This window comes from Mobula birostris, chromosome 10 (genome assembly GCF_030028105.1).
Source record: "Mobula birostris isolate sMobBir1 chromosome 10, sMobBir1.hap1, whole genome shotgun sequence".
NCBI classification, from domain to species: domain Eukaryota; kingdom Metazoa; phylum Chordata; class Chondrichthyes; order Myliobatiformes; family Myliobatidae; genus Mobula; species Mobula birostris.
In genome coordinates this window covers 60,334,038-60,478,216 of record NC_092379.1, presented here as the reverse complement: position 1 = coordinate 60,478,216, position 144,179 = coordinate 60,334,038, and positions in this window count along the sequence as shown.

Sequence of the window (144,179 nt, the reverse complement as noted above, 5' to 3'; positions counted from 1 at the left end):
TTTTCTTCCATGATATACTCTCCTCTCCCGTCAGAATATTTCTTCTTTAGCACTTTATTTCGTCCATCTATCTCCTCCCAGCTTCCGAAGTCATCCCGCCACTCCCCCCACACCCACCTACCTTCCCCCTCACCGATCCCCTGCCAGCTTGTACTCTTTCCCCTCCCCCCACCTTCTAATTCTGGCTCCTTCCCACTTCCTTTCCAGTCCTGATGAAAGGTCTCCACCTGAAACATGGACTGTTTATTCCTCTCCATTGATGTTGCCTGATCTGCTGAGTTCCTCACACAAAATGCCAGAGAAACTCAGCAGGCCAGGCAGCATCTATGCAGAAAAGTACATTCGTCGTTTCGGGCTGAAACCTTTCGGCAGGACTGGAGGAAAACAGCTGAGAAGTGGAATTAAAAAGCAGGGGAGGGGAGAGAGAGAACCATTGGGTGATGGGTGAAACCTGGAGGGGAAGGGATGAAGGAAAGAGATGGGAAGATGATTGGTGAGATGAGGTGAGAGAGGGAAAAGGGGATGGGACATGGAGATTGTGGGGTGGAGGGTGGGGGGAGGTCAAGGGCATTACCAGAAGTTTGAGAAATCGATGTTCATACTATAAGGTTGGAGGCTACCCAGACAGAATACAAGGTGTTATTCCTCCATCCATGGAGGAGGCCATGGATGGACATATTGGAATGGGAATGGGAAGTGAAATTAAAATGGATGGTCACTGAGAAATCCCTCTTGTTCTGGCAGATGGAGTGTAGATGCTCGGTGAAGCAGTCTCCCAATTTACATTGTGTCTCACCAATGTACAGGAGGCCACACCGGGAGCACTGAACACAGTAAATGACCCAAACAGACTCTCAGGTGAAGTGTCGCCTCAGCTGGAAGGACTGTTTAGGGCCTTGAATAGTCGTGAGGGAGGAGGTGCAAGGACAGGTGTGGAACTTGTTCTGCTTGCAAGGATAAATGCCAGGAGGGACGAGTGGACAAGGGAGTCACAAGGGATCCCTGCAGAGTGGGGGTGGGGGGGGGGGTGGAAAGGAAAAGGAAAGATGTGGTTTTGGTGGGATCCAGTGAGAGATGGTGGAAGTTTCGGAGAATTATGTGCTGGACTCAGACGCTGGTGGGGTGTGGTAAGTGAAGACAAGAGGAAGCCTAGCCCTGGTAGAATGGTGAGAGGATGGGGTAAGAGCAGACGTGTGTGAAGTAGAAGAGATGCGATTGAGGGCAGCACCGATGGTGAAGGAAGGGAAGCCCCTTTCTTTGAAAAGAGAGGACATCTCCTTTATTCTAGAATGAAAAAGCCTCATCCTGAGAGCAGATGTGACGGAGGTGGAAAAATTGAGAAAAGGGGATGGTGTTTTTACAGGTAGCAGGGTGGGATGAGGTGTAGTCTAGGTAGCTGTGAGAGTCTGTGGGTTTGTAATAGACATTGGTGGATAAGTTGCCTCTGGAGATGGAGACAGTGAGATTGAGAAAGGGAAGGGAGGTGTCAAAAATAGACCAGGAGAATTTGAGGCCAGGGTGGAACCTGCTGAAGGGTTTCAACTCGAAATGTTGACTGTATTTTTTTCCATAGACACTGCCTGGCCTTCTGAGCACCTCTAGCATTTTGTGTTTGTTGCTCTGATTTCCAGCATCTGCAGATTTTCTCTTGTTTCTGCTCTTTCTCCAAAATTTTGTGTGTCCTAATCCAGATTTCCAGTGTCTGTAAAATCACTTGTGTTTATAATTTGCCATTCCTTCAGTACAGCGGAGTCCAAAATCCTGGAAATCCCTGGAAGGAGATGGCGCCAGGGAACAACACGAACAAAGGCCATGTCCTTCAGTTCATTGGTGTGTTTTCAGTCCGATTGAGCAATCTGGTACTTTGCTCTATCCAAGGAAGTTCGGTGAGGTTTCGAGGGAAATGTGTGGCCTGGTGGCCGAGTGGCCTGGAGGCTTGGAGACTTGGCACGAGCCCATAATCGGCTCCATTTCTCACCGATCTTGTCAATTAAAGCGTCGAGCAAGGTTAAGATCAATGAGGACAAGAGTGTGTTCTCAGCGACATCTGCTTGTTTTTAATGGTCTCTCTCCCTCTCACTCACGACTGCTGAGGAAGGTGCCTACACTTGATCGGTCTCTCCCTCTCACTCAATGCTGTTGGAGGATGGTGCCAGAGTCTTGGGTCCTGGGCAAGGTTTAGCTGATGATCTTTGTGGATTGGACTGTGTTTCTGGTTGCTCCTTTTCCTGTTGCTATTTGGGAGATTTTAATCGGGGTGGACTGGCTGTCTGGCCTGCAGTCAATGAACAACACAGCGGTTGAACTCAACTGAGGTGAACAGAACATTCCCGAACTGTTTTGATGATTTTTTTGTGGTTTGATATTTTACATTCTGTGTTTTCGCTTTTTTTTTGCTATTTGCATGGTTTGTTCTTTTTTTGCACATTGGAGTTTCAATGATTTTTCTTTGTTTTTTTTGTGACCATCTGGTGGATAATAAACGTACTTTGAATCTTGACTCTTAGAATCAAACCACTTTGAGAGTGAACCTACACTTCCAGTGACCGCAGCAGTTCAAGAAGATAGCTCACCATCACCCTTCAATGGCAACTGGAGATGGGAAGTTAAATACTGGGTCAGCCAGAGAAGACCACATCCCTAAATGAGTGAAAAAAACATTTTAACGCAGGAGGAAGGTGAAGGTATAGAAAAACTCATGAAAATCTCATGATCTGAACTTTCTTACATGCCATGGCTGACTGAAAGAAACTTACAATGAGGATAAAATGACCTTATCCACTTACCTGAGCGATCCTTAAGGATCAAAGATTCTCTTAAGCAATACAGATGCAGCCAAAATTAAGCAACACACATAAAAGTTGCTGGTGAATGCAGCAGGCCAGGCAGCATCTCTAGGAAGAGGTACAGTCAACGTTTTGGGCTGAGACCCTTCGTCAAGACTAACTGAAAGAAGAGCTAGTAAGATTCCTGGAAAAGTAGTCTTGTGAACATGGTCAGGTTTTGGGCTGGGACAAGGCCCGACAGCAAGCATGGTAGGAGCTGGCTGACTATGGAAGCATCTGACCAAAGAGTTTGCTAGTCTTTGATGAATAGTAACTGCTACAAGAAGTTCACTGCCAAACAATTAGCCAATACTACAATCATAAAACTGGAAGATAATTAACAAACCAACAGCAGTGGCACTGCAGCAAAGTAGTTAGCATAACACTTAGGAACACACACACAAAATGCAGGAGGAACTCAGCAGGCCAGGCAGCATCTATGGAATAGAGTAGAGTCAACGTTTTGGGCTGGGACCCTTGGGCAGAACCCAGTGCCGGTGACACGGGTTCAATTCTGCCACTGTTTACATGTTCTCCCTGTGACTGTGTGCTTTCCTCTGGGTGCTCCAGTTTCCTTCCACACTCCAAGGATGCTTGGCTGAGTAGCTAAATTGGTCAGAAGGGTGGAACTGGACATTGCAGACTCATTGGGCTGGAAGGACCTGCTACAGGGCTGTATCTCTAAATAACTTTTTTAAAAATAGCACCTGCCTTCTATTTGAAACTTTGAAGTTGGACATGGACAACAGCCACAACACATTAACAACTTTTATCACCAGCTCATTATCTAATACAGTAATGCATGCGTTCTGCTCATCCCTTATAACGTAGGCTACTCGGCAGTGAATCACATCTTGTGCTGAAAGGCCCTCCTTCACCATGGGAGAAGTCTAAATAATTATTAGCAAAGAACATGCTCACCTATCACACCCCCTCACTGAGGAGCAAACACACTTTGAGATGCTCTATATCAAAGGAGCAGGTGAAGTAAAGGCTGAACTAAAAAATGGAAAAAAAGAGATAAATCGAGACAATATCCTCTCAGGGATTTCTCAGAACACTTCACAAACGATGGCATATGCTTAAACTATCACAATATAATTCAGCAAATCCCACAAACATCAATGTGATACTGACCAGATTATTTATTATTGTAATTTTGATGAAGGACAAATATTGGCTGTGACTCTAGGTTAACCCTGTTCTTCTTTGAAGGAAGTTTAATTTGAGACAGTTAAAACAAAAATAAGAAAGACGTTATGAAACTTCACAACTGTTGAAGCGTTATGCAGATTCTGCATATTTGGATCCCTTGTTGACATGGAGAAAGCAAAGAAGAGGTTAACAAAAATGTGAACAAACCTGAGGCTCTTCATCAGAGGGAGTGGTTGCTCAGTTGGCATCGCTGTCCTCATGCCAGAAAAGATCAAATGGTTTTGCAAGGGCCAGAATGGAAAAAGCTGTTAGCTCACGCATGTAACCTGAGGTAACTGGCAAAAAATTTGGGATTGGATAGCCATTTCATCACAATGATAATATTTTGAATTGAAATACATAACCTGAAAAAAAGGTGACATAAAGTTCCAAAGGAAGTTTTGAACAGAAATTGGGCAGCAATTTCAATAAGATTAACGTGCAGAATTATGTGGAAAGTTTGAGTTGTATGGCTAAATTGAAAAGCTTTTCAAAAGATTTGGCATACAGACAAGGGTGAGGAACATCTATTTTGGAAATTTAAATCTTCTTTTTACCCTATTGTAGTTAATTTATATCCTCAGCATCTTGCATCGGTAGAAAGCTGATGAACAGTGAATCAATGAAGGGTACATTTGTTGTAACTGTGCTCCATCCAGAGTACCGTACAATTCCAATTCTCCATTTTAAGATATTGAACAATAGAACAGCACAACATGGGAACGGGCTCTCTATCCCATGATATCTTTACCAAACAGTGCTGAACAGCTTGGGCATGTCTCCTCAGAGCATGACTAATACTCTTCATTCTGAGCCCAGTTGTTTCTTAGTGAGCTCAGCGAAATGATGCTTACTTAAGTTGCAACAAAAAAACTTGCATTTATATAGCAACTTCTATCTGATTGATTTGCATCTGAAGTGTTACTATTTTGATGAAGGCAAACATAACTACCCGAGTTCATCTAGGTTCCACTATTAAGATAAATGACCTAAAACTTAATTTTTTTCAAATCTCATGCAAGCAAGTTTAAAGTTGCATCAAAACCACAAGATTTCCAACAGCACAACATCCTTTTAATGTTGCATTTAGCTCTTAGTTTTATAACTTAGAACTTAGCTCCTCCACATTGGGAAAAATGATAAGAATAGATGATCCTAGTTTCCTCAGGTAACCAATTAAAGGAAGTTCTCATTGATTATAAAGTTAAAATAAAGCCCTTATTAAATTGATCATGATAAGAAGACAAAAATAGTAACTCCTTAAAAGGCCACACAGTTCACAATATAAACAATGTGACCAGTTGCTGTGTGATTGAGAATATTCTGCAAAATTCTTACTACCGAGCAAGTGTCAGCATCGGGTTTAATATCACTGTCATGGTTGGTGAATTTTGTTGTTATGCAACAGTACATTGCAATACATAATAATAACTGTGAATTACAGTAAGTAGTAAAAAGTTAAATCAAATAAGCAGTGCAAAAAGAGAAAGAAAAGTATTGAGGTAGTGTTCATGGGTTTATTGTCTATTCAGAAATCTGCTGGCAGAGGGAAAGAAGCTGTTCCTGAATCATTGAGTGTGTGTCTTCAGGCTCCTGTACCTCCTCCCTGATGGCAGCAATGAGAAGAGGGCGTGTCCTCGGTGATGGGGCTCCTCAATGATGGATGCCGCCTTTCTGAGTCATTGCTCCTTGGTGTCCTGGATGCTGAGGAGGCTAGTGTCCATCATGGAGCTGACTGAGCTTACAACTTTCTGCAGTTTACCTTGACCTTTTGCAGTGCACTCCCTCCCCCCAATACCAGATGGTGATGCAGCCAGTTAGAATGTTCACCATTGCATATCTGTAGAAATTTGTTTTTGATGACGTACCAAATCTCAAACTCCTGATGTGTTGTGTCTTCTTTGTAACTGAATCAATATGTGGGGCCCAGGATATATCCTCACAGATGTTGAGATCAGGAACTTGAAAGTGCTTACCTTTTCCAGTTTCTACTTCTGATCCCTCTGTGAGGACTGGTATGTGTTCCCTTCACTTACCTTTTCTGAAATCCACAATCAATCCTTTGGTCTTGCTGATGTTGAGTTCAAGATTGTTGCTGTGACGCAACTCAGCTAAATGATCTATCTCACTCCTACACAGCTTCTCAGCACCATCTGAAATTCTACTAATAATAGTTGTACCATGAGCAAATCTATAGATGGCATTTGAGCTGTGCCTAGCCACACAGTCGTGGGTGTAGAGAGGGTAGAGCAGTGGGCTAAGTACACATCCCTGTGGAGCGCCAGTGTAAATTGTCAGGAAGGTGGGGATGCTATTTCTGATCCACACAGTTTGTTGGCTTCCAGTGAGGAAATCAAGGATCCACTTGCACAGGCAGCTACAGAGGTCAGATTTTGGAGCTCTTTGATCAGACCTGTAGGAATGATTGTGTTAAACTCTGAACTGTAGTCAATGAACAGCAGCCTGGCATAAGTATTAGTATTGTCCAGGTGATCCAAGGTCGCATGGAGAGCCAATGAGATTGCATCCACTGTAGACCTATTGTGGCAGTAGGCAAATTACAGTGGGTCCGGGTCCTTGCTGAAGCAGGAGTTGATTCCAGCAATGACCAACCTCTCAAAGTACTTCATTACTGTATGTAAGTGCTACTGGATGATAGTCACTGAGGCTGCTCATCCCGCTCTTCTTGGGCGCTGGTATGATTGTTGCCCTTTTGAAGCAAGTGGGAATTTTTGACTGTAGCAATGAGAAATTGAAACTGTCTTTGAACACACCCACCAGTTGGTTGGTCCAGGTTTTCAGAGCCTTACCAGGTACTCCATTGGGACCTATCACATGAGGGTTCACCCTCTTGAAAGACAACCTGACATCGATCTCTGAGACAGAGATCACAGGGTCACCGTATACTGCAGGGATCTTCATAGCTTCAGTTTTATTCTCCCTTTCAAAATGAGCATAAAAGGTGTTAAGCTCACCTGGGAGTGAAACATCACTGCCATTCATGATGTTGGTTTCACTTTTCTAGGAAGTGGTTGGCATCCATCTGTCTCGAAGGATAATGGGTGATGATGATCATCACAAGCCTGGACGAAAGGTGGAGATCCTGAGATGCCCAGTTGTCAAGATCCCCCTCTCGACCTCACCAGTGAAGTCCAAAGAACAGCTTATGAAGCAGTACGTTTGGCACAGTTTGACTGCAGGAGCTGCTGGATGGATGTTCAATGACGTCCAGCTGCCTTAGAGGCTCCACTCCAGATTTGCTGTCTGGGTTTACTCCTGTAGCCTTTGTCTCTCCCAAGGCTGCCGGCAAGGCAGTGGGGCTATTCACCCATAGTTGGGGATCTGGTTCACAACCACCAGGGCGGTGGGCTTGTGTACTACATGTTCAGGGGCCAGACCTCCTCCCCGTCCTCTGTAGTCCAGCCTGAGTCCGAAAGGAGTTCAGTTTCTGTGTGATGCCAGTGAGGAGGCACTACATGAAGCTTGCTGTTGGAGAGGCTACATACTGGCAGGGAGAGATACACATATTCAGCTCTCCTTTTCACAAGACTGCTAGCCAGCAGTGAAAGCTGAAAGTGAGAGTGACAAACACTACCCACTACACTACCACATTAGACGTGTCACAACAACCATTTTGACACCTGGTAGGAAGTAACGGATTGCAAACCCTGCCAGAGTTGATGCGCATGCGATTCCGCCTCTAATCTCGATTGGAATTGTGCTTTTGCTCGAGATAACCCTCTGCAAGTTGTACCTGGCCTTCTTGTATAGTCCAGGGTCACCAGACTTGAATGCTACAGATCTAATCCTCAGCAGACTATGAATCATCCATAGCTTTTGATTCGGATATGTGCAATATGTTCCCATAGGCACACGCTCATCCAGACAGGTTTTAATGAAGTCAGTGACAACCGTGACATATTCATTCAGACTCAAAGATGAATCCCTGAATACAGTCCAGTTCACCAATTCAAAGCAGTCCTTTAAACACTCCTGTGCCTCCCTTGTCCATATCTTCTTGGTCCTCACTACAGATGCTGTGGTCTTCAGTCTCTGTCTGCACTCAGGGAATAGAATTACAGTCGGATGATCAGACTTTCCAAAGTGTGGGTGTGGGAAGATATGGACAAGGGAGGCACAGGACCAGTGGTCCAGTGTATTGGCTCCTCTGGTTCCACAAGTGATATGTTGCTGATAATTATTTAGAGACTTTTTCAAACTGGCTTGGTTAAACTCCTCCAGAATGATGGAAAAGGCATCAGGGTGTGCTGTTTCATGCCTGTTGATTTTGTTGCTCAGTTCATCTAGAGCCTATTTGACACGGGCCAAAGTGATTGCTGGAAACTCCCACGGCAGATGCAGTGCAGTGTATGCATGTTTCCTGCCAACTTTAAAATGATTTTACCAGTGAAACTTTTACAAGCTTGATATTAAAGATGGGAACCTGTCAAAAGACCAGCCTTTATTACACTGGGAGGCATTATAAAACATTCTGGCTTTCTTTTTCCCTTACAAAAGTCCTTTGATCCTTTCACAATCTACATATCACCTTGTATGCTGTTATCTCATTATCTTCAGACAAAGGTAAAGACTTGTTAATATCAATATATTACATGTCACTTTCCTTATTGAATTTATATGTCAAAAATTTGACTGAATGCTTCAAGTGCTTAGCTGCACCATATTCTTGTGATTAATTCACGAAGGGAGCAAGAACAAAACTAATAGACAAGTGAAAATTCAAACTCCAGATCAGCATGCTTCACCCAGTCAGGGAATTATCTGCAGGTTTCCCATTTTAAGTATCTTTGTGGCATACAGAAAAAAAATAGTCAGCACATCTGAGCTCTTCTTCAAAGCAATCTATATGCCTTCTCACATTAGCCCTTACTTTAAAAAAATCTGCTTTATTTTCTCTCAGATCTTTGAAGGGTTAAATTTTGGAATTCAGGGCAGCAAAATGTTGCAGCAAGTAGACTGGCTGATTTGTTGCTCCAATGACCCAGGTTTGAGTCCAAGTTCAGGTACTGTCTGTGTGGATTCTGCATGTTCTCTTAATGCTATACGGATTTCTCCAGTTCTTCCCACATCTGAAACTTACGGAGACAAGTTAAATGCCGACTGTAAACTACCCCTCATATTGGCTCAAAGAATCAAGTTTGGGGGACAGTTTGATAGGCACGTGTTTGAGAAAATACCTTGCAGGAGTACAAGGGAATTAGGGGGGTGGGAATGACTCTGATGGATTGATCTCTTGGGAACTAGCACTGAATGGCCATTACGTGTAAAGATGCTTATAAAAGATATATTAAGACATTAACCCCATGTTATACAGTCATACAGAAATAATAATGCATTCAGATAATAAGATATAGATATCTGAAACCCCTCATAACTTTACCAGAATTGATGATATTTGGTGTACATAATGGAGCATGAATGGGACATGCTAATGTCCTGATTTGTGTGGTATAGTCCTATCTGATTGGAGGTCTTCGGAAGGATGCCGATGCAGTTATTAATACTGATAATTTAAGAGGCTCCAAAACCCAAGTTTATTTAACCAACAAGGTGATCCAAGTCAACGTCTCTTCATTCTGCTCCATCAAATCTCTATAGCAATACATGAACCACCGATTACATCTTGTATTGTACCAATAAACTCTGATTTGGCTGGTGTTGCAGTCACATTGGGGGCAGAAGTGAGTGCAGTCACTATTACTAAGAAGATGCTTGGGAAGCTGAGAGGTCTGCAGGTACACGAGTCACCTAGACCAGATGGTGTACGCCCTAGTGTTTAACAGGATATCTGAAGCGATTGTAGAGACATTAGAAGTGATCTTTCAAGAATCACTAGATCTCAGAATGGATCCAGATGAGAGTGTTGCCATTGGAGAGACTCCAGAGGAGGTCACGAGGATGATTCTGGGAATGAAGGAGTTAACGTATGAGGAAAGTTTGGCAGCTTTGGGCCTGTACTCACTGGAATTCAGAAGAATGCATGGGGATCTCATTGAAACCTACCAAATGTTGTAAAGACTAGATAGGGTGAATGTGGAAGGGATGTTTCCTATGGTTGGAGTATCCAGAACTAGAGGGCACAGCCTCAAAATTGAGGGGTGACCTTTTGGAACAGAGGTAAGGAGGATTTTTTTTTTTTAGCCAGAGTAGTAATTTTGTGGAATGCTCTGCCACAGACCGCAGTGCAGGCCAAGTCCTTGGGAATATTTAAGGCAGAAGTTGATCATTTCCTGATCGGTCAGAGCATCAAAGGATATGGCGAGAAGGCAGGTGGATGGGGTTGAGTGGGATCCGGGATCAGCCATGGTGGAGCAGACTCGATGGGCTGAATGGCCTAATTCTACTCCCATTGTCTTATCATCTTATGGACTGAAAAACTGCAAACATCACTCCACTTTTTAAGGAAGCAAGGCGAAAGCCAGGAAATGATAGGTTAGTAAGCCTGACTTCAATGGTGAAAAAATTTTATTAAGGATATGTATTGGTGTACTTGGAGGCACATGATAAAATAGGCCAAAGCCTATTAGCTTCTTTAAGGAGAAATATTGCCTGGCAAATCTTGAATTTCTTTGTGGAAATAACAGGCAGGATAGACAAAGGAGAGTCAGTGGATATTGCTTACCTGGATTTCAGAAGGCCTTTGACAAAGTGCCACACATTAGGGGGCTAAGCAAGATAAGAGACCATGGTATTGCAGAAAACTTACTAGATAGAAGGTTGGCTGATTGGCAGGAGGCAAAGAGTGGGAATAAAGAGGCTCTTCTCTGGTTGGCTGCCAGTGGTGTTCTGCTGGGGTCGATGCTGGGACTTTGGGTGATAGAATGGATGCCAGTGGCCAGTGGTGTTCCGCAGGGGTCGATGCTGGGACTCTGGATGATGGAATGGATGCCAGTGACAAGTGGTGATCCACCAGGGTTGGTATTGAGACTCTGGATGATGTCATGGATGGCTTTATGACGAAGTTTGCAGACAATGCAAAGATAGGTGGAGGAAGCAAGGAGTTTTCAAAGGATTGACAGATTAGGAGAATGGACAAAGAAGTGGCAGATGGAAGACAGCGTTGGGAAGTGTATAGTCATGCACTTTGGTAGAAGAAATAAAGAAGTAGACTACTTTCTACACAGGGAGAAAATTCAGAAATCAGAGGTGCAAAAGGACCTGGGAGTCCTTGTGCAGAATTTCTTAAAGGTTAACTTGCAGGTTAAGTCAGTGATAACAAAAACCCTGCCACAGCTATTTTGCATCTAATTGTGTTTCTAATTGCACACAGAATTGCCTTTTCACTCTCATGATGGCTTCCATATGTAAGATTATGGATTGCCAGTCTTGATTGAGCTTTCAGCAGATTTCAAATCTCCTGGTTCATCTAGGGTGTTTGGTAGAGTGTGATAGTTCCTCACTATAGGTATAGTGAGAGTCCAGCAGTTCTATTTTACAATTAAACTGAGAAGACAAACTGAACAAAAGCTATTAACTCAATTGGGAGGAAGTACAAAACTCTCCCTGTTTAAAGTATAGGCATGGTTCGAGCAAACAGGGAATTTCCTTAGATACTGCTCAAGCAGTAACATCATGCTAGAGCTGACTAAGATACTGCTCATCATGTTTTAAACCCTGCTCGTGTTCGTGTAAGATTTTTTTGATGATGATGTAAAATCTTAATAATGGATTTTCTATTCAATGTTGCGTCATCTTGCGATTGGCTACAAAACATATTACAATTCAGCAATAATTTTTGTTGCATAGAACCCTGATTTTAATTGCTGGCCATTTTCCCATGGCTGAGCTTTGAGGCTTGTTGTTTCTTTCACTTCCTTCTTTATTTCCTACTTACACAAGTCTGGACATTATTGCGAAGTGATATGCATTAAAGACAATGGTCTAATTGGGCCATTCCTTGTGGATTTGTATTGGTAAGTGCAGCAAAGCTCTGCTACATCTCTGGAAGACAAGTGTACTATAAACAATCTTAAAACTCCTGAGTTTTCAGTTTTTTCAGGTGTTTGTCCACTTTTGCAGTTGACATAGCCTGATGATAAAAGCTCTGTTCATTCATGGTCAGCCTGTTAAGTTAAGAGAGGAATGAAGTATTGTCATATCGTTGAGAACCAGGCCCTGATGCCATACCTAGCAGGCACTATAAACTTGTGTCAACCAACTGGCTGGAGTGTTCGAGGACATCTTCAATCTCACAGCTGCAGTTGGAGGTTCCCATCTGCTACAAAAGGGCGGCTTTCATATCAGAGCCCAAGAGCAAGGTGAGATTCCTCAGAGACAATCATGCAGTTGCACTCACATCTACTGTGGGTGAGAGCTTTGAGAGGTCAGAATCACCTCCTGCCCAAGCAAGGACCTGAACCTGCTTATCGCCACAATCTCACTGGCTCTCCACAATAGCAATACTTATATCAGGCTATTGCTTGTTGATTACAGTTCTGTCTTCAATGCCATCCTGTCATCAGCAGTAATCAACTAGTTCCAAACTATAGGCTCTGTACCTCCCTCTGCGACTGGATGTGAGACTTCCCACTGGAGGACCACAGACTGTGCAGATCAGAAATAGCATTTCCACCTCACTGACAATCAATACTGGTGCACCTCAGGGACGTGTGCTTAACCATAAGACCTAGGAGCAGAATTAGGCTGCTCCACCATTCCATCGTGGCTGATCCTTTTTTCCCTCCTCCTCAACCCCAGTTCCTGACATTCTCCCTGTAACCTTTCATGCCATGTCCAATCAAGAACCTATCGATCTCTGCCTTAAATACACCCAACTACCGGGCCTCCTCGCTGCATGTGGCAACAAATTCCACAAATTCACCATCCTCTGGATAAAGAAATTTCTCTGCATCTGTTTTGAAAGGGCATCCCTCTATCCTGACGTTGTGCCCTCTTGTCCTAGACTCTTGCACCATGGGAAACATCCTTACCACATCTACTCTGTCAAGGCCTTTCAACATTTGAAAGGTTTCAATGAGTTCCCCCCTCATCCTTCTGAACTCCAGTGAATACAGATCCAGAGCCATCAAACATCCCTTATATGTTAACCCTTTAATTCCTGGAATCATCCTTGTGAACCTCCTCTGGATCCTCTCCAATGCCAGCACATCTTTTCTAATACGACGATCCCAAAACTATTCACAATACTCAAGGTGAGGCCTCACCAGTGCCTTATAAAGCCTCAGTATCACATCCCTGCTCTTGTATGCTAGACTTCTTGAAACAAATGCTAACATGGCATTTGCCTTCCTCACCACCAACTCAACCTGCAAGTTTACTTTCAGGGTGTTCTGCACAAGGACCCCAAGTCCCTCTGCATCTCAGATTCCTGGATTTTCTCCCCATTTAGAAAATAGTTCACACATTTATTTCTATTCCAAAGTGCATGACCATGCATTTTCCAACATTGTATTTCATTTGCCACTTTCTTGCTGATTCTCCCAATCTGTCTAAGCCCTCTGCATCCTGTTTCCTCAACACTACCTGCCCGTCCACCAATCTTCGTATAGCAAAGAGTGGTTGTAGAAGGGTCATGTTCTGCATGGACATCAGAGACCAGCGGTGTGCCTCAGGGACCCCTACTTTTTGTAATTTTTTAAAATGACCTGGATGAGGAAGTGTAGGAATGGATTAGTAAATTTGCTGATGACACAAAGGTTGGGGGTGTTGTGGATAGTGTGGAGGGCTGTTAGGGGTTACAGTGGGACATTGATAGGATGCAAAACTGAGATGAGAAGTGGCAGATGGAGTTCAACTCGGATAAGTGTGAGGTGGTTCATTTTGGTAGGTCAAACATGATGGCAGAATCTTTGTGGCTATCCTTCGAGGTCGAGGATGATGGTCTTCGTTCTGAAGAAGTGGCCCACAGAGTGAAGGTGCCTGTGCGTGTCTTTGTTTAACATGTACTTGATGTTGCACTCCAAGAAGCACACGATACTTCACAAATCAACCAACTGATTCGAATGGCATGGAAACCATGATGATTGGAGCTGATGGATTTGTTGCAGCCTTCATCCGCCTTCACAGCTGTTGAGTTCGTAGTAACTTCATCCACCTGTTCCACCGTTGAGGTCTTGGTTGGATGGTTCTTTGTCAGGGACCTCCCCGTCGACCTTACCGCCATGGGTGACCCTACCAGGAGCATAGCTCCAGACGGCATTGCTGTCAGGATCACAGGACCACACAAGCTTCTCCACCATGACAAGGTGACAATCCACGGAGAAGGATGGCAGAATATAGCATTAATGTAAGACTCTTGGCAGTGTGGAGGATCAGAGGGAGTTTAAGAGCCGAGAGGTAATGTTGCAGCTATATAGGACCCTGGTCAGACCCCACTTGGAGTACTGTGCTCAATTCAGGTCGTCTCACTACAGGAAAGACGTGGAAACCATAGAAAGGGTGCAGAGGAGATTTACAGGGATGTTGCCTGGATTAGGGAGCACATCTTATGAAAACAGGTTGAGTGAACTCGGTCTTTTCTCCTTGGAGCGACAGAGGATGATTGGTGACCAGATAGAGGTGTACAAGATGATGAGAGTTATTGATCGTGTGGATAGTCAGAGGCTTTTTCCCCAGGGCTGAAATGACTAGCATGAGAGGGCATAGTTTGAAGGTATTTGGAAGAAGGTACAGAAGAGATGTCAGGGTAAGTTTCTTCACACGGAGAGTGGTGAGTGCGTGGAACGGGCTGCCGGCGGCCGTGCTGGTGGAGACAGAAATTATAGGGTCTTTTAAGAGACAAATGGATAGGTAAATGGAGCTTAGAAAAATAGAGGGCAATGGATATGCCTAGGTAATTTCTAATGTAAGGACAGGTTCAGCACAGCTTTGTGGGCTGAAGGCCCTGTATTGTGCTTTTGGTTTTCTATGTTTCTATGTATGAGGAGGAGAAGATAGCGATGTGACGCAGCACGTGCAGCCACTCCGAAATGATATCGTATTTGTTAAGTAGGTACCGTGCACAATCCTGATTTGATGGAGACAGACGTGAGAAGCATAGAGGAATATCTGGCGAAACTTCTGAAATACCTGCTTCGCTGCTATTGCTACTGTGTGATCAAGAATTTCCAGAGGGGAAGGCCCCAAATCCTCGGCTTTGCCTATTGCATGTGGCTGGGGCTGGCGTCAAAGTGCTAGGCAGAGATGGTGCTCAGTGCTCGGTGTCAGAGGCTCGAAGTTTTCGGAATGACTCAAGAGTCGGCTGTGGTTGGGTGCTTCCAGGGTGCTGCATTGGCAAGCTTGCGGCGCTAGAGGTTCATGGCAGGGAGAGAGTTTCTCTTCCTTCTACTGTCTGCGTGAGATGATGGGACTTTCGAGAGACTTTGAGACTTTTTTTACCGTGCTTATGGTCTGCTCTTTATCAAATTACGGTATTGCTTTGCACTGTTGTAACTATGTGTTATAATTATGTGGTTTTTGTCATTTTTTTTAGTCTTGGTTTGTCTTGTGTTTCTGTGATATCATTCTGGAGGAACATTGTATCATTTCTTAGTGCATGCATTACTAAAAGACAATAAAAGAGGACTGCATGTTCTCAAAATCTAATCTAATCTAATCATCTGTAAATTTAACAACAAAGCAATCTATTCCATCATCTAAATCATTTATATGCAGCATAAAAGAAGTGGTCCCAACACCGACCCCTGCAGAGCACCACTAGTCGCTGGCAGCCAACCAGAAAAGGATCCTGTTATTCCCACTCTCTGCCTCATACCAATCAGCCAATGCTCTAACCATGTTAGTAACTTTCCTGTAATACCATGGGCTTTTAAATTGGTATGCAGCCTCATGTGTGGCACCTTGTCAAATGCCTTCTGAAAGTCCAAATACATAACATCCACTGCAACCCCTTTATCTATCCTACATGTAATCCACTCAACGAAATCCAATAGGTTCAACAGGCAGGATTTTCCCTGAAGAAAACCATGCTGACTTTGTACTATCTTATCCGGTGTCACTAAGTACTCCATCACCTCATCCTTAACAATTGACTCCAACATCTTCCCAACCACTGAGGTCAGGCTAACTGGTCTATAATTTCCTTTGCCTCCTTCCTCCTTTCTTAAAAAGTGTAATTTTCCAGTCCTCTGGCATCATGCAGAGCCCAATGATTTCCAAAAGATCATTTCTAACGCCAGCACAACCTCTAACGCTACCTCTTTCAGAACCCTAGGATGCAGTTCATCTGGTCCAGGTGACTTATGTACCTTTAGGTCTTTCAGTTTTTGAGCACCTTCCCTCTTGTAATAGTAACTGCACTCACTTCTCTTCCTTCACACACTACATCAAGCATACCGCTAGTGTCCTCCACGGTGATGCAAAATGCTCATTTAGTTCATCAGCCATCTTATTGTCCCCTGTTATTATTTCTTCTGCGTCATTTTCTCGCAGTCCTATATCCACTCTCATTTCTTTTATTTTTAATATACTTGAAAAAACTTTGATATTATTTGCTAGCTTGCTTTCATATTTTATCTTTTCCCTAATGATTTTTTGTTAAACTTCCCAATCCTTTAACTGCCCACAAATTTTTGCTTTGTTCTATGCCCTCTCTTATGCTTTTACAATGGCTTTGACTTCACTTGTCAGCCATGGATTTTACCATTTGAGTATTTCTTCATTTTTGGAATACATGTGTCCTGCACCTTCCTCATTTCCCCAGAAATGCACACCATTGCTGCTCTGCTGTCATCCCTTCCAGCAGCTCCTTCCAACTTACTTTGGCCAACTCCTCTGTCATACCACCGTAATTTCCTTTACTCCACTGAAATACTGCTACATCAGACTTTACTTTCTCCCTATCAAATTTCAATTTGAACACAATCATATTGTGATCACTGGCTTCTAAGGGTTCCTTTACCTTAAGCTCCCTAATCGCCTCTGGTTCATTGCATAACATCCAATCCAGTATATCTGATCCCCTAGCAGGCTTAATGACAAACTGCTCTATAAAGCTATCTCTTGAACATTCAACAAACTCGCTCTCGAGATCCATTACCAACCTGATTTTCCCAACCAACCTGCATGTTAGAATCTTTCATTATCACCATAACATTGCCCTTTTGACCCCCCTTTTCTATTTCCTGCTCTAACCTGTGGTCCACCTCCCAGCCATTGTTGGAGGCCTGTATATAACTGCCATCAACGTCAGTTTCTTAACTCAACCCACAAGAATTCAACATCTTCGGATCCTATCGTCACATCTTTCTGATGATTTGATGCCATTCTTTACCAGTAGAGCTACACCACCCTCTCTGCCTAACTTCCTATCCCTCCAATATAACATAAAACATCCACCTTATTTCTTATACTACACACATTTATACAACATCTTGAGTACGGTATTTGCTATCCTTTCTGATTGTGCATTCCTAATGTTTTGACACTCAGCCTGCTGGCTGCAACTAAGACCCATCACCCGCCTGCCCTTTCCGACAGTTTGACTACGCGCTATCTTTACTTTTTTACCATCTGTCCTATCCTGAGTCCCTTCACTCTGATTCCCACACCCCAGCCAAATTAGTTTAAACCTTCCCTAACAGCTCTAACAAACCTGCCCATGAGAATATTGGCCCCCCTCGGGTTCAGGTGCAACCCGTCGATTTTGAACAGGTCATACCTCCCCCAGAAGAGATCCCAATGATCCAAGAACCTGAAGCTCTGCCCCCTGCACCAGCTTCTCAGCCACACATTAATCTGTCAGATCATCCTGTCTCTACCCTCACTGCCCTGTGGTACAGGCAGCAATCCAGCAATTACTATCCGGGTGGTATTTCTTCTCAGCTTTCTACCCAGATCTCTAAATTTGCTCTTCAGGACCTCATTGCTTTTTCTTCCTATATCATTGGTACCAATATGTACCAAGACATCTGGCTGCTCCCCCTCCCTCTCCAAAATGCTGCGGATGCCTTCTGAGACATCCCTGACCCTGGTACCTGGGAGGCAACATACCATCCGGGTGTCCAGTTCACATCCACAGAATCTCCTGTCTGTTCCCCTCATTATTGAGTCCCCCAACACTACCGCTCCCTTCTTCTGTCTCTTTCACTTCTGCACCACAGACACATGCTCGGTGCCTGTAACCTGGTCATTGTCGCATTCTCCCAGGAGGTTATCCCCAACAAAAGTATCCAATGCAGTATATTTATTTTTGAGGGGAATGGCTACAGGGGTGCTCTGCTCTGACTGCCTATTTCCATTTCTCCTGATAGTCACCCAGCTACTTGCCTTCTGCAACTTCAGGGTGACAACTCCCTATAACTTTGGTCAATTATCTCCTCTCTCTCCCGTACAAGCCGAAGGTCATCCATTTGCTGCTCCAGATCCCTGACACAGTCTTCAAGGAGCTGCAACCGGATGCACATCACACAGATGTAGTTCTCCGGGAGGCTCTGGGTCTCCCAGTTCTTCAACATCCAGCACGAAGAGCACACTACAGCCAGTTAAATGGTACAGTAAGAGGGGGGAGAAAAACAAAAAGGAAACCTTAACAGAAGCTTCACACAGAGCCAACGCGTCTTCTAAGCCGAAGCCTATTTTGAGCCAAAGCCTGTTGCTTCTACTCTTGCCTCTGGCCTACTCCCGACATTGGCCGCTCCGCTTATTGCTTCTGTACTTTGACTTAGTTTGTAGAGCTCTGTTGATGTCGCTGATAGGCCACATACAATGGACAAATGCCCGCGATGCACTCTTTTTAAATTGCCGCCGCAGACCTGCGAGAAACACCTCCTCGCAGAGCTCTGCTGATGCCACTGACAGGTCCTGTAACCCACTACCCTACGCTCTCTACACCCACAAATGTGTGGCCAGGCACAGCGCAAACACCATCTATAAATTTGCCAATGACACAACTATTGTTGGCAGAATTTAAGATTGTGAAGATGAGGCGTACGGGAGTGAGATAGATCAGTTTGTTGAGTGGCGTTTTAACAACAACCTTGCACTCAACATCAGTAAGACAAAGGAATTGAATTGATGGTGGACTTCAGGAAGGGGAAATTGAGTGAACACACACCAGTCCTCATTGAGTGATCAGTAGTGGACAGGGTGAGCAGTTTCAAGTTCTGAGTGTCAACGTCCCTGAAGATCTATCCTGTGCCCAACATATTGATGCAATTACAAAGGAGGCACAACAGCAACCATGTTTCATCAGGAATTTGAAGATATTTGCCATCATGCTAAAGACTCACAAATTTCTACAGATCACCGTCTACAATGGAGGCATGACTGCACAGGATCGGAAAAAGCTGCAGAAAGCTGCAAGCTTCATCATGGGCACTAGCCTCACCAGCACCTTCAAATGACAAGGCCTCAAAAAGGCAGCATCCATCATTAAGGACCCCTATCACCCAGGACATGCCCTCTTCTCATTGTGACCATCAAGGAAGTGATACAGGAACCTGGATGCACACTAAGAATAGCTTCTTCCTCTTCGCCAGCAGCTTTCTGAATGGACAATGAACCCATATACACAACCCCACTTTCTTGCTCTCTATGCACTAAATTAATTTAATAGTTTTTTTAAAATAAACTGAATTTCTTATTGTAATTTATAGATGTTTTTATTATCATGTATTCCAATGTGCTGCTGCCACAAAACAAATTTCACAGTGTCATTAAACCTGATTTTGATCCTGAACAGGCAAGGTGGAAAAGAGACCCTCAGTTTGGAAGGCAAACAAGCTACCTGTACAGGCTAGCAAGTTAAATGTGACTCAAGATCTCCCACCACCAGAGCAGCTGATTTTGTTTGGGCTTAAATTTCATTTTAAGTGACAAATCCACCCTAATGCATATGCTCCTACAAAAAGTTAACCATACAGGATTTTAATACACGTGCTGCTGCGAAGACTAAACCATACAGGATTTTAATGCACATGCTCCCATAAAAGGATTTTAATGCGTGTGCGCCTTAACTATACCAGGCTTTTTTTTCTCAGTCTTGAATCATGCATTCAGTGTTCTTGCTTGAAGTGTTCCAAATGTTTGTTATTGGTTTGCACCCTTTGCAATTGATTCACAATCTGGGTGCTCGCATACGAGGCTGCACCTCCCGAGCAGATACTCACAGGAAAGAAACACAGGTCAGATGAATGTTTAATATTTCTCTCTATGTAGTCTCCTATCATGGAAACATTTATCTATCAGGGTGTCTGTAGAAACTTCAATCTTAGAAACACAAGCAAATGTGTTCTATCCCTTAAACCTGCTTCACCATTTAACCAAATGATGATCTCCAACTACCTGTATCCATCTTTGTTCCACATTCACTAACTGATAGTCAATGCTCAGGGTATCCACAGCCTTTTAGAAAGGTAATTAAACAATGCATCTATATTGTTTAGAATGATGATGCTTATTATACAAGGTCAGATTACAGTCTCTCTGCCTGTCAAGGCAAGTATTTATACCTATTTCCAGAGAAGATGGCAAGGCCCACTGCAGTCAGCAGGGCAGACACACATTCCCAATATTATTAAATAGTGGGTTCCAAACTGTTGTCACAGCATCAACCAAGTGCGCTGGTGATGTTTCCAAGTGAACATACAATGCGCCTTCTCTTTGCAACCCACCGGGTTACCTGACTTCCTCTAAATCTGCCCTCTTGCAAAGTGTGAGCGGCGTGTATGAGATTAAAAAGGTTTCTATTATTAATAAGACTATATTTACAACTGCAACTACTCAGAAATAGGACCCTGAGATTTCACTCACCTCCACCTTGAGTGTGAATTTTGTTATGTTACATTAACATTAAACTAACTAAAAGGGAGACATGGGACTGGGAATGCAAGTTTAACTTCATGTTTTTTTTAAACTTTAATGAGATGCACACGTTATGTAGTAGCATCATGATATGTGCAATTCACTTGCTTTTAGATCAAACCCTTAATGAATTATTTAAATGAACAAGAACACTTAATCAAACAATATAATGTATTTACAACATTACTCAAATACTACTGAATGATTAAATTCGCAACAGACCTCTCTGCTTAGGTACAAGCCCCAACTCAGTTCTATACACAGCATATTATGTAATACAACTAACATACCCAGACATCCACAAGATAGTTCATTTTAAATTGTCCTATTCAGGACTGAAAATTTAATCATTGCGGAGGATTTCATACTCTTGTGGGATAACATCTTTCCTGACATGGGTGAGGGGATCACTGTACTTTGCAGGTGAGACTTGTGGCTGTGAAACAATCTCACATTCTGGGTTCTCTACTGTGCTGGTCGCAGGAGTTGACTCTGGAACTGCAGGAAGTGATTCCGACAGTGGGAGCCAGCTTTCTTCTCTAACAATTTACACTGCTCTCAACTGATCAGTGTGTTGACTCCAGATGAACCAACTATTTCAAATACAAAGGTGTCCTCTACAGGCAGAAACATGGTCGCACCATGGGTTCACTGGTGTCTCCCACTGTAGCCAAGTCATACATGGAAGAAGTAGAAAGAACAGCCTTGAACACCTTCCATGGAGCACCACCCAGGTACGTGGATGACGCCTCGGTCAAGGTCAAAATGCATGAGGTGCAAGCCTTCACAGAATACCTCAACTCGATGGATATAACATCAAATTTACACGAGGAGACATCAAGAACAATAGACTGTGTTGTACCTATTACAGTTTTTTCTGCACCTTTCTTCTTGCGTTGGTAAAGGCATCTTTCTTGGCTAGCAACGTGGGGTCGTTCTGATGCGCTCTGTAATGTTGATGTTTCTCCGTTAGTAGTGCCTGTATTTCTTCATCATTTTCATCGAACCAGTCTTGGTTTCTTCGGGTTGCTGGTCCGAGATGTTCGAGGGCGGTAGTGTAGACAGCGTCTCTGAAGGCCGTCCACTGTTCCTCAACGCTGGTCCTGACATCCTGTGGTGTGTCTGGCAGTCTGCCTTCAAGGTCATCGACGAATTCTTCTGCAACCCTGCTGCTTTTCAGCTTGGAGACATTCAGCCTCTTTGCAGTCTTCTGCCCTTGGAGTCTTCTCATGGACAGAATGCGAAGCCTGATCTTGGACACAATGAGGCGGTGGTCGGTCCAGCAGTCGGCACCACGCATGGCTCTCGTCACTCTGACATCCATCCTGTCCCTCTTCCTGGTGGTGATGTAGTCAATCAGATGCCAGTGCTTCGAGCGTGGGTGCATTCATGACGTCTTCTTACGGGTGGGTAAGTGGAACAGGGTGTTGGTGATGACAAGGTCGTGTGTGGCACATGTCTTGAGGAGCAGAAGGCCGTTGCTGTTACACTTGCCAGTGCCGTGTCTTCCAATGATCCCTTCCCAGGTTTGGTAGTCTGTCCCTACTCTGGCATTGAAGTCCCCGAGAACGATGAGCTTCTCTGACTGTGGGATTGCCGAGATAAGGGCGTTGAGTTCTTCATAGAACTTGTCTTTAACGTCATCTGGGTTGGTCATGGTGGGAGCGTAGGCACCAATCAGCGTAGCACTCTTCTTGTTTGCAAGTGGGAGCTGAAGTGTCATCAGGCAAGAAGAAAGGTGCAGAAAAAATTTTGCGAGATGCAGGACAGCTGGTTCAGCAAGAAGGCCGATGAAATCCAGGGCTATGCAGACAGCCACGACATAAAGCGCTTCTACGATGCGCTTAAGGCTGTATACTGACCCCAGTCCTCCGGCTCCTCACCCCTCCTCAACGCAGATGAGACGCAGCTGCTAACAGAGAAGAAGCAGATTCTGGATCGGTGGGCTGAGCACTTTAACAACGTCCTTATCCACCCTGCCAACATCAACGGCGAGGCCATTGCCCGCCTGCCCCAGGTAGAGATCAACAAGAAGCTCGACACGCTCCCCACAGTAGATGAAGTCAGGAAGGCAGTGAAGCAACTCTCCTGTGGCAAAGCGCCAGGACCCGATGCAATCCCTGCTGAGGTATACAAAGCAGGAGGCCCTGTCATGATGCAAAAGCTGACTGTTCTCTTCCAGTCCATGTGGAAAAAGGGACAGGTCCCACAACAGCTGAAAGATGCCAGCATAGTCCACATCTACAAGAGGAAAGGCAACCGCCAGTCTTGCGACAACCACCGAGGCATCTCCCTCTTGTCCATTGCGGGGAAGATTCTGGCCCGCGTCCTGCTCAACCGCCTTCTTCAACATCTTGAGCAAGGTCTGCTCCCAGAAAGCCAGTGCGGCTTCCGTGCTGTACGTGGGACAGCGGACATGGTTTTTGCTGTATGTCAACTCCAGGAAAAATGCCAGGAGCAACACAGCGACCTCTTCGCAACCTTTGTCAATCTAACCAAGGCTTTCGATACGGTCAGCAGAGAAGGCTTGTGGAAGATCATGGAGAAGTTTGGCTGCCCCAGCAAGTTCATCACAATCGTCCGGCAGTTCCACGACGGTATGATGGTGAAAGTTCTGGGTGACGGCGACGAGTCGGAGGTCTTCCCAGTGACAAATGGCGTCAAACAAGGCTGCGTTCTTGCCCCGACTCTGTTCAGTATGGTATTCTCTGCCATGCTGACAGATGCCTTCCGTAACTACGAAGAAGGAATCCACGTCAGGTACAGGACTGACGGCAGGTTGTTCAACCTTAGGCGCCTGCAGGCAGTTACAAAGGTGCGAGAGACTGTCATCAGAAACTTGTTGTTTGCTGATGACTGCGCACTCAATGCCAGCACAGAGCAGGAGATGCAGCGTGAAATGGACTGCTTCTCACAAGCCTGCGACAACTTCGGTCTCACTATCAGCACCAAAAAGACCGAAGTTATGTACCAGCCTGCCCCAGGCAAGCCATACCAGGAGCCGCGCATCACGGTGAAGGGCCAGAACCTCCAGGCAGCCGACAACTTCACCTACCTGGGCAGCATACTCTCTCGCGCAGTGAACATAGACGCTGAGGTCAACAACAGGATTGCCAAAGCCAGCGCCACCTTTGGGAGACTCCGTGAGAACGTCTGGGAGCAGAGAGGACTCAGCCTTACCACCAAGCTGAAGGTCTACTGTGCAGTGGTCCTTACCACCCTCCTTTACGCCAGCGAGACCCGAACTGTCTACAGCAGACACGCCAAACAGCTCAACTACTTTCAGCTGAGCTGTCTCCGCAGACTCCTCCACATCAGGTGGCAGGACAAAGTCCCCAACACGGAAATCCTGGAACGAGCTGGGCTCTGCAGCGTCTACACCCTCCTGCTGAAAGCCCAAGCCAGGTGGGCTGGACATGTGGTCAGAATGCCAGACAGCCGATTGCCTAAGCAGCTGCTGTACGGAGAACTGTGTCAGGGCAAGCGCTCAGTCGGGGGGCAGAAGAAACGTTACAAAGACTGCCTGAAAGCATCTCTCAAAGGCCTGGGTGTTGACATCAACACGTGGGAGACGCTTGCCCTCGACCGTCCAGCTTGGCGCAGCAAGATCATCACAGGAGCCCGTGCAGCTGAAGTCAGGCGCATCATCGAGGTGCAACAAAAGCGTGCTGTGCGCAAGGCCCGAGCAGCATTCACTGCCACGACAGCACCCACCCACTTGTGTCCCACATGTGGGCGAGCCTTCAAGGCCCGGATTGGCCTCATCAGTCACCTCCGGACCCACAGCCACCAATCTCCCATTTGACTTTGAAGCCATGGTCATCTTCGACTACGAAGGACGAACAACAACAACCTTTTACAAAAAATCGACAGCTAGATATTGAAGTTTACAGAAAACCAGCCCACACACATCAGTACCTATAGTTTGACTCTCATCACTCATTAGAACGTAAATTGGGGATTATCAGAGCACAACATCACTGCACCAAGTATGTGCCCACCAATATTACAGTTAAAGACAAGGTGCACAAGTATTTGAGAGAAGCCCTGAAAGCTTGCAGCTACCATGACTAGACCTTCATCGAGACAGCAACAAAATACAGCAGGGACATCAGCCCAGCAGACAGAGGTAAGGAACAAAGCAGACAGAAAAACATAGTCATTCCAAATGTAGCTGGAGTTTCAGAGAAACACAGAAGGATTTTCAACAAACCCTGTGGTTTTCAAACCTACAAGCACATTCAGACAGAAACTCATCCATTCCAGGGATGCTACACCCAAACATAAACAGAGTAATATTGTATTTGCTACCCAATGCAATGGGGAGTGGGAGATCCAAAATGATAGGAGAAGACAGGAGGGGGAAGGACTGTCCAGCTCTTAGCTCTTAACTCCTCCCCCTCCCCCTCCCCCTTTCAAATCTCTTATTAGCTCTTTCAGTTAGTCCTGACCAAGAGTCTCAGCCCGAAATGTCAATTGTACCTCTTCCTAGAGCTGCTGCCTGGCCTGCTGTGTTTAACAGACAATTGAGTCCAACTGATCCATGCTGACCCCAGAATCCTCCCAGTCACCTGCATTTGGCCCAGAACCCTCCAAACCCTTCCGCTCCATGTACCCCTCCTTGTACCTATAAATACGCCCCTCAAATGTTGCAGTTGTACCCACCTTGACCACTTCCTCTGGCAGCTCCTTCCAGTTATGCACTACCCTCTGTGTAAAGAAGTTACCACTCAGGTCTCTTTGAGATCTTACTTTTTGTACCCAGATCAGAGGTCCCCAACCTGGGTTCCACGGGCCCTTTGTTTCACGATCTTGGTCCATGGCATGAAAAGTTTGGGAATCCCTGATCTAGATTCCCTAGATTTGAACTCCTTAACTCTGGGGAAAAGACAATGACCATCCACGTTACCCTTATCTTTCGTGATTACATAAACTTCGCCTCTCATTCTACTACGCTCCAAGAAATAAAGTTCCAGTATGGCTAACAATACACAATAACTCAGTGGTCTCCAACCTCCAGTCTGCGGACCGATACACTGCTGCAAAGAATGCAGTGGTGCAGCAGTAGTCGCAACGCACCCAGGACATCTTTCAGAAAAAACCCAAAGTAAACAAGGTAATTAATGAGGACCACTGCAATAACCCAAACCTTCCAGTCTAGGCAGCATCTTCACAAAACTCTTTTGCACTTTCTCCAGTTTGACAATGTCTTTCCTATAACAGGTTAGCCAAAAATGTACTGAATGCTACAAGTGCAGCCTCACCAGTAATTTACATATGTAACTGCATCATAATATCCCGAAGCCTAAACTCGATGGCCTGACCGATGAAGCCCAGCATGCTAAACTCGATGATCTAACCCATGAAGCCCAGCATGCTAAACACGACGACCTGACCGATGAAGCCCAGCATGCTAAACTCGATGACCTGACACATGACGCCCAGCATTCTTAACTCCATGGCCTGACCCATGAAGACCAGCATTCTAAACTCGATGACCTGACAGATGAAGCCCAGCATGCTAAACTCGATGAACTGTCCGATGAAGCCCAGCATGCTAAACTCAATGATCTGTCCGATGAAGCCCAGCATGCTAATCTCAATGAGTTGACCGATGCAGCCCAGCATGGTGAACTCGATGACCTGTCCGATGAAGCCCTGCATGTTAAACTCGATGACATGACCGATGAAGCCCAGCATGTTAAACTCGATGACCTGACGGATTAAGCCCAGAATGCTAAACTCGATGGACTGACCCATGAAACCCAGCATGCTAAACTCGATGGCCTAACCGATGAAACCTGGCATACTAAACTCAATGACCTGACCCATGAAGCCCAGCATGCAAAACTCGATGACCTGACCGATGCAGACCAGCATGCTAAACTCGATGTCCTGACCGATGAAGCCCAGCATTCTAAACTCGAAGACCTGACCCATGAAGCCCAGCATGCTAAACTTCATGACCTGACCGATGCAGCACAGCATGCTAAGCTCGATGTCATGACCGATGAAGCCCAGCATGCTAAACTCGATGGCCTGACCCATGAAGCCCAGCATGCAAAACTCGATGGTCTGATCCATGAAGCCCCGCATGCTAAACTCGATGACCTGACCGATGAAGCCCAGCATGCTAAACTCGATGGTCTGACCCATGAAGCCCAGCATGCTAAACTCGATGGTCTGACCCATGAAGCCCAGCATGCTAAACTCGATGTCCTGACTGATGAAGCCCAGCATGCTAAACTGGATGGCCTGACCCATGAAGACCAGCATGCTAAACTCGATGACCTGACCGATGCAGCCCAGCATGCTAAACTCGATGACCTGACCGATGAAGCCCAGCATGCTAAACTCGATGGCCTGACCCATGAAGACCAACATGCTAAACTCGATGACCTGACCGATGCAGCCCAGCATGCTAAACTCGATGCCCTGACCGACGAAGCCCAGCATGCTGAACTCAATGACCTGTCCGATGAAGCACTGCATGCTAAACTCGATGACCTGACCGATGAAGCCCAGCATGCTAAACTCGATGACCTGACCGAGGCAGCCCAGCATGCTAAACTCGATGGCCTGACCCATGAAGCCCAGCATGCTAAGCTCGATGACCTGACCGTTGAAACCTAGCATGCTAAACTCGATGACCTGACCGATGAAGCCCAGCATGCTAAACTCGATGACCTGACCGATGCAGCCCAGCATGGTGAACTCGATGAACTGACAGATGAAGCCCAGAATGCTAAACTCGATTACCTGACCGATACAGCCCAGCATGCTAAACTCGATGTCCTGACCCATGAAGCCCAGCATGCAAAACTCGATGGTCTGATCCATGAAGCCCCGCATGCTGAACTCGATGACCTGACCGATGAAGCCTAGCATGCTAAACTCGATGGCCTGACCCATGAAGCCCAGCATGCTAAACTCGATGACCTGACCGATGCAGCCCAGCATGCTGAACTCGATGACCTGTCCAATGAAGCCCTGCATGCTAAACTCGATGACCTGACCAATGAAGCCCAGCATGCTAAACTCGATGGCATGACCGATGAAACCTAGTATGCTAAACTCGATGACCTGACCGATGAAGCCCCGCATGCTAAACTCGATGACCTGACCGATGCAGCCCAGCATGCTAAACTCGATGGCCTGACCGATGAAACCCAGTATGCGAAACTCGGTGACCTGACCGATGAAGCCCCGCATGCTAAACTCGATGACCTGACCAGTGAAGCCCAGCATGATAAACTCAATGGCCTGACCCATGAAGCCCAGCATGCTAAGCTTGATGACCTGACCGATGAAGCCCAGCATGCTAAGCTCAATGATCTGACCGATGAAGCCCAGCATGTTAAACTCGATGACATGACCGATGAAGCCCAGCATGCTAAGCTCGATGGCCTGACCCATGAAGCCCAGTATGCTAAACTCAATGGCCTGACCCATGAAGCTCAGCATGCTAAGCTCGATGACCTGACCGTTGAATACCAGCATGCTAAACTCGATGACCTGACCGATGCAACCCAGCATGCTAAACTCGATGCCCTGACCGATGAAGCCCAACATGCTAAACTCGATGGCCTGACCCATGAAGCCCAGAATGCTAAACTCGATGACCTGACCGATGCAGCCCAGCATGCTGAACTCGATGCCCTGACCGACGAAGCCCAGTATGTTAAACTCGATGACCTGACCGATGCAACCCAGCATGCTAAACTCGATGACCTGACCCATGAAGCCCAGCATGCTAAACTCGATGACCTGACCGATGAAGCCCAGCATGCTAAACTCGATGACCTGACCCATGAAGCCCAGCATGCTAAACTCGATGACCTGACCCATGAAGCCCAGCATGCTAAACTCGATGGCCTGACCGATCAAGCCCAGCATGCTAAACTCGATGACCTGACCGAGGCAGCCCAGCATGCTGAACTCGATGACCTGTCCGATGAAGCCCTGCATCCCAAACTCGATGACCTGACCCATGAAGCTCAGCATGCAAAACTCGATGACCTGACCGATGAAGCCCAGCATGCTAAACTCGATGACCTGACCGATGAAGCCCAGCATGCTAAACTCGATGACCTGACCGATGAAGCCCACCATGCTAAACTCGATGGCCTGACCCATGAAGCCCAGCATGCTAAACTCGATGGCTTGACCGAAGAAGCCCAGCATGCTAAACTCGATGGCCTGACCCATGAAGCCCAGCATGCTAAACTCGATGGCCTGACCCCTGAAGCCCAGCATGCTAAACTCGATGACCTGACCCATGAAACCCAGCATGCTAAACTCGATGACCTGACCGATGAAGCCCAGCATGCTAAACTCGATGGCCAGACCGATCAAACCCAGTATGCTAAACTCGATGACCTGACCGATGCAGCCCAGCATGCTAAACTCGATGGTTTGACCCATGAAGCCCAGCATGCTAAACTCGATGGCCTGACCGATCAAGCCCAGCATGCTGAACTCGATGACCTGTCCGATGAAGCCCTGCATCCCAAACTCGATGACCTGACCCATGAAGCTCAGCATGCAAAACTCGATGACCTGACCGATGAAGCCCACCATGCTAAACTCGATGGCCTGACCCATGAAGCCCACCATGCTAAACTCGATGGCCTGACCCATGAAGCCCAGCATGCTAAACTCGATGGCCTGACCCCTGAAGCCCAGCATGCTAAACTCGATGACCTGACCCATGAAACCCAGCATGCTAAACTCGATGACCTGACCGATGAAGCCCAGCATGCTAAACTCGATGACCTGACCGATGAAGCCCAGCATGCTAAAGTCGATGACCTGACCCATGAAGCCCAGCATGCTAAGCTCGATGACCGGACCAATGAAGCCCAGCATGCTAAGTTCGATGGCCTGACCGATGAAGCCCAGCATGCTAAACTCGATGACCTGACCACTGATGCCCAGCATGCTAAACTCGATGACCTGACCCATGAAGCCCAGCATGCTAAACTCGATGACCTGACCCATGAAACCCAGCATGCTAAACTCGATGACCTGACCGATGAAGCCCAGCATGCTAAACTCGATGGCCTGACCGATCAAACCCAGTATGCTAAACTCGATGACCTGACCGATGAAGCCCAGCATGCTAAAGTCGATGACCTGACCCATGAAGCCCAGCATGCTAAGCTCGATGACCGGACCAATGCAGCCCAGCATGCTAAGCTCGATGGCCTGACCGATGAAGCCCAGCATGCTAAACTCGATGACCTGACCGATGAAGCCCAGCATGCTAAACTCGATGACCTGACCCATGAAGCCCAGCATGCTAAACTCGATGACCTGACCACTGATGCCCAGCATGCTAAACTCGATGACCTGACCCATGAAGCCCAGCATGCTAAACTCGATGACCTGACCCATGAAGCCCAGCATGCTAAACTCGATGACCTGACCAATGAAGCCCAGCATGCTAAACTCGATGGCCTGACCGATCAAGCCCAGTATGCTAAACTGGATGACCTGACCGATGAAGCCCAGCATGCTAAACTCGATGGTTTGACCCATGAAGCCCAGCATGCTAAACTCGATGGTCTGACCCATGAAGCCCAGCATGCTAAACTCGATGTCCTGACTGATGAAGCCCAGCATGCTAAACTGGATGGCCTGACCCATGAAGACCAGCATGCTAAACTCGATGACCTGACCGATGCAGCCCAGCATGCTAAACTCGATGACCTGACCGATGAAGCCCAGCATGCTAAACTCGATGGCCTGACCCATGAAGACCAACATGCTAAACTCGATGACCTGACCGATGCAGCCCAGCATGCTGAACTCGATGCCCTGACCGACGAAGCCCAGCATGCTGAACTCAATGACCTGTCCGATGAAGCACTGCATGCTAAACTCGATGACCTGACCGATGAAGCCCAGCATGTTAAACTCGATGACCTGACCGATGAAGCCCAGCATGCTAAGCTCGATGACCTGACCACTGATGCCCAGCATGCTAAACTCGATGACCTGACCCATGAAACCCAGCATGCTAAACTCGATGACCTGACCGATGAAGCCCAGCATGCTAAACTCGATGGCCTGACCGATCAAGCCCAGTATGCTAAACTCGATGACCTGACCGAGGCAGCCCAGCATGCTGAACTCGATGACCTGACCGATGAAGCCCTGCATCCCAAACTCGATGACCTGACCCATGAAGCTCAGCATGCAAAACTCGATGACGTGACCGATGAAGCCCAGCATGCTAAACTCGATGGCCTGACCGATCAAGCCCAGTATGCTAAACTCGATGGTCTGACCCATGAAGCCCAGCATGCTAAACTCGATGGCCTGACCCATGAAGCCCAGCATGCTAAACTCGATGACCTGACCCATGAAACCCAGCATGCTAAACTCGATGACCTGACCGATGAAGCCCAGCATGCTAAACTCGATGACCTGACCGATGAAGCCCAGCATGCTAAAGTCGATGACCTGACCCATGAAGCCCAGCATGCTAAACTCGATGACCTGACCCATGAAACCCAGCATGCTAAACTCGATGACCTGACCGATGAAGCCCAGCATGCTAAACTCGATGACCTGACCGATGAAGCCCAGCATGCTAAAGTCGATGACCTGACCCATGAAGCCCAGCATGCTAAACTCGATGACCTGACCCATGAAACCCAGCATGCTAAACTCGATGACCTGACCGATGAAGCCCAGCATGCTAAACTCGATGACCTGACCGATGAAGCCCAGCATGCTAAAGTCGATGACCTGACCCATGAAGCCCAGCATGCTAAACTCGATGACCTGACCGATTAAGCCCAGCATGCTAAACTCGATGGCCTGACCCATGAAGCCCAGCATGCTAAACTCGATGACCTGTCCGATGAAGCCCAGCATGCTAAACTCGATGACCTGACCCATGAAACCCAGCATGCTAAACTCGATGACCTGACCGATGAAGCCCAGCATGCTAAACTCGATGACCTGACCGATGAAGCCCAGCATGCTAAAGTCGATGACCTGACCCATGAAGCCCAGCATGCTAAACTCGATGACCTGACCGATGAAGCCCAGCATGCTAAACTCGATGGCCTGACCCATGAAGCCCAGCATGCTAAACTCGATGACCTGACCGATGAAGCCCAGCATGCTAAACTCGATGACCTGACCCATGAAACCCAGCATGCTAAACTCGATGACCTGACCGATGAAGCCCAGCATGCTAAACTCGATGACCTGACCGATGAAGCCCAGCATGCTAAAGTCGATGACCTGACCCATGAAGCCCAGCATGCTAAGCTCGATGACCGGACCAATGAAGCCCAGCATGCTAAGCTCGATGGCCTGACCGATGAAGCCCAGCATGCTAATCTCCATGGACTGACCGATGAAGCCCAGCATGCTAAACTCGATGACCTGACCGATGAAGCCCAGCATGCTAAACTTGATGACCTGACCGATGAAGCCCAGCATGCTAAACTCGATGGCCTGACCACTGATGCCCAGCATGCTAAACTCGATGACCTGACCCATGAAGCCCAGCATGCTAAACTCGATGACCTGACCCATGAAGCCCAGCATGCTAAACTCGATGACCTGACCGATGAAGCCCAGCATGCTAAACTCGATGGCCTGACCGATCAAGCCCAGTATGCTAAACTCGATGACCTGACCGATTAAGCCCAGCATGCTAAGCTCGATGGCCTGCCCGATGAAGCCCAGCATGCTAATCTCCATGGACTGACCGATGAAGCCCAGCATGCTAAACTCGATGACCTGACCGATGAAGCCCAGCATGCTAAACTTGATGACCTGACCGATGAAGCCCAGCATGCTAAACTCGATGACCTGACCACTGATGCCCAGCATGCTAAACTCGATGACCTGACCCATGAAGCCCAGCATGCTAAACTCGATGACCTGACCACTGATGCCCAGCATGCTAAACTCGATGACCTGACCCATGAAGCCCAGCATGCTAAACTCGATGACCTGACCCATGAAGCCCAGCATGCTAAACTCGATGACCTGACCGATGAAGCCCAGCATGCTAAACTCGATGGCCTGACCGATCAAGCCCAGTATGCTAAACTCGATGACCTGACCGATGAAGCCCAGCATGCTAAACTCGATGGTTTGACCCATGAAGCCCAGCATGCTAAACTCGATGGTCTGACCCATGAAGCCCAGCATGCTAAACTCGATGTCCTGACTGATGAAGCCCAGCATGCTAAACTGGATGGCCTGACCCATGAAGACCAGCATGCTAAACTCGATGACCTGACCGATGCAGCCCAGCATGCTAAACTCGATGACCTGACCGATGAAGCCCAGCATGCTAAACTCGATGGCCTGACCCATGAAGACCAACATGCTAAACTCGATGACCTGACCGATGCAGCCCAGCATGCTGAACTCGATGCCCTGACCGATGAAGCCCAGCATGCTAAGCTCGATGACCTGACCACTGATGCCCAGCATGCTAAACTCGATGACCTGACCCATGAAACCCAGCATGCTAAACTCGATGACCTGACCGATGAAGCCCAGCATGCTAAACTCGATGGCCTGACCGATCAAGCCCAGTATGCTAAACTCGATGACCTGACCGAGGCAGCCCAGCATGCTGAACTCGATGACCTGACCGATGAAGCCCTGCATCCCAAACTCGATGACCTGACCCATGAAGCTCAGCATGCAAAACTCGATGACGTGACCGATGAAGCCCAGCATGCTAAACTCGATGGCCTGACCGATCAAGCCCAGTATGCTAAACTCGATGGTCTGACCCATGAAGCCCAGCATGCTAAACTCGATGGCCTGACCCATGAAGCCCAGCATGCTAAACTCGATGACCTGACCCATGAAACCCAGCATGCTAAACTCGATGACCTGACCGATGAAGCCCAGCATGCTAAACTCGATGACCTGACCGATGAAGCCCAGCATGCTAAAGTCGATGACCTGACCCATGAAGCCCAGCATGCTAAACTCGATGACCTGACCCATGAAACCCAGCATGCTAAACTCGATGACCTGACCGATGAAGCCCAGCATGCTAAACTCGATGACCTGACCGATGAAGCCCAGCATGCTAAAGTCGATGACCTGACCCATGAAGCCCAGCATGCTAAACTCGATGACCTGACCCATGAAACCCAGCATGCTAAACTCGATGACCTGACCGATGAAGCCCAGCATGCTAAACTCGATGACCTGACCGATGAAGCCCAGCATGCTAAAGTCGATGACCTGACCCATGAAGCCCAGCATGCTAAACTCGATGACCTGACCGATTAAGCCCAGCATGCTAAACTCGATGGCCTGACCCATGAAGCCCAGCATGCTAAACTCGATGACCTGTCCGATGAAGCCCAGCATGCTAAACTCGATGACCTGACCCATGAAACCCAGCATGCTAAACTCGATGACCTGACCGATGAAGCCCAGCATGCTAAACTCGATGGCCTGACCCATGAAGCCCAGCATGCTAAACTCGATGACCTGTCCGATGAAGCCCAGCATGCTAAACTCGATGACCTGACCCATGAAACCCAGCATGCTAAACTCGATGACCTGACCGATGAAGCCCAGCATGCTAAACTCGATGACCTGACCGATGAAGCCCAGCATGCTAAAGTCGATGACCTGACCCATGAAGCCCAGCATGCTAAACTCGATGACCTGACCGATGAAGCCCAGCATGCTAAACTCGATGGCCTGACCCATGAAGCCCAGCATGCTAAACTCGATGACCTGACCGATGAAGCCCAGCATGCTAAACTCGATGACCTGACCCATGAAACCCAGCATGCTAAACTCGATGACCTGACCGATGAAGCCCAGCATGCTAAACTCGATGACCTGACCGATGAAGCCCAGCATGCTAAACTCGATGACCTGACCCATGAAGCCCAGCATGCTAAACTCGATGACCTGACCGATGAAGCCCAGCATGCTAAACTCGATGGCCTGACCGATCAAGCCCAGTATGCTAAACTCGATGACCTGACCGATGAAGCCCAGCATGCTAAAGTCGATGACCTGACCCATGAAGCCCAGCATGCTAAACTCGATGACCGGACCAATGAAGCCCAGCATGCTAAGCTCGATGAACTGACCGATGAAGCCCAGCATGCTAATCTCCATGGCCTGACCGATGAAGCCCAGCATGCTAAACTTGATGACCTGACCGATGAAGCCCAGCATGCTAAACTCGATGACCTGACCACTGATGCCCAGCATGCTAAACTCGATGACCTGATCCATGAAGCCCAGCATGCTAAACTCGATGACCTGACCACTGATGCCCAGCATGCTAAACTCGATGGCCTGACCGATGAAGCCCAGCATGCTAAACTCGATGACCTGACCCATGAAGCCCAGCATGCTGAGCTCGATGACCTGACCGATGAAGCCCAGCATGCTAATCTCCATGGCCTGACCGATGAAGCCCAGCATGCTAAACTTGATGACCTGACCGATGAAGCCCAGCATGCTAAACTCGATGACCTGACCACTGATGCCCAGCATGCTAAACTCGATGACCTGACCCATGAAGCCCAGCATGCTAAACTCGATGACCTGACCCATGAAGCCCAGCATGCTAAACTCGATGACCTGACCGATGAAGCCCAGCATGCTAAACTCGATGGTTTGACCCATGAAGCCCAGCATGCTAAACTCGATGGTCTGACCCATGAAGCCCAGCATGCTAAACTCGATGTCCTGACTGATGAAGCCCAGCATGCTAAAATGGATGGCCTGACCCATGAAGACCAGCATGCTAAACTCGATGACCTGACCGATGCGGCCCAGCATGCTAATCTCCATGGCCTGACCGATGAAGCCCAGCATGCTAAACTCGATGACCTGACCGATGAAGCCCAGCATGCTAAACTTGATGACCTGACCGATGAAGCTCAGCATGCTAAACTCGATGACCTGACCACTGATGCCCAGCATGCTAAACTCGATGACCTGACCCATGAAGCCCAGCATGCTAAACTCGATGACCTGACCCATGAAGCCCAGCATGCTAAACTCGATGGCCTGACCACTGATGCCCAGCATGCTAAACTGGATGACCTGACCGATGAAGCCCAGCATGCTAAACTCGATGGCCTGACCGATCAAGCCCAGTATGCTAAACTCGATGACCTGACCGATGAAGCCCAGCATGCTAAACTCGATGGTTTGACCCATGAAGCCCAGCATGCTAAACTCGATGGTCTGACCCATGAAGCCCAGCATGCTAAACTCGATGTCCTGACTGATGAAGCCCAGCATGCTAAACTGGATGGCCTGACCCATGAAGACCAGCATGCTAAACTCGATGACCTGACCGATGCAGCCCAGCATGCTGAACTCGATGCCCTGACCGACGAAGCCCAGCATGCTGAACTCAATGACCTGTCCGATGAAGCACTGCATGCTAAACTCGATGACCTGACCGATGAAGCCCAGCATGTTAAACTCGATGACCTGACCGAGGCAGCCCAGCATGCTAAACTCGATGACCTGACCGAGGCAGCCCAGCATGCTAAACTCGATGGCCTGACCCATGAAGCCCAGCATGCTAAAGTCAATGGCCTGACCCATGAAGCCTAGCATGCAAAACGCGATGACCTGACCGATCAAGCTCAGCATGCTAAGCTCGATGACCTGACCGTTGAAGCCTAGCATGCTAATCTCGATGTCCTGACCGATGAAGCCTAGTATGCTAAACATGATGACCTGACCGATGAAGCCCAGCATGCTAAACTCGATGACCTGACCGATGAAGCCCAGCATGCTAAACTTGATGACCTGACCGATGAAGCCCAGCATGCTAAACTCGATGACCTGACCACTGATGCCCAGCATGCTAAACTCGATGACCTGACCCATGAAGCCCAGCATGCTAAACTCGATGACCTGACCACTGATGCCCAGCATGCTAAACTCGATGACCTGACCCATGAAGCCCAGCATGCTAAACTCGCTGACCTGACCGATGAAGCCCAGCATGCTAAACTCGATGGCCTGACCCATGAAGACCAACATGCTAAACTCGATGACCTGACCGATGCAGCCCAGCATGCTGAACTCGATGCCCTGACCGACGAAGCCCAGCATGCTGAACTCAATGACCTGTCCGATGAAGCATTGCATGCTAAACTCGATGACCTGACCGATGAAGCCCAGCATGTTAAACTCGATGACCTGACCGATGAAGCCCAGCATGCTAAACTCGATGGCCTGACCCATGAAGCCCAGCATGCTAAACTCGATGACCTGACAGATGAAGCACAGAATGCTAAACTCGATTACCTGACCGATACAGCCCAGCATGCTAAACTCGATGATCTGACCGATGAAGCCCAGCATGCTAAACTCGATGGACTGACCCATGAAGCCCAGCATGCTAAACTCGATGACCTGACCGATGAAGCCCAGCATCTTAAACTCGATGACCTGACCGATGAAGCCCAGCATGCTAAACTCGATGGCCTGACCCATGAAGCCCAGCATGCTAAACTCGATGACCTGACAGATGAAGCACAGAATGCTAAACTCGATGTCCTGACTGATGAAGCCCAGCATGCTAAACTGGATGGCCTGACCCATGAAGACCAGCATGCTAAACTCGATGACCTGACCAATGCAGCCCAGCATGCTAATCTCCATGGCCTGACCGATGAAGCCCAGCATGCTAAACTCGATGACCTGACCGATGAAGCCCAGCATGCTAAACTTGATGACCTGACCGATGAAGCCCAGCATGCTAAACTCGATGACCTGACCACTGATGCCCAGCATGCTAAACTCGATGACCTGACCCATGAAGCCCAGCATGCTAAACTCGATGACCTGACCACTGATGCCCAGCATGCTAAACTCGATGACCTGACCGATGAAGCCCAGCATGCTAAACTTGATGACCTGACCCATGAAGCCCAGCATGCTAAACTCGATGACCTGACCACTGATGCCCAGCATGCTAATCCCGATGACCTGACCCATGAAGCCCAGCATGCTAAACTCGATGACCTGACCCATGAAGCCCAGCATGCTAAACTCGATGACCTGACCCATGAAGCCCAGCATGCTAAACTCGATGGCCTGACCGATCAAGCCCAGTATGCTAAACTCGATGACCTGACCCATGAAGCCCAGCATGCTAAACTCGATGACCGGACCAATGAAGCCCAGCATGCTAAGCTCGATGACCTGACCGATGAAGCCCAGCATGCTAATCTCCATGGCCTGACCGATGAAGCCCAGCATGCTAAACTTGATGACCTGACCACTGATGCCCAGCATGCTAAACTCGATGACCTGACCCATGAAGCCCATCATGCTAAACTCGATGACCTGACCACTGATGCCCAGCATGCTAAACTCGATGACCTGACCCATGAAGCCCAGCATGCTAAACTCGATGGCCTGACCCATGAAGCCCAGCATGCAAAACTCGATGACCTGACCGATGAAGCCCAGCATGCTAAAGTCGATGACCTGACCCATGAAGCCCAGCATGCTAAGCTCGATGACCTGACCGATGAAGCCCAGCATGCTAATCTCCATGGCCTGACCGATGAAGCCCAGCATTCTAAACTCGAAGACCTGACCCATGAAGCCCAGCATGCTAAACTTCATGACCTGACCGATGCAGCACAGCATGCTAAGCTCGATGTCATGACCGATGAAGCCCAGCATGCTAAACTCGATGGCCTGACCCATGAAGCCCAGCATGCAAAACTCGATGGTCTGATCCATGAAGCCCCGCATGCTAAACTCGATGACCTGACCGATGAAGCCCAGCATGCTAAACTCGATGGTCTGACCCATGAAGCCCAGCATGCTAAACTCGATGGTCTGACCCATGAAGCCCAGCATGCTAAACTCGATGTCCTGACTGATGAAGCCCAGCATGCTAAACTGGATGGCCTGACCCATGAAGACCAGCATGCTAAACTCGATGACCTGACCGATGCAGCCCAGCATGCTAAACTCGATGACCTGACCGATGAAGCCCAGCATGCTAAACTCGATGGCCTGACCCATGAAGACCAACATGCTAAACTCGATGACCTGACCGATGCAGCCCAGCATGCTAAACTCGATGCCCTGACCGACGAAGCCCAGCATGCTGAACTCAATGACCTGTCCGATGAAGCACTGCATGCTAAACTCGATGACCTGACCGATGAAGCCCAGCATGCTAAACTCGATGACCTGACCGAGGCAGCCCAGCATGCTAAACTCGATGGCCTGACCCATGAAGCCCAGCATGCTAAGCTCGATGACCTGACCGTTGAAACCTAGCATGCTAAACTCGATGACCTGACCGATGAAGCCCAGCATGCTAAACTCGATGACCTGACCGATGCAGCCCAGCATGGTGAACTCGATGAACTGACAGATGAAGCCCAGAATGCTAAACTCGATTACCTGACCGATACAGCCCAGCATGCTAAACTCGATGTCCTGACCCATGAAGCCCAGCATGCAAAACTCGATGGTCTGATCCATGAAGCCCCGCATGCTGAACTCGATGACCTGACCGATGAAGCCTAGCATGCTAAACTCGATGGCCTGACCCATGAAGCCCAGCATGCTAAACTCGATGACCTGACCGATGCAGCCCAGCATGCTGAACTCGATGACCTGTCCAATGAAGCCCTGCATGCTAAACTCGATGACCTGACCAATGAAGCCCAGCATGCTAAACTCGATGGCATGACCGATGAAACCTAGTATGCTAAACTCGATGACCTGACCGATGAAGCCCCGCATGCTAAACTCGATGACCTGACCGATGCAGCCCAGCATGCTAAACTCGATGGCCTGACCGATGAAACCCAGTATGCGAAACTCGGTGACCTGACCGATGAAGCCCCGCATGCTAAACTCGATGACCTGACCAGTGAAGCCCAGCATGATAAACTCAATGGCCTGACCCATGAAGCCCAGCATGCTAAGCTTGATGACCTGACCGATGAAGCCCAGCATGCTAAGCTCAATGATCTGACCGATGAAGCCCAGCATGTTAAACTCGATGACATGACCGATGAAGCCCAGCATGCTAAGCTCGATGGCCTGACCCATGAAGCCCAGTATGCTAAACTCAATGGCCTGACCCATGAAGCTCAGCATGCTAAGCTCGATGACCTGACCGTTGAATACCAGCATGCTAAACTCGATGACCTGACCGATGCAACCCAGCATGCTAAACTCGATGCCCTGACCGATGAAGCCCAACATGCTAAACTCGATGGCCTGACCCATGAAGCCCAGAATGCTAAACTCGATGACCTGACCGATGCAGCCCAGCATGCTGAACTCGATGCCCTGACCGACGAAGCCCAGTATGTTAAACTCGATGACCTGACCGATGCAACCCAGCATGCTAAACTCGATGACCTGACCCATGAAGCCCAGCATGCTAAACTCGATGACCTGACCGATGAAGCCCAGCATGCTAAACTCGATGACCTGACCCATGAAGCCCAGCATGCTAAACTCGATGACCTGACCCATGAAGCCCAGCATGCTAAACTCGATGGCCTGACCGATCAAGCCCAGCATGCTAAACTCGATGACCTGACCGAGGCAGCCCAGCATGCTGAACTCGATGACCTGTCCGATGAAGCCCTGCATCCCAAACTCGATGACCTGACCCATGAAGCTCAGCATGCAAAACTCGATGACCTGACCGATGAAGCCCAGCATGCTAAACTCGATGACCTGACCGATGAAGCCCAGCATGCTAAACTCGATGACCTGACCGATGAAGCCCACCATGCTAAACTCGATGGCCTGACCCATGAAGCCCAGCATGCTAAACTCGATGGCTTGACCGAAGAAGCCCAGCATGCTAAACTCGATGGCCTGACCCATGAAGCCCAGCATGCTAAACTCGATGGCCTGACCCCTGAAGCCCAGCATGCTAAACTCGATGACCTGACCCATGAAACCCAGCATGCTAAACTCGATGACCTGACCGATGAAGCCCAGCATGCTAAACTCGATGGCCAGACCGATCAAACCCAGTATGCTAAACTCGATGACCTGACCGATGCAGCCCAGCATGCTAAACTCGATGGTTTGACCCATGAAGCCCAGCATGCTAAACTCGATGGCCTGACCGATCAAGCCCAGCATGCTGAACTCGATGACCTGTCCGATGAAGCCCTGCATCCCAAACTCGATGACCTGACCCATGAAGCTCAGCATGCAAAACTCGATGACCTGACCGATGAAGCCCACCATGCTAAACTCGATGGCCTGACCCATGAAGCCCACCATGCTAAACTCGATGGCCTGACCCATGAAGCCCAGCATGCTAAACTCGATGGCCTGACCCCTGAAGCCCAGCATGCTAAACTCGATGACCTGACCCATGAAACCCAGCATGCTAAACTCGATGACCTGACCGATGAAGCCCAGCATGCTAAACTCGATGACCTGACCGATGAAGCCCAGCATGCTAAAGTCGATGACCTGACCCATGAAGCCCAGCATGCTAAGCTCGATGACCGGACCAATGAAGCCCAGCATGCTAAGTTCGATGGCCTGACCGATGAAGCCCAGCATGCTAAACTCGATGACCTGACCACTGATGCCCAGCATGCTAAACTCGATGACCTGACCCATGAAGCCCAGCATGCTAAACTCGATGACCTGACCCATGAAACCCAGCATGCTAAACTCGATGACCTGACCGATGAAGCCCAGCATGCTAAACTCGATGGCCTGACCGATCAAACCCAGTATGCTAAACTCGATGACCTGACCGATGAAGCCCAGCATGCTAAAGTCGATGACCTGACCCATGAAGCCCAGCATGCTAAGCTCGATGACCGGACCAATGCAGCCCAGCATGCTAAGCTCGATGGCCTGACCGATGAAGCCCAGCATGCTAAACTCGATGACCTGACCGATGAAGCCCAGCATGCTAAACTCGATGACCTGACCCATGAAGCCCAGCATGCTAAACTCGATGACCTGACCACTGATGCCCAGCATGCTAAACTCGATGACCTGACCCATGAAGCCCAGCATGCTAAACTCGATGACCTGACCCATGAAGCCCAGCATGCTAAACTCGATGACCTGACCAATGAAGCCCAGCATGCTAAACTCGATGGCCTGACCGATCAAGCCCAGTATGCTAAACTGGATGACCTGACCGATGAAGCCCAGCATGCTAAACTCGATGGTTTGACCCATGAAGCCCAGCATGCTAAACTCGATGGTCTGACCCATGAAGCCCAGCATGCTAAACTCGATGTCCTGACTGATGAAGCCCAGCATGCTAAACTGGATGGCCTGACCCATGAAGACCAGCATGCTAAACTCGATGACCTGACCGATGCAGCCCAGCATGCTAAACTCGATGACCTGACCGATGAAGCCCAGCATGCTAAACTCGATGGCCTGACCCATGAAGACCAACATGCTAAACTCGATGACCTGACCGATGCAGCCCAGCATGCTGAACTCGATGCCCTGACCGACGAAGCCCAGCATGCTGAACTCAATGACCTGTCCGATGAAGCACTGCATGCTAAACTCGATGACCTGACCGATGAAGCCCAGCATGTTAAACTCGATGACCTGACCGATGAAGCCCAGCATGCTAAGCTCGATGACCTGACCACTGATGCCCAGCATGCTAAACTCGATGACCTGACCCATGAAACCCAGCATGCTAAACTCGATGACCTGACCGATGAAGCCCAGCATGCTAAACTCGATGGCCTGACCGATCAAGCCCAGTATGCTAAACTCGATGACCTGACCGAGGCAGCCCAGCATGCTGAACTCGATGACCTGACCGATGAAGCCCTGCATCCCAAACTCGATGACCTGACCCATGAAGCTCAGCATGCAAAACTCGATGACGTGACCGATGAAGCCCAGCATGCTAAACTCGATGGCCTGACCGATCAAGCCCAGTATGCTAAACTCGATGGTCTGACCCATGAAGCCCAGCATGCTAAACTCGATGGCCTGACCCATGAAGCCCAGCATGCTAAACTCGATGACCTGACCCATGAAACCCAGCATGCTAAACTCGATGACCTGACCGATGAAGCCCAGCATGCTAAACTCGATGACCTGACCGATGAAGCCCAGCATGCTAAAGTCGATGACCTGACCCATGAAGCCCAGCATGCTAAACTCGATGACCTGACCCATGAAACCCAGCATGCTAAACTCGATGACCTGACCGATGAAGCCCAGCATGCTAAACTCGATGACCTGACCGATGAAGCCCAGCATGCTAAAGTCGATGACCTGACCCATGAAGCCCAGCATGCTAAACTCGATGACCTGACCCATGAAACCCAGCATGCTAAACTCGATGACCTGACCGATGAAGCCCAGCATGCTAAACTCGATGACCTGACCGATGAAGCCCAGCATGCTAAAGTCGATGACCTGACCCATGAAGCCCAGCATGCTAAACTCGATGACCTGACCGATTAAGCCCAGCATGCTAAACTCGATGGCCTGACCCATGAAGCCCAGCATGCTAAACTCGATGACCTGTCCGATGAAGCCCAGCATGCTAAACTCGATGACCTGACCCATGAAACCCAGCATGCTAAACTCGATGACCTGACCGATGAAGCCCAGCATGCTAAACTCGATGACCTGACCGATGAAGCCCAGCATGCTAAAGTCGATGACCTGACCCATGAAGCCCAGCATGCTAAACTCGATGACCTGACCGATGAAGCCCAGCATGCTAAACTCGATGGCCTGACCCATGAAGCCCAGCATGCTAAACTCGATGACCTGACCGATGAAGCCCAGCATGCTAAACTCGATGACCTGACCCATGAAACCCAGCATGCTAAACTCGATGACCTGACCGATGAAGCCCAGCATGCTAAACTCGATGACCTGACCGATGAAGCCCAGCATGCTAAAGTCGATGACCTGACCCATGAAGCCCAGCATGCTAAGCTCGATGACCGGACCAATGAAGCCCAGCATGCTAAGCTCGATGGCCTGACCGATGAAGCCCAGCATGCTAATCTCCATGGACTGACCGATGAAGCCCAGCATGCTAAACTCGATGACCTGACCGATGAAGCCCAGCATGCTAAACTTGATGACCTGACCGATGAAGCCCAGCATGCTAAACTCGATGGCCTGACCACTGATGCCCAGCATGCTAAACTCGATGACCTGACCCATGAAGCCCAGCATGCTAAACTCGATGACCTGACCCATGAAGCCCAGCATGCTAAACTCGATGACCTGACCGATGAAGCCCAGCATGCTAAACTCGATGGCCTGACCGATCAAGCCCAGTATGCTAAACTCGATGACCTGACCGATTAAGCCCAGCATGCTAAGCTCGATGGCCTGCCCGATGAAGCCCAGCATGCTAATCTCCATGGACTGACCGATGAAGCCCAGCATGCTAAACTTGATGACCTGACCGATGAAGCCCAGCATGCTAAACTCGATGACCTGACCACTGATGCCCAGCATGCTAAACTCGATGACCTGACCCATGAAGCCCAGCATGCTAAACTCGATGACCTGACCACTGATGCCCAGCATGCTAAACTCGATGACCTGACCCATGAAGCCCAGCATGCTAAACTCGATGACCTGACCCATGAAGCCCAGCATGCTAAACTCGATGACCTGACCGATGAAGCCCAGCATGCTAAACTCGATGGCCTGACCGATCAAGCCCAGTATGCTAAACTCGATGACCTGACCGATGAAGCCCAGCATGCTAAACTCGATGGTTTGACCCATGAAGCCCAGCATGCTAAACTCGATGGTCTGACCCATGAAGCCCAGCATGCTAAACTCGATGTCCTGACTGATGAAGCCCAGCATGCTAAACTGGATGGCCTGACCCATGAAGACCAGCATGCTAAACTCGATGACCTGACCGATGCAGCCCAGCATGCTAAACTCGATGACCTGACCGATGAAGCCCAGCATGCTAAACTCGATGGCCTGACCCATGAAGACCAACATGCTAAACTCGATGACCTGACCGATGCAGCCCAGCATGCTGAACTCGATGCCCTGACCGATGAAGCCCAGCATGCTAAGCTCGATGACCTGACCACTGATGCCCAGCATGCTAAACTCGATGACCTGACCCATGAAACCCAGCATGCTAAACTCGATGACCTGACCGATGAAGCCCAGCATGCTAAACTCGATGGCCTGACCGATCAAGCCCAGTATGCTAAACTCGATGACCTGACCGAGGCAGCCCAGCATGCTGAACTCGATGACCTGACCGATGAAGCCCTGCATCCCAAACTCGATGACCTGACCCATGAAGCTCAGCATGCAAAACTCGATGACGTGACCGATGAAGCCCAGCATGCTAAACTCGATGGCCTGACCGATCAAGCCCAGTATGCTAAACTCGATGGTCTGACCCATGAAGCCCAGCATGCTAAACTCGATGGCCTGACCCATGAAGCCCAGCATGCTAAACTCGATGACCTGACCCATGAAACCCAGCATGCTAAACTCGATGACCTGACCGATGAAGCCCAGCATGCTAAACTCGATGACCTGACCGATGAAGCCCAGCATGCTAAAGTCGATGACCTGACCCATGAAGCCCAGCATGCTAAACTCGATGACCTGACCCATGAAACCCAGCATGCTAAACTCGATGACCTGACCGATGAAGCCCAGCATGCTAAACTCGATGACCTGACCGATGAAGCCCAGCATGCTAAAGTCGATGACCTGACCCATGAAGCCCAGCATGCTAAACTCGATGACCTGACCCATGAAACCCAGCATGCTAAACTCGATGACCTGACCGATGAAGCCCAGCATGCTAAACTCGATGACCTGACCGATGAAGCCCAGCATGCTAAAGTCGATGACCTGACCCATGAAGCCCAGCATGCTAAACTCGATGACCTGACCGATTAAGCCCAGCATGCTAAACTCGATGGCCTGACCCATGAAGCCCAGCATGCTAAACTCGATGACCTGTCCGATGAAGCCCAGCATGCTAAACTCGATGACCTGACCCATGAAACCCAGCATGCTAAACTCGATGACCTGACCGATGAAGCCCAGCATGCTAAACTCGATGGCCTGACCCATGAAGCCCAGCATGCTAAACTCGATGACCTGTCCGATGAAGCCCAGCATGCTAAACTCGATGACCTGACCCATGAAACCCAGCATGCTAAACTCGATGACCTGACCGATGAAGCCCAGCATGCTAAACTCGATGACCTGACCGATGAAGCCCAGCATGCTAAAGTCGATGACCTGACCCATGAAGCCCAGCATGCTAAACTCGATGACCTGACCGATGAAGCCCAGCATGCTAAACTCGATGGCCTGACCCATGAAGCCCAGCATGCTAAACTCGATGACCTGACCGATGAAGCCCAGCATGCTAAACTCGATGACCTGACCCATGAAACCCAGCATGCTAAACTCGATGACCTGACCGATGAAGCCCAGCATGCTAAACTCGATGACCTGACCGATGAAGCCCAGCATGCTAAACTCGATGACCTGACCCATGAAGCCCAGCATGCTAAACTCGATGACCTGACCGATGAAGCCCAGCATGCTAAACTCGATGGCCTGACCGATCAAGCCCAGTATGCTAAACTCGATGACCTGACCGATGAAGCCCAGCATGCTAAAGTCGATGACCTGACCCATGAAGCCCAGCATGCTAAACTCGATGACCGGACCAATGAAGCCCAGCATGCTAAGCTCGATGAACTGACCGATGAAGCCCAGCATGCTAATCTCCATGGCCTGACCGATGAAGCCCAGCATGCTAAACTTGATGACCTGACCGATGAAGCCCAGCATGCTAAACTCGATGACCTGACCACTGATGCCCAGCATGCTAAACTCGATGACCTGACCCATGAAGCCCAGCATGCTAAACTCGATGACCTGACCACTGATGCCCAGCATGCTAAACTCGATGGCCTGACCGATGAAGCCCAGCATGCTAAACTCGATGACCTGACCCATGAAGCCCAGCATGCTGAGCTCGATGACCTGACCGATGAAGCCCAGCATGCTAATCTCCATGGCCTGACCGATGAAGCCCAGCATGCTAAACTTGATGACCTGACCGATGAAGCCCAGCATGCTAAACTCGATGACCTGACCACTGATGCCCAGCATGCTAAACTCGATGACCTGACCCATGAAGCCCAGCATGCTAAACTCGATGACCTGACCCATGAAGCCCAGCATGCTAAACTCGATGACCTGACCGATGAAGCCCAGCATGCTAAACTCGATGGTTTGACCCATGAAGCCCAGCATGCTAAACTCGATGGTCTGACCCATGAAGCCCAGCATGCTAAACTCGATGTCCTGACTGATGAAGCCCAGCATGCTAAAATGGATGGCCTGACCCATGAAGACCAGCATGCTAAACTCGATGACCTGACCGATGCGGCCCAGCATGCTAATCTCCATGGCCTGACCGATGAAGCCCAGCATGCTAAACTCGATGACCTGACCGATGAAGCCCAGCATGCTAAACTTGATGACCTGACCGATGAAGCTCAGCATGCTAAACTCGATGACCTGACCACTGATGCCCAGCATGCTAAACTCGATGACCTGACCCATGAAGCCCAGCATGCTAAACTCGATGACCTGACCCATGAAGCCCAGCATGCTAAACTCGATGGCCTGACCACTGATGCCCAGCATGCTAAACTGGATGACCTGACCGATGAAGCCCAGCATGCTAAACTCGATGGCCTGACCGATCAAGCCCAGTATGCTAAACTCGATGACCTGACCGATGAAGCCCAGCATGCTAAACTCGATGGTTTGACCCATGAAGCCCAGCATGCTAAACTCGATGGTCTGACCCATGAAGCCCAGCATGCTAAACTCGATGTCCTGACTGATGAAGCCCAGCATGCTAAACTGGATGGCCTGACCCATGAAGACCAGCATGCTAAACTCGATGACCTGACCGATGCAGCCCAGCATGCTGAACTCGATGCCCTGACCGACGAAGCCCAGCATGCTGAACTCAATGACCTGTCCGATGAAGCACTGCATGCTAAACTCGATGACCTGACCGATGAAGCCCAGCATGTTAAACTCGATGACCTGACCGAGGCAGCCCAGCATGCTAAACTCGATGACCTGACCGAGGCAGCCCAGCATGCTAAACTCGATGGCCTGACCCATGAAGCCCAGCATGCTAAAGTCAATGGCCTGACCCATGAAGCCTAGCATGCAAAACGCGATGACCTGACCGATCAAGCTCAGCATGCTAAGCTCGATGACCTGACCGTTGAAGCCTAGCATGCTAATCTCGATGTCCTGACCGATGAAGCCTAGTATGCTAAACATGATGACCTGACCGATGAAGCCCAGCATGCTAAACTCGATGACCTGACCGATGAAGCCCAGCATGCTAAACTTGATGACCTGACCGATGAAGCCCAGCATGCTAAACTCGATGACCTGACCACTGATGCCCAGCATGCTAAACTCGATGACCTGACCCATGAAGCCCAGCATGCTAAACTCGATGACCTGACCACTGATGCCCAGCATGCTAAACTCGATGACCTGACCCATGAAGCCCAGCATGCTAAACTCGCTGACCTGACCGATGAAGCCCAGCATGCTAAACTCGATGGCCTGACCCATGAAGACCAACATGCTAAACTCGATGACCTGACCGATGCAGCCCAGCATGCTGAACTCGATGCCCTGACCGACGAAGCCCAGCATGCTGAACTCAATGACCTGTCCGATGAAGCATTGCATGCTAAACTCGATGACCTGACCGATGAAGCCCAGCATGTTAAACTCGATGACCTGACCGATGAAGCCCAGCATGCTAAACTCGATGGCCTGACCCATGAAGCCCAGCATGCTAAACTCGATGACCTGACAGATGAAGCACAGAATGCTAAACTCGATTACCTGACCGATACAGCCCAGCATGCTAAACTCGATGATCTGACCGATGAAGCCCAGCATGCTAAACTCGATGGACTGACCCATGAAGCCCAGCATGCTAAACTCGATGACCTGACCGATGAAGCCCAGCATCTTAAACTCGATGACCTGACCGATGAAGCCCAGCATGCTAAACTCGATGGCCTGACCCATGAAGCCCAGCATGCTAAACTCGATGACCTGACAGATGAAGCACAGAATGCTAAACTCGATGTCCTGACTGATGAAGCCCAGCATGCTAAACTGGATGGCCTGACCCATGAAGACCAGCATGCTAAACTCGATGACCTGACCAATGCAGCCCAGCATGCTAATCTCCATGGCCTGACCGATGAAGCCCAGCATGCTAAACTCGATGACCTGACCGATGAAGCCCAGCATGCTAAACTTGATGACCTGACCGATGAAGCCCAGCATGCTAAACTCGATGACCTGACCACTGATGCCCAGCATGCTAAACTCGATGACCTGACCCATGAAGCCCAGCATGCTAAACTCGATGACCTGACCACTGATGCCCAGCATGCTAAACTCGATGACCTGACCGATGAAGCCCAGCATGCTAAACTTGATGACCTGACCCATGAAGCCCAGCATGCTAAACTCGATGACCTGACCACTGATGCCCAGCATGCTAATCCCGATGACCTGACCCATGAAGCCCAGCATGCTAAACTCGATGACCTGACCCATGAAGCCCAGCATGCTAAACTCGATGACCTGACCGATGAAGCCCAGCATGCTAAACTCGATGGCCTGACCGATCAAGCCCAGTATGCTAAACTCGATGACCTGACCCATGAAGCCCAGCATGCTAAACTCGATGACCGGACCAATGAAGCCCAGCATGCTAAGCTCGATGACCTGACCGATGAAGCCCAGCATGCTAATCTCCATGGCCTGACCGATGAAGCCCAGCATGCTAAACTTGATGACCTGACCACTGATGCCCAGCATGCTAAACTCGATGACCTGACCCATGAAGCCCATCATGCTAAACTCGATGACCTGACCACTGATGCCCAGCATGCTAAACTCGATGACCTGACCCATGAAGCCCAGCATGCTAAACTCGATGGCCTGACCCATGAAGCCCAGCATGCAAAACTCGATGACCTGACCGATGAAGCCCAGCATGCTAAAGTCGATGACCTGACCCATGAAGCCCAGCATGCTAAGCTCGATGACCTGACCGATGAAGCCCAGCATGCTAATCTCCATGGCCTGACCGATGAAGCCCAGCATGCTAAACTCGATGACCTGACCGATGAAGCCCAGCATGCTAAACTCGATGACCTGACCACTGATGCCCAGCATGCTAAACTCGATGACCTGACCGATGAAGCCCAGCATGCTAAACTCAATGACCTGACCCATGAAGCCCAGCATGCTAAATTCGATGGCCTGACCCATGAAGCCCAGCATGCAAAACTCGATGACCTGGCCGATGCAGCCCAGCATGCTATACTGGATGGCCTGACCCATGAAGCCCAGCATGCTAAACTCGATGACCTGACCCATGAAGCCCAGCATGTAAACTCCATGGCCTGACCCATGAAGCCCAGCATGCTAAAGTCGATGACCTGACCGATGAAGCCCTGCATGCTAAACTCGATGACCTGACCGATGAAGCCCAGCATGCTAAACACCTTCCTCAACACCCTGTCTACTTACGGTCAGTGAATTTTGCTCTTGCACTCCCAGGTCCCTCTGTTCTACAATAATTGTTGATGAGCCGCCAGCCATTCATTGTATAACTCCTACTTTGATCTGAATGCCCAAAATTTATCACCTCAGACTTACCTAAGATGAAATTTGTGGCCATTCTTCAATCAATGTCCCTTACTGATCAATTCTATTGGAAATTCACTGCAGCCTGCTTCACAATTAGCAGCATTCACTAATGCATTGTCATTGGCAAAATCGCCGCTTGAGTAATGTATATTCATTTTCATATCATTTACATAAAAAATTAATGACAAGTGTCCCAAACTGACCCATGGGGAACAGGCCTCCAGTGGAAGAATCACCCTTCAACTATCACCCCCTACTTCCTATCATTGAGCCAATTCCTAACCCATCTCCTAGTTACCTCTCAGTACAATGTGACCTAACTTTCCAGTGAAGCCTGCCATGCAGAACTTTGTCAAAAATCCCTGTAGACATCATCCACTGCATATCTTCTTCAATCTTCTTAGTTACCACTTTGAAAAACTCAAAAATATTTGTCAGACATGACTTCCCATGCAGAAAACCACATTGACTATTCCTGATCAGTCTTTGCTTAACCAAGTGATGGTAGATCATGTCTCCCAGAATTTCCCGCAACAGCTTCCCTATTACTGAAGTCAGACTCACCAGCGTGTAGTTTTAGACCTGTTCTTGCTCCCTACCTGAGCAACTGAACATTATCTACCTTCCAGTCTTCTGAAATTTCATCGGTGGCTAATGACAAAACACAAAGCTCTACAGGGATTATTGCAACTTCTTCACTGGCATCCCATTATATCTGGGAATGTACTTGATTAGGCCCTGGGGTTTTACCCACCTTAATGTGATAGATAGATAGACTTACTTTATTGATCATGACTTCAAATATCTCCTTCCTTAAAATATGCCTATGTTTCTTATTACTCTCATTTCTTTAGCATTCATGATACTCTCTTCAGAAAACACCAAGATGAAATAGATTAAGATTTTCAGACATCTCCTGTGGCTTAACACAACCCTATTGGTCTTTAAGAGCACCTATACTCTCTGAAGTCACCCTTTTATCTTTAATAAAACTGAAGGATTTCTTGAAATTATCTTTAACCCTACCTGCCAAATGTATTTCATATAATCTTTTTACCCTCCTAAATCGCTTTTTATGCCTAGCCAGCAACTTTTTTATATTTGTCGAGGGATTCATTTGTACCCAGCTACCTAAACACTATGTATGCTTCCCTCCTCTTCCTGACCAGAGCCTCAATATCTTTCCTCAGCCTGGGTTCCCTGAACTCTGCATGCCTACCCCTCACTCTGACATGAAGGTGCTGCCCCTGGAGTCTTGAGATGACCCTTTTAAAAGCTGCCCATTTACTAAATGTGTCACCATGGTTCAGACTTGGCCCAAGTGCGGAGTGAGAGACACAAGTGGGTTGATAGTTCACAAACTTTCATGCGAACAGAGTTGGAGGGAAAAGAAAACAATAAACGCTAGGCCAAACAGGGCCATTAACTAAAACACTCAAATGGAAAATGAGGCCTCCACTGTGGCTGAAAAGAACAACTAAGAATAATATGAATACCGCTAGTCTTCAGAGTCAGTTGACTCGACAGTCTAATTTCTCAGGTAAGGCGGAATACAGACAACAAAGTGTAGCTATGTCCATGTCTCAACAAATACTATGACGGAATGAATGGAGTTATATACTATCAGATTGAAATGATAATTAGCTGAGATGTGTATATTCACGAGCGCAATTGCCGGATCTGCTGCATTGTGGAATCCATGGCTGTGACAAAATGTCCCTTTGTCTAAAGTCACCCAGTCAACCCCAGATATAATAGAAACATAAACATAGAAACATAGAAAATAGATGCAGGAGTAGGCCATTTGGACCTTCGAGCCTGCACCGCCATTTATTATGATCATGGCTGATCATCCAACTCAGAACCCTGCACCAGCCTTCCCTCCATACCCCCTGATCCCTGTAGCCACAAGGGCCATATCTAACTCCCTCTTAAATATAGCCAATGAACTGGCCTCAACTGTTTCCTGTGGCAGAGAATTACACAGATTCACCACTCTCTGTGTGAAGAAGTTTTTCCTAATCTCAGTCCTAAAAGGCTTCCCCTTTATCCTCAAACTGTGACCCCTTGTCCTGGACTTCCCCAACATCGGGAACAATCTTCCTGCATCTAGCCTGTCCAATCCCTTTAGGATTTTATACATTTCAATCAGATCCCCCCTCAATCATCTAAATTCCAACGAGTACAAGCCTAGTTCATCCAGTCTTTCTTCATATTAAAGTCCTGCCGTCCCAGGAATCAATCTGGTGAACTTTCTTTGTACTCCTTCTATGGCAAGGATGTCTTTCCTCAGATTTGGGGACCAAAACTGCACACAATACTCCAGGTGTGGTCTCACCAAGGCCTTGTACAACTGCAGTAGTACCTCCCTTCTCCTGTACTCGAATCCTCTCGCTATAAATGCCAGCATACCATTCACCTTTTTCACCGCCTGCTGTACCTGCATGCCCACTTTCAATGACTGGTGTATAATGACACCCAGCTCTCGTTGCACCTTTCCTTTTCCTAATCGGCCACCATTCAGATAATAATCTGTTTTCCTATTTTTGCCACCAAAGTGGATAACTTCACATTTATCCACATTAAATTGCATCTGCCATGAATTTGTCCACTCACCCAACCTATCCAAGTCACCCTGCATCCTCTTAGCATCCTCCTCACAGCCAACACCACCACCCAGCTTCGTGTCATCCGTAAACTTGGAGATGCTGCATTTAATTCCCTCATCCAAGTCATTAATAAATATTGTAAACAACTGAGGTCCCAGCACTGAGCCTTGCGGTACCCCACTAGTCACTGCCTGCCATTCTGAAAAGGTCCCGTTTATTCCCACTCTTTGCTTCCTGTCTGCTAACCAATTCTCTATCCACATCAATACCTTACCTCCAATACCATGTGCTTTAAGTTTGCACACTAATCTCCTGTGTGGGACGTAGTCAAAAGCCTTTTGAAAATCCAAATATACCACATCCACTGGTTCTCCCCTATCCACTCTACTAGTTACATCCTCAAAAAATTTTATGAGATTCATCAGACATGATTTTCCTTTCACAAATCCATGCTGACTTTGTCCGATGATTTCACCACTTTCCAAATGTGCTGTTATCACATCTTTGATAACTGACTCCAGCAGTTTCCCCACCACCAACGTTAGGCTAACTGGTCTATAATTCCCCGGTTTCTCCCTCCCTCCTTTTTTAAAAAATGGGGTTACATTAGCCACCCTGCCATCCTCAGGAACTAGTCCAGAATCTAATGAGTTTTGAAAAATTATCACTAATGCATCCACTATTTCTTGGGCTACTTCCTTAAGTACTCTAGGATGCAGACCATCTGGCCCTGGGGATTTATTTGCCTTTAATCCCTTCAATTTACCTAACACCACTTCCCTACTAACATGTATTTCGCTCAGTTCCTCCATCTCACTGGACCCTCTGTCCCCTATTTCTGGAAGATTATTTATGTCCTCCTTAGTGAAGACAGAACCAAAGTAATTATTCAATTGGTCTGCCATGTCCTTGCTCCCCATAAGCAATTCACCTGTTTCTGTCTGTAGGGGACCTACACTTGTCTTTACCAGTCTTTTCCTTTTTACATATCTATAAAAGCTTTTACAGTCAGTTTTTATGTTCCCTGCCAGTTTTCTCTCATAATCTTTTTTCCCCTTCCTAATTAAGCCCTTTGTCCTCCTCTGCTGAACTCTGAATTTCTCCCAGTCCTCAGGTGAACCACTTTTTCTGGCTAATTTGTATGTTTCTTCTTTGGAATTGATACTATTCCTAATTTCTCTTGTCAGCCACGGGTGCACTACCTTCCTTGATTTATTCTTTTGCCAAACTGGGATGAACAATTGTTGTAGTTCATCCATGCAACCTTTAAATGCTTGCCATTGCATATCCACCGTCAATCCTTTAAGTGTCATTTGCCAGTCTATCTTAGCTAATTCACGTCTCATACCTTCAAAGTTACCCCTCTTTAAGTTCAGAACCTTTGTTTCTGAATTAACTATGTCACTCTCCATCTTAATGAAGAATTCCACCATATTATGGTCACTCTTACCCAAGGGGCCTCTCACGACAAGATTGCTAATTAACCCTTCCTCATTGCTCAAAACCCAGTCTAGAATAGCCTGCTCTCTAGTTGGTTCCTCGACATGTTGGTTCAAAAAACCATCCCGCATACATTCCAAGAAATCCTCTTCCTCAGCACCTTTACCAATTTGGTTCACCCAATCTACATGTAGATTGAAGTAACCCATTATAACTGCTGTTCCTTTATTGCACACATTTCTAATTTCCTGTTTAATACCATCTCCGACCTCACTACTACTGTTAGGTGGCCTGTACACAACTCCCACCAGCGTTTTCTGCCCCTCAGTGTTATGCAGCTCTACCCATATCGATTCCACATCTTCCCGGCTTATGTCCTTCCTTTCTATTGCGTTAATCTCCTCTCTAACCAGCAATGCCACCCCACCTCCTTTTCTTTCATGTCTAATCTGTCTAATGTCCTCAGAGCTGGCCCTGCTCCAGTTCAGGACTTTAATCTGCTCTATCGTTTTCTTCACAACAATTTTAAAACTAATAAAATTGTGGTCTCTGGACCCAAATTACTGCCCAGCTTCCACTTCAATCACTTAGCTAGCCCTAAAGATTAGGTCCTGTATTCCTCCGGTCCTGTATTCCTCCGGTTCCTCTGTATATTATGTGAGGTAACTGTATGGATGCACTGTACACATTCTGCACTTTCCACACCCACCCTTTGAACTCTGACTAGCCCGTCAATACTGGGAAAAGTGTAATCTCCCACTAGCTCTGCCACATTGTTCTCACAACTAAATGCAATTTCATGACACATCTGCTCAAGATCCTACTGACTAATGGGGGAGAAAGGGGTGTCTACAATATAGCCCTACCAAGGTAAGTATCCCCTTCTTATTCCTATGTTCTACCCTAAACATCAGTGCTTGTACTTAAAGAAGGATGTTCACCAGATTGCCAATCCCATCACTATGGACGGAAGAAATTGAGGAAGGCTGCCCTATACTCACTGGAGTCTAGAAGATCAACAGGTGACCTCATTGATGCATAAAAGATTCTGAGAAGTTTGACAGGATGAATACTGAGAGTGTATTTCCTTCAGTGGAACCATGGGAAGGATAAGGGGTCTTGAACAAACTCAGTTTCTATCCAACATCCCAAAAGGCAACCTGGTTGGTAATCAATAGGCTATTGTGATTGTGGGTTTGGAGGATTCTATTGTTGGAATAACAAGGTACATGTATATGGATTATACACACAGCAGCCATTGTACACTGTAGTGGACAGGGTGTTTAAAAGTGGCTCAGATTCCATGTCACCAGTAAATTAAAATACTGCTTTCACAACCTCAGGATTCTCAAAATTTCCTTCCAGTCAATTTAATCATCTGAGGTGTTGTTGCAAAGAAAGTACAACAGTCAATTTGATAAGCAACAAGCTCCCCCAAACTGCAGGCAGCCCAATGATCAGTGTTTGGATTGTTATTTAATGTTATGTATGTCTGGGTAACCAGAGGTGATTTCCATGTCGCAGTAGTCAGACAGTTCAGCTTAACTTCAATATCTGAACCTGCAACAGGGCACAACTACCTCAGTCTAGATGCTTGCGCTTCAACAACCATGGTGTACTGCAGATGTGTGGACTTGCCACTCACCTTGCCTGGATTCTGATGTTGAAATTTCGGCTGTACTGGATAAAGAAACAAATTAAGGATTCAGGAGCAGATCCTTTCCCTCTGCCATCCGATTCTTAACTGGACACTGAGCCTGTGAACACCACTTCACCTTTTTATATTATTTCTGTTTTTGCACTACTTAATCTATTTAATATATACAGTATATATATATATATATATATACACACACACTTACTGAAATCTATTTACTTATTTATTTTTTGTTATCATGTATTGCATTGTACTATTGCTGCTAAGTGCCGGTGATAATAAATCTGATTCTGATGTCCCAGACCTTCATACGGTTGCACTGAATGCCGGAATCTAATACAAGCAACCACTGCAACTGGCCTCCGTTCTAGGTTTGATCACCTGGGATAATATCAAAGTGAAGTGAGCAGTCAATATACCTCACATTGAACCCTTTGCTTTGTGCTGGGGGCACCAAGTTCTGGTCCTGCTGAAGGGTCTCAGCCTGAAACGTCAACTGTGCTCTTTTCCATAGACGCTGCCTGGCCTGCTGAGTTCTTCCAGCATTTTGTGTGCGTTGCTCGGATTTCCAACATCTGCAGATTTTCTATTCCTTGTGGTTATCTTTTTACATTTTTAATTATTGTTAATATATTCATTAGTTTAATTAAATTCTGAACAATTTGATTCTATTTAAGTAGTGTTCCATGTTTCACTCAGCATGTAGATCAAGATTCCAATTCCAATGGGTAATGGAACTGCTCGCTATCAATATCACCAGGGTGATCGGGGGGCGGTGTCTCAGTGGCTTGCTGCCTGTGGTTTACTCAATGCTGAGAGCAGCACATCACCCCAGTAAGCACCTCCCTGGTGCATGAGCTTTGCTTGTTCAGCTCACCAAATCTGGAAGAAGGATTGCAATTGGGAGCCAAAGGGTCTCGGATAATCCAGTCCATTGTCAACATTTTGGAGCAGAAGGAATAGGAGATGGTGCAGAGCTGCAATCTCCATTCAACTGCAGTTCAGATTGAGCTGTTTTTAATTGTTTATGGGCTTGTAGGAATGGTTTTGGGGACAGACGGGGGAAATTAGGGGTCAGATTAGGGCTCAGGGATGGGGATGTGGGGGAATTAGAGTTCAGGCCAGTATTCGAAGGCCAGTGACACAGACTTGGGACATCTGTAATTGCATGTCAGCCCAGCAGAAAGTAGATGAGGCTCCCCTCCAAGGCAGGTCTGAATTCCGTGCAAGCAGGACAAACGTGTTCCGATGACCCCTCAGGTTTGTGTACCAGTGAGACTGGAATTCGAGGCCTCGTGTTTGTTAAACGTCGCCTGCTTGGATGGATTTCCAGAATCGACTTTCGAGGGTTGAATCAGAAGTCCGGAAGTTGAGGTCCCTTGGCTGGAGCCAAGCTGATAAATCAGCTTGAATGTTGAATCTTGAGCAGACCATTTGACTCTTGAGGACTGCAAAGTCATTTCCCCAAGAACGTTGCTTCCTTTCAATGTCCATTTCCCTACGCTGTCCCCATATCACTTAGAATGAACCTCGTGCACAATAAACTCTTGATCTCGCAATCACATTATTTGTGCACTTGAACTACATTTAAACTCTGCCAACCCTTCGTGACAAACGGGTCATGTTGCAGTTATGGAGGTGCATCCTCACCAAGGCACTGAACAATTACAATATCTTTCCACTTGACATAAACTCATGATTATAGCAAAATCTTCTGAGAAACCCACATTTATCATTCATTAGATGTTGAAATAAAATGGTACCTTCTAAGCCTAGAAGAAGTGAGGACTGTTTACCTATTTGTATCATTGTCACCCTAAGATAATGCATTCACTCTACGTGCATGGTGATCAGCTTTTAGATTTCTCAATTAGGGTTTGTAGCATTGGATTCAATCACTGGAAATACAGAGTCAAGTGAACAGAAATGTGTGATGTGCTCGAATTTGGGACGCCAATTCCTTCTGCTGCCCTTTTGGTTATAAATCACATGCACTATAGAGCTCACGTAAAGATCATGTGCCACCAGGAATTACTCACTGTCACAACAAGCAATATCTGCTAGTAAACAGATGGGCTTAAGGACAATAATTATGTTTTCTTTTACTTTTGCACAGACAATCAAGAAGTGTAATTGGTGCCCTCAGTGTTTTTGTGGGAAAGTTGAACTTTCCAATTCTGAGAATTAATGCTGATTGCAGAGATCACAGCTCCACTGGCATCTCTGACTTGAACACACCAAGTCTCATTATCAGAGTGACAGTCAAGTTCTTCTGTACTGCTCCTGCAGTTGTGCAATGTGACATCCCTAATGCAGCAGCATAATGGTTTTAATGGAATGATTCTATCAACTGTTCTCCTGAGTATGAACAAGAAAAGCCTTCTTGTTTATCACATCTTCGATTCTTCATTTCTCTGGGCCACATTTTCCAATTATTTATTCTACATATATTTTTAATTATTTCGCTTGTGGACAAATGCTCAGTGATATTTGCGTAATTTTAAGTAACTTCAAAAAACAGTACCCCCTTAAGGTCATATAGAAGTCATCTGTGAATAAATAGGTTTCTATATATAGAACTCTAGCACCAGAAGCATCACTTTGAATGACAAATGGTGATCTTTACACCCCCACAGACCTGCCACTTAACCCTACATTTCAGGAACTTTACATTACACCAGCTTGATTGGAGGGCCAGGTACTGGATTTGTCTTGAGAAATCAAAACTCCAACCCACCCTTAGTGTGCGCCAATGGCAGTCGTGCTATCTGGTAATACATCACTGGCTATGTCATGCTTTCAATACTGCATCAAACCTATTACATTTTAGTTTTGCGATGCTCTACAATGTTGCCATTGGAACAAGAAAATAAAATGCTTTTTATTATTCACATTTCTGTTCACATTTTGTATGCCAACTTCTAGGGTTTAGAGGCTCCAATTCTCCAGGGTATGTACAGCTCTAAAGATTCAGGTCTGCGCTGCTAAATGGCACCCATGTTTTGGCATTGGGATTTAATACTTAAAGGGCACCTGAACTCAGGTTCTGTGGCTCAACCATCAGCTCAACTGAAGCTCAGTCTGCAATTGCATTTTTGGATTTCTGTCTCATTTGGTTTCTGGTCCAGCATCTAGTCAAGATCCCTGTTCTCGTCTCAATTTTGAAATCATATCTCAAGTCTAGTCTTGGAAAGTCCAGCACTTGGATCGTACCCATCCTCACCTAGGCCTCTCATCACAGTATGATTGAGCCAAACATGGACCCACTGGGGTATCAGAGCCTCTTGACAGCTGTGGCCAGCCACAGAGAGAAAATTTCAAGACAGACCCTGGAGATCCATGAGCTCCAGGTCACTATGTGCCAACTGTCACAAGGTTGGAAGCCAGAGTCACTTGGGTGAGGTTGTCGGTCGCACTGCGGATTCAGTCCAACTTCCGACCCCGGATAGATTCAGCAGTAACCTGAGTTATTGCCGCGGCTTCTCACACAATGCTTTTTGGTGTTTGGATTTTCCTGTGGAGCACCAAATGGTGGCCTTCATGATCTCTCTCTCCTGACAAAGAAAGCCCTGGCCTGGGCCACCACACATTGGGAGTGGAAGTTGGAGATTTGCTCTGATTCGGAGGAATTCATGAACACCATTATCCATCAATCAGTGGGTGTTCCAATATCCCACTGGAGCAAACAGACCCTTGGACTGTCTGATGAAGGTGTATCAGGGTAGTCAGTCAGCAGCCAACTACGCAGCTGAGTTTGAGTTTTAGTAAAGAGTGTGGTTGGAAAGGGGCGTTCTTGACCACTCTGTGCCACCACAGACCCTGAGGCGAATTAAAGGACGCCCTTGCTTTGGAAGGGCTGATAAAGCACTTTGAGGCTCTGATTATCTGTCTTGATAATTGCCTGATCAAGAGGGCTAGCTCAAGCCTGGCCTCATTGTATCATAGTTCCACTTCCTGATCTCTGACAATGATGAGACTGTGTCCTGCACAGGATCCTGTCAAGCCAATGCAAGACACAAGACTCTCTGCTGATGAGTGTCCGGGTGGCGGAGTCAAGATTGCTGCTTTTATTGTGGGGAAGCAGGTAACCTGTGGGCCGAATGTCCGAAGCTGTAGCTATCTGGGGAAAGAACAGGCAAAAGGTGAATGTCTGTGTGGGCTCTAGGGTAGCTGGTAATTTCCTGGACTTGGGACTGCCCGTTGGCTCATCAAACAGTACCTCATGCAGGAGTCCAGCCAGCACATAACTACAACTGCCCTGGATTGACTTTCTCTTGGGTCCAGGCAGATCCTACATAGAAAAATAGGTGCAGGAGTAGGCCATTCGGCCCTTCGAGCCTGCACCGCCATTTATTATGATCATGGCTGATCATCCAACTCAGAACCCTGCACCAGCCTTCCCTCCATACCTTCTGATCCCCCTAGCCACAAGGACCTTATCTACAGCAGACATCAGTTTTGCAAATGAGGATAGGGGAACATGTGGAAGACATTTGTTTGCATATCATAGATCGTCCTCACAGTCCTGATTCTCGGAACACCCTTGGCTGTCTGAGCATAATCTTTCCATGAACAGTGAGGAAGAAAGAATCATTGCATGGTCAAGTCTTTGCAAGAAGGAATGCTTTCAGTCTGGTGTTCTGACTGTCAGACTCTCCTGAAAGTCTGACTAGGAGGCAGACTTTTACAAGGGTGGATAAGTCAGACCTGTGAACAGGATTGAGTAGGTCCTGACACTGTCCAGTCAGGGGTACACTGGAACAGAAGAGAAAGGGCCTTTAGTTCAGGAGCAAGCTAAGAAGCCTGCCGAGAAGATGCTCAAGAATTGTAGCGCCCTAGCCGCCAAGTCGAAGAGAACTATTCAGCAGGTCCCGTCTAAGAGAAAGGTTCCTAAACATAGATCCTCAGAGTCTAATCCCAGAAGGACAAAAGCTGTTCATAGTGCCTCGTCCACATCATCTGAGTATATGGATGAAGATTTAGACTCTGATTTGATCAGCCTCGAGAGTCAGATAAGGACTCCGATTGGATGCTGTCTCTAGTGAGCCTCTACAGGATACTCCGAAATCTACTGAATTATGTCCACTTCCTAAGGAGCCTCAGGAGTCATCCTTGGAGGGATGTTTGGGGGTAGTTCCAATACCTAAGCCAACCAAAATCCCCCCATTGGAAGAGGTCTTCAGCAAGGGAAAGGCCTTGACTCTTCCACCTCACCTAGCCTACAACTGTGCAATAGACCTTCTACCTGGTACTTGCTCTCCACAGGGTCCATGTATGCGCTCTCAGGCACAGAGAGAAGCACTATGGAAGGGTACATAAAGGAGGCACTTACATGGGATTCATTCAGCTGTCTACCTCACCAGCTGATGCAGGCTTCTTCTTCGTACAGTAAAAGGACAGAAGCCTGTAGCCATGCATTCTTTATAGAGGTCTGAATCACATATTGGTCAAGATAGTCACCCCTTCCATTCATGGGCACATCCTTCAAGATTCCCCAAGGGACAAGAGTATTCTTGAAGCTAGGCTAACAGAGTGTGTACAACGTGGTCTGCTTAAAGAAAGGTGACGAATAAAAGACTGCATTCAACGCACCAAAGGGGCACTCCAAGTACCTAATCATGCCCTTTGGCCTTGCTAACATGCCAGCAGTTTTCTAGGCCTTCATTAACGATGTACTCTGGAATGTTCTCCATAAGTACACCTTCGTCTACTTGGACGACACCCTAATTTTCTCCAAGTTCATGGATGAGAGTGTCACCAACACCAGAGATACCCTGAAGTGGCTTCTGGATCATGGACTTAATGTCAAGCTGGAAAAATCCTTATTTCATGTGGCCACAGTTTCATTTTTGGGATTTATCATCTCTAACAGCAGTCTCAAGATAGGCTCTAAGATACAGGCAGTCAGAGATGGTCTACAACCATTCAGTGTAAAATATGTCCAGTACTTTCTGGGATTTGCCAGCTTTTACAGAAAGTACATCAGGATCTTCGGCTTAAAGACATCTCCACTGATGTCACTAACTAGGAGATCCATGGGGCTTTTTGTTTAGGCTACTGAGGCAGAGGCTGCTTTTGCAGAACTCAAACAGCTGTTCATGCCAGCTCCCATTTTGGTCTCGCCTAATGCGGACCTTCCCTTCACCATGGAGGTGGATGCCTTAGAGGTCAGAGAGGGTGCAGCTTCCTCTCAACGGGCAGTAATCTGCACTGATGTGCATTTTTCTATGTCATCTATCCCCAGTGGAGGTGAACTATGATATCAGAAATATAGAGCTACTAATGGTCAAGTTGGCATTGGAAGAATGGTGTCACTGGCTTGAGGGGGCCAGTGTGGACAGACCACAAAAACCTGGCTTATGTTCAGGAGGCCAAGAAACTGAATTCCAGGCAGGCCATGTCATCTCATTTCCTTAACCAGTTCAATTTTGTTCTGACCTATCGACCAGAGACAAAGATCCAAGAACCAGACTCCTTGATTCGACAGTTCAATGAACCCGACAAAAACCTACCGCCATTTTGTCCCAAGCTAAGGTGCTAGCACCCATTCATTGGGGGATCAACACATTTGTATGCAAGGCCTAGGCACAAGGGGAGATTCCCAAGAACAGCCCTCCAGGTCACCTGTTCATCCCAAGTTCTGTCAGGTCTAAGGTTCGTCAATGGGGACATGCATCTAAATTGACTGAACCCAGGGGCCACCAAAGCCCTTGAGTTTATTATGAGGTGACCTAGAATGGCTGGAGAAATTCAACAATATGTGCAAGGGTGCGAAGTGTGCACCTGGATCAAGGAGCCCACACCCAACCACAGATGCTCCTTCACTTGCTACCTGTTTCAGACAGAGCACGGTCGCTCATCCCTGTGGACTTGGCCGCAGCTGTTCAGCCTTCCAAAGGAAAGACTGTGATCATGGTGATTATACATTGCTTCTCAAAAGCCTGTAAATCTGTATCTGTAGCATTGAACAAACTATGTCAGCGGCGGAGGCGGCCGTGATTGTCCTTCATCAAGTTTTGAGTCCATGGATCTCTGGTGGACTTTGTGTTGGATTGTGGTCCAAAATTCGCGTCATGTTTTGGGAAGACATTCTGTACACTAATCAGGGCTACAGTGAACCTTTCCACTGGGTTGCATACACAGTCCAATAGTCAGACAGAGTGGGTAAACCAGAACATGGAGCAAACCCTGAGATGCCTGCCTTCAATGCTGCAAGAAATGGTTGAGGGAGGGGGAGACTTTGTTGGCATCTACTCATTAAGCCAAACAGAAGGCCAAACGCAAGAGAAGGCAGTTACCAACTTTGTAGCCTGTGCAAGAAGTCTGGTTGTCTACTCAAGAATTGCCTCTCTGGGTGGAGTCTAGGTAACTGGCACCCAGGTTTATTGGACCCTTTAAAGTTCTTAAGAATGTGAACCAGTAGATTGCTGCTTGCAGCTCCTCAAGACCCTTAAGATCAATCCCACCTTCCATATATCCAAGTTAAAACCTGTGAGTACCAATCCTTTATCCCCACCACCAACAGCCCCACAGTCACCCAGATTTGTTGATGGGGCAACAGGTTTTCAGCACATGGAGAATTCTGGATTCACAAACAGTCTGGGGTGTTCAGCAGCTCCTCGTTGGCTGGAAAGGGTTTGGACACGAGGAACGGTGCCGGGTTACAGAAAGCAACATTATAGACCTGGCTCTGAGCCATGATTACCATCAGTGTTACCCAGCACAGCCAGGGCCGTCAGCAGTTGGACATAGGTTAGGGGTCCTGTACAGTATGCACCCAATCGTGGCAGCTCCTGTGGTTTACACACTTCAGTTCTCCAGAATACAAACATCTATATCGGGATGCTGTTCATGGACCATAGCTTAGCGTTTAACACCATCATTCCCACAGTTATGATCAATAAGCTACAGAACCTGGGACTCTGGACCTCCCTCTGCAATTGGATCCTTGACTTCCTAACTGGAAGACCACAGTCTGTGCGGATGGGTGATAACATCTCCTCCTCACTGACTATCAACACTGGTGCACCTCAGGGGTGTGTGCCTAGCCCACTGCTCTACTCTCTCTATACCCATGACTGTGTGAATAGGTATTGCTCAGATGCCATCTATAAATTTGCTGATGATACAACCATTGTTGGCAGAATCTCAGATGGAGATGAGAGGGTGTACAGGAGTGAGATTTACCAGCTAATGGAGTAGTTTCACAGCAGCAACCTTGCACTCAATGTCAGTAAGATGAAAGAGCTGATTGTAGACTTCAGAAAGGGTAAGACAAAGGAAAACATACCAATCCTCATAGAGGGATCAGAAATGAAGAGAGTGAGAAATTTCAGGTTCCTGGGTGTTAATATCTCTGGGGATCTAACCTGGTCCCAACATATTGATGCAGCTATAAAGAAGGCAAAACAGCGGCTATACTTTATTAGGAGTTTCATGAGATTTGGTTTGTCACCTAAAACACTTGAAACTTCTACAGATGTAACGTGGAGAGCATTCCGACAGGCTGCTTCAATGTCCGATAAGGGAGGCGGGGAAGGGTGTGGCTGCTGCACAGGATCAAAAGAAGCTACAGAAAGTTGTAAAATTAGTCAACTCCGTTTTGGGTACTAGCCTCCATAGTATCCAAGGAATGGATTAAAGATCCCCATCACCCAGAACATGTCCCCTTCTCAGGAAGAAGGTGCAGAAGCCTGAAGGCACACACTCAGTGATTCAGGAACAGCTTCTTCCCCTCTGCAGTCCAATTCAAAGAATGGACATTGAACCCATGAACACTACCTCACTTTTGAAATATTATTTCTGTTTTCGAACTAATTTTATTTTAACTATTTGATATACATAGATACTTGCTGTAACTGATTTGCTAATTTACTTTTTTATATATTACCATTTATTGCATTGCAGTGCAGCTGCTAATTTAACAAATTTCACAACAAGTGCCAATGATATTATACCCGATTCTGATTCTGATTCTGAGTATGGATAACTGGCTCGGCTCCTTTAGAGATTCAGGCCCGCTCCACTAATTGGCAGCCATGTTCTGGCATCAGTATTTTAATATTTAAAGCGCACTTGAACTCAGCTTCAGTGGCTCAATCATCAGCTCAACTTTAGCTCAGTCTGCAATTGCATTTTGGATTTCTGTCTCATTTGCATTCTCGTCTAGCATAGTCAAGAACCCTGTTCTCACTTCAATCTCAAAAATGTGTCTCGAGTCTAGTGTTGGATACTCAAACACAGGGTCCTGGCCAGCCTCGCCTCGGCCTCTTGTCACCCAATTGCTACTTGCTTTGTGTCTCATAGCTCAGTAAATATGCCAAATGAACAAGCGTCACAGCTTTGTTTGGTGATCCTCACAATTTCAATTTGGGATCCCTTGATTTGCAGGATTTCTGAGCTTTGAGGGGTTTCTAATGGTTATCACTTGGTTGAAAGATTGCTGGGTTTTGAAGGGTTTCTAATGGTTATTTCTTGGGAAAATTTTCTGTAGTATGTTTGCAGCACTTTGTATTTGAAGTATGCTGAAATTACCAAGAGAAATCATTGCAAAAACAAGAAAGAAAACATGAATTGTAACTGAAGTTATATCATGTATTACCCAAAGCCAGTACATTCCCAATGGTTCCACAGTCAATGGAAAGTTTTATGTGACTGTAGTCACTGCTGCAATGTTATAGTTTACAATTTCTATTTCGGTGATACTGGACAGCAACTTTCTGAGCATTCTTGATTTTGTCAAACATAAGTTTGTAATCAAGAGGTTGGACAGCGAGCCACGTCAGAAGGTGATAATCAAAGAGTAGAGCATTAAGTTCCTAAGATAAGTCAGCTGTTATTTTACAGAAAGAGAACATTTTTATGGAGTCGGAATGCCATTTCTGTTTAGCTACCTGACATAATATTGAGACTTAGACTGAGATTAATACTTGCTAATAAAGCCATTTATTCGGTCATAGCTACTATAAATAGCCCCTTTGTGTGTGTGACTATTGACAAAATCAGCATGTGCAAGAAGGGACAGGGAGAATGGGCTTACTCTTGACTGGTGAAGCTTGGACTGGGGTCGAAATTTAAGAATAAGTGCAGATTATACAGGGCAGAAGTAAGATGATTCTTCAACCAGAAGGTGATAAGTCTTTTGGACTCTCTGAACTGAATGTATATGGAAACTCGGTAACTGGGTTAGACCAATATATATCTAGATATTAATGGCATCAAGGGATGTGGGGAAAGTGCTGATGGAGAAGTGATCTTGATCTTGATGAGTGGTGGAGCAGATCTGTCAATGTCCAGTTGGAAGGATTACTCCTGCTTCCACCTCCCACATTCTTTTTTTTTTGTAATTTATTTTTTATTGAATTTCATCATCAAGCAGACATTTCCATAAGATGTATTTCAGATACTGTACATATATATCACATAATCATATTTGTTACAAATCTCCACATCCTACATTCTTAAGTAAACTGCAGATTCTGGTTGGACCTCGTGCTCCAATAGGCAGTTGACTGATGATGCCAACTTGTACAGAAGAGAAGCAAGAACCTGCAGGTGTTGGTAATCGGAGTAACACACAAAAAGATGGAGGAACTTGGCAGATCAGGCAGCATCCATGGGGAGTGAAATGGAGTCAAGGTCCTTCACCTGGACCAAAAGACAGTGAGGAGCTAGCCAAAAGAAACATTGGAGGGAGATAATCTTTCATTTGCTAGTTTCCCCCATGCTTAGGAATATTAAACCCTGAACCCAGGGAAGAAAAGCAAACAATGGAACTCAGAGGAGACTGGAGTGCTGAACCAAGGAAGTAACTTTGTTATTAAATCATATAGATCAACCTATGCCTTTGAACAATCAGGAAAGATCTGCTTAGTAAAAAGCACAGTAGGTATATACCATTACATTGAAGAAAAAAGGGTCAGCCCATTTTTAATCTAATAAATACACACTGCAAAAAAAAAACTAAGAGAAACTGGATGTGTTTGGTTTTGCTCTTCTAATCCAGCAATGAGGTTATTTGCAGCACTTCCATTTACGGATGTAAGTGTGATCTAACTCTGTATTCTTCTCAACGAAACCCAGAACTTCGCTGCAATCTCAGCCTTCTCTGGGTGTCCCGTGTCTTCTTCTCCTAAGACCTGGTCTAGTGGCCTTATTGACCTGTGCAACTAGTTACTGGCTGCAGTCAGCTGCTGGACTGCAATGGGTATTACAAATAATTAGAAGGATCATCGATCTGAAATGTTAACTCTGACTTCTCTTCACAGATACTGCCTTTCTTGTTAAATATTTCCAACATTTTCTGTTTTTATTTTCAATTTTCAGCATCTGCAGTTTTTCTTTTCTAATTTTTAATATCACAGATAAATGTGGTTCTGTTCTCATATGTTATGCAATTTCTCAGAAAGTTGATCCCTTCCACCCCCCACTGAATTTATTTTCTGTTTCCTCATTAAAGGAGTCATTAAATATGAAAACAGAAACTGCAGGTCAGGATATAACTGTGGGAAGAGAGATTAGTGTTTCAGTTTGAAATCCTTTCATCAGAACTGGGAAGCTATAAAAAGAAGTCTGTCAAACTACAGGAGGAGTAGTGGAGGCGGGGTGGGTATTTATTTGACAGAGTAAAACTGGGGTGATCACGAGGATAGATTGTAAACAAGAAGAAGCAAGCCCTTAACTCTGAGTCATGATGGTGGTTTTTCAGCAGGCTTTCTTATTTTTATGAGGCCGAGTTGCTAGCTCAACACCTAACCCAGCACGGATGGAAAGCTTGGAAGTGAGCCGGCTGGATTCGAACTCAGGAGCCTTTGCTCCGAAGACCAGCGCTGATGCCACCTTGCCACCAACTAGCTAGATTGTAAACAAGGTTATTTGTAAATGGGAGCAGTTGGAGAGTGAGGTTGTACACAGAAGAATAGAGAAGTTGTGAAACACAGAGCAGGAAGACATGCCCTATGTCCTCCAGTCCTAGAGGTAAAAAAGAAGAGAAAAAAGGAAAGAGAAAAGTTCCTTAGACACTATCACAGATGGACTCCAGACATGTCTTCCTGCTTTGCATTTACTATTTTTGTTGATGGTTTTTCTATATTTTCTCAGTCTCTAATGGCTCCTATTCAATCAACAAGCACGACGATGCAGGGTAGCAACACAAAATGTTAGCTATTTCTTTGTCTCCAGAGATGCTGCCTAACCAAGTTAGTTCTTCCATCTGTTTCCTTTTGCTCCAAATTCCAACATCTGCAGTTGCTTGTGTCTCTAACCAGATAAGCTTGTTTACACCTTATCACTATGGTCACACTGGTTTATTCCTATCAGAGCCAACCCCCCCACTACAACAGCACAGCATCTTAACAAGCTTCTTTTGTGCCATTTCAGTTCTGACACACGGTCTTCGATCTGCGATCTTCGTTCTCTTTCTTGTCCCACAGATTGCAGCATCTGTTGATTATTTCCAGCAGTTTCTGTTTTATTTTAAATTCCACCATTTAGATTTTTATTTTTATTTTCAAAAGAATTGTATATATAGTCCCTATAAAAAGTATCCGCCCCCCTCCCCCCAGGAAGTTTTCATGCTTTATTGATTTCCAACATTGAATCACAGTGGATTTAATTTGGCTTTTTGACACTGATCAACAGAAAAAGACTCTTCAATGCTGAAGTGAAAAGTGATCTAAATTCATTACAAATATAAAACACAAAATAATTAATTGCATAAGCATTCACTCCTTCAAATCAGTATTTAGTAGATTCACCTTTGGCAGCAATTACAGCCTTGAGTCTGTGTGGGTAGGTCTCTATCAGCTTTGCACTTCTGGACAGTGTAATTTTTCCCCATTCATAGAAACATAGAAAATAGGTGCAGGAGTAGGCCATTCGACCCTTTGAGCCTGCAATGCCATTTATTATGATCATGGCTGATCATCCAACTCAGAACCCTGCACCAGCCTTCCCTCCATACCCCCTGATCCCCGTAGCCACAAGGGCCATATCTAACTCCCTCTTAAATATAGCCAATGAACTGGCCTCAACTGTTTCCTGTGGCAGAGAATTCCACAGATTCACCACTCTCTGTGTGAAGAAGTTTTTCCTAATCTCGGTCCTAAAAGGCTTCCCCTTTATCCTCAAACTGTGACCCCTCGTTCTGGACTTCCCCAACATCGGGAACAATCTTCCTGCATCTAGCCTGTCCAATCCCTTTCGGATTTTATACGTTTCAATCAGATCCCCCCTCAATCTTCTAAATTCCAACGAGTACAAGCCCAGTTCATCCAGTCTTTCTTCATATGAAAGTCCTGCCATCCCAGGAATCAATCTGGTGAACCTTCTTTGTACTCCCTCTATGGCAAGGATGTCTTTCCTCAGATTAGGGGACCAAAACTGCACACAATACTCCAGGTGTGGTTTCACCAAGGCCTTGTACAACTGTAGTAGTACCTCCCTGCTCCTATACTCGAATCCTCTCGCTATAAATGCCAGCATACCATTCGCCTTTTTCACCGCCTGCTGTACCTGCATGCCCACTTTCACTGACTGGTGTATAATGACACTCAGGTCTTGTTGCACCTCCCCTTTTCCTAATCGGCCACCATTCAGATAATAATCTGTTTTCCTATTTTTGCCACCAAAGTGGATAACTTCATATCTATCCACATTAAATTGCATCTGCCATGAATTTGCCCACTCACCCAACCTATCCAAGTCACCCTGCATCCTCTTAGCATCCTCCTCACAGCTAACACTGCCGCCCAGCTTTGTGTCATCTGCAAACTTGGAGATGCTGCATTTAATTCCCTCATCCAAGTCATTAATATATATTGTAAACAACTGGGATCCCAGCACTGAGCCTTGCAGTACCCCACTAGTCACTGCCTGCCATTCTTCTTTACAAAACTGTTAAAGCTCTGTCAGATTGCATGGGGATCATGAGGGAACAGCCCTTTTCACACCCAGTCACAAATTCTGAATTGGATTGTGGTCTGGACTCTGACTTGGCCACTCCAGGACACTAACTTTGTTGTTTTTAAGCCATTCCTGTGTAGTTTTGGCTTTATGCTTGGGGTCATTGTCTTGTTGGAAAACAAATCTTCTCCCAAGTCTCAGTTCTCGTGCAGACTGTATCTTGCTGCATTCATTTTATCCTCTACTTGTAGTGAAGCATCCCCGCAGCATGATGCATCTACCACCATGCTTCACAGTAGGGATTGTGTGTTTTCAATGATGAACACACACACCAAACATAGCACTTAGTCTGATGGCCAAAAAGCTCAATTTTGTTTTCATGGAACCTTCATCCAGCTGACTTCAGAATTTTCCTCATGCCTTCTGGCAAACTCTAACCAAGATTTCATGTGATCTTCCTTTCACCCCAACCATCCCCTCTCCACTGACACCACCAGCCTCCCCCCTCTGATCCTAGCTCTCAAGATTCCAACCTTGAACTTCAGGTTGGGTCTTTACATGCTGCTATTGTGACTCCCGTCTCCCCTTCCCCCACCACCACTCTGTAATGCCGTCTCCCTCACATTCCATCATCTATTCCTGGGCCGTTGGAGGCTCCTTCTTCCTCTCACCCCAACCCTCCCCTCTCCACTGACACCTCCAGCCTCCCTCATCCATGCCAGGTCTTTACCATCCCCTCTGACCTTCAACTCTCTGAGACAGAGCTCTCTGTCCTCAGTAAGAGCCTCACCTTTGTTCCCTTTCGCCCACACCCCGGCGAGTTCCGTGTTCGCCATGATGCTGAACTCTTCTTCCGCCGGCTCTGTCTTCAAGCCTACTTCTTCAGCAAGGACTCTCCCACCCCCACCGATGACTCTTTCTCCTATCTTCAACCCTCCTCCTCTTCATGGACACCCCACTCTGGTCTTCTGCCTGCTCTGGATCTCTTTATTTTAAGCAACACACATAAAAATTGTTGGTGAACGCAGCAGGCCAGGCAGCAACTATAGGAAGAGGTACAGTCAACGTTTCGGGCTGAGACACTTCATCAGGACTAGTGTGAGCTTTCATGTGAGTTTTTTTCAATAGTGGCTTTCTCCTTCCCACTCTCCAATAAAGCTGTGGCAGGTGAAACAGCCAGGCAACAGTTGTTGTATGCATAGTCCCTCCCATCTCAGCAACAAACCCCCTCCCGCCCCCACCAGCAAAAAACAGCGGGGCCCCCCACTGGGCACTCAAGCGTGCAGCAACGCATTAATAAAGACACAGACTTGCAGTTACCCCAAAGACTACTCGTTCACCCAGTAATTTGACATACCACAGGCTCTCTCTCCCTAATAAGGGATAAAGAGGTGTCCCTGTTTCATAGTGAGAGGGGAGACATAACAAGCAACCTACTGATTTATGGTGTTAAAAGTCTGTTGTGTTGCTTTTTTCCGAGCTCTGCTCCTGGAGAGTTGGCACCAAAAAGATGCAGCTCTCCGGACACACAACCCCTGGCAGCTAACCCGCTGCTCCCGATGTTCCATGTTCTCCCACGACGCTTCAGTCAGGAGCACCGGCCTAGAATCAGCATGTCCTCAGATCCACAAAAATCCAGAACCCCGAATGTGCACTTCTTCCAGGCTGCGTCCTTGGGGTATCTAAAAGCGGCCGGTTGTGAGGCCCTGAGAGCAGATCCCATTCCTGCAATGAACCAAAATCAAAGTGTAACTCCAGGCCAAGGTCTTCAAAAGAATCTCCCACTCCATGAAGAGGAATAAAAGGGATATCAAAGATAGAAAGAAAGCTGTTTCCAAAGATACAAGCAAAGGAGTCGCCGTTTAGCACCATTTTAACTTCACTCCACCTTCCTCTTTCCATTTCTTGATGATTGCCTTAACTGTACTGCAAGAGATATTCAGTGACTTGGAAATTTTCTTGTATCCATCTCTTGACTTGTGCATTTCAATAATCTTTTTGTGGAGTTGCTTGGAGTGTTCTTTTGTCTTGCCCGGATACTGACTCACCAGCAGTTTGGACCTTACAGTTACAGGCGTATTTTTACTACAATTAATTGAAACACCTTGACTGTACACTAGTGATCTCCACTTAACTAATTATGTGACTTCTGAAACCAATTGGCTGCATCAGTGATGATTTGGTGTGTCATATTAAAGTGGGTGAGTACTTATGGTATCAATTGCTTCATGTTTTATATTTGCAATTAATTTAGAATATGTTTTCACTTTGACACATAGAGCCTTTTTCTGCTGATCAGTGTCAAAAAAAAGCCAAATTAAATCCACTGTGATTCAATGTTGTAAAACAATAAAATACTAAAACTTCCAAGGGGAGTGAAAACTTTTTATAAACACTGTATCTAAAAGCAAACCATCCTAATATATGTGGTTAAATCCAAAAAATTAATGTAGGTTTTTTCACATTACTGACAAAGAGGTACCCAACACAGTCCTATTAACCAGCAAAAATATGTAAATAAATGCAGCTTTGCTAAGATTCGCCACTCAGAACATTTAGTAATTGGCTGCTTCTTTCATGTACTGAGCTGAACCACCAGCAGTTTTACAAGATGTAAGCTATTTCACGGATGCCTATTTAGTAAATAGAACTATGTTTGTGGAATACAGCAGCAAGTAATGAGAATCGGAATCAGATTTATTATCACTGTGTTATATGATGTGCAAATGTTTTCTTTGTGCAGCAGTACAGTGCAAAGACATAACATTGCTATAAATTACAAAATAAATAAATAGTTCCAAACCTGCAATAATGAGGTCGTGTAAATGGCTTCATCAACCATTCAGAAATCTGATAAAGTAAGGAATGAACCTTTAGTGAATCACTGAGAATGAGTCTTCAGACTCCTGTACCACCTCCGTGATGATTGTAATGAGAAGGGGGCATGTCCTGGATGTTGAAGGTCCTTCATGTTGCCACCTTCTTGAGGCACTGCAGTGCTTTACAGTACAGGTGACCCAGGTTCAGTTCCTGCCAATGCCTGTAAGGAGTTTGTACGTTCTCCCCCTGACTGCGTGAGTTTCCCCCGGGTGCTCCAGTTTTCTCCCATGGTCCAAAAACATACTGGTCGGTAGGCTAATTGGTTATTGTAAATTGTCCTGTGATTAAATAGGGGAATAGTCGGTGGTGCAGCTTGAAGGGCCAGAACGGCCTACTCCGCGCCGTATCTCAATCAATCAATAAATAAATATCGAGTTGAAGAGTCATTGAAAATGAGCCTATAGCTTGTGGGAACAGTTCAGTGTTGTGGTAAAGTGAAGTTGAGTGAAGTTAGCCCCGCACCCCCCAGTTCAAGAGCCTGATGGTAGAGGGGTATTAACTGTTGCTAAACTGAGGCTCCTGTGCCTCCTTCCTAATGGCAGCAGTGAGAAGTGAGCATGGTCTGGATGGTGGGGTTCCTTGATGATGGGTGCTGCTTTTCTGAGCCAACTCTCCGTGTTGATGTGCTCAATGGTGGGGAGGGCTTTACCCATGATGGACTGGGCCTTGTCCATTACTTGTTGTAGGATTTTTTTTTTAATTCAAGGGCATTGGTGTTTCCATTCCAAGCTGTGGCACAATCAGTCAGTACACTCTCCAGGGAGCAGGTATAGAAGTTCATCAAAGTTTAGATGATATGCTGAATCCTCACAGTCATCTAAGAAAGTAGAGATGGTGCCATGCTCTCTTTATAACAGCATTCACGTGCCAGACCCAGGACGCATCAGGTTCAGTATCACTGGCATATATCATGAAATTTGTTGTTATGCAGCAGAAGTAAACTAATTATTTAATTAAACTAAATAAGTAATGCAAAAAGAGAGTGGAAAAAAACACTGAGGAAGTGCTCCTGGGTTCATTGTCCCTTCAGAAATCTGAAGGTGGGGAGGAAGAAACTGTTCCTGAAACGTTGAGTGTGTGTCTTCAGGCTCTTGTACCTCCACTTTGAAGGCAGCAGTGAGAAGAGAGCATGTGTTGGGTGATGGGTCCTTAATGATGGATGCAGCCTTTTGAAAGTGTCCTGGAAGCTGAGGCTAGTGCCTATGATGGAACTGGCTGAGACGATAACTTTCTGCAGCTTAGTTCAATCCTGTGAAGAGACCCCTCCATGCAGATGCTGATGCAATCAATTAGAATGCTCTCTATGGTACAACTGTAGAAATTTGCAATTATCTTTGGTGACATATTAATTCTCATCAAACTCTGAATGAAATACAGCCACGGTCGTTTCTTCTTTGTAACTGTATCAACGTGTTGGGCCCAGGATAGCCCTTCAGAGATGTTGACACACAAGGAATGTGAAACTGTTCACTACTTCTACTGCTGCTCCCTTGATGAGGACTAGAGTGTGTTCCTTCGACTTCCTCATCCTGAAATCCACACTTAGCTCTTTGGTCTTACTGACATTGAGTACAATGTTGTTGTTATGACACCATTCAATCAGCTGATCTATCTCGCTCCTGTGTGCTTCCTTATCACCATCTGAAATTCTGCCAACAGTAGTTGTGTCATTTACAAATTTATAGATGACTGAGCTGTACCTAGACACACGTCTGTGGCTGTAGAGAGGGTAGAGAACTGCGTTAAGCACGCATCCTTGACGTGCACCAGTGTTGACTGTCAACAAGGAGATGTTATTTCTTATCCACACAGACTGTGGTCTCCTGGTGAGGAAGCTAAGGATCCATTTACAGAGGGAGGTACACAGGCCCAGGATTTGGAGCTTGTTGATTAGAACTGAAGGTATGATTGTGTTGGATGCTGAGCTGTAGCCGATAAACGGCGGCCTGATGTAGGTATTGCTATTGGCCAGGTGATCCAAGGGCGAGTGGACAGCCAGCGAGATTGTATCCGCAGTAGTCTTATAGTGGCAAATTGCAGTGGGTCCAGGTCCTTGCTTAGACCGGTGTTGATTCTAGCCATAACCAACCTCTCAAAGCACATCGTCACCATAGATGTGAGTGCCACTGGGTGATAGTTATTGATAGCTCACCCTGCTCTTGGGCATGGGTATGATTTTCCTCCTTTTGAAGCAGGTGGCAGCCTCTGACTGGAGCAGTGAGAGATTGAAGTTCTCCTTGAACACTCCCACCAGTTTGTTGCCACAGCTTTTCAGAGCCCTACCAGGTACACTGTCAAGGCCTGGCACCTTGAGAGGGTTCACCATCTTGAAAAATGTTCTGACATCGGCCACCGAGGCAAAGGTCACAGTGTTACCAGATACTGCAGTGATTGTCACAGGTGCAGCTTTATTCTCCCTCTCTGTAGAGCTCACCTGGGAGTGAAGCATCAGACCCATTCATGATGCTGGGTTTCACTTTGTTGGGAGCAATGGCTGCAAACTCTGCCAGAGTTGACGTGCATCCAGTTCCATCTCTAATTTTAATCCAAATTTTTCATTTTGGCTCTCAAAGTAGCATCCTGGAAGTCGCACCTAGATTTCTTGTATCGTTCTGGATCACTGGTCTTGAGTGGCTCAGATCTGGCCCTCAGCAGACTATGAATTTCCAGGTTTTTCTCCTGAAAAGATAACTCCGAGGATTTTAAAGTTGCTGATCCTCTTCACCTCTGATCCCCTGATGAGGACCGGCTCCTGGAACTTCAGTTTCCACATCCTGTAGTCAATCATCAGCTCTTTGGTTTTGCTGATATTGATTGAGAGGTTGCTGTTGTGGCACTGTTCAACCAGATTATCAATCTCCCTCCTATATACTGATTCATCACCTCCTCCTCCGTAATCTGAATATGGTCCATGACCTCGCTGCAGTTTTGCCTAACTCTATAGACTCTGTGTCCTTCTCCCAAGTAAATACAGATGCAAAATATCCATTTAAGATATCCATCTCTATGCATAGATGATCACACTGATCTTCATAAAAGCCAATTTTGTCCCTTGCTATCCTTTTGCCCTTATTCTACTTCTGAAGTACCTCATTTGTTTCTTCTGGCCTATACCTGCTATGCACCTCCTTCTTCCTCATAGCCAAGGCTTCAATATCTCTTGAAAACCATGGTTCTCCAAACCCACTAATCAAAGCAGCAAGTGTAGGCTCTCCAAGCCTATTAAAATCACATCAAGGTTTACTCCTTGAAATAAGGACCATTGCGACATTTCTCTCGGAGTGCGCGCAAATCAGCTTTCTATATTTCGTGTCCAAGGACACCCGAATCCCTCTGAACATCAACACTTACAACAAGATTCCAATACAGAAACAGCAGGTCAGGCCACATCTGTGGAAAGAATAATAAAGTCAGTAGTTCAGATCAAGAATCCTTTGTTGGAAATGGGAAGGAGAGAACAGAAGCTTGAACAGAAAGTGTTGGAAATACTCAACAGGTCACCACCGGAGTGAAATGGCCATGAATTCAATAAGTAAGTGAAAATCAAAAGTAAAATCTGCAAAGCTGAAACTAGTATTCATCTTGTAGTGAGGACTCCTCTGCCTTTATACCTTTAATAATATGCATCTGGTAGTGAGGACTCCTCTGCCCTTATACCTTTACTAATATTCATCTGGTAGGGAGGACTCCTCTGCCTTTATACCTTTACTAATTAAATGAATAGACTCAAGAACATATTATGCAACATTTGGTTTCCTCTTCCCTCACTCACACCCTTACCTAGAAAATAGGCGTCACCTTCCTCCTATTGTGTGTAGTGCCAATACTCACACAGACTCCCCAGAACTCTTGGAGAAAATGAATAGAAATCCATGAAAAAGAGCATGCACTAAAACCAGATCTGCACCTGTGCATACATGCCCAGTTCTTCTGCATATGGTAATAAACCCAACTTTGACTTTGAAACTGTGAAAGATTATAATGCAGCCATCATCAAGGGTCTTGTTGTGAACCTTCTGCAATGAGAAATGAATCCAGCAGCAATTCTGAGTTGAACATTAATGTCACATCGGGAGGAGAAGGGCTGAATTCAATTTGCTGCTCCGTTTGTTTTTCTGTACTAGATTTATTATGACACAAGTTAATGCACGCATTTAGCTTGGTAACTGTGGAAATGGCACTGGGCATCTGATAGGACTACTAGCTATGCAACTGGTAAGCATCAGATGAATCTCACACTGAAGCATTTTGGTCAGTTTCTGGATGGGTAGTAGTTAATTCAGAAATGTTCACTGGTGCAAACTACGAGGGGTGATTGATAAGTTCGTGGCCTAAGGTAGAAGGAGTCAGTTTTAGAAAACCTAGCACATTTATTTTCAACATCGTCCCCTCCTACATTTACATACTTAGTCCAGTGGTCGTGGACCATACGGATCCCTTCTTTGTAGAAGTTGGCGTCTTGGACCTCCAGAAAAGTGGTCCACAGCAGGAGTGATTGATAAGTCCGTGGCTTAAGGTAGAAGGAGATGAGTTATTAACTTCAAACTTTCTGCATAATCACTCAAAGAGTTGAACTGCACGTACATGTAATGTGAGCTGTATAACTCATCTCCTTCTACCTTAGGCCACAAACTTATCAATCACCCCTTGTAGTCTGTGGAAAAAAGCCTTTTGTGCTCAATTTCTCAAAAGTGTTGGGAAATGCTTCTGTGTTCACCTCAGAACTCATTTCCCACAGTTGGATACTGTCAATACCCTGAAACTGGTCACTAATTAGATTGTAAACAGCTGGGGTTCGTACATTGAACCCTGAGGTATTTCGTATTGTAGAGACATTAAACTGGGTGGTCAAAGTGTACCACACCCACACACTCAGACTTAGCCAGAACACACAAAGACTGCCAAAGCATTAAACACTTTAAATAATTCAGAATAAATAAAAAACATTTTGAAACATCCTGAAAATTAAAAACAATAAAATTAAAGAATTTAAACAAGTCTTAAAAGTGTAAACACTCTTCAAAATGCTTCTAAACAGCTATAAGGTTGTAAGCACATCCAAAGTTTTCTCAATAATTGAAAACACTTTTAACCATTTACAATAATAAATAATCAGATGGTAATATAGAAAGATCAAGGGTTTTTTAAACCAAGAATTTATTCCTTTTTTTTGAATTTGTAATGCTCATCTGAGACCTATACATACATATCTCTTTAAACCTTTCCTACCCATATACCAGTCTAAGTAGCTTTTAAATGTTGTTAATGTACTAACCGCAAACAATTCTTAAAAACCATAGAAAAACTACAGCACAGAAACAGGCCTTTTGGCCCTTCTTGGCTGTGCTGAACCATTTTCTGCCTAGTCCCACTGACCTGCACACTGACCATATCCCTCTATACACCTCCCATCCACGTATCTGTCCAATTTATTCTTAAATGTTAAAAAAGAACCTGCATTTACCACCTCGTCTGGCAGCTCATTCCAGACTCCCACCACTCTCTGTGTGAAGAGGCCCCCACTAATGTTCCCTTTAAACTTTTCTCCCTTCACCCTTAACTCATGTCCTCTGGTTTTTTTCTCCCCTTGCCTCAGTGGAAAAAGCCTGCTTGCATTCACTCTATCTATACCCATCATAATTTTATATACCTCTATCAAATCTCCCCTCATTCTTCTACGCTCCAGGGAATAAAGTCCTAACCTATTCAACCTTTCTCTGTAACTGAGTTTCTCAAGTCCCAGCAACATCCTTGTAAACCTTCTCTGCACTCTTTCAACCTTATTAATACCCTTCCTGTAATTTGATGATCAAAACTGAACACAATACTCCAGATTTGACCTCACCAATGCCTTATATAACCTCATCATAACAGTCCAGCTCTTGTACTCAATACTTTGATTAATAAGGGCCAATGTACCAAAAGCTCTCTTTATGACTCTATCTACCTGTGACGCCACTTTTAGGGAATTTTGTATCTGTATTCCCAGATCCCTCTGTTCTACTGCATTCCTCAGTGCCTTACCATTTACCCTGTATGTTCTACCTTGGTTTGTCCTTCCAAAGTGCAATACCTCACACTTGTCTGTATTAAACTCCATCTGCCATTTTTCAGCCTATTTTTCCAGCTGGTCCAAATCCCTCTGCAAACTTTGAAAACCTTCCTCACTGTCCACTACACCTCCAATCTTTGTATCATCAGCAAATTTGCTGATCCAATTTACCACATTATCATCTAGATCATTGATATAGATGACAAATAACAATGGACCCAGCACTGAACCCTGTGGCACACCACTAGTCACAGGCCTCCACTCTGAGAAGCAATCCTCTACTACCACTCTTTGGCTTCTTCCATTGAGCCAATGTCTAATCCAATTTACTACCTCTCCATGTATACCTGGCAACTGAATTTTCCTAACCAACCTCCCATGCCGGACCTTGTCAAAGGCCTTACTGAAGTCCATGTAGACAACATCCACTGCCTTCCCTTCATCCACTTTCCTGGTAACCTCGCAGCTCATTCTATACTGTCCACTATTTGGGTGGAATTGCTATCTTTCAGGTTCCCATTAAATCTCTTCCTTCTCACCTTAAACCTATACCCTCAAGTTCTTGATTCCCCCAAACTTGAGAAAGGGACTATGTGTATTTACTTGATACACGGTATCTGTCCTTCATACACTGGTATAAGATCACACCACATTCTTCCACAGTCCAATGAAAAAGTCCCAAACTGCTCCATAACTCAGTCCTTATGGCATAAACACATAATATCATTACCACAGAGGAGGGAGGAACATAGAGTAGACAGATGTATCTTAAAGGAGGTATGGCATTGTTTTCAATGCCAAGTGGAAGTTCTGTTTGCTTGGATTCTGGAGGCACATAGGTTAACTTTAGGAAGAGTGCAGCCGGAGGTGCCTCCAGCTCCCTCCTCCATGCTGAAGTAAGTATCATGTCTTCACAAAATTGCCCAAGAAAATTCAAGAAAATAGAAGCAGGAATTGGCCACTTGGTTCCTCATTCAATCTGATCATGGCTGATCTGCCACAGCTGTCATCTTCTCCATATGGTCCTCAATTCACTGATAATTCAAAAATATGTCTATGTTCCCTCGCAATTCAGTTGTAATGACTGTTCTTATCTTGTAATCAAATCTTCTCACTCACTCGATTTTTGCTCTGTCATACATCCTTAGGATCACCCTTCCTCATTCTACTGACCTCTGAAGAACATGGATCTAAGCATTTTTCTAATTTGTAATAGTACAATCTCTCATCCCTGGAATCAACAGGTGTAACACTTCCTCTAAACCAGTATACCCTTTCTTAAATAACAGGACTAAAACTGTACACAATCCCGTAGGGGTGGCCTTACCCACACCCTGTAGGGCTGAAATGATGCTTCTTTATTTGTAAAGACAATTCCCCTCAGAATAAAGGCCCTCATAATCAAGGCCAATATGCCAATCATCTCCCTAATTACTTGCTCCACCTCCATGCTAACCTCCAGAATTAGGTTTATTATCACTGATATATGTTGTGGAATTGTTTTGTGGCAGTAGTGTAAGGCAAGACATGAAAATTGGTATGTTACAACAAACAAACAAATAACTAAGTACACAGCCCAGCAAGTTGTGTTCGTGGGTAAATGGACCTTTCAGAAATACGATAGCAGAGACTAGAAACTGTTCCGAAAGCACTGAGTGTACCTCCTTGATGGTAGTAATGAGAAGAGGGCATGTCCTAGATGGTGAGGGCTCTTACTGATAGATGGCACCTTCCAGAGGCACCTCCTCTTGACGATGTCCTCGGTAGTGGGGAGAATTGTGCCTGTGGCAGAGCTAATTGAGTCTACAACCCTCTGCAGCTTCTTTTCGTCATACGCATTGGACTCTTCTTTGCAAACAGCAGCAATGTTCTGTGGAAATTTGCAAGTCTTTCGTTTTAAGACCACAAGACCATAAGACACAGGAGCCGAATCACGCCTTTCAGCCCGTCAAGTCCGCTTTACCTTTCCATCAAGGCTTACCGGATCCCACTCAACACCGTACACCTGCCCTCTCACCATATCCCTTGATGCCCCAACCAAGCAGGAATCTATCAATCTCTGCTTTAAATATACCCATGGACTTGGCTTCCACCGCTGTCTGTGGCAGAGCATTCCACAGATTCACCACTCTCTGGCTAAAAAAATTCTTCCTTGCTTTGATTATAAAAGGTCAATCCTCAATTTTGAGGCTGTGCCCTCTAGTTCTGGATACCCCCACCAGAGGAAACATCCACCTTTCAAAATTTGGTAGGTTTCAATGAGATCCCCCCACATTCTTATAAATTCTAGTGAGTACAGGTCCAAAGCTGTCAGAAGGTCCTCCTATGTTAACCCCTTCATTCCCAGAATCATCCTCATGAACCTCCTCTGGACTCTCCGCAATGACAACACACCCTTTCTGAATAAGGGGCCCTAAACTGTTGACAGTACTCCAAATACAGCCTGCCTAGTGTCTTATAAAGCTTCAGCATTATCTCCTTGTTTTTATCTTCTATTCCCCTTGAAGTAAATGCCAACATTGAATTTGCCTTCTTTACCACAGTCTCAACCTCTGAATTTACCTTCAAGGAGTCTTGTATGAGGACTTCTACAGATACCAAACTTCCCCAAACTGCTAATGAAGTATTTAGGCAGTTGTTGGTAAACTTTCTTTGAAAAGAACAAGTGTTTAATTAAGAAGAACAATAGATACTCCTCTATTTCATAAATCAAGATGAGTTGAATTGATGGAGGTCACAACATGGCCGCCATACGTGGCACCATCTTCCCTCTCACTGACCTTAATTAAAATTGTAGAGAGCTTGTCCTGAATTAGAAGGTAGGCATTTAATTATTTTATTGAAGTGCTATAATTAGTGCAGTTCTTCTCCAAAAGGCACTCTAAAGGATTATGACTTGTCACCTGGGCTCTCTTTCTGAACTATGTTGGTGTTTGAAAAGGCTCACATTATTTAAATTGTCTATATGAAGTAGCTTGCTCATTATGAGCATACATCTGTTTCTCATGGAGCCCCTCATTATTTGTTCCCCTGTCTGCGCTGCTGGGAGTTGAGGATGGTCGATCCCCAATACTCCTTGCTGGGAGTTGAGGATGTTCAATCCACAATATTCCTTGCTGAGAGTTGAGGACAGTCGATCCCCAATACTCCATACTGGGAGTTGAGAATGTTCAATCCCCAATACCGGTTGCTGGGAATTGAAGACGGTCGATCCCCAATACTCCTTGCTGGGAGTTGAGAATGTTCAATCCCCAATACTCCTTGCTGGGAGTTGAGGACGGTCAATCCACAATACCCCTTGCTGGGAGCTGAGAATGTTCAATCTACAATAATCTTTCCTGAGAGTTGAGGATATTCAATCCCCAATACTCCTTCCTGGGAGTTGAGCATGCTCGATCCCCAATACTCTTTGCTGGGAGTTGAGGATAGTCGATTCCCAATACACCCTGCTGGGAGTTGAGGATGTTCAATCTCCAATACTCCTTGCTGAGAGTTGAGGATGGTCGATCCCCAATACTCCTTGCTGAGAATTGAGAACGTCGATCCCCAATACTCCTTGCTGGGAGTTGAGGAAGTTCAATCCCCAATACTCCTTGCTGGGAGTTGAGATTGTCGATCCCCAATAATCCTTGCTGGGAGCTGAGAGTGGTCGATCCCCAATACTCCTTGCTGGGAGTTGAGGATGTTCGATCCCCAATACTCCTTGCTGGGAGTTGAGGATGTTCAATCCCCAATACTCCTTGCCGGGAGTTGAGGTTGTTCAATCCCCAATACTCCTTGCTGGGAGTTGAGAAAGTTGATCCCTAATACTCCTTGCTGGGAGTTGAGAACGTCAATGCCCAATACTCCTTACTGGGAGTTGGGAACGTCGATCCCCAATACTCCTTGCTGGGAGTTGAGGATTGTCGATCCCCAATACTCCATGCAGGGAGTTCAGGATGTTCGATCCCCAATACTCCTTGCTGGGAGTTGAGGATGTTGAATCCCCGATACTCCTTGCTGGGAATTGAGAATGTCGATCCCCAATACTCCTTGCTGGGAGTTGAGGATGTTCAATCCGCAATACTCCTTGCTGGGAGTTGAGAACGTCGATCACCAATACTCCTTGCTGGGAGTTGAGGACATTCAGTCCCCAATACTCCTTGCTGGGAGTTGAGAACGTCGATCATAATACTCCTTGCTGGGAGTTGAGGATGGTCGTTGCCCAATACTCTTTGCTGAGAGTTAAGGATGTTCAAACCCCAATACTCCTTGCTAGGAGAAGAGAACGTCGATCCTCAATACTCCGTTCTGGGAGTTGAGTATGTTCAATCCCCAATGTTCCTTGCTGGGAGAAGAGGATGTTCAATCCCCAATACTCCTTTCTGGGAGTTGAGAACGTTCAATCCCCAATACTCCTTGCTGAGAGTTGAGGAAGGACGATCCCCAATACTTGTCGATCCCCAATACTCCTTGCTGGGTGTTGTGGATGTTTATTTTCCAATACTCCTTGCTGGGAGTAGAGGATGCTCGATCCCCAACACTACTTGCTGGGAGTTGAGGATGGTCGATCCCCAATACTCCTTGCTGGGAGTTGAGTATGTTCAATCCCCAATATTCGTCGCTGGGAGAAGAGGACGTTCAATCCCCAATACTCCTTTCTGGGAGTTGAGACCGTTCAATCCCCAATACTGCTTGCTGTGAGTTGAGAACGTCAATGCCCAATACTCCTTACTGGGAGTTGAGGATTGTCGATCCCCAATACTCCGTGCGGGGAGTTGAGGATGTTCGATCCCCAATACTCCTTGCTGGGAGTTGAGGATGTTGAATCCGAGATACTCCTTGCTGGGAGTTAAGGATGTTTGATCCCCAATACTCCTTGCTGGGAGCTGAGTATGTTCAATACCCAATATTTCTTGCTGGAAGAAGAGGACGTTCAATCCCCAATACTCCGTCCTGGGAGTTGAGAACGTTCAATCCCCAATACTCGTTGCTGAGAGTTGAGGAAGGATGATCCCCAATACTTGTCGATCCCCAATACTCCTTGCTGGGAGTTGAGGACGGTCGATCCGCAATACCCCTTGCTGGGAGCTGAGAATGTTCAATCTACAATAATCTTTCCTGAGAGTTGAGGATATTCAATCCCCAATACTCCTTGCTGGGAGTTGAGGATGATCAATCCCCAATACTCCTTGCTGGGAGTTGAGGATGTTCAATCCCCAATACTCCTTGCTGGGTGTTGAGAACGTCGATCCCCAATACTCCTGGCTGGGAGTTGAGGATTGTCGATCCCCAATTCTCCTTGCTGGGAGTGGAGGATGTTCAGACACCAAAGCTCCTTACTGGGAGTTGAGAACGTCGATCCCAAATACTCCTTGCTGGGAGTTGAGAACCTCGATCCCCAATACTCCTTGCTGGGAGATGAGGATATTCAATCTCCAAGACACCTTGCTGGGAGTTGAGGATGTTCAATCCTCAATACACCTTGCTGGGAGTTGAGAATATTCAATCCCCAATACACCTTGCTGGGAGTTGAGAACATCGATTCCCAATGCTCCCTGCTTGGATTTGAGGATAGTCGATACCCAATACTCCTTGCTGGGAGTTAATGATGCTCGATTCCAATATTCCTTAAAGGGAGTTGAGGATTTTCAATCTGCAATAATCCTTGCTGGGAGTTGAGGATGTTCAATCTCCAATACTCCTTGTTGGGGGTTGAGAACGTCTATCCCCAATACTCCTAGCTGGGAGTTAAGGACATACAATCCCCAATACTCCTTGCTGGGAGTTGAGGATTTTCAATCCCCAATAATCCTTGCTGGGAGTTGAGGATGTTCAATGTCCAATACACCTTGCTGGAATCGAGCACCTCCATCCCCAATACTCTTTGCTGGGTGTTGACAATGTTCAATCCCCAATACTCCTTTCTGGGAGTTGAGAACATCGATCCCCAATACTCCTTGCTGTAAGTTTAGGATGTTCAATCCGCAATACTCCTTGCTGGGAGTCGAGAACGTCGATCCCCAAAACTCCTTGCCTGGAGTTGAGGACGTTCAATCCCCAATAATCCTTGCTGGGTTTGAGGATGTTCAATCACAAATGCTGCTTACAAGGAGTTGAGAACGTCGATCCCCAATACTGCTTGCTAGGAGTTGAGAACGTCGATCCCAATACTCCTTGCTGGGAGTTGAGGATGTTTAATACCGAATACTCCTTCCTGGGAGCTGAGGATAGTCGATCCACAATACTCCTTGCTGGGAGTAGAGAATGTTCAATCCACAATACTCCTTTCTGGGAGTTGAGGATTTTCAATCTCAAATACACCTTGCTGGCAGTTGAGAACGTCAATCAACAACAGTCCTTGCTGGGAGACTAGGATGTTCAATCCCCAATACTCCTTGCTGGCAGTTTAGAACGTCGATCGCCAATACTCCCGGCGTGGAGTTGAGGAAGTTCGATCCCCAATACTCTTTGCTGGGAGTTGAGAACGTCGATCCCTAATACTCCTTGCTGGGAGTTGAGGATGTTCAATACCCAATACACGTTGCTGGGAGTTGAGGATTTTCAATCTCTAATACTCCCTGCTGGGAGTTGAGAACGTCGATCACCTATACTCCTTGCTGGGAGATGAGGATGTTCAATCCCCAATACTCCTTGCTGGGAGTTGAGAACGTCGATCCCCAATACTCCCGGCTTGGAGTTGAGGATGTGCGATCCCCAATACTCCTTGCTGGGAGTTAAGGATGTTCGATCCCCAATACTCCTTGCTGGGGTTGAGGATGTTCAATCACCAATACTCCTTGCTGGGAAATGAGAAAGTCGATCCCCAATACTCCCGGCTTGGATTTGAGGATGTTCAATCCGCAATACTCCTTGCTGGGAGTTGAGAAAGTCGATCCCCAAAACTCCTTTCTGGGAGTTGAGGACGTTCAATCCCCAATAATCCTTGCTGGGGCTGAGGATGTTCAATCTCCGATGCTCCTTACTGGGAGTTGAGAACTTCGATCCCCAATACTCCTTGCTGGGAGTTGAGGACGTTCAATCCCCAATACTCCTTGCTGGGGTTGAGGATGTTCAATCACCAATACTCCTTGTTGGGAGTTGTGAATATTCAATCCCCAATACGCCTTGCTGGGAGTTGAGAATATTCAATCCCCAATACGCCTTGCTGGGAGTTGAGAATGTTCAATCTCCAATACTCATTGCTGGGGTTTGAGAACGTCGATCCCCAATTCTCCTTGCAGGGAGTTGAGGACGGTCGATCCCCAATACTCCATACTGGGATTTGAGAATGTTCAATCTCCAATACTCCTTGCTGAGAGTTGAGGATATTCAATCCCCTATACTCCTTGCTGGGAGTTGAGAACTTCGATTCCCAATACTCCTTGCTGGGAGTTGAGGATGTTCAATCCCCAATACTCCTTGCTGGGAGTTGAGAAAGTCGATCCCCAATACTCCGGCTTGGAGTTGAGGATTTGCGATCCCCAATACTCTTTGCAGGGAGTTGAGGATTTTCAATCTCAAATACTCCTTGCTGGGAGTTGAGAACGTCGATCACCTATACTCCTTGCTGGGAGATGAGGATGTTCAATCCCCAATACTCCTTGCTGGGAGTTGAGAACGTCGATCCCCAATACTCCCGGCTTGGAGTTGAGGATGTGCGAACCCCAATACTCCTTGCTGGGAGTTAAGGATGTGCGATCCCCAATATTCCTTGCTGGGAGTTAAGGATGTTCGATCCCCAATACTCCTTGCTGTAGTTGAGGATGTTCAATCCCCAATACTCCTTGCTGGGAGTTGAGGATGTTCAATCCGCAATACTCCTTGCTGGGAGTCGAGAACGTCGATCCCCAAAACTCCTTTCTGGGAGTTGAGAACGTTCAATCCCCAATAATCCTTGCTGGGGCTGAGGATGTTCAATCACCAATGCTCCTTATTGGGAGTTGAGAACTTCGATCCCCAAAACTACTTGCTGGGAGCTGAGGATGTTCAATCCCCAAGGCACCTTGCTGGGAATTGAGGATGTTCAATCCCCAATACGCCTTGCTGGGAGTTGAGAATATTCAATCCCCAATACGCCTTGCTTGGAGTAGAGAATGTTCAATCTCCAATACTCATTGCTTGGGTTTGAGAACGTCGATCCCCAATTCTCCTTGCGGGGAGTTGAGGACGGTCGATCCCCAATACTCCATACTGGGATTTGAGAATGTTCAATATCCAATACTCCTTGCTGAGTGTTGAGGATATTCAATCCCCTATACTCCTTGCTGGGAGTTGAGAACTTCGATTCCCAATACTCCTTGCTGGGAGTTGAGGATATTCAATCCCCAATACTCCTTGCTGAGAGTTGAGGATGGTCGATCCCCAATACTCCTTGCTGGGAGTTGAGAACGTCGATCCCCAATACTCCCGGCTTGGAGTTGAGGATTTGCGATCCCCAATACACTTTGCTGGGAGTTAAGGATGTTCGATCCCCAATACTCCTTGCTCAGAGTTGAGAATGTTCAATCCCCAATACTCCTTGCTGGGAGTTGAGAACGTCGATCCCCAATACTCCATGATGGAAGTTGAGGATGTTCAATCCCCAATACTCCTTGCTGGGGTTGAGGATGTTCAATCACCAATACTCCTTGCTGGGAGTTGAGGATGTGCGATCCCCAATACTCCTTGCTGTAGTTGAGGATGTTCAATCCCCAATACTCCTTGCTGGGAGTTGAGGATGTTCAATCCGCAATACTCCTTGCTGGGAGTCGAGAACGTCGATCCCCAAAACTCCTTTCTGGGAGTTGAGGACGTTCAATCCCCAATACTCCTTGCTGGGAATTGAGGATGCTCAATCCCCAATACGCCTTGCTGGGAGTTGAGAATATTCAATCACCAATACGCCTTGCTTGGAGTTGAGAATGTTCAATCTCCAATACTCATTGCTTGGGTTTGAGAACGTCGAACCCCAATTCTCCTTGCGGGGAGTTGAGGACGGTCGATCCCCAATACTCCATACTGGGATTTGAGAATGTTCAGTCCCCAATACTCCTTGCTGAGAGTTGACGACGGTTTGATCGTCAATACTCCTTGCTGGGTGTTGGGGATGTTCAGTCCCCAATACTCCTTGATGGGATTTGAGGATGTTGAATCACCAATACTCCTTGCTGGGATTTGAGAACGTCGATCCCGAATACTCCTTGCTGGGAGTTGAGGATTTTCAATCTCATATACTCCTTGCTGGGAGTTGAGAACGTCGATCATGTATACTCCTTGCTGGGAGATGAGGATGTTCAATCCCCAATACTCCTTGCTGGGAGTTGAGAACGTCGATCGCCAATACTTCCAGCTTGGAGTTGAGGATTTGCTATCCCCAATAATCTTTGCTGGGAGTGAGGATGTTCAATCCCCAATACTCCTTGCTGGGAGTTGAGAACGTCGATCACCAATACCCCTTGATGGAAGTAGAGGATATTCAATCCGCAATACTCTTTGCTGGGAGTCGAGAACTTCGATACCCTAAACTCCTTGCTGGGAGTTGAGGACGTTCAATCCAAAATACTCCTTGCTGGGGTTGAGGATGTTCAATCACCAATACTCCTTGTTGGGAGTTGTTGAACGTCGATCCCCAATACTCGCGGCTTGGATTAGAGGATGTGCGATCCCCAATACTCCTTGCTGGGAGTCAAGGATGTTCGATCTCCAATAATCCTTGCTGGGAGTTGAGGATGTTCAATCCCCAATACTCCTTGCTGGGAGTTGAGAACGTCGATCCCCAATACTCCTTGCTGTGAGTTGAGGATGTTCAATCCCCAATACTCCTTGCTGGGGGTTGAGAACGTCGATCGCCAAAACTCCTTTCCGGGAGTTGAGGACGTTCAATCCCCAATAATCCTTGCTGGGGCTGAGGATGTTCAATCACCAATGCTCCTTATTGGGAGTTGAGAATTTCGATCCCCAATACTCCTTGCTGGGAGTTGAGAACGTCGATCCCCAATACTACTTGCTGGCAGCTGAGGATGTTCAATCCCCAAGGCACCTTGCTGGGAATTGAGGATGTTCAATCCCCAATATGACTTGCCGGGAGTTGAGAATATTCAATCCCCAATACGCCTTGCTTGGAGTTGAGAATGTTCAATCTCCAACACTCATTGCTTGGGTTTGAGAACGTCGATCCCCAATTCTCCTTGCGGGGAGTTGAGGACGGTCGATCCCCAATACTCCATACTGGGATTTGAGAATGTTAAATATCCAATACTCCTTGCTGAGTGTTGAGGATATTCAATCCCCTATACTCCTTGCTGGGAGTTGAGAACTTCGATTCCCAATACTCCTTGCTGGGAGTTGAGGATATTCAATCCCCAATACTCCTTGCTGAGAGTTGAGGATGGTCGATCCCCAATACTCCTTGCTGGGAGTTGAGAACGTCGATCCCCAATACTCCCGGCTTGGAGTTGAGGATTTGCGATCCCCAATACACTTTGCTGAGAGTTAAGGATGTTCGATCCCCAATACTCCTTGCTCGGAGTTGAGGATGTTCAATCCCCAATACTCCTTGCTGGGAGTTGAGAACGTCGATCCCCAATACTCCATGATGGAAGGTGAGGACGTTCAATCCCCAATACTCCTTGCTGGGGTTGAGGATGTTCAATCACCAATACTCCTTGCTGGGAGTTGAGGATGTGCGATCCCCAATACTCCTTGCTGTAGTTGAGGATGTTCAATCCCCAATACTCCTTGCTGGGAGTTGAGGATGTTCAATCCGCAATACTCCTTGCTGGGAGTGAGGATGTTCAATCCCCAATACTCCTTGCTGGGAGTTGAGAACGTCGATCACCAATACTCCTTGATGGAAGTAGAGGATATTCAATCCGCAATACTCTTTGCTGGGAGTCGAGAACTTCGATCCCCTAAACTCCTTGCTGGGAGTTGAGGACGTTCAATCCCCAATACTCCTTGCTGGGGTTGAGGATGTTCAATCACCAATACTCCTTGTTGGGAGTTGTTGAACGTCGATCGCCAATACTCCCGGCTTGGATTAGAGGATGTGCGATCCCCAATACTCCTTGCTGGGAGTTGAGGATGTTCAATCCCCAATACTCCTTGCTGGGAGTTGAGAACGTCGATCCCCAATACTCCTTGCTGTGAGTTGAGGATGTTCAATCCCCTATACTCCTTGCTGGGGGGTGAGAGCGTCGATTCCCCAATACTCCTCGAAGAGAGTTGAGGATGGTCGATCCCCAATATTCCTTGCTGGGAGTTGAGGATGTTCGATCCACAATACTCTTTGCTGGGAGTTGAAAATGTTCAATCCCCAATACTCCTTACTGGGAGTTGAGAACGTCGAAACGCAATATTCCTTGCTGGAAGTTGAGGATGTTGAATCCGCAATACTCCTTGCTGGGAGTCGAGAACGTCGATTCCCAAAACTCCTTGCTGGGAGTTGAGGACGTTCAATCACCAATACTCCTTGTTGGGAGTTGAGAATATTCAATCCCCAATACGCCTTGCTGGGAGTTGAGAATATTCAATCCCCAATACGCCTTGCTGGGAGTTGAGAATGTTCAATCTCCAATACTCATTGCTGGGGTTTGAGAACGTCGATCCCCAATTCTCCTTGCTGGGAGTTGAGGACGGTCGATCCCCAATACTCCATACTGGGATTTGAGAATGTTCAATCTCCAATACTCCTTGCTGGGAGTTGAGAACGTCGATCCCCAATACTCCATGATGGAAGTTGAGAACGTTCAATCCCCAATACTCCTTGCTGGGGTTGAGGATGTTCAATCACCAATACTCCTTGCTGGGAGTTGAGGATGTGCGATCCCCAATACTCCTTGCTGTAGTTGAGGATGTTCAATCCCCAATACTCCTTGCTGGGAGTTGAGGATGTTCAATCCGCAATACTCCTTGCTGGGAGTGAGGATGTTCAATCCCCAATACGCCTTGCTGGGAGTTGAGAATGTTCAATCCCCTATACTCCTTGCTGGGAGTTGAGAAAGTCGATCCCCAATACTACGGCTTGGAGTTGAGGATTTGCGATCCCCAATAGTCTTTGCAGGGAGTTGAGGATTTTCAATCTCAAATACTCCTTGCTGGGAGTTGAGAACGTCGATCACCTATACTCCTTGCTGGGAGTTGAGTATGTTCAATCCCCAATGTTCCTTGCTGGGAGAAGAGGACGTTCAATCCCCAATACTCCTTTCTGGGAATTGAGAACGTTCAATCCCCAATACTCCTTGCTGAGAGTTGAGGAAGGACGATCCCCAATACTTGTCGATCCCCAATACTCCTTGCTGGGTGTTGTGGATGTTTATTTTCCAATACTCCTTGCTGGGAGTAGAGGATGCTCGATCCCCAATACTACTTGCTGGGAGTTGAGGATGGTCGGTCCCCAATACTCCTTGCTGGGAGTTGAGTATGTTCAATCCCCAATATTCGTCGCTGGGAGAAGAGAACGTTCAAACCCCAATGCTCCTTTCTGGGAGTTGAGACCGTTCAATCCCCAATACTGCTTGCTGTGAGTTGAGAACGTCAATGCCCAATACTCCTTACTGGGAGTTGAGGATGGTCGTTCACCAATACTCTTTGCTGGGAGTTGAGGATTGTCGATCCCCAATACTCCGTGCGGGGAGTTGAGGATGTTCGATCCCCAATACTCCTTGCTGGGAGTTGAGGATGTTGAATCCGAGATACTCCTTGCTGGGAGTTAAGGATGTTCGATCCCCAATACTCCTTGCTGGGAGCTGAGTATGTTCAATACCCAATATTCCTTGCTGGGAGAAGAGGACGTTCAATCCCCAATACTCCGTCCTGGGAGTTGAGAACGTTCAATCCCCAATACTCGTTGCTGAGAGTTGAGGAAGGATGATCCCCAATACTTGTCGATCCCCAATACTCCTTGCTGGGAGTTGAGGACGGTCGATCCGCAATACCCCTTGCTGGGAGCTGAGAATGTTCAATCTACAATAATCTTTCCTGAGAGTTGAGGATATTCAATCCCCAATACTCCTTGCTGGGAGTTGAGGATGATCAATCCCCAATACTCCTTGCTGGGAGTTGAGGATGTTCAATCCCCAATACTCCTTGCTGGGTGTTGAGAACGTCGATCCCCAATACTCCTTGCTGGGAGTGGAGGATGTTCAGACACCAAAGCTCCTTACTGGGAGTTGAGAACGTCGATCCCAAATACTCCTTGCTGGGAGTTGAGAACCTCGATCCCCAATACTCCTTGCTGGGAGATGAGGATATTCAATCTCCAAGACACCTTGCTGGGAGTTGAGGATGTTCAATCCTCAATACACCTTGCTGGGAGTTGAGAATATTCAATCCCCAATACACCTTGCTGGGAGTTGAGAACATCGATTCCCAAAGCTCCCTGCTTGGATTTGAGGATAGTCGATACCCAATACTCCTTGCTGGGAGTTAATGATGCTCGATTCCAATATTCCTTAAAGGGAGTTGAGGATTTTCAATCCCCAATAATCCTTGCTGGGAGTTGAGGATGTTCAATCTCCAATACTCCTTGTTGGGGGTTGAGAACGTCTATCCCCAATACTCCTAGCTGGGAGTTAAGGACATACAATCCCCAATACTCCTTGCTGGGAGTTGAGGATTTTCAATCCCCAATACTCCTTGCTGGGAGATGAGGACGTTCAATCTCCAATAGTCCTTCCTGGGATTTGAGAATGTTCAATCCCCAATACTCCTTGTTGGGAGTTGAGGATGTTCAATCACCAATACTACTTGCTGGGAGTTGAGAACGTCGATCCCCAATTCTCCTTGCTGGGAGTTGAGGATGTTCAATACCCAATACTCCTTGCTGGGAGCTGAGGATGGTCGATCCCCAATACTCCTTGCTGGGAGTTGAGGATATTCAATCCCCAATACTCCTTGCTGGGAGATGAGGACGTTCAATCCCCAATAGTCCTTCCTGGGATTTGAGAATGTTCAATCCCCAATACTCCTTGCTGGGAGTTGGGGATGTTCAATCCCCAATACTCCTTGTTGGGAGTTGAGGATGTTCAATCACCAATACTCCTTGCTGGGAGTTGAGAACATCGATCACCACTACTGCTTGCTGGGAGTTGAGAACGTCGATCCCCAATTCTCCTTGCTGGGAGTTGAGGATGTTCAATACCCAATACTCCTTGCTGGGAGCTGGGGATGGTCGATCCCCAATACTCCTTGCTGGGAGTTGAGGATTTTCAATCTCAAATAATCCTTACTGGGAGTTGAGATAGTCGATCCCCAATGCTCCTTGCTGGGAGATGAGGATGTTCAACTGCCAATACTCCTTGCTGGAAGTTGAGAACGTCGATCCCAAATGCTCCGTTCTGGGAGTTAAGAATATTCGATCCCCAATATTCCTTGATGTGAGTTGAGGATGTTCAATCCCAAATAATCCTTGCTGGGAGTTGAGGATGTTCAATGTCCAATACTCCTTGCTGGGAGTTGAGGATTTTCAATCCCCAATACTCCTGGCTGGGAGATGAGAACGTTCAATCCCCAATAATCCTTGCTGAGAGTTGAGGATGTTCAATCGCCAATACTCTTTGCTGGGAGCTGAGAACGTCGATCCCCAATACTGCTTGCTGGGAGTTGAGAACTTCGATCCCCAATACTGCTGGCTGGGAGTTGAGGATTGTCGATCCCCAATACTCCTTGCTGGGAGTGGAGGATGTTCAGACACCAATGCTCCTTACCGGGAGTTGAGAACGTCGATCCCAAATACTCCTTGCTGGGAGTTGAGAACCTCGATCCCCAATACTCCTTGCTGGGAGTTGAGGATGCTCAATCCCCAATAATCCTTCCTGGGAGTTGAGGATGTTCAATGTACAATACTCCTTGCTGGAATCGAGCACCTCCATCCCCAATACTCTTTGCTGGGTGTTGACAATGTTCAATCCCCAATACTCCTTTCTGGGAGTTGAGAACATCGATCCCCAATACTCCTTGCTGTAAGTTTAGGATGTTCAATCCGCAATACTCCTTGCTGGGAGTCGAGAACGTCGATCCCCAAAACTCCTTGCCTGGAGTTGAGGACGTTCAATCCCCAATAATCCTTGCTGGGTTTGAGGATGTTCAATCACAAATGCTGCTTACAAGGAGTTGAGAACGTCGATCCCCAATACTGCTTGCTAGGAGTTGAGAACGGCGAACCCAATACTCCTTGCTGGGAGTTGAGGATGTTTAATACCGAATACTCCTTCCTGGGAGCTGAGGATAGTCGATCCACAATACTCCTTGCTGGGAGTAGAGAATGTTCAATCCACAATACTCCTTTCTGGGAGTTGAGGATTTTCAATCTCAAATACACCTTGCTGGCAGTTGAGAACGTCAATCACCAACACTCCTTGCTGGGAGACGAGGATGTTCAATCCCCAATACTCCTTGCTGGCAGTTTAGAACGTCGATCGCCAATACTCCCGGCGTGGAGTTGAGGAAGTTCGATCCCCAATACGCTTTGCTGGGAGTTGAGAACGTCGATCCCTAATACTCCTTGCTGGGAGTTGAGGATGTTCAATACCCAATACACGTTGCTGGGAGTTGAGGATTTTCAATCTCTAATACTCCCTGCTGGGAGTTGAGAACGTCGATCACCTATACTCCTTGCTGGGAGATGAGGATGTTCAATCCCCAATACTCCTTGCTGGGAGTTGAGAACGTCGATCCCCAATACTCCCGGCTTGGAGTTGAGGATGTGCGATCCCCAATACTCCTTGCTGGGAGTTAAGGATGTTCGATCCCCAATACTCCTTGCTGGGGTTGAGGATGTTCAATCACCAATACTCCTTGCTGGGAAATGAGAAAGTCGATCCCCAATACTCCCGGCTTGGATTTGAGGATGTTCAATCCGCAATACTCCTTGCTGGGAGTCGAGAAAGTCGATCCCCAAAACTCCTTTCTGGGAGTTGAGGACGTTCAATCCCCAATAATCCTTGCTGGGGCTGAGGATGTTCAATCACCAATGCTCCTTACTGGGAGTTGAGAACTTCGATCCCCAATACTCCTTGCTGGGAGTTGAGGACGTTCAATCCCCAATACTCCTTGCTGGGGTTGAGGATGTTCAATCACCAATACTCCTTGTTGGGAGTTGTGAATATTCAATCCCCAATACGCCTTGCTGGGAGTTGAGAATATTCAATCCCCAATACGCCTTGCTGGGAGATGAGAATGTTCAATCTCCAATACTCATTGCTGGGGTTTGAGAACGTCGATCCCCAATTCTCCTTGCAGGGAGTTGAGGACGGTCGATCCCCAATACTCCATACTGGGATTTGAGAATGTTCAATCTCCAATACTCCTTGCTGAGAGTTGAGGATATTCAATCCCCTATACTCCTTGCTGGGAGTTGAGAACTTCGATTCCCAATACTCCTTGCTGGGAGTTGAGGATGTTCAATCCCCAATACTCCTTGCTGGGAGTTGAGAAAGTCGATCCCCAATACTCCGGCTTGGAGTTGAGGATTTGCGATCCCCAATACTCTTTGCAGGGAGTTGAGGATTTTCAATCTCAAATACTCCTTGCTGGGAGTTGAGAACGTCGATCACCTATACTCCTTGCTGGGAGATGAGGATGTTCAATCCCCAATACTCCTTGCTGGGAGTTGAGAACGTCGATCCCCAATACTCCCGGCTTGGAGTTGAGGATGTGCGAACCCCAATACTCCTTGCTGGGAGTTAAGGATGTGCGATCCCCAATATTCCTTGCTGGGAGTTAAGGATGTTCAATCCCCAATACTCCTTGCTGTAGTTGAGGATGTTCAATCCCCAATACTCCTTGCTGGGAGTCGAGAAAGTCGATCCCCAAAACTCCTTTCTGGGAGTTGAGGACGTTCAATCCCCAATAATCCTTGCTGGGGCTGAGGATGTTCAATCACCAATGCTCCTTACTGGGAGTTGAGAACTTCGATCCCCAATACTCCTTGCTGGGAGTTGAGGACGTTCAATCCCCAATACTCCTTGCTGGGGTTGAGGATGTTCAATCACCAATACTCCTTGTTGGGAGTTGTGAATATTCAATCCCCAATACGCCTTGCTGGGAGTTGAGAATATTCAATCCCCAATACGCCTTGCTGGGAGTTGAGAATGTTCAATCTCCAATACTCATTGCTGGGGTTTGAGAACGTCGATCCCCAATTCTCCTTGCAGGGAGTTGAGGACGGTCGATCCCCAATACTCCATACTGGGATTTGAGAATGTTCAATCTCCAATACTCCTTGCTGAGAGTTGAGGATATTCAATCCCCTATACTCCTTGCTGGGAGTTGAGAGCTTCGATTCCCAATACTCCTTGCTGGGAGTTGAGGATGTTCAATCCCCAATACTCCTTGCTGGGAGTTGAGAAAGTCGATCCCCAATACTCCGGCTTGGAGTTGAGGATTTGCGATCCCCAATACTCTTTGCAGGGAGTTGAGGATTTTCAATCTCAAATACTCCTTGCTGGGAGTTGAGAACGTCGATCACCTATACTCCTTGCTGGGAGATGAGGATGTTCAATCCCCAATACTCCTTGCTGGGAGTTGAGAACGTCGATCCCCAATACTCCCGGCTTGGAGTTGAGGATGTGCGAACCCCAATACTCCTTGCTGGGAGTTAAGGATGTGCGATCCCCAATATTCCTTGCTGGGAGTTAAGGATGTTCGATCCCCAATACTCCTTGCTGTAGTTGAGGATGTTCAATCCCCAATACTCCTTGCTGGGAGTTGAGGATGTTCAATCCGCAATGCTCCTTGCTGGGAGTCGAGAACGTCGATCCCCAAAACTCCTTTCTGGGAGTTGAGGACGTTCAATCCCCAATAATCCTTGCTGGGACTGAGGATGTTCAATCACCAATGCTCCTTATTGGGAGTTGAGAACTTCGATCCCCAAAACTACTTGCTGGGAGCTGAGGATGTTCAATCCCCAAGGCACCTTGCTGGGAATTGAGGATGTTCAATCCCCAATACGCCTTGCTGGGAGTTGAGAATATTCAATCCCTAATACGCCTTGCTTGGAGTTGAGAATGTTCAATCTCCAATACTCATTGCTTGGGTTTGAGAACGTCGATCCCCAATTCTCCTTGCGGGGAGTTGAGGACGGTCGATCCCCAACACTCCATACTGGGATTTGAGAATGTTCAATCTCCAATACTCCTTGCTGAGAGTTGAGGATATTCAATCCCCTATACTCCTTGCTGGGAGTTGAGAACTTCGATTCCCAATACTCCTTGCTGGGAGTTGAGGATGTTCAATCCCCAATACTCCTTGCTGGGAGCTGAGGATGTTCAATCCCCAAGGCACCTTGCTGGGAATTGAGGATGTTCAATCCCCAATATGCCTTGCTGGGAGTTGAGAATATTCAATCCCCAATACGCCTTGCTTGGAGTTGAGAATGTTCAATCTCCAATACTCATTGCTTGGGTTTGAGAACGTCGATCCCCAATTCTCCTTGCGGGGAGTTGAGGACGGTCGATCCCCAATACTCCATACTGGGATTTGAGAATGTTAAATATCCAATACTCCTTGCTGAGTGTTGAGGATATTCAATCCCCTATACTCCTTGCTGGGAGTTGAGAACTTCGATTCCCAATACTCCTTGCTGGGAGTTGAGGATATTCAATCCCCAATACTCCTTGCTGAGAATTGAGGATGGTCGATCCCCAATACTCCTTGCTGGGAGTTGAGAACGTCGATCCCCAATATTCCCGGCTTGGAGTTGAGGATTTGCGATCCCCAATACACTTTGCTGAGAGTTAAGGATGTTCGATCCCCAATACTCCTTGCTCGGAGTTGAGGATGTTCAATCCCCAATACTCCTTGCTGGGAGTTGAGAACGTCGATCCTCAATACTCCATTATGGAAGTTGAGGACGTTCAATCCCCAATACTCCTTGCTGGGGTTGAGGATGTTCAATCACCAATACTCCTTGCTGGGAGTTGAGGATGTGCGATCCCCAATACTCCTTGCTGTAGTTGAGGATGTTCAATCCCCAATACACCTTGCTGGGAGTTGAGGATGTTCAATCCGCAATACTCCTTGCTGGGAGTGAGGATGTTCAATCCCCAATACTCCTTGCTGGGAGTTGAGAACGTCGATCACCAATACTCCTTGATGGAAGTAGAGGATATTCAATCCGCAATACTCCTTGCTGGGAGTCGAGAACTTCGATCCCCTAAACTCCTTGCTGGGAGTTGAGGACGTTCAATCCCCAATACTCCTTGCTGGGGTTGAGGAAGTTCAATCACCAATACTCCTTGTTGGGAGTTGTTGAACGTCGATCCCCAATACTCCTTGCTGGGAGTTGAGGATGTTCAATCCCCAATACTCCTTGCTGGGAGTTGAGAACGTCTATCCCCAATACTCCTTGCTGTGAGTTGAGGATGTTCAATCCCCTATACTCCTTGCTGGGGAGTGAGAACGTCGATTCCCCAATACTCCTGGAAGAGAGTTGAGGATGGTCGATCCCCAATATTCCTTGCTGGGAGTTGAGGATGTTCGATCCACAATACTCTTTGCTGGGAGTTGAAAATGTTCAATCCCCAATACTCCTTACTGGGAGTTGAGAACGTCGAAACGCAATATTCCTTGCTGGAAGTTGAGGATGTTGAATCCGCAATACTCCTTGCTGGGAGTCGAGAACGTCGATCCCCAAAACTCCTTGCTGGGAGTTGAGGACGTTCAATCACCAATACTCCTTGTTGGGAGTTGAGAATATTCAATCCCCAATACGCCTTGCTGGGAGTTGAGAATATTCAATCCCCAATACGCCTTGCTGGGAGTTGAGAATGTTCAATCTCCAATACTCATTGCTGGGGTTTGAGAACGTCGATCCCCAATTCTCCTTGCGGGGAGTTGAGGACGGTCGATCCCCAATACTCCATACTGGGATTTGAGAATGTTCAATCTCCAATACTCCTTGCTGAGAGTTGAGGATATTCAATCCCCTATACTCCTCGCTGGGAGTTGAGAAAGTCGATCCCCAATACTCCGGCTTGGAGTTGAGGACTTGCGATCCCCAATACTCTTTGCAGGGAGTTGAGGATTTTCAATCTCAAATACTCCTTGCTGGGAGTTGAGAACGTCGATCACCTATACACCTTGCTGGGAGATGAGGATGTTCAATCCACAACACTCCTTGCCGTGGTTGAGGATGTTCAATATCCAATACTCCTTGCTGGGAGCTATGGATGGTCGATCCCCAATACTCCTTGCTGGGAGTAGAGAATGTTCAATCCCCAATACTCCTTTCTGGGAGTTGATGATTTTCAATCTCAAATACTCCTTGCTGGCAGTTGAGAACGTCGATCACCAATACTCCTTGCTGGGAGATGAGGATGTGCAATCCCCAATTCGACTTGCTGGGAGTTGAGAACGTCGATCCCCAATACTACTTGCTGGGAGCTGAGGATGTTCAATCCCCAAGGCACCTTGCTGGGAATTGAGGATGTTCAATCCCCAATATGCCTTGCTGGGAGTTGAGAATATTCAATCCCCAATACGCCTTGCTTGGAGTTGAGAATGTTCAATCTCCAATACTCATTGCTTGGGTTTGAGAACGTCGATCCCCAATTCTCCTTGCGGGGAGTTGAGGACGGTCGATCCCCAATACTCCATACTGGGATTTGAGAATGTTAAATATCCAATACTCCTTGCTGAGTGTTGAGGATATTCAATCCCCTATACTCCTTGCTGGGATTTGAGAACTTCGATTCCCAATACTCCTTGCTGGGAGTTGAGGATATTCAATCCCCAATACTCCTTGCTGAGAGTTGAGGATGGTCGATCCCCAATACTCCTTGCTGGGAGTTGAGAACGTCGATCCCCAATATTCCCGGCTTGGAGTTGAGGATTTGCGATCCCCAATACACTTTGCTGAGAGTTAAGGATGTTCGATCCCCAATACTCCTTGCTCGGAGTTGAGGATGTTCAATCCCCAATACTCCTTGTTGGGAGTTGAGGATGTTCAATCACCAATACTACTTGCTGGGAGTTGAGAACGTCGATCCCCAATTCTCCTTGCTGGGAGTTGAGGATGTTCAATACCCAATACTCCTTGCTGGGAGTTGAGGATATTCAATCCCCAATACTCCTTGCTGGGAGATGAGGACGTTCAATCCCCAATAGTCCTTCCTGGGATTTGAGAATGTTCAATCCCCAATACTCCTTGCTGGGAGTTGGGGATGTTCAATCCCCAATACTCCTTGTTGGGAGTTGAGGATGTTCAATCACCAATACTCCTTGCTGGGAGTTGAGAACATCGATCACCACTACTGCTTGCTGGGAGTTGAGAACGTCGATCCCTAATACTCCTTGCTGGGAGTTGAGGATGTTCAATACCCAATACACGTTGCTGGGAGTTGAGGATTTTCAATCTCTAATACTCCCTGCTGGGAGTTGAGAACGTCGATCACCTATACTCCTTGCTGGGAGATGAGGATGTTCAATCCCCAATACTCCTTGCTGGGAGTTGAGAACGTCGATCCCCAATACTCCCGGCTTGGAGTTGAGGATGTGCGATCCCCAGTACTCCTTGCTGGGAGTTAAGGATGTTCGATCCCCAATACTCCTTGCTGGGGTTGAGGATGTTCAATCACCATTACTCCTTGCTGGGAAATGAGAAAGTCGATCCCCAATACTCCCGGCTTGGATTTGAGGATGTTCAATCCGCAATACTCCTTGCTGGGAGTCGAGAAAGTCGATCCCCAAAACTCCTTTCTGGGAGTTGAGGACGTTCAATCCCCAATAATCCTTGCTGGGGCTGAGGATGTTCAATCACCAATGCTCCTTACTGGGAGTTGAGAACTTCGATCCCCAATACTCCTTGCTGGGAGTTGAGGACGTTCAATCCCCAATACTCCTTGCTGGGGTTGAGGATGTTCAATCACCAATACTCCTTGTTGGTAGTTGTGAATATTCAATCCCCAATACGCCTTGCTGGGAGTTGAGAATATTCAATCCCCAATACGCCTTGCTGGGAGTTGAGAATGTTCAATCTCCAATACTCATTGCTGGGGTTTGAGAACGTCGATCCCCAATTCTCCTTGCAGGGAGTTGAGGACGGTCGATCCCCAATACTCCATACTGGGATTTGAGAATGTTCAATCTCCAATACTCCTTGCTGAGAGTTGAGGATATTCAATCCCCTATACTCCTTGCTGGGAGTTGAGAACTTCGATTCCCAATACTCCTTGCTGGGAGTTGAGGATGTTCAATCCCCAATACTCCTTGCTGGGAGTTGAGAAAGTCGATCCCCAATACTCCGGCTTGGAGTTGAGGATATGCGATCCCCAATACTCTTTGCAGGGAGTTGAGGATTTTCAATCTCAAATACTCCTTGCTGGGAGTTGAGAACGTCGATCACCTATACTCCTTGCTGGGAGATGAGGATGTTCAATCCCCAATACTCCTTGCTGGGAGTTGAGAACGTCGATCCCCAATACTCCCGGCTTGGAGTTGAGGATGTGCGAACCCCAATACTCCTTGCTGGGAGTTAAGGATGTGCGATCCCCAATATTCCTTGCTGGGAGTTAAGGATGTTCGATCCCCAATACTCCTTGCTGTAGTTGAGGATGTTCAATCCCCAATACTCCTTGCTGGGAGTCGAGAAAGTCGATCCCCAAAACTCCTTTCTGGGAGTTGAGGACGTTCAATCCCCAATAATCCTTGCTGGGGCTGAGGATGTTCAATCACCAATGCTCCTTACTGGGAGTTGAGAACTTCGATCCCCAATACTCCTTGCTGGGAGTTGAGGACGTTCAATCCCCAATACTCCTTGCTGGGGTTGAGGATGTTCAATCACCAATACTCCTTGTTGGGAGTTGTGAATATTCAATCCCCAATACGCCTTGCTGGGAGTTGAGAAAGTCGATCCCCAATACTCCGGCTTGGAGTTGAGGATTTGCGATCCCCAATACTCTTTGCAGGGAGTTGAGGATTTTCAATCTCAAATACTCCTTGCTGGGAGTTGAGAACGTCGATCACCTATACTCCTTGCTGGGAGATGAGGATGTTCAATCCCCAATACTCCTTGCTGGGAGTTGAGAACGTCGATCCCCAATACTCCCGGCTTGGAGTTGAGGATGTGCGAACCCCAATACTCCTTGCTGGGAGTTAAGGATGTGCGATCCCCAATATTCCTTGCTGGGAGTTAAGGATGTTCGATCCCCAATACTCCTTGCTGTAGTTGAGGATGTTCAATCCCCAATACTCCTTGCTGGGAGTCGAGAAAGTCGATCCCCAAAACTCCTTTCTGGGAGTTGAGGACGTTCAATCCCCAATAATCCTTGCTGGGGCTGAGGATGTTCAATCACCAATGCTCCTTACTGGGAGTTGAGAACTTCGATCCCCAATACTCCTTGCTGGGAGTTGAGGACGTTCAATCCCCAATACTCCTTGCTGGGGTTGAGGATGTTCAATCACCAATACTCCTTGTTGGGAGTTGTGAATATTCAATCCCCAATACGCCTTGCTGGGAGTTGAGAATATTCAATCCCCAATACGCCTTGCTGGGAGTTGAGAATGTTCAATCTCCAATACTCATTGCTGGGGTTTGAGAACGTCGATCCCCAATTCTCCTTGCAGGGAGTTGAGGACGGTCGATCCCCAATACTCCATACTGGGATTTGAGAATGTTCAATCTCCAATACTCCTTGCTGAGAGTTGAGGATATTCAATCCCCTATACTCCTTGCTGGGAGTTGAGAACTTCGATTCCCAATACTCCTTGCTGGGAGTTGAGGATGTTCAATCCCCAATACTCCTTGCTGGGAGTTGAGAAAGTCGATCCCCAATACTCCGGCTTGGAGTTGAGGATTTGCGATCCCCAATACTCTTTGCAGGGAGTTGAGGATTTTCAATCTCAAATACTCCTTGCTGGGAGTTGAGAACGTCGATCACCTATACTCCTTGCTGGGAGATGAGGATGTTCAATCCCCAATACTCCTTGCTGGGAGTTGAGAACGTCGATCCCCAATACTCCCGGCTTGGAGTTGAGGATGTGCGAACCCCAATACTCCTTGCTGGGAGTTAAGGATGTTCGATCCCCAATACTCCTTGCTGTAGTTGAGGATGTTCAATCCCCAATACTCCTTGCTGGGAGTTGAGGATGTGCGATCCCCAATATTCCTTGCTGGGAGTTAAGGATGTTCGATCCCCAATACTCCTTGCTGTAGTTGAGGATGTTCAATCCCCAATACTCCTTGCTGGGAGTTGAGGATGTTCAATCCGCAATACTCCTTGCTGGGAGTCGAGAACGTCGATCCCCAAAACTCCTTTCTGTGAGTTGAGGATGTTCAATCCCCAATAATCCTTGCTGGGAGCTGAGGATGTTCAATCCCCAAGGCACCTTGCTGGGAATTGAGGATGTTCAATCCCCAATATGCCTTGCTGGGAGTTGAGAATATTCAATCCCCAATACGCCTTGCTTGGAGTTGAGAATGTTCAATCTCCAATACTCATTGCTTGGGTTTCAGAACGTCGATCCCCAATTCTCCTTGCGGGGAGTTGAGGACGGTCGATCCCCAATACTCCATACTGGGATTTGAGAATGTTAAATATCCAATACTCCTTGCTGAGTGTTGAGGATATTCAATCCCCTATACTCCTTGCTGGGAGTTGAGAACTTCGATTCCCAATACTCCTTGCTGGGAGTTGAGGATATTCAATCCCCAATACTCCTTGCTGAGAATTGAGGATGGTCGATCCCCAATACTCCTTGCTGGGAGTTGAGAACGTCGATCCCCAATATTCCCGGCTTGGAGTTGAGGATTTGCGATCCCCAATACACTTTGCTGAGAGTTAAGGATGTTCAATCCCCAATACTCCTTGCTGGGAGTTGAGAACGTCGATCCTCAATACTCCATTATGGAAGTTGAGGACGTTCAATCCCCAATACTCCTTGCTGGGGTTGAGGATGTTCAATCACCAATACTCCTTGCTGGGAGTTGAGGATGTGCGATCCCCAATACTCCTTGCTGTAGTTGAGGATGTTCAATCCCCAATACACCTTGCTGGGAGTTGAGGATGTTCAATCCGCAATACTCCTTGCTGGGAGTGAGGATGTTCAATCCCCAATACTCCTTGCTGGGAGTTGAGAACGTCGATCACCAATACTCCTTGATGGAAGTAGAGGATATTCAATCCGCAATACTCCTTGCTGGGAGTCGAGAACTTCGATCCCCTAAACTCCTTGCTGGGAGTTGAGGACGTTCAATCCCCAATACTCCTTGCTGGGGTTGAGGAAGTTCAATCACCAATACTCCTTGTTGGGAGTTGTTGAACGTCGATCCCCAATACTCCTTGCTGGGAGTTGAGGATGTTCGATCCCCAATACTCCTTACTGGGAGTTGAGAACGTCGAAACGCAATATTCCTTGCTGGAAGTTGAGGATGTTGAATCCGCAATACTCCTTGCTGGGAGTCGAGAACGTCGATCCCCAAAACTCCTTGCTGGGAGTTGAGGACGTTCAATCACCAATACTCCTTGTTGGGAGTTGAGAATATTCAATCCCCAATACGCCTTGCTGGGAGTTGAGAATATTCAATCCCCAATACGCCTTGCTGGGAGTTGAGAATGTTCAATCTCCAATACTCATTGCTGGGGTTTGAGAACGTCGATCCCCAATTCTCCTTGCGGGGAGTTGAGGACGGTCGATCCCCAATACTCCATACTGGGATTTGAGAATGTTCAATCTCCAATACTCCTTGCTGAGAGTTGAGGATATTCAATCCCCTATACTCCTCGCTGGGAGTTGAGAAAGTCGATCCCCAATACTCCGGCTTGGAGTTGAGGACTTGCGATCCCCAATACTCTTTGCAGGGAGTTGAGGATTTTCAATATCAAATACTCCTTGCTGGGAGTTGAGAACGTCGATCACCTATACTCCTTGCTGGGAGATGAGGATGTTCAATCCACAACACTCCTTGCCGGGGTTGAGAATGTTCAATATCCAATACTCCTTGCTGGGAGCTATGGATGGTCGATCCCCAATACTCCTTGCTGGGAGTAGAGAATGTTCAATCCCCAATACTCCTTTCTGGGAGTTGATGATTTTCAATCTCAAATACTCCTTGCTGGCAGTTGAGAACGTCGATCACCAATACTCCTTGCTGGGAGATGAGGATGTTCAATCCCCAATTCGACTTGCTGGGAGTTGAGAACGTCGATCGCCAATAATCCCGGCTTGGAGTTGAGGATGTTCGATCCCCAATACTCCTTGCTGGGAGTTGAGCATGTTCAATCCCCAATACGCCTTCTGGGAGTTGAGAATATTCAATCCCCAATACGCCTTGCTTGGAGTTGAGAATGTTCAATCTCCAATACTCATTGCTTGGGTTTGAGAACGTCGATCCCCAATTCTCCTTGCGGGGAGTTGAGGACGGTCGATCCCCAATACTCCATACTGGGATTTGAGAATGTTCAATATCCAATACTCCTTGCTGAGTGTTGAGGATATTCAATCCCCTATACTCCTTGCTGGGAGTTGAGAACTTCGATTCCCAATACTCCTTGCTGGGAGTTGAGAACGTCGATCCCCAATACTACTTGCTGGGAGCTGAGGATGTTCAATCCCCAAGGCACCTTGCTGGGAATTGAGGATGTTCAATCCCCAATATGCCTTGCTGGGAGTTGAGAATATTCAATCCCCAATACGCCTTGCTTGGAGTTGAGAATGTTCAATCTCCAATACTCATTGCTTGGGTTTGAGAACGTCGATCCCCAATTCTCCTTGCGGGGAGTTGAGGACGGTCGATCCCCAATACTCCATACTGGGATTTGAGAATGTTAAATATCCAATACTCCTTGCTGAGTGTTGAGGATATTCAATCCCCTATACTCCTTGCTGGGATTTGAGAACTTCGATTCCCAATACTCCTTGCTGGGAGTTGAGGATATTCAATCCCCAATACTCCTTGCTGAGAGTTGAGGATGGTCGATCCCCAATACTCCTTGCTGGGAGTTGAGAACGTCGATCCCCAATATTCCCGGCTTGGAGTTGAGGATTTGCGATCCCCAATACACTTTGCTGAGAGTTAAGGATGTTCGATCCCCAATACTCCTTGCTCGGAGTTGAGGATGTTCAATCCCCAATACTCCTTGTTGGGAGTTGAGGATGTTCAATCACCAATACTACTTGCTGGGAGTTGAGAACGTCGATCCCCAATTCTCCTTGCTGGGAGTTGAGGATGTTCAATACCCAATACTCCTTGCTGGGAGTTGAGGATATTCAATCCCCAATACTCCTTGCTGGGAGATGAGGACGTTCAATCCCCAATAGTCCTTCCTGGGATTTGAGAATGTTCAATCCCCAATACTCCTTGCTGGGAGTTGGGGATGTTCAATCCCCAATACTCCTTGTTGGGAGTTGAGGATGTTCAATCACCAATACTCCTTGCTGGGAGTTGAGAACATCGATCACCACTACTGCTTGCTGGGAGTTGAGAACGTCGATCCCTAATACTCCTTGCTGGGAGTTGAGGATGTTCAATACCCAATACACGTTGCTGGGTGTTGAGGATATTCAATCCCCTATACTCCTTGCTGGGATTTGAGAACTTCGATTCCCAATACTCCTTGCTGAGTGTTGAGGATATTCAATCCCCTATACTCCTTGCTGGGAGTTGAGAACTTCGATCCCCAATATTCCCGGCTTGGAGTTGAGGATTTGCGATCCCCAATACACTTTGCTGAGAGTTAAGGATGTTCGATCCCCAATACTCCTTGCTCGGAGTTGAGGATGTTCAATCCCCAATACTCCTTGTTGGGAGTTGAGGATGTTCAATCACCAATACTACTTGCTGGGAGTTGAGAACGTCGATCCCCAATTCTCCTTGCTGGGAGTTGAGGATGTTCAATACCCAATACTCCTTGCTGGGAGCTGAGGATGGTCGATCCCCAATACTCCTTGCTGGGAGTTGAGGATATTCAATCCCCAATACTCCTTGCTGGGAGATGAGGACGTTCAATCCCCAATAGTCCTTCCTGGGATTTGAGAATGTTCAATCCCCAATACTCCTTGCTGGGAGTTGGGGATGTTCAATCCCCAATACTCCTTGTTGGGAGTTGAGGATGTTCAATCACCAATACTCCTTGCTGGGAGTTGAGAACATCGATCACCACTACTGCTTGCTGGGAGTTGAGAACGTCGATCCCCAATTCTCCTTGCTGGGAGTTGAGGATGTTCAATACCCAATACTCCTTGCTGGGAGCTGAGGATGGTCGATCCCCAATATTCCTTGCTGGGAGTTAAGGATGTTCGATCCCCAATACTCCTTGCTGTAGTTGAGGATGTTCAATCCCCAATACTCCTTGCTGGGAGTTGAGGATGTTCAATCCGCAATACTCCTTTCTGGGAGTCGAGAACGTCGATCCCCAAAACTCCTTTCTGGGAGTTGAGGATGTTCAATCCCCAATAATCCTTGCTGGGAGTTGAGAACGTCGATCACCAATACTCCTTGATGGAAGTAGAGGATATTCAATCCGCAATACTCCTTGCTGGGAGTCGAGAACTTCGATCCCCTAAACTCCTTGCTGGGAGTTGAGGACGTTCAATCCCCAATACTCCTTGCTGGGGTTGAGGAAGTTCAATCACCAATACTCCTTGTTGGGAGTTGTTGAACGTCGATCCCCAATACTCCTTGCTGGGAGTTGAGGATGTTCGATCCACAATACTCTTTGCTGGGAGTTGAAAATGTTCAATCCCCAATACTCCTTACTGGGAGTTGAGAACGTCGAAACGCAATATTCCTTGCTGGAAGTTGAGGATGTTGAATCCGCAATACTCCTTGCTGGGAGTCGAGAACGTCGATCCCCAAAACTCCTTGCTGGGAGTTGAGGACGTTCAATCACCAATACTCCTTGTTGGGAGTTGAGAATATTCAATCCCCAATACGCCTTGCTGGGAGTTGAGAATATTCAATCCCCAATACGCCTTGCTGGGAGTTGAGAATGTTCAATCTCCAATACTCATTGCTGGGGTTTGAGAACGTCGATCCCCAATTCTCCTTGCGGGGAGTTGAGGACGGTCGATCCCCAATACTCCATACTGGGATTTGAGAATGTTCAATCTCCAATACTCCTTGCTGAGAGTTGAGGATATTCAATCCCCTATACTCCTCGCTGGGAGTTGAGAAAGTCGATCCCCAATACTCCGGCTTGGAGTTGAGGACTTGCGATCCCCAATACTCTTTGCAGGGAGTTGAGGATTTTCAATATCAAATACTCCTTGCTGGGAGTTGAGAACGTCGATCACCTATACTCCTTGCTGGGAGATGAGGATGTTCAATCCACAACACTCCTTGCCGGGGTTGAGAATGTTCAATATCCAATACTCCTTGCTGGGAGCTATGGATGGTCGATCCCCAATACTCCTTGCTGGGAGTAGAGAATGTTCAATCCCCAATACTCCTTTCTGGGAGTTGATGATTTTCAATCTCAAATACTCCTTGCTGGCAGTTGAGAACGTCGATCACCAATACTCCTTGCTGGGAGATGAGGATGTTCAATCCCCAATTCGACTTGCTGGGAGTTGAGAACGTCGATCGCCAATAATCCCGGCTTGGAGTTGAGGATGTTCGATCCCCAATACTCCTTGCTGGGAGTTGAGCATGTTCAATCCCCAATACGCCTTCTGGGAGTTGAGAATATTCAATCCCCAATACGCCTTGCTTGGAGTTGAGAATGTTCAATCTCCAATACTCATTGCTTGGGTTTGAGAACGTCGATCCCCAATTCTCCTTGCGGGGAGTTGAGGACGGTCGATCCCCAATACTCCATACTGGGATTTGAGAATGTTCAATATCCAATACTCCTTGCTGAGTGTTGAGGATATTCAATCCCCTATACTCCTTGCTGGGAGTTGAGAACTTCGATTCCCAATACTCCTTGCTGGGAGTTGAGAACGTCGATCCCCAATACTACTTGCTGGGAGCTGAGGATGTTCAATCCCCAAGGCACCTTGCTGGGAATTGAGGATGTTCAATCCCCAATATGCCTTGCTGGGAGTTGAGAATATTCAATCCCCAATACGCCTTGCTTGGAGTTGAGAATGTTCAATCTCCAATACTCATTGCTTGGGTTTGAGAACGTCGATCCCCAATTCTCCTTGCGGGGAGTTGAGGACGGTCGATCCCCAATACTCCATACTGGGATTTGAGAATGTTAAATATCCAATACTCCTTGCTGAGTGTTGAGGATATTCAATCCCCTATACTCCTTGCTGGGATTTGAGAACTTCGATTCCCAATACTCCTTGCTGGGAGTTGAGGATATTCAATCCCCAATACTCCTTGCTGAGAGTTGAGGATGGTCGATCCCCAATACTCCTTGCTGGGAGTTGAGAACGTCGATCCCCAATATTCCCGGCTTGGAGTTGAGGATTTGCGATCCCCAATACACTTTGCTGAGAGTTAAGGATGTTCGATCCCCAATACTCCTTGCTCGGAGTTGAGGATGTTCAATCCCCAATACTCCTTGTTGGGAGTTGAGGATGTTCAATCACCAATACTACTTGCTGGGAGTTGAGAACGTCGATCCCCAATTCTCCTTGCTGGGAGTTGAGGATGTTCAATACCCAATACTCCTTGCTGGGAGTTGAGGATATTCAATCCCCAATACTCCTTGCTGGGAGATGAGGACGTTCAATCCCCAATAGTCCTTCCTGGGATTTGAGAATGTTCAATCCCCAATACTCCTTGCTGGGAGTTGGGGATGTTCAATCCCCAATACTCCTTGTTGGGAGTTGAGGATGTTCAATCACCAATACTCCTTGCTGGGAGTTGAGAACATCGATCACCACTACTGCTTGCTGGGAGTTGAGAACGTCGATCCCTAATACTCCTTGCTGGGAGTTGAGGATGTTCAATACCCAATACACGTTGCTGGGTGTTGAGGATATTCAATCCCCTATACTCCTTGCTGGGATTTGAGAACTTCGATTCCCAATACTCCTTGCTGAGTGTTGAGGATATTCAATCCCCTATACTCCTTGCTGGGAGTTGAGAACTTCGATCCCCAATATTCCCGGCTTGGAGTTGAGGATTTGCGATCCCCAATACACTTTGCTGAGAGTTAAGGATGTTCGATCCCCAATACTCCTTGCTCGGAGTTGAGGATGTTCAATCCCCAATACTCCTTGTTGGGAGTTGAGGATGTTCAATCACCAATACTACTTGCTGGGAGTTGAGAACGTCGATCCCCAATTCTCCTTGCTGGGAGTTGAGGATGTTCAATACCCAATACTCCTTGCTGGGAGCTGAGGATGGTCGATCCCCAATACTCCTTGCTGGGAGTTGAGGATATTCAATCCCCAATACTCCTTGCTGGGAGATGAGGACGTTCAATCCCCAATAGTCCTTCCTGGGATTTGAGAATGTTCAATCCCCAATACTCCTTGCTGGGAGTTGGGGATGTTCAATCCCCAATACTCCTTGTTGGGAGTTGAGGATGTTCAATCACCAATACTCCTTGCTGGGAGTTGAGAACATCGATCACCACTACTGCTTGCTGGGAGTTGAGAACGTCGATCCCCAATTCTCCTTGCTGGGAGTTGAGGATGTTCAATACCCAATACTCCTTGCTGGGAGCTGAGGATGGTCGATCCCCAATACTCCTTGCTGGGAGTTGAGGATTTTCAATCTCAAATAATCCTTACTGGGAGTTGAGATAGTCGATCCCCAATGCTCCTTGCTGGGAGAAGAGGATGTTCAACTGCCAATACTCCTTGCTGGAAGTTGAGAACGTCGATCCCAAATGCTCCGTTCTGGGAGTTAAGAATATTCGATCCCCAATATTCCTTGATGTGAGTTGAGGATGTTCAATCCCAAATAATCCTTGCTGGGAGTTGAGGATGTTCAATGTCCAATACTCCTTGCTGGGAGTTGAGGATTTTCAATCCCCAATACTCCTGGCTGGGAGATGAGAACGTTCAATCCCCAATAATCCTTGCTGAGAGTTGAGGATGTTCAATCGCCAATACTCTTTGCTGGGAGCTGAGAACGTCGATCCCCAATACTGCTTGCTGGGAGTTGAGAACTTCGATCCCCAATACTCCTGGCTGGGAGTTGAGGATTGTCGATCCCCAATACTCCTTGCTGGGAGTGGAGGATGTTCAGACACCAATGCTCCTTACCGGGAGTTGAGAACGTCGATCCCAAATACTCCTTGCTGGGAGTTGAGAACCTCGATCCCCAATACTCCTTGCTGGGAGTTGAGGATGCTCAATCCCCAATAATCCTTCCTGGGAGTTGAGGATGTTCAATGTACAATACTCCTTGCTGGAATCGAGCACCTCCATCCCCAATACTCTTTGCTGGGTGTTGACAATGTTCAATCCCCAATACTCCTTTCTGGGAGTTGAGAACATCGATCCCCAATACTCCTTGCTGTAAGCTTAGGATGTTCAATCCGCAATACTCCTTGCTGGGAGTCGAGGACGTCGATCCCCAAAACTCATTGCCTGGAGTTGAGGACGTTCAATCCCCAATAATCCTTGCTGGGTTTGAGGATGTTCAATCACAAATGCTGCTTACAAGGAGTTGAGAACGTCGATCCCCAATACTGCTTGCTAGGAGTTGAGAACGGCGAACCCAATACTCCTTGCTGGGAGTTGAGGATGTTTAATACCGAATACTCCTTCCTGGGAGCTGAGGATAGTCGATCCACAATACTCCTTGCTGGGAGTAGAGAATGTTCAATCCACAATACTCCTTTCTGGGAGTTGAGGATTTTCAATCTCAAATACACCTTGCTGGCAGTTGAGAACGTCAATCACCAACACTCCTTGCTGGGAGACGAGGATGTTCAATCCCCAATACTCCTTGCTGGCAGTTTAGAACGTCGATCGCCAATACTCCCGGCGTGGAGTTGAGGAAGTTCGATCCCCAATACGCTTTGCTGGGAGTTGAGAACGTCGATCCCTAATACTCCTTGCTGGGAGTTGAGGATGTTCAATACCCAATACACGTTGCTGGGAGTTGAGGATTTTCAATCTCTAATACTCCCTGCTGGGAGTTGAGAACGTCGATCACCTATATTCCTTGCTGGGAGAAGAGGATGTTCAATCCCCAATACTCCTTGCTGGGAGTTGAGAACGTCGATCCCCAATACTCCCGGCTTGGAGTTGAGGATGTGCGATCCCCAATACTCCTTGCTGGGAGTTAAGGATGTTCGATCCCCAATACTCCTTGCTGGGGTTGAGGATGTTCAATCACCAATACTCCTTGCTGGGAAATGAGAAAGTCGATCCCCAATACTCCCGGCTTGGATTTGAGGATGTTCAATCCGCAATACTCCTTGCTGGGAGTCGAGAAAGTCGATCCCCAAAACTCCTTTCTGGGAGTTGAGGACGTTCAATCCCCAATAATCCTTGCTGGGGCTGAGGATGTTCAATCACCAATGCTCCTTACTGGGAGTTGAGAACTTCGATCCCCAATACTCCTTGCTGGGAGTTGAGGACGTTCAATCCCCAATACTCCTTGCTGGGGTTGAGGATGTTCAATCACCAATACTCCTTGTTGGGAGTTGTGAATATTCAATCCCCAATACGCCTTGCTGGGAGTTGAGAATATTCAATCCCCAATACGCCTTGCTGGGAGTTGAGAATGTTCAATCTCCAATAATCATTGCTGGGGTTTGAGAACGTCGATCCCCAATTCTCCTTGCAGGGAGTTGAGGACGGTCGATCCCCAATACTCCATACTGGGATTTGAGAATGTTCAATCTCCAATACTCCTTGCTGAGAGTTGAGAATATTCAATCCCCTATACTCCTTGCTGGGAGTTGAGAACTTCGATTCCCAATACTCCTTGCTGGGAGTTGAGGATGTTCAATCCCCAATACTCCTTGCTGGGAGTTGAGAAAGTCGATCCCCAATACTCCGGCTTGGAGTTGAGGATTTGCGATCCCCAATACGCTTTGCAGGGAGTTGAGGATTTTCAATCTCAAATACTCCTTGCTGGGAGTTGAGAACGTCGATCACCTATACTCCTTGCTGGGAGATGAGGATGTTCAATCCCCAATACTCCTTGCTGGGAGTTGAGAACGTCGATCCCCAATACTCCCGGCTTGGAGTTGAGGATGTGCGAACCCCAATACTCCTTGCTGGGAGTTGAGGATGTTCAATCCCCAATACTCCTTGCTGGGAGCTGAGGATGTTCAATCCCCAAGGCACCTTGCTGGGAATTGAGGATGTTCAATCCCCAATATGCCTTGCTGGGAGTTGAGAATATTCAATCCCCAATACGCCTTGCTTGGAGTTGAGAATGTTCAATCTCCAATACTCATTGCTTGGGTTTGAGAACGTCGATCCCCAATTCTCCTTGCGGGGAGTTGAGGACGGTCGATCCCCAATACTCCATACTGGGATTTGAGAATGTTAAATATCCAATACTCCTTGCTGAGTGTTGAGGATATTCAATCCCCTATACTCCTTGCTGGGAGTTGAGAACTTCGATTCCCAATACTCCTTGCTGGGAGTTGAGGATATTCAATCCCCAATACTCCTTGCTGAGAGTTGAGGATGGTCGATCCCCAATACTCCTTGCTGGGAGTTGAGAACGTCGATCCCCAATATTCCCGGCTTGGAGTTGAGGATTTGCGATCCCCAATACACTTTGCTGAGAGTTAAGGATGTTCGATCCCCAATACTCCTTGCTCGGAGTTGAGGATGTTCAATCCCCAATACTCCTTGCTGGGAGTTGAGAACGTCGATCCCCAATACTCCTTGCTGGGAGTTGAGGATGTTCAATCCCCAATACTCCTTGCTGGGAGTTGAGAACGTCGATCCTCAATAGTCCATTATGGAAGTTGAGGACGTTCAATCCCCAATACTCCTTGCTGGGAGATGAGGACGTTCAATCCCCAATAGTCCTTCCTGGGATTTGAGAATGTTCAATCCCCAATACTCCTTGCTGGGAGTTGGGGATGTTCAATCCCCAATACTCCTTGTTGGGAGTTGAGGATGTTCAATCACCAATACTCCTTGCTGGGAGTTGAGAACATCGATCACCACTACTGCTTGCTGGGAGTTGAGAACGTCGATCCCCAATTCTCCTTGCTGGGAGTTGAGGATGTTCAATACCCAATACTCCTTGCTGGGAGCTGAGGATGGTCGATCCCCAATACTCCTTGCTGGGAGTTGAGGATTTTCAATCTCAAATAATCCTTACTGGGAGTTGAGATAGTCGATCCCCAATGCTCCTTGCTGGGAGAAGAGGATGTTCAACTGCCAATACTCCTTGCTGGAAGTTGAGAACGTCGATCCCAAATGCTCCGTTCTGGGAGTTAAGAATATTCGATCCCCAATATTCCTTGATGTGAGTTGAGGATGTTCAATCCCAAATAATCCTTGCTGGGAGTTGAGGATGTTCAATGTCCAATACTCCTTGCTGGGAGTTGAGGATTTTCAATCCCCAATACTCCTGGCTGGGAGATGAGAACGTTCAATCCCCAATAATCCTTGCTGAGAGTTGAGGATGTTCAATCGCCAATACTCTTTGCTGGGAGCTGAGAACGTCGATCCCCAATACTGCTTGCTGGGAGTTGAGAACTTCGATCCCCAATACTCCTGGCTGGGAGTTGAGGATTGTCGATCCCCAATACTCCTTGCTGGGAGTGGAGGATGTTCAGACACCAATGCTCCTTACCGGGAGTTGAGAACGTCGATCCCAAATACTCCTTGCTGGGAGTTGAGAACCTCGATCCCCAATACTCCTTGCTGGGAGTTGAGGATGCTCAATCCCCAATAATCCTTCCTGGGAGTTGAGGATGTTCAATGTACAATACTCCTTGCTGGAATCGAGCACCTCCATCCCCAATACTCTTTGCTGGGTGTTGACAATGTTCAATCCCCAATACTCCTTTCTGGGAGTTGAGAACATCGATCCCCAATACTCCTTGCTGTAAGCTTAGGATGTTCAATCCGCAATACTCCTTGCTGGGAGTCGAGGACGTCGATCCCCAAAACTCATTGCCTGGAGTTGAGGACGTTCAATCCCCAATAATCCTTGCTGGGTTTGAGGATGTTCAATCACAAATGCTGCTTACAAGGAGTTGAGAACGTCGATCCCCAATACTGCTTGCTAGGAGTTGAGAACGGCGAACCCAATACTCCTTGCTGGGAGTTGAGGATGTTTAATACCGAATACTCCTTCCTGGGAGCTGAGGATAGTCGATCCACAATACTCCTTGCTGGGAGTAGAGAATGTTCAATCCACAATACTCCTTTCTGGGAGTTGAGGATTTTCAATCTCAAATACACCTTGCTGGCAGTTGAGAACGTCAATCACCAACACTCCTTGCTGGGAGACGAGGATGTTCAATCCCCAATACTCCTTGCTGGCAGTTTAGAACGTCGATCGCCAATACTCCCGGCGTGGAGTTGAGGAAGTTCGATCCCCAATACGCTTTGCTGGGAGTTGAGAACGTCGATCCCTAATACTCCTTGCTGGGAGTTGAGGATGTTCAATACCCAATACACGTTGCTGGGAGTTGAGGATTTTCAATCTCTAATACTCCCTGCTGGGAGTTGAGAACGTCGATCACCTATATTCCTTGCTGGGAGATGAGGATGTTCAATCCCCAATACTCCTTGCTGGGAGTTGAGAACGTCGATCCCCAATACTCCCGGCTTGGAGTTGAGGATGTGCGATCCCCAATACTCCTTGCTGGGAGTTAAGGATGTTCGATCCCCAATACTCCTTGCTGGGGTTGAGGATGTTCAATCACCAATACTCCTTGCTGGGAAATGAGAAAGTCGATCCCCAATACTCCCGGCTTGGATTTGAGGATGTTCAATCCGCAATACTCCTTGCTGGGAGTCGAGAAAGTCGATCCCCAAAACTCCTTTCTGGGAGTTGAGGACGTTCAATCCCCAATAATCCTTGCTGGGGCTGAGGATGTTCAATCACCAATGCTCCTTACTGGGAGTTGAGAACTTCGATCCCCAATACTCCTTGCTGGGAGTTGAGGACGTTCAATCCCCAATACTCCTTGCTGGGGTTGAGGATGTTCAATCACCAATACTCCTTGTTGGGAGTTGTGAATATTCAATCCCCAATACGCCTTGCTGGGAGTTGAGAATATTCAATCCCCAATACGCCTTGCTGGGAGTTGAGAATGTTCAATCTCCAATAATCATTGCTGGGGTTTGAGAACGTCGATCCCCAATTCTCCTTGCAGGGAGTTGAGGACGGTCGATCCCCAATACTCCATACTGGGATTTGAGAATGTTCAATCTCCAATACTCCTTGCTGAGAGTTGAGAATATTCAATCCCCTATACTCCTTGCTGGGAGTTGAGAACTTCGATTCCCAATACTCCTTGCTGGGAGTTGAGGATGTTCAATCCCCAATACTCCTTGCTGGGAGTTGAGAAAGTCGATCCCCAATACTCCGGCTTGGAGTTGAGGATTTGCGATCCCCAATACGCTTTGCAGGGAGTTGAGGATTTTCAATCTCAAATACTCCTTGCTGGGAGTTGAGAACGTCGATCACCTATACTCCTTGCTGGGAGATGAGGATGTTCAATCCCCAATACTCCTTGCTGGGAGTTGAGAACGTCGATCCCCAATACTCCCGGCTTGGAGTTGAGGATGTGCGAACCCCAATACTCCTTGCTGGGAGTTGAGGATGTTCAATCCCCAATACTCCTTGCTGGGAGCTGAGGATGTTCAATCCCCAAGGCACCTTGCTGGGAATTGAGGATGTTCAATCCCCAATATGCCTTGCTGGGAGTTGAGAATATTCAATCCCCAATACGCCTTGCTTGGAGTTGAGAATGTTCAATCTCCAATACTCATTGCTTGGGTTTGAGAACGTCGATCCCCAATTCTCCTTGCGGGGAGTTGAGGACGGTCGATCCCCAATACTCCATACTGGGATTTGAGAATGTTAAATATCCAATACTCCTTGCTGAGTGTTGAGGATATTCAATCCCCTATACTCCTTGCTGGGAGTTGAGAACTTCGATTCCCAATACTCCTTGCTGGGAGTTGAGGATATTCAATCCCCAATACTCCTTGCTGAGAGTTGAGGATGGTCGATCCCCAATACTCCTTGCTGGGAGTTGAGAACGTCGATCCCCAATATTCCCGGCTTGGAGTTGAGGATTTGCGATCCCCAATACACTTTGCTGAGAGTTAAGGATGTTCGATCCCCAATACTCCTTGCTCGGAGTTGAGGATGTTCAATCCCCAATACTCCTTGCTGGGAGTTGAGAACGTCGATCCCCAATACTCCTTGCTGGGAGTTGAGGATGTTCAATCCCCAATACTCCTTGCTGGGAGTTGAGAACGTCGATCCTCAATAGTCCATTATGGAAGTTGAGGACGTTCAATCCCCAATACTCCTTGCTGGGGTTGAGGATGTTCAATCACCAATACTCCTTGCTGGGAGTTGAGGATGTGCGATCCCCAATACTCCTTGCTGTAGTTGAGGATGTTCAATCCCCAATACACCTTGCTGGGAGTTGAGGATGTTCAATCCGCAATACTCCTTGCTGGGATTGAGGATGTTCAATCCCCAATACTCCTTGCTGGGAGTTGAGAACGTCGATCACCAATACTCCTTGATGGAAGTAGAGGATATTCAATCCGCAATACTCCTTGCTGGGAGTCGAGAACTTCGATCCCCTAAACTCCTTGCTGGGAGTTGAGGACGTTCAATCCCCAATACTCCTTGCTGGGGTTGAGGATGTTCAATCACCAATACTCCTAGTTGGGAGTTGTTGAACGTCGATCCCCAATACTCCTTGCTGGGAGTTGAGGATGTTCAATCCCCAATACTCCTTGCTGGGAGTTGAGAACGTCTATCCCCAATACTCCTTGCTGTGAGTTGAGGATGTTCAATCCCCTATACTCCTTGCTGGGGGGTGAGAACGTCGATTCCCCAATACTCCTGGAAGAGAGTTGAGGATAGTCGATCCCCAATATTCCTTGCTGGGAGTTGAGGATGTTCGATCCACAATACTCTTTGCTGGGATTTGAAAATGTTCAATCCCCAATACTCCTTACTGGGAGTTGAGAACGTCGAAACGCAATATTCCTTGCTGGAAGTTGAGGATGTTGAATCCGCAATACTCCTTGCTGGGAGTCGAGAACGTCGATCCCCAAAACTCCTTGCTGGGAGTTGAGGACGTTCAATCACCAATACTCCTTGTTGGGAGTTGAGAATATTCAATCCCCAATACGCCTTGCTGGGATTTGAGAATGTTCAATCTCCAATACTCCTTGCTGAGAGTTGAGGATATTCAATCCCCTATACTCCTTGCTGGGAGTTGAGAACTTCGATTCCCAATACTCCTTGCTGGGAGTTGAGGATATTCAATCCCCAATACTCCTTGCTGAGAGTTGAGGATGGTCGATCCCCAATACTCCTTGCTGGGAGTTAAGGATGTGCGATCCCCAATACTCCATGCTGTAGTTGAGGATGTTCAATCCCCAATACTCCTTGCTGGGAGTTGAGGACGTTCAATCCCCAATACTCCTTGCTGGAAATTGAGGATGTTCAATCCCCAATACTCCTTGCTGGGAGTTGAGAAAGTCGATCCCCAATACTCCGGCTTGGAGTTGAGGATTTGCGATCCCCAATACTCTTTGCAGGGAGTTGAGGATTTTCAATCTCAAATACTCCTTGCTGGGAGTTGAGAACGTCGATCACCTATACTCCTTGCTGGGAGATGAGGATGTTCAATCCACAACACTCCTTGCCGGGGTTGAGGATGTTCAATATCCAATACTCCTTGCTGGGAGCTGTGGATGGTCGATCCCCAATACTCCTTGCTGGGAGTAGAGAATGTTCAATCCCCAATACTCCTTTCTGGGAGTTGAGGATTTTCAATCTCAAATACTCCTTGCTGGCAGTTGAGAACGTCGATCACCAATACTCCTTGCTGGGAGATGAGGATGTTCAATCTCCAATTCGACTTGCTGGGAGTTGAGAACGTCGATCGCCAATAACCCCGGCTTGGAGTTGAGGATGTTCGATCCCCAATACTCCTTGCTGGGAATTGAGGATGTTCATTCCCCAATACTCCTTGCTGGGAGTTGAGGATATTCAATCTCCAATACTCCTTGCTGGGAGTTGAGGATGTTCAATCCCCAATACTCCTTGCTGGGGGTTGAGAACGTCGATCCCCAGTTCTCCTTGCGGGGAGTTCAGGACGGTGGATCACCAATACTCCATACTGAGATTTGAGAATGTTCAATCTCCAATACTCCTTGCTGGGAGTTGAGGATATTCAATCCCCGATGCTCCTTGCTGGGAGTTGAGCGTGTTCAATCCCCAATACTTCTTGCTGGGAGTTTAGGACGGTCGATCCCCAATACTCCATACTGGGAGTTGAGAATGTTCAGTCCCCAATACACCTTGCTGGGAGTTCATACGTCGATCCACAATACTCCTGGCTGGGCGTTGAGGATGGTCGTTCCCTAATACTCCTTGCTGGCAGTTGAGGATTTTCAATACCCAATACTCTTTGCTGGGAGTTGAGGATTTTCAATCTCAAATACTCCTTGCTGGGAGTTGAGAACGGCGATCACCTATACTCCTTGCTGGGAGCTGAGGATGTTCAATCCCCAATACTCCTTGCTGGGAGTTGAGAACGTCGATCCCCAATACTCCCGGCTTGGAGTTGAGGATGTGCGATCCCCAATACTCCTTGCCTGGAGTTAAGGATGTTCGATCCCCAATACTCCTTGCTGGGGTTGAGGATGTTCAATCACCAATGCTCCTTACTGTGAGTTGAGAACTTCGATCCCCAATACTACTTGCTGGGTGCTGAGGATGTTCAACCCCCAAGGCACCTTGCTGGGAATTGAGGATGTTCAATCGCCAATACGCCTTGCTGGGAGTTGAGAATATTCAATCCCCAATACGCCTTGCTGGAAGTTGAGAATGTTCAATCTCCAATACTCATTGCTGGGGATTGAGAACGTCGATCCCCAATTCTCCTTGCGGGGAGTTGAGGACGGTCGATCCCCAATACTCCATACTGGGATTTGAGAATGTTCAATCCCCAATACTCCTTGCTGAGAGTTGAGGATATTCAATCCCCTATACTCGTTGCTGGGAGTTGAGAACTTCGATTCCCAATACTCCTTGCTGGGAGTTGAGAAAGTCGATCCCCAATACTCCCGGCTTGGATTTGAGGATTTGCGATCCCCAATACACTTTGCTGGGAGTTGAGGATTTTCAATCTCAAATACTCCTTGCTGGGATTTGAGAACGTCGATCACCTATACTCCTTGCTGGGAAATGAGGATGTTCAATCCCCAATACTCCTTGCTGGGAGTTGAGAACGTCGATCCCCAATACTCCCGGCTTGGAGTTAAGGATGTTCGACCCCAATACTCCTTGCTGGGGTTGAGGATGTTCAATCACCAATACTCCTTGCTGGGAAATGAGAAAGTCGATCCCCAGTACTCCCGGCTTGGATTTGAGGATGTGCGATCCCCAATACTCCTTGCTGGGAGTTAAGGATGTGCGATCCCCAATAATCCTTGCTGGGAGTGAGGATGTTCAATCCCCAATACTCCTTGCTGGGAGTTGAGAACGTCGATCACCAATACTCCTTGCAGGGAGTTGAGGACGGTCGATCCCCAATACTCCATACTGGGATTTGAGAATGTTCAATCTCCAATACTCCTTGCTGAGAGTTGAGAATATTCAATCCCCTATACTCCTTGCTGGGAGTTGAGAACTTCGATTCCCAATACTCCTTGCTGGGAGTTGAGGATGTTCAATCCCCAATACTCCTTGCTGGGAGTTGAGAAAGTCGATCCCCAATACTCCGGCTTGGAGTTGAGGATTTGCGATCCCCAATACGCTTTGCAGGGAGTTGAGGATTTTCAATCTCAAATACTCCTTGCTGGGAGTTGAGAACGTCGATCACCTATACTCCTTGCTGGGAGATGAGGATGTTCAATCCCCAATACTACTTGCTGGGAGTTGAGAACGTCGATCCCCAATACTCCCGGCTTGGAGTTGAGGATGTGCGAACCCCAATACTCCTTGCTGGGAGTTGAGGATGTTCAATCCCCAATACTCCTTGCTGGGAGCTGAGGATGTTCAATCCCCAAGGCACCTTGCTGGGAATTGAGGATGTTCAATCCCCAATATGCCTTGCTGGGAGTTGAGAATATTCAATCCCCAATACGCCTTGCTTGGAGTTGAGAATGTTCAATCTCCAATACTCATTGCTTGGGTTTGAGAACGTCGATCCCCAATTCTCCTTGCGGGGAGTTGAGGACGGTCGATCCCCAATACTCCATACTGGGATTTGAGAATGTTAAATATCCAATACTCCTTGCTGAGTGTTGAGGATATTCAATCCCCTATACTCCTTGCTGGGAGTTGAGAACTTCGATTCCCAATACTCCTTGCTGGGAGTTGAGGATATTCAATCCCCAATACTCCTTGCTGAGAGTTGAGGATGGTCGATCCCCAATACTCCTTGCTGGGAGTTGAGAACGTCGATCCCCAATATTCCCGGCTTGGAGTTGAGGATTTGCGATCCCCAATACACTTTGCTGAGAGTTAAGGATGTTCGATCCCCAATACTCCTTGCTCGGAGTTGAGGATGTTCAATCCCCAATACTCCTTGCTGGGAGTTGAGAACGTCGATCCCCAATACTCCTTGCTGGGAGTTGAGGATGTTCAATCCCCAATACTCCTTGCTGGGAGTTGAGAACGTCGATCCTCAATAGTCCATTATGGAAGTTGAGGACGTTCAATCCCCAATACTCGTTGCTGGGGTTGAGGATGTTCAATCACCAATACTCCTTGCTGGGAGTTGAGGATGTGCGATCCCCAATACTCCTTGCTGTAGTTGAGGATGTTCAATCCCCAATACACCTTGCTGGGAGTTGAGGATGTTCAATCCGCAATACTCCTTGCTGGGAGTGAGGATGTTCAATCCCCAATACTCCTTGCTGGGAGTTGAGAACGTCGATCACCAATACTCCTTGATGGAAGTAGAGGATATTCAATCCGCAATACTCCTTGCTGGGAGTCGAGAACTTCGATCCCCTAAACTCCTTGCTGGGAGTTGAGGACGTTCAATCCCCAATACTCCTTGCTGGGGTTGAGGATGTTCAATCACCAATACTCCTAGTTGGGAGTTGTTGAACGTCGATCCCCAATACTCCTTGCTGGGAGTTGAGGATGTTCAATCCCCAATACTCCTTGCTGGGAGTTGAGAACGTCTATCCCCAATACTCCTTGCTGTGAGTTGAGGATGTTCAATCCCCTATACTCCTTGCTGGGGGGTGAGAACGTCGATTCCCCAATACTCCTGGAAGAGAGTTGAGGATGGTCGATCCCCAATATTCCTTGCTGGGAGTTGAGGATGTTCGATCCACAATACTCTTTGCTGGGAGTTGAAAATGTTCAATCCCCAATACTCCTTACTGGGAGTTGAGAACGTCGAAACGCAATATTCCTTGCTGGAAGTTGAGTATGTTGAATCCGCAATACTCCTTGCTGGGAGTCGAGAACGTCGATCCCCAAAACTCCTTGCTGGGAGTTGAGGACGTTCAATCACCAATACTCCTTGTTGGGAGTTGAGAATATTCAATCCCCAATACGCCTTGCTGGGAGTTGAGAATATTCAATCCCCAATACGCCTTGCTGGGAGTTGAGAATGTTCAATCTCCAATACTCATTGCTGGGGTTTGAGAACGTCGATCCCCAATTCTCCTTGCGGGGAGTTGAGGACGGTCGATCCCCAATACTCCATACTGGGATTTGAGAATGTTCAATCTCCAATACTCCTTGCTGAGAGTTGAGGATATTCAATCCCCGATACTCCTCGCTGGGAGTTGAGAAAGTCGATCCCCAATACTCCGGCTTGGAGTTGAGGACTTGCGATCCCCAATACTCTTTGCAGGGAGTTGAGGATTTTCAATCTCAAATACTCCTTGCTGGGAGTTGAGAACGTCGATCACCTATACTCCTTGCTGGGAGATGAGGATGTTCAATCCACAACACTCCTTGCCGGGGTTGAGGATGTTCAATATCCAATACTCCTTGCTGGGAGCTGTGGATGGTCGATCCCCAATACTCCTTGCTGGGAGCAGAGAATGTTCAATCCCCAATTCGACTTGCTGGGAGTTGAGAACGTCGATCGCCAATAATCCCGGCTTGGAGTTGAGGATGTTCGATCCCCAATACTCCTTGCTGGGAGTTGAGCATGTTCAATCCCCAATACGCCTTGCTGGGAGTTGAGAATATTCAATCCCCAATACGCCTTGCTTGGAGTTGAGAATGTTCAATCTCCAATACTCATTGCTTGGGTTTGAGAACGTCGATCCCCAATTCTCCTTGCGGGGAGTTGAGGACGGTCGATCCCCAATACTCCATACTGGGATTTGAGAATGTTCAATCTCCAATACTCCTTGCTGAGAGTTGAGGATATTCAATCCCCTATACTCCTTGCTGGGAGTTGAGAACTTCGATTCCCAATACTCCTTGCTGGGAGTTGAGGATATTCAATCCCCAATACTCCTTGCTGAGAGTTGAGGATGGTCGATCCCCAATACTCCTTGCTGGGAGTTGAGAACGTCGATCCCCAATACTCCCGGCTTGTAGTTGAGGATTTGCGATCCCCAATACACTTTGCTGGGAGTTAAGGATGTTCGATCCCCAATGCTCCTTTCTCGGAGTTGAGGATGTTCAATCCCCAATACTCCTTGCTGGGAGTTGAGAACGTCGAACCCCAATACTCCATGATGGAAGTTGAGGACGTTAAATCCCCAATACTCCTTGCTGGGGTTGAGGATGTTCAATCACCAATACTCCTTGCTGGGAAATGAGAAAGTCGATCCCTAATACTCCGGGCTTGGATTTGAGGATGTGCGATCCCCAATACTCCTTGCTGGGAGTTAAGGATGTGCGATCCCCAATACTCCATGCTGTAGTTGAGGATGTTCAATCCCCAATACTCCTTGCTGGGAGTTGAGGACGTTCAATCCCCAATACTCCTTGCTGGAAATTGAGGATGTTCAATCCCCAATACTCCTTGCTGGGAGTTGAGAAAGTCGATCCCCAATACTCCGGCTTGGAGTTGAGGATTTGCGATCCCCAATACTCTTTGCAGGGAGTTGAGGATTTTCAATCTCAAATACTCCTTGCTGGGAGTTGAGAACGTCGATCACCTATACTCCTTGCTGGGAGATGAGGATGTTCAATCCACAACACTCCTTGCCGGGGTTGAGGATGTTCAATATCCAATACTCCTTGCTGGGAGCTGTGGATGGTCGATCCCCAATACTCCTTGCTGGGAGTAGAGAATGTTCAATCCCCAATACTCCTTTCTGGGAGTTGAGGATTTTCAATCTCAAATACTCCTTGCTGGCAGTTGAGAACGTCGATCACCAATACTCCTTGCTGGGAGATGAGGATGTTCAATCTCCAATTCGACTTGCTGGGAGTTGAGAACGTCGATCGCCAATAACCCCGGCTTGGAGTTGAGGATGTTCGATCCCCAATACTCCTTGCTGGGAATTGAGGATGTTCATTCCCCAATACTCCTTGCTGGGAGTTGAGGATATTCAATCTCCAATACTCCTTGCTGGGAGTTGAGGATGTTCAATCCCCAATACTCCTTGCTGGGGGTTGAGAACGTCGATCCCCAGTTCTCCTTGCGGGGAGTTCAGGACGGTGGATCACCAATACTCCATACTGAGATTTGAGAATGTTCAATCTCCAATACTCCTTGCTGGGAGTTGAGGATATTCAATCCCCGATGCTCCTTGCTGGGAGTTGAGCGTGTTCAATCCCCAATACTTCTTGCTGGGAGTTTAGGACGGTCGATCCCCAATACTCCATACTGGGAGTTGAGAATGTTCAGTCCCCAATACACCTTGCTGGGAGTTCATACGTCGATCCACAATACTCCTGGCTGGGCGTTGAGGATGGTCGTTCCCTAATACTCCTTGCTGGCAGTTGAGGATTTTCAATACCCAATACTCTTTGCTGGGAGTTGAGGATTTTCAATCTCAAATACTCCTTGCTGGGAGTTGAGAACGGCGATCACCTATACTCCTTGCTGGGAGCTGAGGATGTTCAATCCCCAATACTCCTTGCTGGGAGTTGAGAACGTCGATCCCCAATACTCCCGGCTTGGAGTTGAGGATGTGCGATCCCCAATACTCCTTGCCTGGAGTTAAGGATGTTCGATCCCCAATACTCCTTGCTGGGGTTGAGGATGTTCAATCACCAATGCTCCTTACTGTGAGTTGAGAACTTCGATCCCCAATACTCTTTGCTGGGTGTTGAGAACGTCGATCCCCAATACTACTTGCTGGGTGCTGAGGATGTTCAACCCCCAAGGCACCTTGCTGGGAATTGAGGATGTTCAATCGCCAATACGCCTTGCTGGGAGTTGAGAATATTCAATCCCCAATACGCCTTGCTGGAAGTTGAGAATGTTCAATCTCCAATACTCATTGCTGGGGATTGAGAACGTCGATCCCCAATTCTCCTTGCGGGGAGTTGAGGACGGTCGATCCCCAATACTCCATACTGGGATTTGAGAATGTTCAATCCCCAATACTCCTTGCTGAGAGTTGAGGATATTCAATCCCCTATACTCGTTGCTGGGAGTTGAGAACTTCGATTCCCAATACTCCTTGCTGGGAGTTGAGAAAGTCGATCCCCAATACTCCCGGCTTGGATTTGAGGATTTGCGATCCCCAATACACTTTGCTGGGAGTTGAGGATTTTCAATCTCAAATACTCCTTGCTGGGATTTGAGAACGTCGATCACCTATACTCCTTGCTGGGAAATGAGGATGTTCAATCCCCAATACTCCTTGCTGGGAGTTGAGAACGTCGATCCCCAATACTCCCGGCTTGGAGTTAAGGATGTTCGACCCCAATACTCCTTGCTGGGGTTGAGGATGTTCAATCACCAATACTCCTTGCTGGGAAATGAGAAAGTCGATCCCCAGTACTCCCGGCTTGGATTTGAGGATGTGCGATCCCCAATACTCCTTGCTGGGAGTTAAGGATGTGCGATCCCCAATAATCCTTGCTGGGAGTGAGGATGTTCAATCCCCAATACTCCTTGCTGGGAGTTGAGAACGTCGATCACCAATACTCCTTGATGGAAGTTGAGGATATTCAATCCGCAATACTGCTTGCTGGGAGTCGAGAACTTCGATCCCCTAAACTCCTTGCTGGGAGTTGAGGACGTTCAATCCCCAATACTCCTTGTTGGGAGTTGAGAATATTCAATCCCCAATACGCCTTGCTGGGAGTTGAGAATATTCAATCCCCAATACGCCTTGATGGGAGTTGAGAATGTTCAATCTCCAATGCTCATTGCTGGGGTTTGAGAACGTCGATCCCCAATTCTCCTTGCGGGGAGTTGAGGACGGTCGATCCCCAACACTCCATACTGGGATTTGAGAATGTTCAATCTCCAATACTCCTTGCTGAGAGTTGAGGATATTCAATCCCCTATACTCCTTGCTGGGAGTTGAGAACTTCGATTCCCAATACTCCTTGCTGGGAGTTGAGGCTGTTCAATCCCCAATACTCCTTGCTGGGAGTTGAGAAAGTCGATCCCCAATACTCCGGCTTGGAGTTGAGGATTTGCGATCCCCAATACTCTTTGCAGGGAGTTGAGGATTTTCAATCTCAAATACTCCTTTCTGGGAGTTGAGAACGTCGATCACCTATACTCCTTGCTGGGAGATGAGGATGTTCAATCCCCAATACTCCTTGCTGGGAGTTGAGGATGTTTAATACCGAATACTCCTTCCTGGGAGCTGAGGATAGTCGATCCACAATACTCCTTGCTGGGAGTAGAGAATGTTCAATCCACAATACTCCTTTCTGGGAGTTGAGGATTTTCAATCTCAAATACACCTTGCTGGCAGTTGAGAACGTCAATCACCAACACTCCTTGCTGGGAGACGAGGATGTTCAATCCCCAATACTCCTTGCTGGCAGTTTAGAACGTCGATCGCCAATACTCCCGGCGTGGAGTTGAGGAAGTTCGATCCCCAATACGCTTTGCTGGGAGTTGAGAATGTCGATCCCTAATACTCCTTGCTGGGAGTTGAGGATGTTCAATACCCAATACACGTTGCTGGGAGTTGAGGATTTTCAATCTCTAATACTCCCTGCTGGGAGTTGAGAACGTCGATCACCTATACTCCTTGCTGGGAGATGAGGATGTTCAATCCCCAATACTCCTTGCTGGGAGTTGAGAACGTCGATCCCCAATACTCCCGGCTTGGAGTTGAGGATGTGCGATCCCCAATACTCCTTGCTGGGAGTTAAGGATGTTCGATCCCCAATACTCCTTGCTGGGGTTGAGGATGTTCAATCACCAATACTCCTTGCTGGGAAATGAGAAAGTCGATCCCCAATACTCCCGGCTTGGATTTGAGGATGTTCAATCCGCAATACTCCTTGCTGGGAGTCGAGAAAGTCGATCCCCAAAACTCCTTTCTGGGAGTTGAGGACGTTCAATCCCCAATAATCCTTGCTGGGGCTGAGGATGTTCAATCACCAATGCTCCTTACTGGGAGTTGAGAACTTCGATCCCCAATACTCCTTGCTGGGAGTTGAGGACGTTCAATCCCCAATACTCCTTGCTGGGGTTGAGGATGTTCAATCACCAATACTCCTTGTTGGGAGTTGTGAATATTCAATCCCCAATACGCCTTGCTGGGAGTTGAGAATATTCAATCCCCAATACGCCTTGCTGGGAGTTGAGAATGTTCAATCTCCAATACTCATTGCTGGGGTTTGAGAACGTCGATCCCCAATTCTCCTTGCAGGGAGTTGAGGACGGTCGATCCCCAATACTCCATACTGGGATTTGAGAATGTTCAATCTCCAATACTCCTTGCTGAGAGTTGAGAATATTCAATCCCCTATACTCCTTGCTGGGAGTTGAGAACGTCGATTCCCAATACTCCTTGCTGGGAGTTGAGGATGTTCAATCCCCAATACTCCTTGCTGGGAGTTGAGAAAGTCGATCCCCAATACTCCGGCTTGGAGTTGAGGATTTGCGATCCCCAATACGCTTTGCAGGGAGTTGAGGATTTTCAATCTCAAATACACCTTGCTGGGAGTTGAGAACGTCGATCACCTATACTCCTTGCTGGGAGATGAGGATGTTCAATCCCCAATACTCCTTGCTGGGAGTTGAGAACGTCGATCCCCAATACTCCCGGCTTGGAGTTGAGGATGTGCGAACCCCAATACTCCTTGCTGGGAGTTGAGGATGTTCAATCCCCAATACTCCTTGCTGGGAGCTGAGGATGTTCAATCCCCAAGGCACCTTGCTGGGAATTGAGGATGTTCAATCCCCAATATGCCTTGCTGGGAGTTGAGAATATTCAATCCCCAATACGCCTTGCTTGGAGTTGAGAATGTTCAATCTCCAATACTCATTGCTTGGGTTTGAGAACGTCGATCCCCAATTCTCCTTGCGGGGAGTTGAGGACGGTCGATCCCCAATACTCCATACTGGGATTTGAGAATGTTAAATATCCAATACTCCTTGCTGAGTGTTGAGGATATTCAATCCCCTATACTCCTTGCTGGGAGTTGAGAACTTCGATTCCCAATACTCCTTGCTGGGAGTTGAGGATATTCAATCCCCAATACTCCTTGCTGAGAGTTGAGGATGGTCGATCCCCAATACTCCTTGCTGGGAGTTGAGAACGTCGATCCCCAATATTCCCGGCTTGGAGTTGAGGATTTGCGATCCCCAATACACTTTGCTGAGAGTTAAGGATGTTCGATCCCCAATACTCCTTGCTCGGAGTTGAGGATGTTCAATCCCCAATACTCCTTGCTGGGAGTTGAGAACGTCGATCCCCAATACTCCTTGCTGGGAGTTGAGGATGTTCAATCCCCAATACTCCTTGCTGGGAGTTGAGAACGTCGATCCTCAATAGTCCATTATGGAAGTTGAGGACGTTCAATCCCCAATACTCCTTGCTGGGGTTGAGGATGTTCAATCACCAATACTCCTTGCTGGGAGTTGAGGATGTGCGATCCCCAATACTCCTTGCTGTAGTTGAGGATGTTCAATCCCCAATACACCTTGCTGGGAGTTGAGGATGTTCAATCGGCAATACTCCTTGCTGGGAGTGAGGATGTTCAATCCCCAATACTCCTTGCTGGGAGTTGAGAACGTCGATCACCAATACTCCTTGATGGAAGTAGAGGATATTCAATCCGCAATACTCCTTGCTGGGAGTCGAGAACTTCGATCACCTAAACTCCTTGCTGGGAGTTGAGGACGTTCAATCCCCAATACTCCTTGCTGGGGTTGAGGATGTTCAATCACCAATACTCCTAGTTGGGAGTTGTTGAACGTCGATCCCCAATACTCCTTGCTGGGAGTTGAGGATGTTCAATCCCCAATACTCCTTGCTGGGGGGTGAGAACGTCGATTCCCCAATACTCCTGGAAGAGAGTTGAGGATGGTCGATCCCCAATATTCCTTGCTGGGAGTTGAGGATGTTGAATCCGCAATACTCCTTGCTGGGAGTCGAGAACGTCGATCCCCAAAACTCCTTGCTGGGAGTTGAGGATGGTCGATCCCCAATACTCCTTGCTGGGAGTTGAGAACGTCGATCCCCAATACTCCCGGCTTGTAGTTGAGGATTTGCGATCCCCAATACACTTTGCTGGGAGTTAAGGATGTTCGATCCCCAATGCTCCTTTCTCGGAGTTGAGGATGTTCAATCCCCAATACTCCTTGCTGGGAGTTGAGAACGTCGAACCCCAATACTCCATGATGGAAGTTGAGGACGTTAAATCCCCAATACTCCTTGCTGGGGTTGAGGATGTTCAATCACCAATACTCCTTGCTGGGAAATGAGAAAGTCGATCCCTAATACTCCGGGCTTGGATTTGAGGATGTGCGATCCCCAATACTCCTTGCTGGGAGTTAAGGATGTGCGATCCCCAATACTCCATGCTGTAGTTGAGGATGTTCAATCCCCAATACTCCTTGCTGGGAGTTGAGGACGTTCAATCCCCAATACTCCTTGCTGGAAATTGAGGATGTTCAATCCCCAATACTCCTTGCTGGGAGTTGAGAAAGTCGATCCCCAATACTCCGGCTTGGAGTTGAGGATTTGCGATCCCCAATACTCTTTGCAGGGAGTTGAGGATTTTCAATCTCAAATACTCCTTGCTGGGAGTTGAGAACGTCGATCACCTATACTCCTTGCTGGGAGATGAGGATGTTCAATCCACAACACTCCTTGCCGGGGTTGAGGATGTTCAATATCCAATACTCCTTGCTGGGAGCTGTGGATGGTCGATCCCCAATACTCCTTGCTGGGAGTAGAGAATGTTCAATCCCCAATACTCCTTTCTGGGAGTTGAGGATTTTCAATCTCAAATACTCCTTGCTGGCAGTTGAGAACGTCGATCACCAATACTCCTTGCTGGGAGATGAGGATGTTCAATCTCCAATTCGACTTGCTGGGAGTTGAGAACGTCGATCGCCAATAACCCCGGCTTGGAGTTGAGGATGTTCGATCCCCAATACTCCTTGCTGGGAATTGAGGATGTTCATTCCCCAATACTCCTTGCTGGGAGTTGAGGATATTCAATCTCCAATACTCCTTGCTGGGAGTTGAGGATGTTCAATCCCCAATACTCCTTGCTGGGGGTTGAGAACGTCGATCCCCAGTTCTCCTTGCGGGGAGTTCAGGACGGTGGATCACCAATACTCCATACTGAGATTTGAGAATGTTCAATCTCCAATACTCCTTGCTGGGAGTTGAGGATATTCAATCCCCGATGCTCCTTGCTGGGAGTTGAGCGTGTTCAATCCCCAATACTTCTTGCTGGGAGTTTAGGACGGTCGATCCCCAATACTCCATACTGGGAGTTGAGAATGTTCAGTCCCCAATACACCTTGCTGGGAGTTCATACGTCGATCCACAATACTCCTGGCTGGGCGTTGAGGATGGTCGTTCCCTAATACTCCTTGCTGGCAGTTGAGGATTTTCAATACCCAATACTCTTTGCTGGGAGTTGAGGATTTTCAATCTCAAATACTCCTTGCTGGGAGTTGAGAACGGCGATCACCTATACTCCTTGCTGGGAGCTGAGGATGTTCAATCCCCAATACTCCTTGCTGGGAGTTGAGAACGTCGATCCCCAATACTCCCGGCTTGGAGTTGAGGATGTGCGATCCCCAATACTCCTTGCCTGGAGTTAAGGATGTTCGATCCCCAATACTCCTTGCTGGGGTTGAGGATGTTCAATCACCAATGCTCCTTACTGTGAGTTGAGAACTTCGATCCCCAATACTCCTTGCTGGGTGTTGAGAACGTCGATCCCCAATACTACTTGCTGGGTGCTGAGGATGTTCAACCCCCAAGGCACCTTGCTGGGAATTGAGGATGTTCAATCGCCAATACGCCTTGCTGGGAGTTGAGAATATTCAATCCCCAATACGCCTTGCTGGAAGTTGAGAATGTTCAACCTCCAATACTCATTGCTGGGGATTGAGAACGTCGATCCCCAATTCTCCTTGCGGGGAGTTGAGGACGGTCGATCCCCAATACTCCATACTGGGATTTGAGAATGTTCAATCTCCAATACTCCTTGCTGAGAGTTGAGGATATTCAATCCCCTATACTCGTTGCTGGGAGTTGAGAACTTCGATTCCCAATACTCCTTGCTGGGAGTTGAGAAAGTCGATCCCCAATACTCCCGGCTTGGATTTGAGGATTTGCGATCCCCAATACACTTTGCTGGGAGTTGAGGATTTTCAATCTCAAATACTCCTTGCTGGGATTTGAGAACGTCGATCACCTATACTCCTTGCTGGGAAATGAGGATGTTCAATCCCCAATACTCCTTGCTGGGAGTTGAGAACGTCGATCCCCAATACTCCCGGCTTGGAGTTAAGGATGTTCGACCCCAATACTCCTTGCTGGGGTTGAGGATGTTCAATCACCAATACTCCTTGCTGGGAAATGAGAAAGTCGATCCCCAGTACTCCCGGCTTGGATTTGAGGATGTGCGATCCCCAATACTCCTTGCTGGGAGTTAAGGATGTGCGATCCCCAATACTCCTTGCTGGGAGTTAAGGATGTTCGATCCCCAATACTCCTTGCTGTAGTTGAGGATGTTCAATCCCCAATACTCCTTGCTGGGAGTTGAGGATGTTCAATCCGCAATACTCCTTGCTGGGAGTCGAGAACGTCGATCCCCAAAACTCCTTTCTGGGAGTTGAAGACGTTCAATCCCCAATAATCCTTGCTGGGGCTGAGGATGGTCAATCACCAATACTCCTTGCTGGGAGTTGAGGATATTCAATCCCCAATACTCCTTGCTGAGAGTTGAGGATGGTCGATCCCCAATACTCCTTGCTGGGAGTTGAGAACGTCGATCCCCAATATTCCCGGCTTGGAGTTGAGGATTTGCGATCCCCAATACACTTTGCTGAGAGTTAAGGATGTTCGATCCCCAATACTCCTTGCTCGGAGTTGAGGATGTTCAATCCCCAATACTCCTTGCTGGGAGTTGAGAACGTCGATCCCCAATACTCCTTGCTGGGAGTTGAGGATGTTCAATCCCCAATACTCCTTGCTGGGAGTTGAGAACGTCGATCCTCAATAGTCCATTATGGAAGTTGAGGACGTTCAATCCCCAATACTCCTTGCTGGGGTTGAGGATGTTCAATCACCAATACTCCTTGCTGGGAGTTGAGGATGTGCGATCCCCAATACTCCTTGCTGTAGTTGAGGATGTTCAATCCCCAATACACCTTGCTGGGAGTTGAGGATGTTCAATCCGCAATACTCCTTGCTGGGAGTGAGGATGTTCAATCCCCAATACTCCTTGCTGGGAGTTGAGAACGTCGATCACCAATACTCCTTGATGGAAGTAGAGGATATTCAATCCGCAATACTCCTTGCTGGGAGTCGAGAACTTCGATCACCTAAACTCCTTGCTGGGAGTTGAGGACGTTCAATCCCCAATACTCCTTGCTGGGGTTGAGGATGTTCAATCACCAATACTCCTAGTTGGGAGTTGTTGAACGTCGATCCCCAATACTCCTTGCTGGGAGTTGAGGATGTTCAATCCCCAATACTCCTTGCTGGGAGTTGAGAACGTCTATCCCCAATACTCCTTGCTGTGAGTTGAGGATGTTCAATCCCCTATACTCCTTGCTGGGGGGTGAGAACGTCGATTCCCCAATACTCCTGGAAGAGAGTTGAGGATGGTCGATCCCCAATATTCCTTGCTGGGAGTTGAGGATGTTCGATCCACAATACTCTTTGCTGGGAGTTGAAAATGTTCAATCCCCAATACTCCTTACTGGGAGTTGAGAACGTCGAAACGCAATATTCCTTGCTGGAAGTTGAGGATGTTGAATCCGCAATACTCCTTGCTGGGAGTCGAGAACGTCGATCCCCAAAACTCCTTGCTGGGAGTTGAGGACGTTCAATCACCAATACTCCTTGTTGGGAGTTGAGAATATTCAATCCCCAATACGCCTTGCTGGGAGTTGAGAATATTCAATCCCCAATACGCCTTGCTGGGAGTTGAGAATGTTCAATCTCCAATACTCATTGCTGGGGTTTGAGAACGTCGATCCCCAATTCTCCTTGCGGGGAGTTGAGGACGGTCGATCCCCAATACTCCATACTGGGATTTGAGAATGTTCAATCTCCAATACTCCTTGCTGAGAGTTGAGGATATTCAATCCCCTATACTCCTCGCTGGGAGTTGAGAAAGTCGATCCCCAATACTCCGGCTTGGAGTTGAGGACTTGCGATCCCCAATACTCTTTGCAGGGAGTTGAGGATTTTCAATCTCAAATACTCCTTGCTGGGAGTTGAGAACGTCGATCACCTATACTCCTTGCTGGGAGATGAGGATGTTCAATCCACAACACTCCTTGCCGGGGTTGAGGATGTTCAATATCCAATACTCCTTGCTGGGAGCTGTGGATGGTCGATCCCCAATACTCCTTGCTGGGAGCAGAGAATGTTCAATCCCCAATTCGACTTGCTGGGAGTTGAGAACGTCGATCGCCAATAATCCCGGCTTGGAGTTGAGGATGTTCGATCCCCAATACTCCTTGCTGGGAGTTGAGCATGTTCAATCCCCAATACGCCTTGCTGGGAGTTGAGAATATTCAATCCCCAATACGCCTTGCTTGGAGTTGAGAATGTTCAATCTCCAATACTCATTGCTTGGGTTTGAGAACGTCGATCCCCAATTCTCCTTGCGGGGAGTTGAGGACGGTCGATCCCCAATACTCCATACTGGGATTTGAGAATGTTCAATCTCCAATACTCCTTGCTGAGAGTTGAGGATATTCAATCCCCTATACTCCTTGCTGGGAGTTGAGAACTTCGATTCCCAATACTCCTTGCTGGGAGTTGAGGATATTCAATCCCCAATACTCCTTGCTGAGAGTTGAGGATGGTCGATCCCCAATACTCCTTGCTGGGAGTTGAGAACGTCGATCCCCAATACTCCCGGCTTGTAGTTGAGGATTTGCGATCCCCAATACACTTTGCTGGGAGTTAAGGATGTTCGATCCCCAATGCTCCTTTCTCGGAGTTGAGGATGTTCAATCCCCAATACTCCTTGCTGGGAGTTGAGAACGTCGAACCCCAATACTCCATGATGGAAGTTGAGGACGTTAAATCCCCAATACTCCTTGCTGGGGTTGAGGATGTTCAATCACCAATACTCCTTGCTGGGAAATGAGAAAGTCGATCCCTAATACTCCGGGCTTGGATTTGAGGATGTGCGATCCCCAATACTCCTTGCTGGGAGTTAAGGATGTGCGATCCCCAATACTCCATGCTGTAGTTGAGGATGTTCAATCCCCAATACTCCTTGCTGGGAGTTGAGGACGTTCAATCCCCAATACTCCTTGCTGGAAATTGAGGATGTTCAATCCCCAATACTCCTTGCTGGGAGTTGAGAAAGTCGATCCCCAATACTCCGGCTTGGAGTTGAGGATTTGCGATCCCCAATACTCTTTGCAGGGAGTTGAGGATTTTCAATCTCAAATACTCCTTGCTGGGAGTTGAGAACGTCGATCACCTATACTCCTTGCTGGGAGATGAGGATGTTCAATCCACAACACTCCTTGCCGGGGTTGAGGATGTTCAATATCCAATACTCCTTGCTGGGAGCTGTGGATGGTCGATCCCCAATACTCCTTGCTGGGAGTAGAGAATGTTCAATCCCCAATACTCCTTTCTGGGAGTTGAGGATTTTCAATCTCAAATACTCCTTGCTGGCAGTTGAGAACGTCGATCACCAATACTCCTTGCTGGGAGATGAGGATGTTCAATCTCCAATTCGACTTGCTGGGAGTTGAGAACGTCGATCGCCAATAACCCCGGCTTGGAGTTGAGGATGTTCGATCCCCAATACTCCTTGCTGGGAATTGAGGATGTTCATTCCCCAATACTCCTTGCTGGGAGTTGAGGATATTCAATCTCCAATACTCCTTGCTGGGAGTTGAGGATGTTCAATCCCCAATACTCCTTGCTGGGGGTTGAGAACGTCGATCCCCAGTTCTCCTTGCGGGGAGTTCAGGACGGTGGATCACCAATACTCCATACTGAGATTTGAGAATGTTCAAGCTCCAATACTCCTTGCTGGGAGTTGAGGATATTCAATCCCCGATGCTCCTTGCTGGGAGTTGAGCGTGTTCAATCCCCAATACTTCTTGCTGGGAGTTTAGGACGGTCGATCCCCAATACTCCATACTGGGAGTTGAGAATGTTCAGTCCCCAATACACCTTGCTGGGAGTTCATACGTCGATCCACAATACTCCTGGCTGGGCGTTGAGGATGGTCGTTCCCTAATACTCCTTGCTGGCAGTTGAGGATTTTCAATACCCAATACTCTTTGCTGGGAGTTGAGGATTTTCAATCTCAAATACTCCTTGCTGGGAGTTGAGAACGGCGATCACCTATACTCCTTGCTGGGAGCTGAGGATGTTCAATCCCCAATACTCCTTGCTGGGAGTTGAGAACGTCGATCCCCAATACTCCCGGCTTGGAGTTGAGGATGTGCGATCCCCAATACTCCTTGCCTGGAGTTAAGGATGTTCGATCCCCAATACTCCTTGCTGGGGTTGAGGATGTTCAATCACCAATGCTCCTTACTGTGAGTTGAGAACTTCGATCCCCAATACTCCTTGCTGGGTGTTGAGAACGTCGATCCCCAATACTACTTGCTGGGTGCTGAGGATGTTCAACCCCCAAGGCACCTTGCTGGGAATTGAGGATGTTCAATCGCCAATACGCCTTGCTGGGAGTTGAGAATATTCAATCCCCAATACGCCTTGCTGGAAGTTGAGAATGTTCAATCTCCAATACTCATTGCTGGGGATTGAGAACGTCGATCCCCAATTCTCCTTGCGGGGAGTTGAGGACGGTCGATCCCCAATACTCCATACTGGGATTTGAGAATGTTCAATCTCCAATACTCCTTGCTGAGAGTTGAGGATATTCAATCCCCTATACTCGTTGCTGGGAGTTGAGAACTTCGATTCCCAATACTCCTTGCTGGGAGTTGAGAAAGTCGATCCCCAATACTCCCGGCTTGGATTTGAGGATTTGCGATCCCCAATACACTTTGCTGGGAGTTGAGGATTTTCAATCTCAAATACTCCTTGCTGGGATTTGAGAACGTCGATCACCTATACTCCTTGCTGGGAAATGAGGATGTTCAATCCCCAATACTCCTTGCTGGGAGTTGAGAACGTCGATCCCCAATACTCCCGGCTTGGAGTTAAGGATGTTCGACCCCAATACTCCTTGCTGGGGTTGAGGATGTTCAATCACCAATACTCCTTGCTGGGAAATGAGAAAGTCGATCCCCAGTACTCCCGGCTTGGATTTGAGGATGTGCGATCCCCAATACTCCTTGCTGGGAGTTAAGGATGTGCGATCCCCAATACTCCTTGCTGGGAGTTAAGGATGTTCGATCCCCAATACTCCTTGCTGTAGTTGAGGATGTTCAATCCCCAATACTCCTTGCTGGGAGTTGAGGATGTTCAATCCGCAATACTCCTTGCTGGGAGTCGAGAACGTCGATCCCCAAAACTCCTTTCTGGGAGTTGAAGACGTTCAATCCCCAATAATCCTTGCTGGGGCTGAGGATGGTCAATCACCAATACTCCTTGCTGGGAGTTGAGGACGTTCAATCCCCAATACTCCTTGCTGGGAATTGAGGATGTTCAATCCCAAATACGCCTTACTGGGAATTGAGAATATTCAATCCCCAATACGCCTTGCTTGGAGTTGAGAATGTTCAATCTCCAATACTCATTGCTTGGGTTTGAGAACATCGATCCCCAATTCTCCTTGCGGGGAGTTGAGGACGGTCGATCCCCAATACTCCATACTGGGATTTGAGAATGTTCAATCTCCAATACTCCTTGCTGAGAGTTGAGGATATTCAATCCCCTATACTCCTTGCTGGGAGTTGAGAACTTCGATTCCCAATACTCCTTGCTGGGAGTTGAGGATATTCAATCCCCAATACTCCTTGCTGAGAGTTGAGGATGGTCGATCCCCAATACTCCTTGCTGGGAGTTGAGAACGTCGATCCCCAATACTCCCGGCTTGTAGTTGAGGATTTGCGATTCCCAATACACTTTGCTGGGAGTTAAGGATGTTCGATCCCCAATACTCCTTGCTCGGAGTTGAGGATGTTCAATCCCCAATACTCCTTGCTGGGAGTTGAGAACGTCGATCCCCAATACTCCATGATGGAAGTTGAGGACGTTCAATCCCCAATACTCCTTGCTGGGGTTGAGGATGTTCAATCACCAATACTCCTTGCTGGGAAATGAGAAAGTCGATCCCTAATACTCCCGGCTTGGATTTGAGGATGTGCGATCCCCAATACTCCTTGCTGGGAGTTAAGGATGTGCGATCCCCAATACTCCATGCTGTAGTTGAGGATGTTCAATCCCCAATACTCCTTGCTGGGAGTTGAGGACGTTCAATCCCCAATACTCCTTGCTGGAAATTGAGGATGTTCAATCCCCAATACGCCTTGCTGGGAGTTGAGAATATTCAATCCCCAATACGCCTTGCTTGGAGTTGAGAATGTTCAATCTCCAATACTCATTGCTTGGGTTTGAGAACGTCGATCCCCAATTCTCCTTGCGGAGAGTTGAGGACGGTCGATCCCCAATACTCCATACTGGGATTTGAGAATGTTCAATCCCCAATACTCCTTGCTGAGAGTTGACGACGGTTTGATAGTCAATACTCCTTGCTGGGTGTTGGGGATGTTCAGTCCCCAATACTCCTTGATGGGATTTGAGGATGTTGAATCACCAATACTCCTTGCTGGGATTTGAGAACGTCGATCACGAATACTGTTTGCTGGGAGTTGAGAAGGTCGATCCCGAATACTCCCTGATGGGAGTTGAGGATTTTCAATCTCATATACTCCTTGCTGGGAGTTGAGAACGTCGATCACGTATACTCCTTGCTGGGAGATGAGGATGTTCAATCCCCAATACTCCTTGCTGGGAGTTGAGAACGTCGATCGCCAATACTTCTGGCTTGGAGTTGAGGATTTGCGATCCCCAATACTCTTTGCTGGGAGTTAAGGATGTTCAATCCCCAATACTCCTTGCTGGGAGTTGAGAACGTCGATCACCAATACTCCTTGATGGAAGTTGAGGATATTCAATCCGCAATACTGCTTGCTGGGAGTCGAGAACTTCGATCCCCTAAACTCCTTGCTGGGAGTTGAGGACGTTCAATCCCCAATACTCCTTGTTGGGAGTTGAGAATATTCAATCCCCAATACGCCTTGCTGGGAGTTGAGAATATTCAATCCCCAATACGCCTTGCTGGGAGTTGAGAATGTTCAATCTCCAATGCTCATTGCTGGGGTTTGAGAACGTCGATCCCCAATTCTCCTTGCGGGGAGTTGAGGACGGTCGATCCCCAACACTCCATACTGGGATTTGAGAATGTTCAATCTCCAATACTCCTTGCTGAGAGTTGAGGATATTCAATCCCCTATACTCCTTGCTGGGAGTTGAGAACTTCGATTCCCAATACTCCTTGCTGGGAGTTGAGGCTGTTCAATCCCCAATACTCCTTGCTGGGAGTTGAGAAAGTCGATCCCCAATACTCCGGCTTGGAGTTGAGGATTTGCGATCCCCAATACTCTTTGCAGGGAGTTGAGGATTTTCAATCTCAAATACTCCTTTCTGGGAGTTGAGAACGTCGATCACCTATACTCCTTGCTGGGAGATGAGGATGTTCAATCCCCAATACTCCTTGCTGGGAGTTGAGGATGTTTAATACCGAATACTCCTTCCTGGGAGCTGAGGATAGTCGATCCACAATACTCCTTGCTGGGAGTAGAGAATGTTCAATCCACAATACTCCTTTCTGGGAGTTGAGGATTTTCAATCTCAAATACACCTTGCTGGCAGTTGAGAACGTCAATCACCAACACTCCTTGCTGGGAGACGAGGATGTTCAATCCCCAATACTCCTTGCTGGCAGTTTAGAACGTCGATCGCCAATACTCCCGGCGTGGAGTTGAGGAAGTTCGATCCCCAATACGCTTTGCTGGGAGTTGAGAACGTCGATCCCTAATACTCCTTGCTGGGAGTTGAGGATGTTCAATACCCAATACACGTTGCTGGGAGTTGAGGATTTTCAATCTCTAATACTCCCTGCTGGGAGTTGAGAACGTCGATCACCTATACTCCTTGCTGGGAGATGAGGATGTTCAATCCCCAATACTCCTTGCTGGGAGTTGAGAACGTCGATCCCCAATACTCCCGGCTTGGAGTTGAGGATGTGCGATCCCCAATACTCCTTGCTGGGAGTTAAGGATGTTCGATCCCCAATACTCCTTGCTGGGGTTGAGGATGTTCAATCACCAATACTCCTTGCTGGGAAATGAGAAAGTCGATCCCCAATACTCCCGGCTTGGATTTGAGGATGTTCAATCCGCAATACTCCTTGCTGGGAGTCGAGAAAGTCGATCCCCAAAACTCCTTTCTGGGAGTTGAGGACGTTCAATCCCCAATAATCCTTGCTGGGGCTGAGGATGTTCAATCACCAATGCTCCTTACTGGGAGTTGAGAACTTCGATCCCCAATACTCCTTGCTGGGAGTTGAGGACGTTCAATACCCAATACTCCTTGCTGGGGTTGAGGATGTTCAATCACCAATACTCCTTGTTGGGAGTTGTGAATATTCAATCCCCAATACGCCTTGCTGGGAGTTGAGAATATTCAATCCCCAATACGCCTTGCTGGGAGTTGAGAATGTTCAATCTCCAATACTCCTTGCTGAGAGTTGAGAATATTCAATCCCCTATACTCCTTGCTGGGAGTTGAGAACTTCGATTCCCAATACTCCTTGCTGGGAGTTGAGGATGTTCAATCCCCAATACTCCTAGCTGGGAGTTGAGAAAGTCGATCCCCAATACTCCGGCTTGGAGTTGAGGATTTGCGATCCCCAATACGCTTTGCAGGGAGTTGAGGATTTTCAATCTCAAATACTCCTTGCTGGGAGTTGAGAACGTCGATCACCTATACTCCTTGCTGGGAGATGAGGATGTTCAATCCCCAATACTCCTTGCTGGGAGTTGAGAACGTCGATCCCCAATACTCCCGGCTTGGAGTTGAGGATGTGCGAACCCCAATACTCCTTGCTGGGAGTTGAGGATGTTCAATCCCCAATACTCCTTGCTGGGAGCTGAGGATGTTCAATCCCCAATATGCCTTGCTGGGAGTTGAGAATATTCAATCCCCAATACGCCTTGCTTGGAGTTGAGAATGTTCAATCTCCAATACTCATTGCTTGGGTTTGAGAACGTCGATCCCCAATTCTCCTTGCGGGGAGTTGAGGACGGTCGATCCCCAATACTCCATACTGGGATTTGAGAATGTTAAATATCCAATACTCCTTGCTGAGTGTTGAGGATATTCAATCCCCTATACTCCTTGCTGGGAGTTGAGAACTTCGATTCCCAATACTCCTTGCTGGGAGTTGAGGATATTCAATCCCCAATACTCCTTGCTGAGAGTTGAGGATGGTCGATCCCCAATACTCCTTGCTGGGAGTTGAGAACGTCGATCCCCAATATTCCCGGCTTGGAGTTGAGGATTTGCGATCCCCAATACACTTTGCTGAGAGTTAAGGATGTTCGATCCCCAATACTCCTTGCTCGGAGTTGAGGATGTTCAATCCCCAATACTCCTTGCTGGGAGTTGAGAACGTCGATCCCCAATACTCCTTGCTGGGAGTTGAGGATGCTCAATCCCCAATACTCCTTGCTGGGAGTTGAGAACGTCGATCCTCAATAGTCCATTATGGAAGTTGAGGACGTTCAATCCCCAATACTCCTTGCTGGGGTTGAGGATGTTCAATCACCAATACTCCTTGCTGGGAGTTGAGGATGTGCGATCCCCAATACTCCTTGCTGTAGTTGAGGATGTTCAATCCCCAATACACCTTGCTGGGAGTTGAGGATGTTCAATCCGCAATACTCCTTGCTGGGAGTGAGGATGTTCAATCCCCAATACACCTTGCTGGGAGTTGAGAACGTCGATCACCAATACTCCTTGATGGAAGTAGAGGATATTCAATCCGCAATACTCCTTGCTGGGAGTCGAGAACTTCGATCCCCTAAACTCCTTGCTGGGAGTTGAGGACGTTCAATCCCCAATACTCCTTGCTGGGGTTGAGGATGTTCAATCACCAATACTCCTAGTTGGGAGTTGTTGAACGTCGATCCCCAATACTCCTTGCTGGGAGTTGAGGATGTTCAATCCCCAATACTCCTTGCTGGGAGTTGAGAACGTCTATCCCCAATACTCCTTGCTGTGAGTTGAGGATGTTCAATCCCCTATACTCCTTGCTGGGGGGTGAGAACGTCGATTCCCCAATACTCCTGGAAGAGAGTTGAGGATGGTCGATCCCCAATATTCCTTGCTGGGAGTTGAGGATGTTCGATCCACAATACTCTTTGCTGGGAGTTGAAAATGTTCAATCCCCAATACTCCTTACTGGGAGTTGAGAACGTCGAAACGCAATATTCCTTGCTGGAAGTTGAGGATGTTGAATCCGCAATACTCCTTGCTGGGAGTCGAGAACGTCGATCCCCAAAACTCCTTGCTGGGAGTTGAGGACGTTCAATCACCAATACTCCTTGTTGGGAGTTGAGAATATTCAATCCCCAATACGCCTTGCTGGGAGTTGAGAATATTCAATCCCCAATACGCCTTGCTGGGAGTTGAGAATGTTCAATCTCCAATACGCATTGCTGGGGTTTGAGAACGTCGATCCCCAATTCACCTTGCGGGGAGTTGAGGACGGTCGATCCCCAATACTCCATACTGGGATTTGAGAATGTTCAATCTCCAATACTCCTTGCTGAGAGTTGAGGATATTCAATCCCCTATACTCCTCGCTGGGAGTTGAGAAAGTCGATCCCCAATACTCCGGCTTGGAGTTGAGGACTTGCGATCCCCAATACTCTTTGCAGGGAGTTGAGGATTTTCAATCTCAAATACTCCTTGCTGGGAGTTGAGAACGTCGATCACCTATACTCCTTGCTGGGAGATGAGGATGTTCAATCCACAACACTCCTTGCCGGGGTTGAGGATGTTCAATATCCAATACTCCTTGCTGGGAGCTGTGGATGGTCGATCCCCAATACTCCTTGCTGGGAGCAGAGAATGTTCAATCCCCAATTCGACTTGCTGGGAGTTGAGAACGTCGATCGCCAATAATCCCGGCTTGGAGTTGAGGATGTTCGATCCCCAATACTCCTTGCTGGGAGTTGAGCATGTTCAATCCCCAATACGCCTTGCTGGGAGTTGAGAATATTCAATCCCCAATACGCCTTGCTTGGAGTTGAGAATGTTCAATCTCCAATACTCATTGCTTGGGTTTGAGAACGTCGATCCCCAATTCTCCTTGCGGGGAGTTGAGGACGGTCGATCCCCAATACTCCATACTGGGATTTGAGAATGTTAAATATCCAATACTCCTTGCTGAGTGTTGAGGATATTCAATCCCCTATACTCCTTGCTGGGATTTGAGAACTTCGATTCCCAATACTCCTTGCTGGGAGTTGAGGATATTCAATCCCCAATACTCCTTGCTGGGAGTTGAGAACGTCTATCCCCAATACTCCTTGCTGTGAGTTGAGGATGTTCAATCCCCTATACTCCTTGCTGGGGGGTGAGAACGTCGATTCCCCAATACTCCTGGAAGAGAGTTGAGGATGGTCGATCCCCAATATTCCTTGCTGGGAGTTGAGGATGTTCGATCCACAATACTCTTTGCTGGGAGTTGAAAATGTTCAATCCCCAATACTCCTTACTGGGAGTTGAGAACGTCGAAACGCAATATTCCTTGCTGGAAGTTGAGGATGTTGAATCCGCAATACTCCTTGCTGGGAGTCGAGAACGTCGATCCCCAAAACTCCTTGCTGGGAGTTGAGGACGTTCAATCACCAATACTCCTTGTTGGGAGTTGAGAATATTCAATCCCCAATACGCCTTGCTGGGAGTTGAGAATATTCAATCCCCAATACGCCTTGCTGGGAGTTGAGAATGTTCAATCTCCAATACTCATTGCTGGGGTTTGAGAACGTCGATCCCCAATTCTCCTTGCGGGGAGTTGAGGACGGTCGATCCCCAATACTCCATACTGGGATTTGAGAATGTTCAATCTCCAATACTCCTTGCTGGGAGTTGAGAACTTCGATTCCCAATACTCCTTGCTGGGAGTTGAGGATATTCAATCCCCAATACTCCTTGCTGAGAGTTGAGGATGGTCGATCCCCAATACTCCTTGCTGGGAGTTGAGAACGTCGATCCCCAATACTCCCGGCTTGTAGTTGAGGATTTGCGATCCCCAATACACTTTGCTGGGAGTTAAGGATGTTCGATCCCCAATGCTCCTTTCTCGGAGTTGAGGATGTTCAATCCCCAATACTCCTTGCTGGGAGTTGAGAACGTCGAACCCCAATACTCCATGATGGAAGTTGAGGACGTTAAATCCCCAATACTCCTTGCTGGGGTTGAGGATGTTCAATCACCAATACTCCTTGCTGGGAAATGAGAAAGTCGATCCCTAATACTCCGGGCTTGGATTTGAGGATGTG